General features: G+C 45.1%; 2 protein-coding genes across 2 annotated transcripts in view; one reads left to right on the forward strand and one right to left on the reverse strand.

Moving 5' to 3' along the window:
- The first annotated feature begins 60700 nt into the window (after nt 1-60700).
- gli2a (GLI family zinc finger 2a) lies at nt 60701-120988 on the forward strand. Its single transcript, XM_080498003.1, has 13 exons — nt 60701-60840; nt 87645-87750; nt 96396-96602; nt 99003-99227; nt 107601-107802; nt 108020-108215; nt 109288-109398; nt 110026-110166; nt 112777-112926; nt 114588-114752; nt 115415-115696; nt 117483-117840; nt 117944-120988. The coding sequence occupies exons 2-13, from the start codon at nt 87744-87746 to the stop codon at nt 120211-120213; spliced, it is 4314 nt and encodes a 1437-aa protein (XP_080354129.1). The 5' UTR covers nt 60701-60840; nt 87645-87743; the 3' UTR covers nt 120214-120988.
- A 9255-nt stretch (nt 120989-130243) lies between these two features.
- The window catches only part of LOC308131386 (transcription factor CP2-like protein 1), a gene marked incomplete at both ends in the record, with an annotated part of 10639 nt that continues 7547 nt past the window's right edge, over nt 130244-133335 (reverse strand). Inside the window, 8 exons of the mRNA XM_080498114.1 lie at nt 130244-130281; nt 130368-130419; nt 131286-131449; nt 131533-131615; nt 132641-132731; nt 132813-132906; nt 133008-133059; nt 133148-133209. Coding sequence (XP_080354240.1) covers nt 130244-130281; nt 130368-130419; nt 131286-131449; nt 131533-131615; nt 132641-132731; nt 132813-132906; nt 133008-133059; nt 133148-133209 — 636 coding nt within the window. The remainder of the gene's footprint in view (nt 130282-130367; nt 130420-131285; nt 131450-131532; nt 131616-132640; nt 132732-132812; nt 132907-133007; nt 133060-133147; nt 133210-133335) is intronic.

Consider the following 133335-nt stretch of genomic DNA (forward strand, 5'->3'; position numbering starts at 1 on the left):
GACTGTGGTCAATGTGGTTCTATTGCAGCTTTTGCAAATAATATGATGATATTTTCAGATTTTCAACCACACTGCAAATACGAACTTGCATGGAGATCGGTGTGGGGAATGCCAAAGGATACCATCAGGTTTTACTGGAGTTTAAAGCGCCAACAAAAACAAAGAGAATAAAAACATGATGTGGTGTAACGTCTGCCTTTTGGGAGAGCAGGCGGGTGAAAAAAAAAAAAAAAAATCTCTTTATGGTAAAATTCAGCACTTGCGAGTCAAACAGCGGATACTGTCCAGGCAGGACTTTGTACTGAACAAAGGCCAAAACATAAAGCACCGGAGCAAGATCACATCGTCACATTATCTCCCCATTGTGCTGCACACAACCCGCGTACAATACCTGACATACTTTTATACCTGCTGGGTTTTCTTTTTCTACATTAAAAGAACAGTAACGGCTCTTTCATGTGTGTGTGTGTGTGTGTGTGTGTGTGTGTGTGTGTGTGTGTGTGTGTGTGTTTGACAAGGAAAAAAGAACATGTGTCCAGCGGGGGACAATAGAATGAAGTGAGGTTAATTACCGTAATTTCTGGACTATTGAGCACGCCTGAATATAAGCCACACCCACTATATTAAAAAAGAATGGGCGGAGTTACGTGATGACCTGAACGCATCACCCATGTTTTGGCGGCAGGAAGCTCATTAACCCATATAGATCCATGAACTAGCCTCATCATTAAGGTGCAAGGCTCAAATTAGCGGCTTTTACTCTGGAAATTACAGTAAATGAATGAAGGCTGACAATCTGCACTGTACTTATTACCATATAGGACCTATATGACTCTTTAAACAGGAAAAAAGGGCAGTTATTTGACTTTGTTAAAGGCCCGGACCAATGAACTGCAATGTGAGCACATCATTATAAAAGATAGACGCAAATGACGTTATATTGAGTTCATATGTCTCCCGTATTTGATTAGAAAATCCTCGCTTTCCTAAAATTGAGATTAAGTCCTGCTGGTCCAAAGTAGGACATGACCGAGAACTCATTTATCTTCAGAGTGAAACAAAATGAGGAACAACTCAAAGCCGCGTTGCTGCGTGTGAATTACAGCTCACTGAGCCAGAAGTGGACATTTATATGAATCACTTGATGTTCAGGAAATCAGAGGTGCAAAGCAGTTTTTGCAGGAACCAACCAACAAGAGAGTGGATCTCCTCATGCGAGCTCAGTAAGTCACACGTTCTGGCACAGCTGCTGTTTTGTCTGGTTTACATGGGAAACACACTTAAAACCAGTATTGTACCTTTCTGGAGTTTAATGATGGTTTTCTGGGTAATGACTGTTTAGATTATCCTCCAAGGACCAATGAATGGTTTGGAGAATTTACGTTAACGCATATTTAGAATCGAACTCAAAGCATGTTTGCATCGTAATCTTTCCCCCCTGTAAGTTCCTCAGGTGTTTTCGTTGTTTAAATCTGGAGCTATAGAGTCTATAATGCTTGTATAGGTGCTTGCAAAACATAAAAAAAAAAAAAGAAGATACACTTTTCAATATGTCATGGAAGCCACGTAACAAAAGGGCCGGGGAACGATTTCCAATTGGAAAGATAAAAGAGATGGAGCCCTATTTTGTCTCCGATGGTTTTTCCATAAAGGCGAGCTCTCTGATCGCCAGCGCCGAGACTGACAGGGTCTTTTATGAGCACTTGGCGGGTCCCCACCCTGGTTTGTCTAGTCGGGCGGTGATAGCGGAGGCCATTGTTGGGCCGCGGAGAGAGGAGTGGCCCCGCGCCATTGAGAGGGGAGGAGTCCGGTCCTCGCTCGCCCCCGCCTTGTGCGGCTAAGGTGTTCATGCCCCCCCCGGTGCCCTCCGGTGTGGGAAAAGCCCGGCGCGGGAAAACGCGGGATTGCGTGCTAGCTTTGGACGAAGGCCACTGCGAGGTGACACTCCGCGTCGGTGGGTACAGTGGGAGTGTCGCACTCCCATACTGTGTTCGCGTCTCCCGACCGACATCAAAGGGATCGGATTCGCCGGGACCGTAATGTATAGCGCAGGCTGCATTGTGCCGCTCGCGCGGTGCATATAGCGATACAGCGTGAAGCACACTGGCGAGTGTAACGCGACGCTCTCCGCCGTACAATGTGCACACAATCACCGTAAATGTACTCGCACAATCATATCGGTGCGCATGTATGGATGTTATCCGACAACAAATTACAGCACATAATGCAGCACGCCTCAATTGCATTGTGGAAATAGCGTGTGCACACACACACACACACACACACATGCAAAGATACCTGCTCTCAAAGCTCCTGAGAACAAGATAAACTATTCCTAACCCCAGAACATACAGGAACCGGGTTTAAAGTTACTCCACCTAAAGAAATCTTTCAAATATACTTCCCATTAAATGTATCATAGAGAATGAACCAAAAACACAAAAACAAGACCATTACCGCTCATTTCCGCTCATTTCCAACCCACGGTTGCCCAAATCGACCACAGCAAAGTCGTTTTGTTTAAAAAACAAACTGGAATTTGCAAGTGTTTCTGGGATATCAAAGATGGCGTCGAAAATATAAACAATTTCGCCCAAATAAAAATCATCAATTTTTCAAAGAAAGCCATGAGAATAGTCTAAAGTGTTGTGAAACTGAAGGTTGATCTCACGAGATCGAGTGACCAAGTGGACTCTTCAAGCGTTTCCGTGACGCTGAGATGTAAACAAACGCCGGTATCTTCTGCGAATGATAAATGCTGAAAATTCGTGTTTGTATGAGTGTGATGAGGAATTTCATTCAGACAGGTATCGACAACGTATTAGAGACAACAACTAAAACTGACTCCTACATTTTTTTCAGATTCTGGTACAGGAACTTAAAAGTACTCACACGTCCAGAGGAATCGTACGTGGTTTCTGTAGATAATCTTCAAATGTCCCAGTGAAGGTCGCAGGATCTCGGCTTGCACTAAGAGGTACATCTAAAATGATGTAACTTTTCTTTAACGTAACCGGAACAATTTGAAATCTTCCCCCCCAGAAAAATATAAATATGCCATTTTACGATGTGATATTCAGTAAAAACTTGATGTCAATCTTTTCATTGAGTTGTATTTGAGGTAAATCGGTGACAATTGAATCCCTAAAGGTGCAAATATGAAGTTTGATGGTTTGACTTGTCAAGGGTTTCACCTGACTTCTGTCAGTGTGAGCTGCCAAAACCAACAACCTTGAATGGAAGAAGTGGAAAAGAAGATTGATGGACATGTGATTGCAAATCATTTTTTATTTTATTTATAGAACGCCAAAGACAACAAAATCATCTGAATGCATCTCGAGAGGGAAAAAAAAAAAAACCACAGTGATGAATCACTGATCTGTCAGGCGTCTGTGTCGTCTCATGCGTGCAACATTTCCCCAAGTAGTGCAAAGTAACGGCATTTAACTACTTTCTTTTGAGTAGTTTTTTTAGTAGAAGTTTTTTTTCGGTCTCATTCAGAAGAGACTGATACAGTTTTGTGCAAAACTCACCGCACATCCGCAAGGAAACTAATGGGCTTTCCAGGTTATTTTGCAACCAAAACACTTTGATCTTCTCCGAAACAGCGTCTGTTTTTCCAAGTTTCTTTGGAGAACTGCGGACGTGAAATGGGAAAAGACAGCAGTTTTCCATGTGCTGCACTGTCTTTTTGCACGAGGTCGGATTTGTGTGGAGAAATCGGCCAGACGAAGCAGAAACCGTTTATATATCAAATAGAATCTTGATGAATTAATGTTTTGATGGCCATTACGAACATGCTCCCTGTCTAGTGTGAGATTCAGCCTTTTTCATTTCTACATATATATTTATTAAATATGCTAATTCATCACTATTAGTATTTGAAGTTGCATAATAAACCTGAATTGAGGCTCAGCAGTTGAACAAAGAAACACTCTGTGAGAACTGACTGGGGCTCATCAATCACTGTCATTTTAATTCTTGGCATGTTCAATGCGATGTTGTCTGTGTTGCAACCTTTTCGTTCCAGCATTCCTCTCTGGAATGCACAAATACGACCAGGACGGCAAAACAAGGCAACATTCCTGAGGCAAGTTTTAACAAAAAAAATATAACTCTTGAATACATGAAACATGAAATACGAGGAAGAGCCATGGACATCTTAGATTAGATTAATAAACAGTTTAATTGTCCCCTTATATTGATTTAAGAAATGCAGCATTTACAGTGGGAATGTCACTTCCCTTCTTTACTTAGTGAATAATGGACAAAATAACGGCCTTTTGGTCGGTTGGTTTCAGCTCTGAAGGCTCGATTGAAATGTTCACAGCTGGTTAAAGATATCAGGAATAGAAATGAGCATTATTTGATTAGTTAGGCATTTATACGTCATGCATTTGCTAAACTGCAGCTGGAGTTAATATGTCTGACATAATATAGTGCAGCCTGTCTGCTTATCAAACATTGATGAAGGCCAACGCGGTCTTGACGGATGCTGCAGTGAAGTGAAACACACGAGTATTTAATTACTGGTACTGTGTCATTTAATCATCACCAATTTCATCTGAATCATTTTCGAAGAACTACTGTCACTTGCGTCGCTTGTGTGGAAAAACAATCGCAGCAAGTGTAAGGCTGAAACCTCTTGAAAACAAATGTGTGTAATTTTACTCCATTAGCCCATTTTACTTTGAATTTCATTTCATTCATATATTTATTTATTTTATTTTATTTCACAGAAAATATTCATAATGTTTTTGGGGGGTTTTTTTTGTCTTAAAGGCCAATAATTTAATACGGCCAGCATTCTTCGCGGAGAAAGGAATAAATTCCTGGGACGACAAGTGAGCGGCAAAGCCACTTGACAAGCAGCTTGAAGTGACTTGTTTTCCGAGGGGGGGGGGGCTCCAGCGGGTTCGCCACAGTGCGGCTGTTGTTCCAGCGCCGGCGGATTACAATTAACCAGCCACTCCTGTTGGGCTTAATGACCGAACGCAGCAAAAGGCAGCAGCGGGGACACTTCCTGAACAGCGCCGGGTTCACCTCTAATTGCTCCTGGCACAGCAATCCTCTCTGCTTATCTCATAGCCAGCTGAGAAAAATCATGAGTGAAGTGTGAATCAAAACATGTTGATTGCAGGAAATCCGGCGTACCTGATGAGCGCGCTTCTTTTTATAGCAACATTTCCACCCAACGTTCACTGGTTCTTGTTGTTCAACATCATCAAGTTCAGTCTTGTGGACGAAGCTTTGGCTTCTGCCGACGGATACAAGGCTTTGATATAAATAAACACAATAATAACATCTGAGAGAGAATCGTGGAATCTTCTTTATTTTCTTTCTTTTTTTTTTTTTTTTTTCTGCCAACACATGTCCAAGCTCAGTCAAATGGGGCGGGGGGTGGGGGGGGGGGGGGGGCGTTGGACGGGAGGTCCAGGGGATTTGGGTAAACCATCTGTTGACCAAAGCTTTTGGGAAAGAGCACTAATATGGATTTAGGATATTATTCTCTCTGCAGGTGGGATGGTCAAAACCCCTGTGGATTTCTCTGCTGGGGAGGGGGGGGGGCGAGTCTTTGGAATGAAATAATAAATACATCAAAAGCGGGGCAAGGCGAAATAGACGGGATGAAGACGATAAATCATTGAGCTTTTTGCCCCTCATCCCCCCGCAAGTCATTCAGGTATGAGGGTCAGACAATGGAAAAGGGAAAACTGGTGTGAGGATGGATGCGAAGCTTCTCTTCGCCTCTGGATTGAACCCAACGTGTGGAGAGTTGGACCAGAACGCCTTCCAGGTTGGGGTCCAGTCAGCCCCCCCCCCCCCCCCCCGGCCCTGATCCCTGCAGGTTGGGTCGGTTCCTTCAGGAGGAAACTGGAGTTCTTGTTGATTCTCCTGACGGCCGCTGGGGGGGCTTTTCCAAACGGCAGCTTAACGGTAATTTGCCCCCTTTTCCTTTACTTGTTTGTTTATTGGGATTGAACACGAGAGCTTTAAGCTGCCAGGTGCTTTCACTCTATCACAGAGAAAGAAAGGGTGGGGTTGGCGGATGGCGGAGGGGGCGGGGGGGTGGGTGGATGCAACAGCTGCTCACATCTGCATTCGGGTCCCTGACGGGACGGCTGATACAAGTTTGTAATAAAATTGTAATCTCCTTAAATTCCCAGACGGGACTAAACTGACTTCCATGTGACTGTCTGAACGTCGCTCTGCGTCCTGCGGCCTGGAACCGACGCCACAACAAATGATTAGTAGCATTTGTTTGAAGTAATTTGCCGTCTTTCAGGTCACGCCATACATGGCGACAGCAGCAGGGGGTGAGCCGCGAGTTAAGGAGCCGGAAAAACAACAACAACAAAAAAAAAGAAAAGTAAAATGTCTTCCAATCAGAATCTCATTAAAAGAAGCAGAATGAGCAGAATGAAATGAAAATACTGACACAGTCGGAGGAATTCAGGAACCACTCGAGAAAAGAGGCAGCGGGGATGGGAACCTCTATTTCCCAGCTCTCGGTCAGTAAATTACGGCTTCCCGCTAATCCCACTCTGATCCCATAACCCACCCACCTTCCCCCCCCACCCCTCCGCTAACGGCCCCCACCACCACTCCCACCACCAGTGAACCGATTCCAGGAAACGTCTATTTTCAGGAGCAGATTGCCGCGTTGTTGTTGACAGTTAATATAAAAGTTGGAGGCAGGAAACCGGCCGTGACGGTGCAATAGTCCCAGACACATCTGGCAACCCCGGTACGCCGGTCGGCACCAGGGTTGCCAGATGCGGCTGAATGTTTCCAGCCCAAAACAACGTAAAATCCAACGTTTAAATGTGTGATAAAGAAAATGCCATAAAACACACAAATGCACGAGATAAACGAAGTTAAAAGATGAGAGAATTTTGGCTGCCTAATTAGGGGATGCCCACCATATCTGGCAACACGGCGTGTAGATCCATTTTCACGTGGTTGCTAAATACGAGCCGATAAAATCTAGACATCATGAGGAGGGAAGGAAGAAGGAGAACGAAGTGAAAAGGGAGCATCAATTTGAAATTTTTTTGGCGGAGCCGCTCCCCCCCGGCGCTTATCCGTGACGTCGGTCACACGTCAATAACGAAGCAGTGGAATGGATCAAATTATTCCAATTGGTACCACTCATGATGGGAAACAATCAGGACTGGAGCTTTCCGTTGGACCTTCAGTATTTGAAGACAGTGGAAATGGGGCAATGCAAAGACCGCGTGCGTTCAGAGACGGCGAGGACACGACGGCGGCCGGCTCATCAGTTGCTTTATTTATTTATTTATTTATTTATTTATTTATTTACAATCATTCACATCAACCCAACTTGGGTTAATCAATTAATCCAAGCTGTTGGTTTGGATTATGCGAAAAGGCCAAGTACTTGTTTGTTCCCCACAAAAAAAAATTAATCTAGAAAACTCAAGAAAGTCAACAAAGAAAAGTCATCAAGCCCCCAAGAAACTCAACAATTTCTGTGTTCTACGCCCAACTCCATCGAAATCAAATGCATTTTAGAAGAATTTGTTGTTGGCATCTGTTTTTGGGGGTTTATTTCCCCCAAATCTCACAAAAATGAAAAACTGAAAAATGTTTTCGTTGTTCCTTTGCTTTGTGTGTTCATGTCTAACAAAAGGTCTGAGAGGGATTCAGTAGAGATTTTATGTTAAATTAACGTTGTAAAATCTGTTTTTAAAAGTGAAGAAAAGAAATCATAGAATTCACTAATTTAATGTGTTGGAACTTTAACTCCACTGGTTGATATCTCACTGGAGGCTAATCATCTTTTATTGTTTAAGGTGTGAATAGCTTTGATAAAAAAAAAAAAAAAAAAGATGTTACTAATAGAACCAAACTTGATGACAATCCAACTGACAGATTCAGAAACATTTTACTGGAAAAATGATAAAAAATAAATATACAGGAAACCACCAAAAGAAGGATTATTCTTCCTCCGGGGCAATGAATGATCCATTTGATTGGCCTAAAAATATCAGTCTAGATTAAAGTGACGGCTCGATCATCCGACATCCTCGTGACGCATAGTTGACACGGCTGGAGAAAAAAAAAAAAAACAAGCATTGTCAAATTAAAAGAGTGGGCGCATGAGAGCCGACATCAGAAACGGAGAAAGAAAGCTCTTAGACAGATTAATCGCTCCATCATTAAGCCATTCAACATCCATCTCGGTCAACTTATTTGTGGGGGGCCGAGGAATTAATTCATGGTCAATAAAGATGACTTTAAGCCTGATTAGTGGACTTGCTAGATACAGGATGTGACCCAAGAGCGTGTGGATATCTGAATCCAGCCACTTAGGGGGTCTCTGTGGTTTTGGGTTGATTAGTTTTGCGGATGTCCTTCCTAATGCTGCCGGGGTATCCTGCTGCTTTACCGGTAAACCCAACGATTCTGGTCATATGTTGCAAGAAAGAAAGAAAAAAAAAAATCTTTTCCCGGCAAGCAGTTTAATTCGAACCGTATATGATCTCTAACCTGCGTTAGACCTTTAGGCTTTACATGTCAGGTTTGGTGAAAGACCTCCGAGTCTCAGTTTGTCTTTTCATCCAGATTGAAAAGTTTAAATTGTCTCGTTTAGTCAACGCAGATCGTGACCTCGATTGACCCGGAGCGACGTGTCGATCAGCAAGACGAGGGACACGAGTCCTGGAAAGATGCAGCGCGTGGAAATGTAATCTGTCAAACTGTAATTCCCAGAAATTGGTCCGGCTTCCTTTTCGGGAATGCTTCTTTTTGATTGTTTAATTGTTTGCAGACATGTGGGTGAAGGAACCGCTGGGATTGTTCTCCCGGGGAATTAACGAGGAGCATGTCAGGAGGAGGAAATCCCAGGAGGCTTCCACCATCGTCATTAGGAATGGCAATTGAGCGGCATCCTGTCAAACTGAGGGCCTTCGAACATGAAACTTCTGTTGATTCGGACTCTCCGGTTCATTTCTAAATCTCGTATCGTGAAGCAGAAAATATCCGTTGGCTTGTGTTGCTTCCAACAACAAAAAAACTAAAACATTAATATTGTGTAAATACGGTTTCCAGTGTGATGATTGTTCAAAACTGCTCTGGATGCATCCAGAAATTCTCAATCTCACGTTGATTTTTCATGAATACAAATCAAACAGAACTCCTCAATACTTATTTATTGCAAGATAATCCTAATCCTATGTCTTCAAATGTAAAAAAAAAAAAAATGTGTCAGTATTTACTAATACAATCCATCCATCCATCCTCCTGAGATATTTCCAGCTCAAGTCAAGTCTTTTATTTATCACACAACAATTATATGTAGTAAAAATGTGCAGTGAAATGCTTCGATGTTCCTTCACCAAAACAACCTTTTTTTTAATAGAATAGAAAAATTTAAAAAAATGTGTGTGTATAGATAGATAGATAGCTAGCTAGATAGATAGATAGATAGATGGATAGCTAGATAGCTAGATAGATAGATAGATAGATAGATAGATAGATAGATAGATAGATAGATAGATAGATAGATAGATAGATAGATAGATAGATAGATAGATAGATAGATAGATAGATAGATAGATAGATAGATAGAATTTAAAACACAAATAAAGAGAATAGCATACTATACTACAGTATTAATAACAATAAAAGAAATTAAGGCACATGAAGGATGAATGAATAAATAAATAAATGAATAAATAAATAAATACAGACAAACAAAGATCGACCAGTGTCAATAGTGCAAATACACAATATATACAAGGCAAATTGTCGGGTGTGTTTTTCTCAGTTCAGCCTGAGGGGAGAAGCTCCTCCTCGTCCTCTTCAGGCAGCGGAAGAAAACACCTGAAATGAGAGAAACAATCAGTCCAGCAGGTCCACTGGGTTTCTATGTTTGCGTAAAAAAATTTCACAAGGGCAGATTTACACTTTCTTTTGATTTTCTGTAAATTCCTCAATTAGCATCACTTCTTGACAAGCATTTGTCTAAACAGTCGGGTCGTGTTCTTCTTTTTCTTTTCGGTGGAATAAAACAGCTTTGGTCTTCATGGGGTTTTTTTTTGTTTTTTTGTTTTTTACAATTGAGGATTCTGATCCCAGAGCCTGTCGAGCTCCTGCACAGCCCCCCGGGCCTGCCCGCTCCACCCGCCACCTCCACCCGCCACCTCCACCCGCCCTCTTCTCCGCCGAGCTGCTCACAACGCACCCCTCCTTCACTCTATCTCCTTTTAAATGCCAATAAAAAATCTTTTACATTTCCTTGGCGGGCCGTTAAAATGCGTCCGACTGCCATGCGTTACCCCCCCCCCCCCCCCCCCCTGCAGAATCTCCACGTGGAACATTTTCATCCCGTCGTTTCGCTTTTTGTCACGGCGGCTCTTAACTCGAGGCGGGAAAACATGGCAGCTTATTATTTTACCAGCATCAAAAGCATAGGTTGCCCGGTTTGTTTTTTGTTTTGTTTTTCTAGGTCACCTTTTAAGCACTTGGGGGGGGGGGGGGGATTCTTTCTGAAATATGAGAAGCGCTGCTGGGGATTTTTTTCACAGCTTGGCAGCCATTTAGACAAACTGTTCTGAGCACACGTCCACGCTGCCTGAAAGTGAATTGAACTCATCCTCTCCTCTTATGAAACCATTTATTTCCCCCCCCTCCACTGCTCATTTGCCATGTCCATTTCTCCCTTATACACAGCTCTCTTTACTCTCTCTCTCTCTCTCTCTCTCTCTCCCCTCTGGCTCGTCTCTTTATTGTCCCATCTACCTTGTTACCCTTCTTCCAAAACTGCTCTCAAGTTTCTGCTTCAAACAATGCCTTGGTTTATGTCCTTGCTGCCTGTCCTGTCTCTTTTCAACCCCCACCCATAAATCCATGAGAGTCGTCCCTTTCTCATTGACTTTTTCATCATTTCCACGTAACCCCCCGTGTCGGTCCCCACTTGGCCTGCAGTCCTTCTCCCATAACTCCCCTTGTTCGGTGCCGTCTTTCAGTGGGGGATTACCAGGTTTTCCCTCCTTCTTTGTACCCGGAGTTCTCGTCGCACGTTGGCCTTTCTGTGTTCTGGACGGCCTCGATCTTTCTTGTCGGAGATGTCCTCCTGTGCTCTCTTTCTTTGGACTTTCCCCCCCTGTCGAAGGCCTCCTCACCCCACATGACCGACATCATGAGAAAACCCTCATGACAGCACACTCTGCCAGCTCTGCCATACAGTTGCACCCCAGGAGCAAGGAAGTGTTCTGCTGCACAAAGTTCTCCGGGCAAGCATTGTCTCTCATAATAGCAATTTACTCCATGAAATTATAGCCTGGTTCCACAGCAGGGACTTTTCCATGAAGCAAGGAAACTCGGTCTATAATCCAGGAAATCTCAAATGCTCTCGGATGTGTGCAACCAAGGGTCGGAAGGCACAGTGTGACTCCCAAAGCACTTTTGAATCAAGCAATGGATGTCTTTGTTACATCTTCTGAGAAGACACCAAGCCATTTCATTAAAGTTCACATTTTGGGGCCTGAAGCCCCGAAGTGAAGGTCAGCGTGCATCATTACGGAGGACTAGATATGTCAAAATTAAATTAAAAAAAAAACATTAAATACGCCATTGAATAATTCAGGAAATGTGTCATTAATTGATTAAAATTGGAATTAAATATCGAAATGTGTCGATAGATGTGTCATCAAAAAAAACCAACACATTTCACTATTTAAATAATTACGTGTTATACAGCTTCATGAATTTATTTTATCCATCAAACTCACCCTATATAGTATCATCGGGTTTTTTGCCAATCCCAAGCTCTGCTCTGGCACATGGCGCCACGAGAGGAAGTACTTCCTCCTCTTCCCAATATGGGCGTGTGTGGGCGGAGCCAGTCCAGCTCACACAGACACAGCAGATTCTGAATGTAGCGCCTATGATCCAATATTCTAATGGGGGGGGAAATCAAAGAAAAGCTGGAGTTGGGGAAATAAACTTTGAATATAATATGTTTGGACCAATGAGACATGGAAGTTTAACAGCATAAAAATGAACAATTAGCTATTTGGGGGTTTTTTTCTCTCAGAAGCGCTTCATTCTCAAATGAGGTGATCATTTTCATAAGAATTCAAGATGAGCAATCTGGCATTTTTCCAGAAGCAAAGAAAAAAATAACTTGCGATTCTCTGTCTTCCTTCATTATTAGATTAAATAAAATCTAACGGGGGGCATTTTACTGCATTTCCAGCTTAGATGTTATCCTCAAGTATTTAAAGTTCAAGTGCTGACATTTTCCAAGAAAGTCCACCGATATTCACTGGACGCCGTCCATAGCTGCGGGTGTTAACTGCGGCACAATGTGAAGGCATTTGCAGCGCGAACGCAGCCCACCATTAGCCTCGCTGTGAAGATAATACAACTTCCTCTATCTACATGTTCGAACCTGACAGCCAATTGGAGCCATAAAAGTCCAGAAGGTTCCCATAGCCAGCCGTTCACACCAGGAAGACTGTTGTTAATGTTAATGAGGTGTGATGGCAGGCTGCCTGGTTGTCAAGGTCAAGGCTAGCAACACAGAGCGGTGGCGGAGTCTGGAGACACCGCGGAGCTGCAGTTAAAAACAACAACAACAACAAGAAAATAGTTCTGTTTTGCCTTAAAAGAGGACAAGGAGCTTCAGTGATGGATCAGAGACGCACCGGCACAATATATCGCTCAGTGTCCAGTTGTGTTTTCCACCATTTCTAACTGGACTTGCATCACTATCGAGAAAATGAGCAGAAATAATGAAACGGACATGATTGTAATGATTATGGCTCACATGGAACTGAGATTAGTTCTCGTGTTATTGATTATTGAGTTTTAGACGGATGACTGTTCCAGGGCAAAGATTAATCCATATTGCACACCGTGATTTATAATCACGGTGTGCAATATGCTGGCTCTTTGTGAGTTACCTTAACAAATGAAAGTTGGCTGGGATGGTAATGTTTTTGTCTGCGTCTATTTATTTAATTGGTTTGTCTGTATTTATTTTACCAACTTTTTGCAAAAACTGCTCAACCAAATTCCACGAAACTCTCAGGGATGTTTTGTCACCATTCCAAGAACCAGTCCATTCGATTTTGGGACGTTTACTGTGAGCCATTTCCGAATAAATTCAGAAAAAATGCATGAGATGTTGCCGTTACTGTGGTGAGACATTTAGTGATCAGGCTTTTGTTTTCCAACTTTAAGATGAGATATTTTCTATGTTTTACTGCAAACTTTGACTTTGTGACCAATCGTGTTTCATATTGCTTTTTTCTGTTTGCTTCAATACGTTAATTATAATCTCCTCCAATGAACCCTGGTTCAAGCTTTTCATTTAAACATTAATTCGAACATATACACCTGCTTGCATATGACATCACTCATGTTATTCTTCTCAGCCAATCGCCAGCAAAATGCAAGCAAACTAAAAGAGCAATCTGTATTTGGAAACTTGCTATGAACACACTTTTTGCACGGACTTCACACGTCAGGCCCTGTAAGTTCATAGAATATGGTTTTAAACTCTTGGAATTTCTCCTCGGACAAGCCTCGCAGGGCCACCGCCACTCTTCTCACTGCTGTTTACACACATTCCCATGATCTGCCTCGTCAAACCCACAGCCATGCACTCACTATCTTGACGCTTTCTGTATAGATTCCATGTATACAAATGTACACAAGGCAAAAAAAAAAGTTCTGGAGCCGATGGCTCACAAGCAAAAAAAAACAAAACTCAGCACTGTGGCGGGGTCTTATCTTCACTCACGTTGAAACTGACAAGGCCGGGTCACATAGTTGACATTCGACCCCCGGCTCTTCTGCTGCTCTTATATCGGATAACAGTGAGGCATGAGTGTGTGTGTTTACGTCAGGCTTGAGCCCAATGTAAACTGCTTGGACGCCGTCTGTCACCACTGCTCAGTAACACGGCCGTGCTGTTTTCACCGTCCCATTTATAGCCGCTTCGGAGCTGCCGTCGGAGGGCGGCTCGTATGAAAACACACCGTGTTACTGACGCGGCACACAGTGGGGTTTTTACGGTGTTCAGAGGCAAGCCGGGTAGTCTGCGGGCGTCGCTTCTGTTTGTGCAAAGGAACAAACAGTCTGCGTGTGGATGGAGGTTTGCCAGAGGACAAAAGGATGGGAAACACTGTCACCTCAAACTTCTGACTGGTTCTTTCACTGCCGGTCGATGTTAAAGATTTCAGCATCTCAAAAACAGGCTTTGAAATGTGATTATTACATGTGTCATGGAGAAGAAAGCAGCAATGGTGAACTTTACAGAAGAAAGCCATCTCTCAAACCTGCATATCCATTTTAAGGGTACGAATGAAGGACAGACTCGTAACACCAATTGTTTTCTATGTGAATTACAAAGAGAAAGAGAAATGGCAAAGCTCACGGGAGTAACTCAAAGTTGACTCTTTTAATCTCTCACTTCAATCCAATCCAAGCTCGTCACAAGAAACTACATAATTCTGACTTCCCTGAAGGAGCTCAATGTCAACGTAAGGGATCCCTTCTGTGTCTTAGTCTCGTCTGCATCTCTTACCCATTCATCACTTCCTGTTTTATTTTGGCTCACCTGTCTTGTCTGGATTTCCACACACTTGTTCATGCTGTTGGCCTCCCTGTGTACCTCTGATTATATCTACGTCTTCCCTTTTCCAGTGTTTCTATAGATGATCTGACACCTCTGCTGCGGAACCGTTGGATAAACTCAGGTGTAACGTGATCCAGCCTTGGAGTCTGCGTTTGGGTTCATCCTGATTCTTTAAAGGCAAAAGACAAAGATTATCAGCTGTGGATTTTGGCTATTTGGACATACAGTTGGACTTCCCGCTGTTGTATTAACAGAGAAAGGTAGAGAGTGCTGGAATGTATCACATTGAATTAAAATGAAATGAATTGTGGGTCCAATGGGCTTGATGTCGCAATGCACTTACATCCAAATGTCTTTGAGTCTGAAAATCAACACACCAGTAACTCAACCAACTGGTTTTGTTTCTCAAATAACCAAAGTCTATCGGAGCTGCTTTTGGTACTGTGAAGTGATCAACTTTCTTCAGAAATGATTCTGTGCATTATGTTGGATTTGAGCATTAATGTTTGGGATGAAACTGGAATTTTCAGTTTGAGGGCAACTTCTTCTTTCTGAAACATTCAAAACGAACTCAATCCATCCATATTACCTGTATTTCAGGCGATATGCAGAGTCGGGGTCATGGCGAGTCTGGAGTCCATTGCGGGATACGCCCTGGTCGGGTCACCGATCTGCCACAGGGTTAACACAGAAACAAACAATCACCCACACATAGTACCGGAGGACAGTGCACTAAAGTAAATACGCGTCATAGAACATGTCATTAAAACGCCAGCTGTTTGCATAGACTGCATTTACTTTGTTTTGTTTTTTTAAATTCAAACTGTGACCAAAATCACCAGGAATGAAAAGCCTTGAAGGCTCCAGCCGGGAAACCAAAATGTAAACATCACTGATTGCTTTGTTGCGTAACTGACTCCAGCCTCACTTTCACATATGTGCACTGATATATATTGTGTAAAAAAAATACATTTATCAACAGAGTACTGGATCCCAAAACCAGTGTGTAACTTACTTTTTATAAAAGGCTTGCTTTAGGGCTTAATTTAACTTTATCCTGATTGATTCATCATTTGCTTGTTGGGCAGGTGTGAGGGAGGACAGATTACAACACATCCACAGTTTCCTGGTTTCTTTTTTTTTGTATTGCACGAACTGTACTTGAAATATCCAACAACTTCTAAAAAAAATTAAGACTGAAATTGGAAGGCACCGTATTTATTTTAGTACAAATGTACAAAAGTCTTTGTACTTTTCTGACCAACTGTGATTTTATTTATTCTATTTTATTTTTTTATTGTTTAAGGGAACCATAAAAGTGATTCCAACCATCTCTGGGTCTGGCAGTGGTGGCGAAGCCAATAGACCCCCATATTTTTCACTTTGTGCACATTATACTTTGTTTGAAAGCTTGCTTTCAACACAAATTTTTAAATAAAAATACAAACCGCTGAAGTAATAAGCAACAATACCGTAAAAGGCAAATCTGGAATCTGGCATTTCCTACTTTTTTGTCCATTTCTGTCACTTATTCTCAGTATTTCCTAGGTGTTGTAAAAAAGACTTAAGATCATCATTCTAACTTAAAAATATCAAATGAAAAACATGCACAGTAGATCCATCTAATACTGGATATGATTTATGATTTTGTTTACCGCAGAGAAGTGCGAGCTAATGAGGGAAGAGTTGCTGGAACAATCACGGAACAGCCCTCCCTCTGTTTACAGATCTCCGCTGCTGCTGCAGGAAAGATCCTCTGCCGCGATAATTCCTCTCCTTTCTCCTGTGCGGCTACAGAAACTGCCTCTGTCATAAAAAGCTTTGTTCGGTTTAAGGCCTATAGGAAGCCCCAGGCCCCCGGACAGTTCAAGCAACCTGCTCTCAGCAAGTGTAACCAGAGAAATGGCAAAGCTCATGGGAGCGGGGATCGTAACTCAAAGACGGGCATTCAGCGGCTAAACACTCCTCCCAGGGGTGTAAGCCACACAAGCAGGGCAGCGGAAAGATCACACACTCTCCGTTGTTGCCTCCGTGCAGTTATTGATTCATATTTCTTGCCCCGATCGCTTCAGCAATCTGAGAAAAGGAGCAAAGTGAGCTCTGCCGACTTCACGGAGGTTAAAGTTTGTTCACGATCACATCGATCGGAACCAGGATTATCAGTTAGTGGCCGAAGTCAACATTTTTAGAGTTAAACTTAAATAAAACAATAGATTTACACTTGGATAACTTTGAATATGGCAATAAAATAAAATAAAATCCAGCAAATTCCGAGCCAATCAGTTGAAAAGGAATAAAGAAAAATGTATGCAGGTCAATATATAATCAGCCAAAGTTTGTCAGTAACAAATTTCCCTTTCACTGACCACCGAGCCAACATCGAAATCAGACTATGGATAAATAGTTATAATTCTTCCATCACACCATATGAGTGACGGTGGTTTTCGTATTGCATTTTAAAGCAAAGGTTGCAAAATTTAACAAATCTCCATTCAGCAGAAACAATTAAATACGTTCCATTTTACTAGATGCAGCTGGACAGCTTTCCGTAGAAAACGTTAGCATTATATAGTCTTATATGGCAAAACAGGAAAAAAATGCATTAAAATAATGCTTCATAAAAATAAAAAAAAATTTAACAATCTCCTCAGTTAAAACTCGAAATAGTGAAATGCCTTTTGACACTCAAGAATCAACCTTTATTTCATAAAAAAAAAAAATTAAAAGACGAACATTTAAAGGCCCAGAAGCTCCCATTTCAGTACAAGAACTGCATGAAGCTCTCAGCACAGGCCTGATTATAAAGCCCCAGGACCCGACAGATACCCTGCTCAATTCTACAAAGGGCTTTACTTCCACCAACACCAATTGAGAAGATTAAGAAATCTTCAACCTCCTGCATATCAATAGTTTGTCTTATATTCTAACGCCGCATTTAGGAGGAGCTCCGCTTCTTTTCTGGAACCAAACAAATGAAACAAACAAACCGTTTCGCTGAAAGAACAGGAAATAACTAAAACACCCCAAGGTTAAAAGATGAGTGAATTTGGCTTCCCAATTGGAGGATATGAACCATATCTGGCAACGTAGATCCATTTTCAAGTGGTCGTTAAATATAAACAAACCGGGGAGAGAGATCTTCTCTTCCGGAGCGTCATTCCAGGTGTGAGGACACAAATTACTGTTGGAAAACCTTTAGAAGGTGCAGATTTGCAAAATATGACCCCTTCAAATATCCAAAAGCTTTTTTATTTGGACCGTCGAGTCCAAAATGTTTAAGGAGGCAAATAGTTTCCTCTCAAGCATTAACCTTGTTTCACCGCTCTGCTTTTTGCAGTCGGTAACGGGCATTAAGTAGAAAATGAAACCTTATAAAATAGACTTTGGTAAACTCTGTTTTGTTATTTGTGTTTACCGGAATGGTAAGGAAAGCTGTCCAACCATCCGTCCTCTACAATCTGCCGAGAGAAAAATTCAAAGTCGTTTAAAATCATTTTGATTCGATTTATGAGTTTTTCTTTGAAACCTTAAGTTTCTTTTCACAATCCTATTCCTTGGCTTTCCTTCCCGATAATAACTGAGCTATTGCTGTTTTGACTGTAAATCATGTTATAAAAAAAAAAAAAAAAAAGCTAAGTCCTAATCTTAACTATGATCTTCTATAATCTGGATTTTCGGCATAATGGAGGGGTGAATACACGTTCTGTGTGAATGTTGTCTTCTTTTGTTGTCCCCCCCCTTTATTATTCCCTTGTTGACTGAGACAACCCCGCTGCCCCCGAACACAACATCGCACTGACACGCCACGAGCAGAATGAAGCCCCGCGGGCCGGCACTCATTTAGCGTGCATGTAAGCACATCAAATCATTAGTCTCGGGAATGGGAAGCACCCTCCCGTGTCGGTAAACAATGGGAGAGCACGTATGTCAAAGCTCATATGACCTGACAAGAGGGGAGCGACGATATGCTAAACAGAACGACGCACCGGTGCGAAGAAATGGAGAACAATAAATAGATGGAACACACACGACACGCGTGCCCCCCCCCACCAAACAAAAAATGTAAAAGTGGTGAAGTGGAGGAGGTTTGGAGATTTGGAGGCCGGGGGGGGGGGGTTGAAGCAAAGAGGCGCTTGGGTTTTTGCAGCAGCTGCCGAGAAAAACAGAACTCCAGAAGAAGGAGGAAAGAGCCAAGGAAGGAGGGAGGACGGAGAGAGAGGAAATGAAATGTGGACATAGGAGGTAGTGAGGAGACGAGCCTTCGGGTGGATAACGAAAGGAGGACTGACATGTTCCATTTGATTTAATTCTGTGGTTTATTTGGACGGGACAGTGTATATTAACCCTCTGGGGCCTGCGGACGCACCGGTGCGTCCTCGTCACATGACCGTTTGAAAAGGCAGTAGCGTCAGAGCACAGCGTCGTCTGGTCCAGCGTTTCAATCCGTGTCGAAAGTGCAGATATAAAACTACAAGCTCGTTTTTAAATGCTGTTGATCGCCCAAATAAAAGATATGAGGAATAATATGTGCGACCTTTTGTAAATAGTTTTACAAAAACGCCTGAGGCAGTGCTTCTATTTCACTGTAAATATCTGTATAGAACTGTTTTTTCAGTCCTGTTTTGATAAATTTTAGTTAATTATAGTTTAGATTTACTGTACAAGTAAACAAAATGATTCGTTTACCATGTCTGTGACTTTTATAGTCAATAAATCTATGTTTTTACCAGCCAAATTTGTAATTTTATGGTGTTTTTAGATCCACTGTTTTAATATGGTATGCCAAAGTGATGAAAATACTTCAGAAATGCATTTATGAGGTTGTCCTGAACAAAGTGACATCAAAAAAGGCAAGGTTTAAGGATTTTATATGTGAGATATAAAGGAAAAATCAATTGTAGTGAAAAAAGGCAAAAAATGCTTCAGGCCCCAAAGGGTTAATGAAGAAGCCATCGTTTCACGGGGTTACCGTAAATATGCCGGATTTAGCACAAGGCTAATTTCCATCCGTTGTCCCACATAAAACCACGTGAGGCTTCAAGCATTTAAAAAAAAACATATAAAAACAGTATGAAAAAACAATAAAATAATTAATCAAAAAAAACCTACCATAATGTGCAAATACTAAAGTGCCTACCCAGTAGTCTGATAGACAACGTGGCTGTTTTTGTTTAAAATATATTTTAAAGTACATGATTGTGATCAAAAGTTTCGTTGTGAATCAGCCACATCTTGTACTGTTTTTTAAAAATCATTATTAACCTGGTGGCTTTCAAAGGCTGTGACGGTGGAGGACTAATGATCTTTACACAACAAAGTACAAAAAAAAAATAATAATTTTAACACAAAGATAGCACATGTATACAGGTGCATTATTTCAGAGTTACTTCACACAGAAAAGAGCTCAAACGTGACCGAGAGTTAATTGAAAAGAGACTTTTAAGCTTTGGAATTTAACAAGTTTAGGGTACATTTTGGATCCCAAAATGTATTAACTGCTGAAGCACATTACAGTTTTGAATCCTGGGTACTATATATATATATATATATATATACATAAGAATTTCCCCCTGGGATAAATACAGTTTTTAAAAACGTTTTTCAAATACTCAACACGACGCACTGTGATGCTCGTTGTATTCGGACACGTTTCCAAACATGAACTTCTGCAGCAGATCACGAGGGCAGCCTTCGCTCCCCACATGCATCACGCGTCAGTGAGCATTAATCACCCTCTCACCACTTCACTGCCTTTCTCTCCTTGGACCATTTTAATAACTACTCGCCGCTGCACCCCACCCCTCCCTCCCTCCCTTGGTGCATTTATGTGGTTTCAATAGGATCGCACTCATTTTACAGGGACTTATCGTCCTTGGATGAACAAAAACCAAATTGCTCAAAGCGAATAGAAATCATTCAATCTTCAGGTAAATCCAAGTTTTAGGGTTGGGCGTTGACGTCAAGGCCAGTTAAGGTCAGGAATAGTTCGTGGTAGAACGCTCCCAGTCTTGCTCAAGAACCTTGCAACATATATAGACAAGAGGAAACAGGGTGTCAAACCAGCAACCTCGCAACTGAGAGAATAAATCAAAACGAATCACCGCAATTCCATCAGAAGGTATGAATGGTATGTGAACAGTATGAGTTTAAAAAAAAGATTGGTTGATTGATTTTACCAAGTTTATTTATGATGAAATTACTATTTTAGCCCTTTTCAGAAGTGGATCGATTACCCAACTCCGATCACTGAACTTTCCAGTCGCTCAAATAAAAGTAGAAAACGATTTAGACGCTGGAGGAAGCCGTCGTCTCTCGATCCGGGGCGATCAAAGCTCGCCCGTCGGAACGCCCCTTCTCTGCCGTGCCGACGGCGTCCGGGCTTCTGCTCCCACCAGCTGCCAGCAGTGTCACAGGGTTAGTGGGCCCTTGAGCCATACAGATAATCAGCTTTATTAGTGCTGCTGCTAAAACCCAATTTAAGAGCAGACTAGAGGGATCAGACGGGCCAGCTGTCCACACCAGCGCCTCGGCAGGCACCCCGGCCACACAGAGCACCAAAACAACAACCGGCCAACTGTGAGCGCTGCCAACTCCACTGTGTGAGCGGGCTTATTAACCGTATCTCAGACCGCGGCACGGAGACGGTGGAGACAAAGGCGGCGACACTCCGGGGAAATACAAGAAAAACATATAAAAAAACGAATAAATCGAGGTGAATTTTAAGGTTGTTTTGTGGGTTTTTTTCCCTCCTTAGCTGTTGATTGATGACGTAGCAAACACCGAACCCATCGGTGTGGTCAAAGCGTCCACGCCGCGTTGACCTCGTGGCGTTTCCTCCACCCAACCCGCGTCCGCTGCCAATTAGATGGCGGCGAAAGGAGGCTAACTCCATATTAGTCAGCACGAAGTGAGCGACGCATCCCAGGCACGGCCTCGATCGGCGTTACGTCACGATTTCTGTCTGGGTTGTGCAGCAAGACGAACGTGGGGGTGGGGGGTGGGGGGTGGGGGGGGGGGGGTGAAGCGCCGCGGAGGTTTAATCTGGCCCGGCCGTAGTCTCGGTCACGATTGCACTCTTAACGGAACGCCAGGTCTTTTCCGCTCAGACAGAAGTTTCAAGACCAGATTAGCCAGAAAAGGGCAAGTGGAAAAACAGATTGGGTGTCGGGGCCGGAGGACAGCAGACACGGCTCCTGCCCTGGGCCGGCAATAACTCACCACTTCTGACGTTGTGAATACGACTACGTACATAAATATATGCATCATCGGCGTTTTTCAAAGTCAAAGTTAAAAAATCAACAGCATGACTTGATGACTCGTCCTTGTATTTAATCAACAAAACAAACGTATGATGGTATAATTCGTGGTAATGTCGTGGTTAGCGCTCGTCGTGAGTTCGAATCCCAAGTTTGCATGTTCTCCTCGTGTGTGTGTGTGAGTGTGTGTGTGTCTGGGGGGGCTTAACATGCACATGAGCTTAACTGGTGACCCTAAAGTGCCCCAGGGTGTGAGCGCTTGACTGTGTGTGTGTCCTGTGATGAACTGGTGAAACTATCCAGGGTGAATCCGGACCTCGCCCACGGTACGTTGGGATCTCTTCTACCAGTCGAGACGGCCTTTCACTTTTCTGCCAAGTTTTGACTTCCGACAAAAGGTAAAAAGCGTCTTTTAAACCTTTTTTTTTTATTGTTGTGTGGGTAAGTTCAGTGTCAGGATTAAAAGACCTGGTGGAGGTGTGTGTGACGAGAAACGAGATAAATCCCCAGTTTCCTTCAGAATCAGTTGAATCCATCACATGTCCACGCTCATTAACAGTCCATCAGTGAACCAGAGGAATCTAGTTTTAGTTACAAGCCCGAGGACAAGCCTGTTATTTAAACATGCTTGTTTCTTTTGTGCACACGCGTGCGTGTCTGCGTGCATGCATGTGTGTGTGTGTGTGTGTGCGTGCGTGCAGGATCTGAACGGCAGATTCTTCCAGGCCAGGAGCACGGATCTCACTTAATCTGCAGTTAACAGCTGTTTAAACAACCTCCATAAATGTTTAACGGTGCTGCTCATGCCCTATTGAATGGGAGGCATTTTACCTCATGCAAAAACAGGCCACCAGGGGCCTCAAGGGCCCCCCCACCCCCCCCATACCCCTCTTTCCCGACTTGCATTTAATGTGCGTAAGAAGGCGTCCATTATCAACCTCACAATGACACAATTCAGTGCGGCTGTGTGTCTGCGCTCCCATTTGGTTTGTATCAGGGCCCCCGGCCCCGCTGATGGCTATCTAATTGGAAGAGTTAATCAGGAGCTAATGTCTGGAGAATTGATGCGTTCACGCTTTATGGGAGAGACCGTACACAGCGTGTTTCCTCCGGTAATGAATCAGTGGAGCAGATCAGATTATGCAGTTTTCAACATGAAGAAGGGGATGAGTGGTTCCACTTCCAGCCAGCAATGTTATTCATTAATGGTCCTTTTTTTTTTTTTTTTTAATCGTTTGGTTTTAATGTCGAGGTGAATCTTTGCAAATAACCTTAAGCCACCTGTTTTGTTTTGTTTTTAACTGAAACGACAACATGTCTTCATAGTTTTTGTTCTTTTCTTTTGTACTCGGAGGCCTTCAAACAACGATATCCAAATTTGGCCCTAAAGAATCTTTATCGAAATAGAAAAATAGATATTTTCTTTGCTTTGGAGCATTTTGATTGTATTTTTGACTGATGATAACAGATATCTTTGACCTTAAGTAGCTGGGATTGACTCCTACAACCTAGAACACAAAATTAAATAAAGCAAGACAGAATCAGTCACTGCATCGTAATTCTGCACAGCAGAAACCTCCAAAAGAACTGGAATACTATTAGATTACTTTATTTTAATGAGATAACAAGTAGGCTTTGGAGACAGCTGATAACAAACATACATTTAAATTAGGAACATCTACTATAAAGTATTTCATCACACTGTTAAAGGACCAACACACATTCAGAGGGTTATTGGTCTTTTTGGGTTGTTTTTTTTTTAGGGCCGACAAGTGATTACCAACCATTTTTCCTAATGATTTTCCAACAGTAATAATCGTCCTAGAACGACACCCCAGAAGTGAAGAAAGTGTGTCCTCTCTCTCTGTGGCGTGTTCCAGGTTTTAAAAAGTGCGTTGCTCCAACCAGCCAATCAGAAATCAAACCCTATATAGTGTCATCGGGGGTTTAGCCAATCACAATCAAGGTAGGCTCATCCCCTTTGACTCCCCCAACAATTATGCAGCTCTGCTCTGGCACATGGCACCACGAGAGGAAGTACTTCCTCCTCTTCCTAAGATAGGCATGTGTGGGCGGAGCCAGACCAGCTCACACAGACACAGCAGATTCTGAATGTAGCTCCTATGATCCAATACTCAAATAGAGGAAAATCAAGGTTAAAGCTGGATTTGAGGCAATAAACTTTGAGTACAATGTTGTAGGATCAACGAGACCATGTGAAAATGTTGAAAAAGATGTATGATATGACCCCTTTAAGAGGTCCAGACATGCAACCAGCCCTGAATTATTGCCGAGTCTTAGTCCTAACTCTTACCAAATACCTTCCCCTCACTCAGGCCATAGTATTGCTTTACACAATTATTGACCACACTTGGACATAAACACACTCAGTCCCCTTGACTTAGCCTTGCAATATAAAGCATGTGCAGTGATTACATAGCATTGAAACGTAACCTTTCGTCATTCAGTGTAGTTTTGACTTTCCAACATGCATTGATCAGAGTCACTTTAGTATCTTGTTGATCATCGGATGAGACTAAAGAAGAGGAGGTGCTAATAGGAGGCTTCTACACAACTGCTTAACCGTAAACTGTCAAAACTGTGAAAACACATCCAGAAGATATTATTCAAATTCTACAAATGACAGTTTGAACCGCCACCACTGGGAGTGTAACCCTGAACCAAACCAGCAATGAATGGTGAGCACCGCCCTGAAACCACATCTCCACCCCAATTGTCTCACGCTTTGGATCCCAGAAACTGAGTACAAGGGCACACACACACACACACACACACACACACACACACGATCCCAGAGTCAATGGCGCCCAGTACGTTTAAGTGGGCAGGCCTCCTCCTCCATCAGCAGGGCGCTCCAGGGGAGCACAGTGATTTACTGTTGCTCTCAGCAGCGTTATAAACGCTGCCGCGCTCCTTAATGAGACTCTCTGACATGCTGCATGTTTCCACTGTGTTTTTCCTTTCGGCTCGATGGTGGCGGCTCCCCTGATTGCTGGCCCCATTAGGAGGGCATTCCCACCGACGCCGCCGTGCGCCTTCAGCCATACGAGCTCAGGCATTACGGGCAATCAACCTAAGCGAGGTAATAAGGGGGCGCATGCAGCACCTGCTGCGCCGCGACTCGTGAGCGAGGCTGGAGGGAGCAGGATGCTAAATTTAACCACAGGCCAGAATGGCCCTTGTTGTGGAGCAGTCACTCGCCTAGAGCTCCTGTAACGGCAGGATTTGGCTCCTTGTTATTTTGTTGCTATTGCAGTATAAAGGACTTGCAGTGCCTCAGAAGGAGTAGGGACAAAAATATCCTTTGTCCAACATACTGTACCTTTTGCACATATTTAAATCACCTCAAGAAAATGATAATTCCTACTGTTTTAATCAAGAGAATTAAGCATTGGGGTTTTTGGTTTTTTTCTTTACTAAATGAAGAGGTTACAATTGCCCAGCAATGTGTGCATCTCCCAGCCGGTCGTTGTAATAACAATATACCCGATAAGTTTAAATTCAACTTCAAGAGAATGTTTTAGGGTTAGAGACTCAGAAATCAGTCAAACAAATCAAAAACTACTTGACAGCCTATCAATAGGTCTACAATCCCAAATACTGTCTTGAATGTCTTTTATGGACTGCACGTGCTATTTTCAAATTCATTCTACTTACCCAGGTACTGTGTCGTAAACCTGCGTGTTGTGATGCAGTTTTCCCAAGATTCTTGTAATCCACTCAAAGTGAATGAAAAAAACAAAAACTCCCCAAAAAAGCCAACTCGACTCAATCCAGACTCTTTCATATCCACACATCCAGTTCCTCAGACCCAGGACCCGAAGACAAGTCCAGTGTGGAGGACAGCAGTGACCGACCGACTGACTGACAGCTGCCAGCACAACTGCTGATACCCAATATCTGCACGCCGCCAGTTGCAGCTGGACCAATGGGACGGGAGCGGCGAGCAATCTCTGGATCGGCACTGGCTCAGTCGGTTGGAATCACTCCGGGCTCCGCTCTGAGGACCACAGATCCCAGTGTGCCCCAGTTTCCCACTACTGCGTGACCAAATCCCCTCTCGAGGTCTGTCTGGACCTGCCGCGCTGAGCTGCCAGTCCCAAGGATGCTGTCCAGACGCCATACGACTCTCGCGCTCGCTCATGGATTATTCTTCAACCAGCTGGACCTGAAACCGTACTTTAAATTCCATCCACTCCGAAAGTACGCGTTGCTTTAAAATGTCATAATAAATGCAATTTTTATGTGAGTTTTTTTTTTTTTCTTCTTTTTTTTTTTTCACTTGTCTTAGCTTCCATGCTCTGAATGACCATCAGCCCTTATGGGTTATACATTTCTTTCATTAAGTTTTGTTTGGGTTTTTTTTTCAGGTTTTCCGAGCATCAGACGGCATGTGTACATTTTTTTTTTTTTTTTTAATCCAAAGCGTGTTTTCTCTTCCCGTTCCCCGTCACTGGAATATTGAACTAACTGCTTCAAGGCTCAATCGCTGGTGTGTGGCTGCGGTGTGATGAGGAGCTGAAGAGGCCGCTTAGTGGGCATTAAGGGGCTAACAGCCGAGCACACAAGCTAATCCGACCTTCTACATGCTGGTTACCACTTCAACTAGCTCTACCTCGCGCGCGCTTTCTATTTCACAACTCAAAACAGTTTGAGCCGAGTTGCCAACCACTTGTTTGCTTTTCCACAGAAACGTTCCGTTCATTCAGCTCAGATCACAATAGTAATGGAGGACAAAATGTACTTGATTATTCTTCTTTCTTTTTTTCTTTTTTTTTTAACCAAGTGTATCTTACGCTGCAATCTAGAGTTGATATAATTTATATCAGCAGGTCAAACTCATCTCACTGAAGTCACACAGGGACAGATTCAAACTTTTAGGTGGAGATGCTGTGAGTGAACGTTTCTATATTTCAGAAAAGACTTTATACTTTCTTATACCTCTTCCACCACAGGGGCTCACTACAATAAGATGTCATAAACGATATTGTAAAAATGGACTAATATCCTATTTAAATGTAACGTAATGTAATGCAAAAGTCCATTAAAAAGGCTTTTTCACCAAGAAAATTCAAGAACCTCATTGTGTATTAAAGACACTGAAACTTCCAGTCCTTTATAGTCGTGATTACACTGATTACACAAAGGTATATTATCATCTTACAGCATTAACTGACCAACTACTGATAATTACCATATTGTTCCCAATAGAAGAGCACTGCCTAATAGAAGTTGTGGAGCGCATGATGAAAGATCAAACCTCACTAACTGATTCAAATATTATAATTTGCAGTGGGAGCAAAAATGCAGAAAGAACAGTCAATTAAATGTAAGTGTTTTAATTCTTACAACAACTGCTCTGCCCGGGGCTGCGCTCATGCAACTGCTCCCCTGCCGCCGCCAGGCCCTTCTCGTGGACATTTTATTCTGAAAGACATCTTTCAAGCCTGCAAATCTGGTTTGCAGAACTACTTTCACGTCAACAAAGTCATACTTAATTCCCGTTTTTCTCACATGTTACCAATAGACATGCACACAAAGGCTTGCACTTGCGCACTGGACATCTATTGGGAACTATACGGAATATCACCAATTTACATAACCGGCCCTTAACCAGGAATTAAGAAGGGCTACAACATTGAAATGACTTCATAATAAGGCCCACAAATAAAGTGTGAAGGGGGCCAGTGGAGGAAATGCTTCTCACTACAAGAACAGCAGCAACTCAAGTCCGAGTGGACTTTCTTTTCAGAATCGATAGAAAGAATCCCATTGTGTCCTGTAAACAGATCTATTAGTTAGTTATTTTCTATCAAATGCGAGCTTTACTGGTTCTCCATACATTAGCTTCCACCCTCATGTGTGCATAATCTCTTCTTTTTTTTATCTTATTTTTATTCACACAGACTTTTAGTAAATCAAATTTTTGGGTTCCGGGAAACTCGCTAAATGTGTAAAGTGTAATGTTTTTTTTTATATAGTTAAGAAAATGTTCACTTTTCCAACTCAGGACTGGCGTTTCGATGCGAATTCACCGGATGTCTGATACCAAAGCAGCACAAAGAAAAGAGTTGAATAAATGTACAAGATAAGCCTGAAACATCTGAGAGGAAGAGATAAAGCCGTAGTGCGTGTATGTGCGAGGCATACATGTAAGTGTATATGTGTGTCCATAATAAAAGTGTGCACTGAGCCTGTGTGTATGTGTGTGTGTGTGAAAGCTCACACCCGCTCGCCCTCGGGGGGGTAATACACCCGGCCGTGACACATTTCTCTGAGGAGTTGCTGTATATTGAATCTGAAATATGTGCCGCATCATGACCAAAACGCACAACAATGGCTTTATAATTCACGTGTTATTGACACCACAGGGCGACACAAAGACACAAGATGGCAAATAATCACATTATAGAAGATATAAGCCGGAGCCGTGTTTCACAACAGGGACCTTTATGGCCTCTCACACGATTGGAACAAAGGCGAAAGGTACCAGTGTTCGATAGGAACGCTGTGCTTTAGCGAAAGGGAAAATTGAACAATAAAATTGATTTTTATTGCTTCGCAAATGTAGTTGGTCTTAATGTAAATAAATGCTGAATCAGTGTGAGCTGAAGTGGGTTTTTCCCCCTCATACCACAGGTACAACAGGAGGCCCCCCTCACTCTCACTACCGATCCTTCTCTCAGGGTCCGAGGCGGCGAAACCGGCCCCGGGGGCACAAATGACTTTGTTGTGGAGAAACTGTGCCTCAGTATCACCGGTGCCCGGTTAATAGATAGCAGGTGAAGGATGAGAAAGAGCAATGTCAACACTGCAACCTGAGCCGCCCTTTGGCTCGTCTCCAGACCTTGCTGAGCCCTTCCAATCAAATAATACTCCAGTGATCAGCGGTATAGCGAGGGACCACCGCCAGGCCTTCATCGCTCACTCTTCAGATTTCAGTCCACTGCTACACGTGGAACACGATGAGTCCAGGAGTACGTGTAGACCTAAAAAAGCCTTTGTGTCACTGAAATATATATGTAGATGAACATGACAGGACCATCAGCATCATCAAGGAGTGATACAACCATCAATGGATGGATGGATGGATGGATGGATGGATGGATGGATGGATGTTTCTTACCAGAGCAGTGAAAAGGCCATTGGACACTGCACTGCTTTGTACTGATTTCGTAAATTTAGCAAATTGCATTAAAAGGGTTATATTATCCAGTATTCAAAGTTTATTGCCCCCAAATCCAGCTTTTCCTTGATTTTCCCTCCATTTGAATCTTGGATCATAGGAGCTGCATTCCGGATCTGCTGTGTCCGTGTGAACTGGACTGGCTCCGCCCACACACGCGCCCATCTATAGGAAGAGGAGGAAGTACTTCCTCTCGTGGCGCCATGTGCCAGAGCAGAGCTAACTGATTGTGGGAGGAGTTAAAGGGGGAGTAGCCTACCTTGATGCCTAGCCTACCTCTGTCCTTAAGTTGTGATTGGCTAAACCCCCCGATGACACTGTATAGGGTTTGATTTCTGATTGGCTGCTTGGAGCAACACACTTTTTAACAACTTGAAACATGCAGAAGTGCACAGCGGTTGGAGAACAAGCTTTGTTTCCAGGGGACGACATTTTGCGACGGAACGATGGACAGCGGATATACATAATGTTATGACAATTTAAACACTGTGACCAACATGAGTGATTTCTGAACACAGATAACGACATTAATCACAATCATCATGCAGCCGCGTTTTACTTGCATCTCATTAAACTCTCCGTTATCACAATTGTTCGTCTGCCACTGTGGAATTTTGCTGTTGTGGCTTTTTGTTGTTGTGTTGTGTGTCAGTGCACGTCACTATTTTTGCTTGTTTTTGTGCATAAACCTTTTCATCCAGCGTGAACATAAAGTGAACCAAAGCATTCACATATCTTTCCCATGCTTTACATACAATAAAATGCACAGCACAGCTTCCTTCGAGAATATTCCGCCAACATTGTGCACAAGCGCGTCGGGGGCAGAGGCGAACTGGGTGACGTGAGGACGCCGAACTCCTCTCTGAGGACATCGGCGGTATACATTCGTCCCTACATGCTGCCCTGGTTTTAAGGACAGAAGCCTCGCCCGCCGTGGTGAAAAAAAAAAAACCACAGAGAACATGTGAACTCATTTACATGTGGACACTTTTCCCCCTCTCCGGCTTGGGCAGAGGCAAATCCAGCACATTTTCATCTGGCGGTGCACGAGGTTACAGTGTGTCCCTGTGCTCTCTAATCCACGTGTTTGTCTGAAGCATGTCCCATCCCCAATCTATTAAGCACAATTGTTCCACTTTGCAGATAATTAAAATAGAAAGAAAAAAAACACACAAAAAAAAACAAGCTGCATGCTGACGGTGGCGGGCGGAAGTTGGAAAAACCAAACAAAGTTGGAGAAAACGAATGCAAAGCGTGTGCACACACAAACACATAGTGCAGCTTAGCAAGATGGATTTCCACTCGTTCATCTCTCGCAACTGTATTTTTAGAAAAGATCGCAAATCCCCCGTCCCCTCTGGCGGATACGAGGCTGCGCTTTGATTCAGGTGGATTATGGAACGCCAGCGTTCGACGGTTCACCGGTGTCACGGCGAGCCGGAGAGGGGAGAGCGCGGCGAGATCACGCCGTCTAGACTCCGGTAGTGCTATAATGGGATTCAGACAGATTACTGTGATTACACTTGTAGTTGTAATGCGGGGCAGCTTTCTGGGTAGCCAGAAGGCTGCAGCTTCATTCACCGATGTGCCAGGTTGAATTCCTCAATGGCTCAGGGCGTTTCTAACGTGCAGAGGGGATTTGAACTATTTGCGCCGTGACGCCATGCGGCAGAGAAATCTCTGTTTGGAACTGTTGGCTACGTTTTGCACCTCAGTAACTGGGAAGTGAAACTTGAAGAACCATCGCAATGGTTTGGAAGAATATTCAGAGACCAACACGGCGGTCAACACAGATGCCATTAGGAAGCATAACATATATATTAAAGTCTAAACAACATATCTTTGAGAGTATATGGAGGCCATTCATTCAATTTATTAAAGATCTAGAACCAACAGAGCGACCCGACGGAGCAACGGGGATAAACGCAGACCCCAAATAAGAACACTCTTCAAATTTAAAACAAATTATTTTTGGTGTAGATTTTAGTAGTTAACTTAAATAATGCTTAAAATTCGAATTTAAAAAAGCATCTAACTTTAATTTGGGCAGATTATGTTCAGCTAAAGCAGGGGAAGCACTTTTGTTCTGATTACGTTTGTGTTTGTTGTTTATTTGTGCCGTCAATGTTTCTAAGGTGTTTTTTGTTTGCTTGTTTAATAAAAACTCATTTTTAATATTATTTTATAACAAACTATCTTGTTTCTAAGGTGTTTTTTGTTTGCTTGTTTAATAAAAACACATTTTTAATATTATTTTGTAGCAAAATATCCGTGAAGCTTTTGTTGTGAAAAGTTAAATAAAAATATTGTGGCAAAAATGGGAAGTGAAAAACATAAATGTCTTTCTTCTCCCCTTTTGAAGTTCTCACATTGAATCAGGGAGTTGTAGTACTACATACAGTACTCAATCTGCAGCAGACTAATACTCATCAAGAATATTACTGTGGGAGTGACCAAAGCCTCGACAAAGAACTGGTTACAACCAGTTGCCACAACATTAGATGCCTGGTACAAAACAAAACATTTTTACATATATATCATGGAAAGACTGAGATTGTGTATTAAGATATAATCAAAGAAATATGAGAGCTGCTGAAAAAAGTGGGTCGTGTACCAGATTTGCTTTAATTTCCCTTTTATAAAATATTCACTCTACAGGATTACCAAAGAGATCATGTTTTGAGTATACTCTAAAAAAAATTTATACAAATTTTAGAAAATGAAAGAGAACGTAATAGCTGGAAGTTCAGTGTCATTGAAATATATCTTGGATTATACAATGCACAATGCATATCTAGGAGCAGTTTGGTTTTTTTACCATCATGTTCTGTTCTTCTCTATGAGAGTGACACACTTTAATTAACTTTACTAAATGAAACGGTATATTTTGAGGATTTGAGATGAGATTTCACCTTTTTATAAACCCGAGTTTTGTGTTTGGAGTGTTTTAAATAAGACGGTGTGATCTCGTGTTGAATAAGATTAACAAAGATCCTTATAATTAAATAATAAAACATTAAGCCTCAGAGATTTTTATTTGTTGCTTGTAAATCCATGATTTTATCCTTATTTTGGCATTTTTCCCAATTCTTCACAGTTGTATTGATCATCATGATGCTGCATTGTTTACCTTATTAATTTAAGGGTTAGACATTCCATAAAGTAGCAAGATGATTTTTTTCAGGATTCTATTTACTTTTGAATTGTAGTGTTGGATGAAATCTGTGCGATGAAATCCACGCACCAAGAAGAGCACTCTGAGCTTGACACACACACACACACACACACTCACTCAGGTGAGCGACTTAACTCCTGCCAACCAAACCTCCCTAAGCTTCTCGAACGAGGCCATCCAGCTTCCCGTGCCAGAGACGGGGTGAACGGGGTGTAAGACCGACGAGGACCTGACGGAGCCCCCCGGTTTTCCTCCGATTCACTTTCGAGACGCCTCCGGCCGACATGTCGCTTTCAGCTCCGAAGGCCCGCTCGCTCTGTCCCAGTGCGGCTCCTCCAAGCAACTGCTTCAGCACTATGAAAGAGCTTTTGTTCCCGGTCTCTGTCCTTAAAATACCCAGCAACACACAACGCGCCATATGTGGGCTGAGGTAACGTGATCGGAGGCTTGTGTTTGCTTTGTGTATCCGATAGCAATAGGCAGTGTTTCAGTCACCGCAGGTCGATCTCGCTCTCCTGCCATCAATCAAAAAACAGGCCCTCGAGATATGTTTTCCACCTACGTACGTACGGATGTAACCGTTCACTCGACCTCGTGGTTGGGTAATAACGTGCCTGTGCAGGAGGACCACTGGGCGGCATGAAGCGTCGGTCGCTTGGGACTTTGACTTGGAGGTTTTTAATTGCACTGGTGAGGTAAGTCCTCTTTGTTGCATCTCGGATTCTCAAGGGTGTTTTTACAGTAGGTCTGAGAACTGTTGACAACACAAGGGCTGGTGTCTTTCATCGTCATTCACCTGTCTGTGAACGATACCATCCACCACCACCACCACCACCCCCCCGCGTCTTCCCCGTCACTTCCAAGCTAATCTAATGGTACATCAAAGCCCTTAATCACCAAAGCTGCAGCAAGAGACCACAACAAAAGCAAGACACATCAGGGAAACCCCCTCCAACCTCTGACCTTCTTTCCCTTATGAGACTCCCTCTGACAAATCAAAGCTCTCTGATGTTGGCACACGTGAACCCTTTATTTCAATCCCTGACCCCCCCCACCCCCCCCACCCCCCGACTATGGCCTCAGACGTACGCCTTGTGAGCTTTGTGGATTACCCATCGTATGACGGGGCTGCACAAGGAACCACGGCGGGGGCCTCCTGGGATACATCTGAGAGAGCGCAGGTAGACCCTCAGGAGACCATGAGGTGCATATTTCTGGCAGAGGCAGGAGACTTTCAGTCCAATTTCCTTTTGTCTGTCTCGATATTCCAGGTCCCAGACGGTTCGGTCATACCAGGGTAAGACAAGCAGCTATTTCAGGACGCGTCGAGGTCACTGTGTTTTATACGTCAGGCAGCGGAATCGTCATCAACGAGAGAACAGGAGCACAGCGCTAACCATGCTAACCAGAGGGAATCTTGGCCCTCACACAGCGACTGCGTCCGGTTTACTAAAGCGTTTGTTTCATGAACAACAGTGTGAATTACTTTGAGCCACGTAGTGGACTTACTGCTCCCGAAAGAATCAGCATTCTTCTTCCAAAGAGAACCGGAATTAATAAGAGGAAACAGATGGACGACAGATGTTTATAACGGCATCAATGTCGACGGCACTCATGTGCGCAGTAACCTACCTGGAACCATCCAAACGGCAGTATTTCACTGAAAACCACATATTGACCATAAAACCCAGGTGAAGCATTGTGGGGTCCGGTGTTTATACCTGCCGGGTGCCCTCCGGTTTGTGGACCCCCGCACGGGCCCAGATTAACAAATGACTCCAGTTCAAAGCCGGAGAACAAATTGCTCCAGGCTGGCTCACGCTGAGGAGAAGTGAGACCACCTGAGAGGCTTTCTTGTCAACCTGCCAACTTCCAAAGACTGTCTGGAAATCTGCACATCCTACGACGTCAGACATGATTCCTCCTTACCCACCACACCGTTTCCACACCAAACAGCTGGCGCCCCACAGTGACTATTTTCTGGGTCGGGAATCTGCTCACACGACTGAAGGGGAGAAGAAAAAGGCTGGTGCAAATTACTAAAACAGGACTGACCGAGGTTTAAAGTTGGTTAAAAGTAGAAGCGGTGACCCAGAGTTTGGAGGAGTAGGTCTGAGGTTTTTTTGGTTTGAGGTCCACAGGTGACAGGTTTAAATCTGGAGAAAGATTAATGCATATAATGTATAACATTAGGGATCACACTAGTTCATTATTTCTCAAGTCAAAAACAGTAAAAAAAAAAAAAAAAATGCTTAGACCTGGTAAAATTCCAAACGGCTCAAATGACATTTAAAGCAAAAATCAACCTGCAACCAAGAAATATTTAAAAGTTATTCACTGAGAAAGAAGGAATCTATAATCTAAGGGGTTGATATATTTATAGGACTGGTATTATTCGCACAAGCTAGGAGGGTTAGGGTTAGATAGATAGATAGATAGATAGATAGATAGATAGATAGATAGATAGATAGATAGATAGATAGATAGATAGATAGATAGATAGATAGATAGATAGATAGATAGATAGATAGATAGATAGATAGATAGAAGTTGTTAATATTCTCACATTTTCTTAAACCAAATGATAATTCCTACCTAAAAATTCTGATTTGATCAAACTCAAACTGACTCAATAATATAAATCTGCCCTTTATCGTTCACTCTTTTTGGAGTGAACTTTGTGATTCACTGGCGGGAAAAACCATTCAGCTGTTCAGTCACCAAGATCAAGATGGGCCATGAGCGTCAGAGCTGAGATGAAAGTGCGGCACACGTGGAGTCTGGGAGGGCGGGGATGCTGACGGGCATCTGCAGGGGCGGCGGAGTGACGGAGTAACCGGAGAATGAAGGAGTTACAAAAAGGAAAGCCTGAAAGTAAGCAACGTGGGAGAGAGATGAAGAGATGAGGCAGAGTTTATTCCTCTCCCCTCATTTATCCTCTGAGGCTCACGCCGGCGATGTGTATCTTGGATCTGGCCTGCATATTTTTTTTTTTTTTTCTATCTAACTGATCCCTCCCCGAGTTTCCTCAAACTGCCCGCTATGTTTGGGCAAGCTTGAAAGACAGCTGAGAGTTTTCAAAGTGCCGTGACCGGAGAGTGACGCACGCAGTCGCCGAGCATTATCTGCACATCGGCAGCTGGAAGCGAGGGCTCCAGCAAACATGCCCACCGGCTCACGTTTTTCTGCAGCAGCGGTCCCAAGATTCCAAACCGGACCGTGGGAGGCGCCTCGTAGGTCGACGGTCTGGTGATCCGCGAGACGGTGGAGTGACGCACGATGACGACGTGCTTCGTCGTGTGACCTGCAGAGACGCCTTCGATTTTTATCTGCCACCACCCCTAGAGCACAGATTTTTTTTGGTAAATTTTGCTGTAAATTTGAACTTTATTTAATTCTATTCGCATTTAAAGTCATCACTCAATCACAGGACAAACACGGACGGTCCAACACACTCAAATTCCAACTTACAAGCAGTTTTAGCCCAAATGAACCATTCAAGTAGATTAACCCGTTATATTTAGGGAAGAAACCGAACTCAGACTCATACAAGGAGAACATGCAAAGTGCACTCAAATAAAAAACCCAGAGACAGATGTTTTCAGCACTTTAACATATAAAATAAAGTCATAATTTCATCATTTTGCATGAAAAAAATTTAAAAGTAATACATCACTACTGTACCACAATGACAGTTTAACATATATTAAAAACGACCTTGTGCATGCACATGTTATGTGATCACATCTAAAGGCAGAGGGGCTATTTGGCCACAGGACCAGAAACGCTTTTCTTTGGTCTCCACGTAAAATGTAATAAAGCTGCCATGTGTTGCAATGTGTGGACTGTATTTGATTACTAGCCGAACTATTTGGTAAAAAAAAACAAAAACAAAAAAACATGGTATGAGTATATTGGTTCTGCACAGTTAACTTTTTACTGTTCCTGACATTATGACTTAATACGGGAAAAGAGGCCATTTGAAATTGTGCAGACGTTGTTTCATATGCTTCAAATTAAAAACATGAAAATAACTGAGTGAAAATGATTAAACAGTCCTGCTCATGAACCGTGGAGTGCCAGCAAATTTTCTAAAATATATTTACAAGTGTTTACAATTCCTGTGTTTCCTGGGTGAAGCAGTGCAGAACCCAAAGCATGTCTTTGGCGCCAAAGTACATTTGAAGTTGTTTTCCAAGTATAATTTCCTGTGAGTCATTAAAGTACTGAGCTCGTACAGAATCCAGGTAAGCTTCAGTCAGAATCATCTCTTATAAGCCTCTTGAGCAGAAACGAAGAATTTATTTTCTCTTCATTCAGCACAGACACAATGTGATGCGGCTTCCTCTCAAACAGTTTGTCCGCCTTGGGATGACAAACTTGCTCCTCTAACCTCCAGTCCGCCACCGACCACACGGTCGCCAAGCTACCGAGAAAAAGTGACAGTTTGACAATATGGGTGTTTTTCTCCTTCAAACAGAGATCCCATACAGTTCCAACATCCAATTCCGGAGGTGTATGGTGAATGTATGACTCGTACACAAATCAAATATTCATTATAAAACTACCCTGTAGATTATGAGCCTTTAGTTCTGTAGGAAGACTCTATGCGATTCCACCCCGGAAGAGCTGGAGGAAGTTCAAGGGGACGGCGATGGACGGAGGGATTTCAAGCTCTCGATGACCGTCTCTACTTTCACCTGTGGTTCACAAACTCTCCGAGCTCATTGACACGAATGGCCCCAATGATTTCTTTTCATCCTTTTCTGTCCCGCCTCGGGTGAAGAGTTCGAGCACCCAGGACGACCTCAGAGTAAAGCCCTGGACGACGCTGAAAGAAGCCACTCGAGGTGCTTCGGGCGCCTGATTAGGATGCACCCCGGTCGCCTTCCGTTGGAAGTGTGTTATGCGCAGCCAACTTGGACGAGATCTGGAGGTCAGCCCGGGACCCGCTGGAGAGATTATGTCCCCGTTTGGCCCGCGGACACCTCGGGGGTCACCTGGGACATGCTGGAGGAAAGTGTGGGGGGGGGGAACGAGTAGGTAGGGCTTCCCGGCTTCCAAATCCTGAATTCAAACATCCTCAGATTTAAAAAAAAAAAAAAAATTGAAGTGTTAACTATTAGATCTCAAAAGACTGTGGCGGTACAGTCTCAGATTCTTTTGGGAAACCAGACCTATGGTACTCCAGATGGTTCTGCACGCTTTTAGAGTTCGATACATCAATGCGATGAGCGGTGAGATATGTGTTAGTGTTGTACAGAACATAGTTAACCGTACACAAGAAGTGCGACGACGTTTCGAGTAGCTTGAGGAGCATTGGTGGGACAAATTAAACAACGGTAAGAATAAGAAATGGTGAGTCAGTGTTTTATGCTGCCGGTGGGTTGAAAGACAAATGTATAAAAGTCTTTTAAAAAAAGAAAAATAAAAGTATTAAAAACCAGAGTTAGTTCATATTTTTTTGAATCCATTTTTTCTTCAGAAGTTTCTTGACACTGGAGCAGAAGCAAAAATAGATCACTGGTTCCTTCTAGTGGCCAGTAACAAGTACTGCTCCTGAAATTTCCACACAACTTCCAGAATAAATACAAACCAGGCTTCCCATATGAGTTTTCTATTAAAAAAAAGGAGCCCACGAGGCTGCAGCTGTGAACCTTTCATCCTAACGTGTGATCCTCCGTCCTCCTTCTTACCGTAACAGCAACGGGAAACTCTTTCTCACTGCATCATTTGGACACGTCAGGCCCACTCACTTTGCCAGCTGTGGCTGCTGTGGTCGAGACGCAGCCCGAGTTCAGTCCTATCTGCACGAATCTGTGGTTTGTTGTCTGACTTCTGAAGTGACTAGTAAGAGCTTCCGCGTCGCACCTCAAAGGGGGGTTCACACGGAGGAAAAAAGTCCCAGGCGAAAGTCACCGTCCAGCCTTGTGACCCCTTCCTGCCAGAGGAAAGTACAAACAGGAGCAGCTCGGTTTTGGCATTTTGAAGTCGTTTAAACTTAGAAAATGACTTGTTCCCACCTGCTGGATTCCCAAAGCCTCAGACAATGACAGCATCTTGACTGTGTCAAGCTAACAAAACGCCTGGACTGGAAGTTATAAGAGCGGGGTCCATTGAGGTTGACCGTGAGTCACTGAAAAGGGGGGACGACACCCTCTCTCTCCCTCTCTCTTCCCCCCCCCCCTTCTTTCACTCGCCCTCCCACAGCTTTGAAGTGGTGGCAGATTGTGCACAAACAACATAAACTTCCCCGTGACAAACGCTGTGTGATTTACCACCCAAGGCAAGGAAATGGGCGCGAAGACGGTTCCATTCAGTTTATAGGGCTGCTTTGTAGCCTCCGTACCTCCGGACGGACACTCTTTTGTGACGGACGCTTTGAGAATGCCTGAAATGAGGATTCCCAAAGCAGGAGCCAGGACAAATGCCTGGGCACGGCGCCTGGCTGCGGCCAAACTCAGGCTACAAGGGGCGGGTTTGTTACTGCTGGCATCAGAGGGCCAAATAAAATAATCCCAAACTCTTTTGTTTTTCTTTTTATTCGGAAGTGCCGCAGTGGTTCCTGACAAAGCTGGGAGGTTGAACAGCTTGTGGGATGTATAGATTTATATATATATATATATATATATATATGCCTTTGTCAACTTTGAAATTGATTTCGACCGAGCCCAGACCAGGAATCGAAATCAGAATCACAGTTTTAAATGTTTCTCCGCTGCTCCCTCGTGTCCGTCGCCTTCCAACAGCAAAAACGTGTATTGATCCTGTAGAGACCGTTAATTAATTCCACAGGAGACGAGTTTATCTACGAAATCTGCAAGCAGAACAAAAACACACAATATTCAAATGTGTACTGTAAAATATCCTGAATCCTTAATAAACATAATCAAAAGTATATATTGTGATAGAACCTATTTATTAATTTTAATATTTTGCACACTATATTTTGTATTTAGAATGTAATTGACTACATTTAAATAGTATATTAATATTATTTACATGTCACAAGCTGGTTCAGGGGTTTTTCCTTTGACTTCCCAGATTTAAAAGCTTCTTGGCTTTGTTTAAACCATCTGTTTTCTCCAATTCCGACTAAACTGAGAAACTTTCCCCGCTGATAACATCAAATATTATCAAACAGAGTCACTTCCTCCAGAGAAAACCTCAGGGATGAGTGGAGTGGTCGTCTGGAGGCTGGTGACTCTGAGCCCAGAGCCTCAGTGACCCGAGGGCCTCCTGCTGGAGTCCTCAGCAGGAAATACGTCCACTTGTGACCAGCAGGAGGCGCTATTGTCCAGCTGGAATTGATGCTCAAAGGGCAAATGACAAGTTGTAGAGACTTTGACATGTTTTGTTGTGATGTACCCACTTTTTGTTTCAATAAAAGATGTGAGATGAGGGAATATTCATCATTTAAATGTCCTATTTTCATGATATAATATCACTTCAGCATACATTTTTCTATGGTTTCCATAAATTTCACCCAAAACCCAAATATTGACTGTTTCTTTTTATGGGAGAAATTCTAATAAAATAAAAACACTCAGAAAATCACTTGTTCATAATGACCTTTCAAATAAGTTCAAAATAAAAGCATCAAGCGCTTTCTAAGAAAGAGATGACTTATCAGAGTAAATGTCGACACACCGGCTTAACTTATTTTTATGTCCCAAATAATATTTATAATAAACCGTTAACTGTTGACAAATGTTTTTTTTACACCGATGGAAATAAATCTTGGGAGAAGTAAAGTTAACTTATTTGAATCTTTAAAATCAACAATAGAAATTCAAGTTAGTATATTTGCACAAATATATCTAATATCAAAGTCAAATATTTGTTCAGGAATTCAAGAAACTGTGATCTACAATACTACAACACCCATAAGCCATAAATATTCCCAAGCGCCACAGACGAATAGAGAAAAGATAAACAAAGACAAAATTAAGTTAATTTTACTTTGATTCTATTTTTCATTAAAAAAAAAAAAAAAAAACATAAAAGATAAGTACTTCAAACTATGAACAATCTTGCTTCATCACTGCATCCTAGGAATAGGTTTGGTCAGTGAGGAATAATGATTAATTAAAAAGACACGAAGGAGAAGTTAGATGCTGGACAAAAAGCAAAAGTTGCATCGTGTTTTAAAATGATCACGTGCGGGTTTTTCAATCGAAACAAGCTGCGATATTGGGAATATTCGGCAGAGGGCAGCATTTCCTTATAAGTACATGTCGCAGGGTCGAGAAAACATTATTATCAGTCTTAAAATGTTTTGAACGCCTAAGTTTTATATGTCCGTTTTATTTTCCAATACAGTTTAATTCAAACATTTGAGAGAAGAGTGCAGACCAGGGGTGTCCGTCGTGTGGCCAGTGGGTTAAAACAGGGTCCACTTTAGAAAAATCTGAAACAAGACTTCACTTTAATGTTTTATCAGTATTAAATTAAATTTTGTGGTCAATTCGCTGAGAGCTTCAAGGGTGACAATGATGAAAGCCCTTTTTGTGCAATCATTTATCATGCATGCTGCAGGCTGCAGAAATTGATTTTGAATTTTTGTAGTAAAAGACAGTAATTCGTGTCTTAATGCATGAAATGCATAGAAATTTAAATGAGTATAATGATTGAATTTTATTTAGGTTTTTTTTTTATAGATAGGTGTGGTTTCTCCACTCCAGATGTGTTGCCAGCCCGAAGCTTGGTGATCTGGGGAAAACGGCACGGCGTTGTGAGGCGACTGAACGAACTGGCCAGAAGCTCAGCGATGGACAGATAAGAGGACAAAGTCCCCACTGTGCTCGTCCAGCCTGCCCACGCAGACGCCGGGGAAGTTGGTCCCACAGCCTATGTTGAGATTTTGCAGTATGAATGCATATTTATTTGCTACGTCTGTTAAGATATAGTTTTATAAAAGTCAAGATGTCAGTATGAGATGTTAAACGTCGAGGAGATTCAATGTCCGACCCGACTTTTGGTAAAAGGTCCACCTGGGACAGGTGAGGACAGGTGAGGACGGGATCAGGACTCTGCCCTCCGTCTCACCTCACGTTTCCTGTCGTTTTCTTTCCCTCTGCACTCACGTGCTTCACCTGTTGTTCCCCTTCCTCCCTTGTGTATTTAAACCCCCATTCCCCTCTTGTCTGTGTCACTTCATTTCACCATGTTACCGGGTGAGTTTGGGTGAAGTGAGGGCTTTATTGGTTGTTCTCAGCTTCACAATAACCAAACAGAACCCTAAAGACATTAATACCACTTGATTTGTTATAAACAAAAAGGCAGCTTCTTCACCCGAAGGAAAGTTTCTGCAAAAATGGAAAGGGAAAACAAATAAAACCTCTAACTAAACACAAAAACAAAACAGTTGGACGGTGGGTCCTGTTGACCAAAGTAAAACTAAGGCATGGATATCAAAAAGTTATATAAAGAGTGTGGCCGAGGTCAAAAGGTCACGAGCCTCACTAGTCTAAACACACACCAGGGCTTTTCTCCAGGCAGACTGAACAGACACTTCCTGCATCAGCCGCCATGAGGCGTCTGCTGGAGTTGTTTAAATGTCCTCAGCTGGTGGGCGGAGCTTAGCCAATCAGCAGCCGTCCTCCAATCAGAGAGCTCCTCATCGGGACAGGAGGAAATTGGTGATCATTGGTGTCAATCAGCACACTGGAGCAAACACACACACACACACACACACACACATATATATACAACCTGCCCAAAATAATGATTCAGGATCACTATGAATTGGAATTTTGTCTCATCATCCTATAAACTCATTTAAACAACATGTAACGTAAACATTTTTGCTGAATGATGAGCAGCGCTCAATCCGATCAAACATCAAATCAACGGGCGCCTCCTCATCCTCATGTCCTCTCCCTCTCTTTCACTCTCTCCCTCAGAAACTGCCGTGCAGTTGCATTCTTTCATTGCAATTAAGAGGAGAAAAAAAAGAAAAGAAAAGAAAAGAAAAAGGCCCAACAAGCTCATTAAAATTCCTGCCCGTAAGAGCGATGTAACACGGGAGCGAGGGCCGGCGGGCCTGACACCGCCATTCACCCTCCTTTCAGGATGTGCACAGGCGGGGAGGCTCGGGCGCACATTGAGGCAGCTCATGTGCACCGGCCGGTTTTCAGAGCGAGCACTCAGGCATGATGCAAGCTCAGAGAGACACAATAGGTGGCAGCACCTCAGACCCCCCCACCCACCCCTCCACCCCCCTCTTTACTTGAGTAGAAGTGCAGATACTGGGTTTTAAAAAAAATACTTTTTGGGGAAGTTAAAGTGTCAACTTGAAGACTGTTTTTTTTTTTAAACAGGCTAAATCCAGCCTATAGTTCATTTTCCACTCCACAGGGACCGGCAGGGCAAAATGTACCGCACGTACAAAATGTTGTTTGTCCACAGTGTAAAGCCGCTTCCCCCCACTGGAGGGATGAATAAAGAGTTCCAACCAAGATGAAACAGCCTGCACCAGAACAAACAAAGAGGCATGAATTATGAAAATTGTTTGTTGCCTACTTTTTAAGTCAACACGCCGTGGCTTCCACCACAAGGTTTGTGTGTCTCTCTCTCTTTTTTTTTCTTTTCTGTTTGTTTGTTTTGTTCATGATAAGAGAGCTCTTTGATTATCTTTCCACCCGCTCAGAGAAGCAGAGAAAACAGGCCGTCAGGGACGGCGGCTGCTAACATCATGGCTCAATCAGTGCGCGAGGAGGGGAACGACAAACGATCAACTTCTTCCCATACCCCCTTTTCAAATATGTAAGACACGGATTGTTAAATGTGAGTGTGTGTAGTGTGAACTCTGGATGACTCATTTAGATGATTGTCTCTCTTACAAAAAAAATTAATTCAGTTTGTTTCTTTTCTTTTCTAATTTTTTACATGTTCAGAAATTAAGAAATAAATAAATACTGGAGGTGACAGGGCGAGAATGTGTTAGAAGGAGTCTAATTTAACGTGTGATTAATTCTCAAGTTGTATTAATAAAAGAAACTAAAAAAACAACAACTAATAACTATCATGGGAAGTTGTGCGAGGGACCCAGGTGAAACAAGTCGTCTCAAACGCACAGAGGAAGAACAAAGTTGAACAAAGGCAGAGATTTCAAAATAAAACCGGAAGTGACACACATGCAAGTGGCGCGGACTTGACGAAGTCAAGAAGTACGAGGATTATTGACAAATCCCGAGGTGACAGAATGTGCAAAAATGTGCTGTTTTGGGGGCTTTTTAATGAATTTATGATGCTCAAGAATCACACATGAATATTCTCAAGATATGCCCTCGGTGTCGGTGGAAGAATCTCACTATATCTATACTTACAGTATACGTATTAGAAAATATACTCAGTAAATTCAAAAATACAGAGACAGAAGTCAGAAGCACAAACATGGGGGGGGAGACAACAACAACAAACGCCTTTCTTATGAAAAGCTGCGGATGTGATGGGAAAACACTTGCACACACACAAATAAAATAGATAAATAAAAGTATACAGTCCATACAGCTAGTGTTAATCATGGACAAGAAAAAGGAGTATGATTTTTTTTTTTTTGAAGAATTTTCAAAGAAACCACCTAAAATGTGAACATTTTTATTTCCGTGTTTGTTTTCATCATGAATCTTATTTCCCAACTTTCCTGATGTAGAAGTTAAAGAAGAATCAACTCTACTCCAAAATTATGATTTAAAATAGAAAAAGACTTGGTGGGAAACGTGCTTGAGCATGAGTTAAATTGCAAATTCTACTTAAAACATTCAAACAAATAATTGATCAGAGGAGGTATTTTGAAAACACCGTTGTTTGGCTTGAAGAAAACACATCAACAAAAAAAAACGAAAGGAAAACGGATCAGTGCGCTCCCGGTGTGCGTCCAGTCAAATTGTGCGTCTTTTTTGCAGCCGTTTGTGGAGTTTTCTCCTCCTGCGACGCGCTCAGAGTAAAAAAAAACAAAACCCAAAACAAAAACATATCAAACAATATGAAACTATAACCAACTTTGTTTTTTCTCTCTCTCCCCATCGAGAACTGCTGGATCGAGTTTGCCCGGCCCATCTGGTGCAGCAAATGGCCCAACTCACCAGGGAGCGAGGGAGGAGGAGGAGGAGGAGGAGGAGGAGGAGGAGATGGTGAAGCGAAGAGGGGAGAAGAAGAGGACGATAAGGAGGAGGAGGGGGGGGGGGGGCGAATTGAAAGCGGATCAGCAGCAGCCCGAGGACCTCGACACCGCCGCATGTCTCTGCAACAACTGTGGAAAGAGGCCAGGCTGCTTTTCTTTTTCTTTTCTTTTTTTTTTTTGCACCAAAACTTATCGAGACGCGCTGGAAAGTGACGGGCCGTGACTTTATTGATGAACGCACGAGCGCGCGCAACGGCACGGCACGGCACGGCTCTGTTCACGCGCACCTCCTGGAGCAGAAGATGGATTGTAAGAAAAAGTTAGACGCGACTTGTGCCTAGAGAGAGAGAGAGAGGGAGGGAGGGAGAGAGAGAGGGAGGGAGGGAGAGAGAGACTGGGAGAGGGAGGGGAGCGTAACGCCGTGCGCGTTTCCAAAACTTTTCTTAAGTCGCTTTCATGGAGTTTTGCGTAAAGTCCGGAGCGGCTCGTTTGCGCGTTTCGATGTCGGCGCCGGCTCCGGTGTAGTTTTTACGGGAATCGGGACTCCTGGAACAAAAAAAAAGAAAAAGAAAAAAGTTTTCCTCGGACAAAAAGAAAGAAAGAAGAAAGAAAGAAAGGACGGGATCTGAAGCCTGGGAGAGAGAGAGAGAGAGGGAGAGAGGGAGAGGAGACGCACAGAAGGTAGGGGACTTTGCGGTGATGCTGACGGGCGGAAGGGTGGAAGTCGCTTCACTCGCAACACTTTTATTTTTCTTGACTTTAGCGGATTTATTTCACCGGCGCAGACTCGTTTGCGGGTGTTTTCACTGCGCTGTTCCTCCTCTTCCTCCTCCTCTTCCTCCGCGTTCCGCCCGGCCTTTTTCGTTTTTCTTTTTTTCTTTTTTCTTTTTTTTGCGTGTCAGTGGCAGATGAGGCTCAGGGCAGCTCCACATCTCATTTGCACTTTGAACCTTTCTGACACCAGGAATCCCAAAAATCTGTTCTCTCCTGCAACTTGATCCACATGGGAAAGAGTTGTGATCAGAATACTCGGCGCCATTACTTTTAATAGCGAAGTTGATGGATTTCTGGGTGAGATCCTTCAAATGAAAACAGTGGATATATATATATATGCATGCATTTATTTATTTTTTACACTTAAGTTAAGAAAAATGGAATTCTCATGCCAAACGTACAAAGAAAATCTTTCTAATTACCACTTAAAAAGTTGCACATAATGCACAAGCACGCGCTCTTGTTTGGATTTCTTTAATTTTGCAGGGAAAAGAGCGAAACGTGAAGCAGAGAGCTGGAGGGATGCCGCAGCAGCAGCAGCACACTGCCTGTGACAGAGCGGTGGGAGATGTGTACTTTCTGTTGAAAGATTCAAAGTTTACTATTTGCTCTGCAGACTGAGCAGTCAACAAACACTTCACGCCTTTGTGGGGCCCTTTAGCGGCGATATTTGCAGTTGGCTTTTACTCTTATCTAACAGGCTCTGCTAATGATCTCCATATACTCATGTATGCACTTATCAGAGCGACTTGTTAGTTGTTCTGGCCTACATTTAGTGGGGGATTAAAAAAATAAATAAAACAAGAAATAAAGTGTGTGTTTAGTAGGGATTTGTTTTCTTTTCCTTTGCTGTTTGAAAATCAGTGCTGGGCTGATTTTGTTTTTCAAGCAAAATGAGACAGAAGGAGAAAAGTTGGTTTAACTGAGTTGGCTGGAGGAATAATTGAAGTGGATTTAAAAAAAAAAAAACACCCAATAACGAGCTATAGCTGTGATGTTTTAGAAGAAAAACAAAAACAGTCAAGCATGTTCATTGTGTTTTCTGCTTCACATGATGACAACGCTGATCAGGGCTGGAGGGAGGTGTGTGTGTGTGTGTGGAGGGGGGGGGGGGTTGATTTGCATTAGAAGAAAAAAAAAAAGGAAAAAGTTTTAGTGCATTTGGCCATTGTGAGGAATGAAGAGTTCCAACAGTTCGAGCCTACGGAGAGTGAAAGGAGTGAAGAATGGATGATCCTATTCAGCTCATTCAGCCTCAGTCCGGGGGCTCCGCTCTGCAGCCTCACAGACCCTATAGTGGCCATGTCACTTTCATCTCCTCACACTCTGTGTGTGTGTGTGTGTGTGTGTGTGTGTGTGTGTGTGTGTGTGTGTGTGTGTGTGTGTGTGTGTGTGTGTGTGTGTGTGTGTGTGTGTGTGTGTGTGTGTGTGTGTGTGTGTGTGTGTGTGTTGATGTAGTCCCACGTTTCCGCCCAGGAACCACTTTATTGATCTGGTTGTGTCTTTTTCTTGAGCCCCTTTTCTTCTCTGGAAACACACAGAAAATATACTGGAAACTGTGTGTGTGTGTGTGTGTGTGTGTGTGTGTGTGTGTGTGTGTGTGTGTGTGTGTGTGTGTGTGTGTGTGTGTGTGTGTGTGTGTGTGTGTGTGTGTGTGTGTGTGTGTGTGTGTGTGTGTGTGGAGGAGGGGGTACTTTTTTTTTTTTAAAGCAAATACCAATGAAGTCTAGCGCACAGAGTGGAGGGTTGGAGGAGAGCGGGTGAAGAGGGTGAAGTCTGAGTGACTCCGAGGAGGAGGAGGAGGAGGAGGAGGAGGGGCACCTCCCCACCACGGACAACAACACTCTCCACCTCCTCCAGCACAACCACCACCCACTCCTGCTGAGTAAATTCAAAAGTTGGTGGTGGAAAAAAAAAAAGAAAAGAGAGAGACTGAAGAATGAACCCCTCGGTCCATCCTGCCCCGGACGTCTCGCTCCGACGAGCTCAAGGCCTCACTGTACCAGATGAAGCCGTCCAGAGGCCTGTCACTTCATCTGTACTGGGGGGGGGGGCTCCGCTGTGGACACGGAGGTTCTTCTTTAACACATAAACCTGTGACTGGCTTCATGTCAGGAGGCTGTTTGCCAGCTGAATAAGGCCCCGTTTACACCACAATGAATGCGAGTGTGTCTGCAAAACTTTCTTCACTTTACAACGAGCGCAGATCCACTGTGTCCCGAACTTTGTTTTATTACCGACTCCCAACATTTTCTTTCACGGGCCCGATTTCCACCCTGCAGAGACTGCCGGAGGCGACGGAGCGCCGTTACTAACCCCTGTTGGAAATAGTTCATTCTGCTCATTTGCCTTTCAAAATTAAACATGGCGGACCTCGCCGTCCGTATTCTCGTTTTATCGTCCATATCGGTAGTTTAATAGTTGAGACTCTCCCCTGATAGCATCCGATTCTTCATCGGTCCACTAGGATGTCTGGTTCTCTCCATTTTGTTCTTGTTTATAGCGTATTGTATGTGGTTTCATTACAAAAACAAGCAACAGCGCCCCCCCGTGGCCCGGCATACTAACTACATTGTTTTCAGTGTGTCCGCTGCTGCAGTGTAAACGTCTAACACTTCTTAGTGTTAGGATTCGTTGTTGTCACGTGAAACGCCGTCACGTAAACGGGGCCTAGCACTGCTGTGAAGAGCGTCCAGCAGTGACGGACTAAAAACGGATCACGACCACAAAATTAACCGTACAGTTACAATCAAAAGTAGCCCGGATCTGAAAAAGCAGACTAATCCAGTGAGCATGTTGGGTATTTTATCTGCTGAAATCCAGACTGTAGAGCATCTTCCTCCCATCAGGGCGTCTGAAAGTGGGAGGAAGAGCGATTTATATGTATTACAGCCCTGACGGTTCAATAAATCCAACATTTCATCCTAAATTCATTAATCGGCCCAGGACATGGTGACACCGTCAACTTGTAACCTCACTTGTTTGCCCAACCGCACTCCTGTGTAGAGTTGAAGTGGTTGGAGTTTATTTAATGGCCATTCGACATGCGTTTTGTGCTGCGAGAGGCAGACGATGAGTTGAGCGCCGCCGGAAAAAAAAAACCCGGCCGCTCACATTACATCTGTAGAGCCCTTGACCGAGTCCCGTCTCCTCCTCCGCCGTTGGCGTCCCCTCTGGTTTTAACCCCCCGTTGTTTCACTCTCCTGAGGCCGTCCCGTGCTTTCTCCCTCAAGTGGGCGAGGTTAAACCGGCGCCCATCATATTCGGGCTGGATGTTCCCTCTACGAGTACGAGTGGGTACTCCAGTCCCCGGCGCAGACGCCAAGGTCAGGCTGGATTGTGGTACTTCATCTGAAGGAGCTCGGCGCTTCTGAAAACGCATGAGAAACACAGCCGAGGCGCATTTAACAAGCGTTTTTTTTTTTTTTTTGGAGGGACGTACCGTAAAGCACAGGGCAAGAAGGCGACTGCCTTCATCGCTCTCTCTCTCTCTGGAGCTGTTTGAGTTCCACTCACTTCATCTGCCTCCAGTATCCCAGCAAATAAAGGAGAAGTTGAGGGGATTTGCCTCGTATGACGCATAATGCGTCACCACCGATGGAGGCTATACAGAGCTTCCTTTAACGTCCCGGGGCCAAACTCTTCCCACTTCTGATCAGTCTCTCAACTGACTCATCAGAAACTCAGCCCCCCCCCCCCACACACACACACCACAAACGACTTAGCGGTAACATCATCATTGTCTATCGACTCACAAAAGGAACAATAGTGATTGTAGCTCAGGGGTCTTGTAAGGAAACCCTGCCCAGGTCAGCAGAGGTCACGTCGTTTGCGGGAGGGGATAGTGGAGCAGATTTCATTATCTTGAAACCGTTTTTTTTTTTAACTTTTATTACTTCAAAAAACCCCAAAAAAATCTAAACTAAATGTTCACAGAATCTTCAATTCAATGGGAATGAGTCAATTCACTTGATAAAGATTTGCCTGTCGTCCAGTCAAACCTAACCAACTGCCTTTTGCCAATATGTTTCTCATGTGTATATACAAATATGTATACTCCCAGTATACATCGAGTGAAAGTTAAATTTGAAATGATACTTGCCGCTTCAACAGATAATACAAACCATTCATTATCAAAGGAAGTGATGTACTCAGATCAAGTGAAGGCTGCAGTCATTTTGACAACATTGCAGTGAATATTCCCGCCATTAGTAATTGTAATTTGCAGACGGTCCCTGCCCTCCGTCACACAGCGGGCTGCTCATGGAGAACAATGTTGTTTCTGCTGCACCAAAGACTTTTGACCAAAAAAAAAAAAAAAAAATGAGCTTGTAGCTTTTCCCCCCCTACCTCACACCGACGGGGAAAGAGGTGTCATTCATGTGTTGATGACTTTTTGTTCAACAGTTATTGATGCTGGAATCTTCTCAGCAGGTGTATCTGTGTCTGGATCTGAGCAAACGTCTTCACATACCTGCTGGATCTGAACTCTTTGTGTACCCGGGCCTTTGTTTACTCGCCATCGTACGCTCTCGCTCGCCCGACCTGCCACATAGTCTGTAGCGGCGCCTGTAGAGTGTGTTGATGGACGTTGATGTATTTCTGTGAATGTTTCATCCTCTGTTATCGCCCCTTTTATTGTTCTCTTCATTGGTTTAATCTTAAAAAAATATTCCCCTAATTTGAATTTTTTTCATTTATTTACTGGTGCCCTATTGAAACAAGTGGGTCTCTTTGGTTTGAGGTAACAAGTGTTTGAAGAACTTCTCTGGTTGTCATGATTTATCACGAGTTAACTCGTATTTTAAGCCGTCAAAGTTGTTTTTAGCATTGATTGAAAGGTGCGTGTTTCAGGATGAGAACGCCGTCTTTCATCAGATGATAAAAAAATATATATATTTTGGACAAACGTTTGGATTTGTAACAGGCGGTATAGTCGGGCTCCCGATTCCACATCACCTCTTCACAGTCAGAATATCGTCTGTTGATAGTGTCACACAGAGGGATTATGACTTCCCGTCACTGTATCGCGATCGCTTCCTCACCAAACGACCGGCAGCCTGTTTCTGTGTCGCTTCCAGTCGTGTCGATAGACCAACACAGACTCGACGGACAATGGCGTATTGTCTGCCATGTTTGCCGCCGGCCCTAATCGGATGCAGAGGCTCGGCTCGGGGTCCACGCAGAGGCCACCGGCAACAAAATGCAGCCCATCATACAGCCGGAGGAGGAGGAGGAGGAGGAGGAGGAGGAGGGGGGGGGGGGGGGGGGGGGGGGGGGGGGGGGTCTGTAAGTTATGATTTCCACCCGGGGCCTCCCGTAGCAGATCGGCTGGGCGCTTTCTCCACCGTTTCCATACGACGGGAGATATTAGATTCCCAAAGCGTGCTGATTCACCGCCAGGCCACAGTCTCCTCTTTGAGAGACGCCTGGACGTACCGACATGTGGTTGTCTTTAGCAACTTGCACTGCAGCCGTCCCCTCCTCCTCCCTAACATGTCTGTTGCTGCCATCAAACCACCCCCCCCCCCACCCCCCCCCCTCCGTTCTCCTCTTGGCTCTTTTCCAAAGTGAACTCTACTCATGTTTTGTAATCAACTCATTATAAGTAAAGCGTGATGAGAAACGCGGTGGTTGCTCGTATTATTATTGATGCTCAGCCGTTTCACACGCGAGACTTTGTGTCGTCGGGCTGCTCCCGGGGTGAACCGGTGATGTCAACAGGTGGTCGCGTTGAAGAATCCACTGAAGACAAAGTAGTGAAGACGGAACAAAATCCACATTGAATCGTCAGGCTCACGTCACACTGCTGTGCTGCAGATGTACGAGCTAAAAAGATGTGTTGCAAAGGCGACGACTAGATTAGGTTTATGGAACGGAAATGCATGCATTTGAGTATATTTTATGTTAAAATGTATTGACTTTTTGGAATATTTATGAAATAATTGCACCTATTATTCGGTTAAAACGTGGTCAGTTACCTTTTCGTCCTTGTTATCAGCACTTTCGGATAATGTGTTATCAGTTTCAGCAGTTGAGACAAAATCTCACCTGGAAATGTGCTTTGGCCGTCGCTATAGAGAAATGCATCTTCAGCAAAAACACAACTTCAAGCAGGGGGGTGGGGGTGGGGGTGGGGGTGGGGGTCCCCTCCTGTCACCAGAGGCCAGAGATCGGACCCGGACGTGGCCGCAGCTGGCGTGAACAGCGCGGCCACTCTTAAGGCCGCAGACGACACCCAGCGGTTGTCACATTTGCAGCAGCTTTAAAGTTGCTGAAACAACGTGGTGCTTTTTTAACACCACGAAACTGCAGTGCGGCACCTACCTGCTTTGATTTGGCCAAAAGCTTCTCTCCAGTTTGACTGCGTGCGCTGTAACCCACACACAAACACAAATACACACACACACATATGCTTAAGTAGCCGCCGAGCTTATTGACAGCTGAAGCGGTTGAGAGTGAGTGCTAACAACACATTTAGGACGAATGACCCCCGGCCAAATGCTTCAGAGAGGAAGCCGACTCCACTTTGCAGTTTGCAATGTGGCGCCGGCGACAGCTGAGGCTGTAACACACACACACACACACACACAAACACACACACTTCCAATACAAAGTTGCAGAGACCACTTTGCGGTATTCGTTCAGCTGTGTCTCCCACGATGTGAAAACATCGTTGGTTTGACAGTTTCATTATTTGACATGCATCAATTACAAGTTATATACCAAGTGATAATGTCTGACTGCAGTTTTTTTTTTTTTTTATTCACATGGATTATATGGAGCCCTTTTGAAAATGTGTATTTTAAAATTGTTTGACAGTTTTATTACCTTTGCCCATGAAAGTTGGGCAGAAAAGGTTATGTTTTCATCTGCGTGTACTTACTAGGTCATTCGTTTGTTGACGTTCACGGCAAACCGTTTCCGAATGAATCACAAAAAACTGCAAGAATATTTTCCATACAAAGCAGAGGCACCTCGTGGAGGAGCTCAAAGGAGATCTGTTGCCGTGGAGACGCTCCCGGCTCAGTTGTTTCACACAGTGATGCAGCTACAATTTTGCACCCAGTGAGCATGTTTGATTCCATTTTTTTTTAATTCATGTGGATTATATGGAGCCGTTTTGATCATTTACAGTGAAATAACACAATAAAACAAAAATGACTTTCTTGAATATATAGAAACTTCTCCTTCCCTGTCTGAAGTACAAAAGCCAATAGAAACATAGTGGCTACGAGTGAAAAAAACCTGTTAAAATAGTGTGAAATCAGCCAACATTTCTTCCTTTAGGTCACTGTAGTAATCATGAACTCGTGTCGGGAGCAGAATGGGGCGGATGGATGGGGGAAACAAGACTTTATTTCAAGAGATTTGAATCTGATCTAAGTGAAGAGAGAACCCATCACATATACAAGTTGTAGTTTCCATTTGAACTTCTTTGTTTCGTTGTTTCTGCCCCAAAGCTGATTGATTTGTCCAATCTCGAGGAAAACATCCCGGCTCTTAGTGTTCCGGTGTGACGCCATGCCGGTCCTGTAGAGACTGATTTACTAGGGTGAGTGAAAAATCACCAACTATCATCTGACCTGTGAAAATCCTCAATATCTTCCAAAAAGTTCAGTTTTTCACGCAAAGAAAAGTCCTTGAATGCGAAAAAAAAAAGTTTGCATGTCATCGATAGTTATAGAAGACGTATGGATTGATTGATTTTTGTTTTGTTGTTAATAGCATTAGCATGTGAAGGCTAAAAGCATCTATGCCAGCAGACTTTGGCGTCAGCCATTCAGTTATTTACAAGGTAAAACTTCATCCACCTTTGGGCCTGTTTTATCTTGTTGGTGGATCCAGTTACAGTTAATTATTTAAAAAACACTGTTAATTATTTAAAGAACAAGTATAGCAAATGAGGTATGTTAAACACATTACAGAGTGTTAGTAGTGTTTTTAGGAGAGCACCACAAACCGCTGCAGGCTGAAAATTGCCTTGACAGCTATTGAGTGGATTGCAGTGGAAATGTCATGTCGCCCTCGAGATGAATGGATGAATGGTGATGAACGCTGACATGCACCTGACTCAGTCTTCTCACTTCGCATAGTTCCGTGACCAGAGGCTCAAGTTTTTGCATTGCTGAACATTGCGATAGTCTTATCAGGTCGGTGTGAGGACGACAAATGCATGTGTTTGTGTGTGCGGCACCCGAGATAAAGAAACAATGACTTAAATGAGCACGGGAGAATCACCCCCTGCTGGGGACGATCTACTATATTCACCACGAGGTCCACATCTGTTTTGGATAATTTGAAGGAGCCAAAAGAGATCAACCGCCGGATATTGCCTTTACTCGCCGGAGAGGTCAGGTTGAGGGGTGGCGGTAGGAACTCATCCACGGGGCTTTCCTCCACTGTTTTAGATGCCTTTCATATTACATCAGTTGTTAGCTTAACGTTGACTCTCGAGCTGTGATTCACCGGACGGTTGGTTTTGTTTCCGAACCCTCGAGTGCGGTGAAAAGTTTGTGAGCGGATTTCTTAAAAAACTGGAATTTGGCAGAGAAAATAGTTCGAAAAAATTCACAGCTGTGATTGAAAACGGGACGAGCGCATGCAATATGTGCAATCTTGCTTTTGTTAACCCCCCCCTCTCCCCTCTACCTCCCTCCCTCCCTCCCCCCCCCTCCCTCCCCGCGCTATGAGAAAGCCCATTATGGTAATACTCTCCTTCCCGCTTGGCTGACTGGGCTCTATAGGTGTGTGACGGCCCGCAGTGATGTTGTCTCGACCTGTGAATCGGACTTATGGATAATGTGCCGCTGTCAGGGGCCTCCCTCTCCGTCTACCTCGTGACCTTTCAGACCCAAGGCGTCAAATCCTCACTTGGGATCCTTCTCCAAAGACGAGTGATTCACCCGCCGAGAATGTGCCCCGTCCTCGCCTTAACTTGTCCTCCCTGAAGTCTTTGAAGCCCGTCGTCCATTCCGTTGTATCGTCTGTCAACAAAAACATTCTCCATCCGATACGGGATGTTCTGCACTGATAGCGCACATTTAACGCCACGGCACATCAAAGCCGCGAAGGCTTTCTCCAACCCGACTGAAGAGTTGAGGGTGTTTTTGAAAAGTACCAATGTGCAATTAGTCTGCAAGTTGCAGGACGTTCCCAGCATCGTTTTCTCCAAACGTGAGTAGCTTATCTTGAAGGTTTTTGGTCGATGGACTTCATTTACATTGCAAATTTCAAGAGTGTAATGCTGGGAAGCACTAGAGGTTCTTGTAGTAACGGTGGGAATGATTAAAAGACCAGGGGACCTGAGGGTTCGCGATGGTTCATAAGATACATTAAATCTGTAAGATAAGAAGACGCAAAGCCATTAGGACTTTTAAAAACCTTATAAATGACCTTAAAATATGTCCTAAAAAAAAAAACATGGGGCGCCAATGCAATGCCTTTTTAAAACCAGAGTGATGTGATCCTTTCTGGTCCTCGTCAGCACAGTTCTTTTTTTTTTTAGAGGGCCAGAAAGCAGGGCATGACAGCGGTCAACCTGACACGAGACAAAGTCATCAGCAACCCGAGAGAGAAACGGGCGGACTCGGGATCACCCTAACCCTATAAGAGTAGATAACGACGGCGAAGGCAGCGCCCGTAATCTCAACAAATGTTTCTTTCTCGCAGCCTTTGGATAAAAAACTAAAACTTCAGTTTTGTCTTCATTGAGCTGAAGGAGGTTTTCTGCCGTCCATGAGTTCATCTCTACAATAAAATTATAGAGGTCTTCAGTCGGCTGCATGTCTTCAGGAGACATGTTAATGTAGAGCTGTATGTCGTCAGCATAGATTCTCTGATCACATCTAAAAGTGGACATGTAAAAGTTTAAAAAAGAAATTGGGCTTAAGATTGAGCCTTGGGGCACACCGTATTTAAAATCATGAATCCATGGGGAGCATATATTCATACTTACAAGAAGTCTTCTATCTGTGAGGTTGGACTTGAACCAGTTAAAACTAGAGCTATAATCGGTAGAGCTGATCTCCTTTGAGCTCCTTCATCAGGTGCCTCTCTCATCCGCTTTGTATGGGACATTTCCTTGCCGTTTTCTGGAATTTACTCAGAAAATTCCCAAAATCTACTTGATTTGTCTTTGGATGATGACACGTCGGGTTAATAGTTCTTGCAAACAGTTGGGAAAATACATGTGTACAAACCAATAAATAAATAAATACACGATGACGAAAACGTTACCTTCTCGCCAAACTTCTAGTGGCAAAGGTGACAGAGAGACCAACCAGGTGCTTCAGTCTATTTAAAATGATTGACTGTTCTGTATCACATCCAGCTGCACCAGGACTAAAATCATATGTGAGCACAAGTTGAACCTAAAACAATGAACAATCTCTGTACTGTGATTCACGCCAAAGCCAGACTGAAGTCTCTCGCCAACATTATTGTTTGATTAAGAAAAAAGAAAAGAAAAAACTCTAATCATTCAGCTGAGTAAAGTCCATTCAGTGAGCTAATGTTTTTAGTCACTTTTTCATGTCTTTTAAACCAAAGACCCCTGGAAGCCCTTCAGGAAACCAGCACATCAACAGCTTTTAATCTTCAACTGTTGTCCCCCCCCCCCCCCCCCAAAAAAAAAAAAAAAAAAAAAATCACCATCGCGTCTGTGATGAAGAGCCAAAAAAATGTAAAAACAAAAGCTTGTTTGGGCTTTTGGTGGTTATTATTTGAGGCCCGGCATCGGAAACCTGAGCGGAGGGGGTCTGCAGGTGGCATAGGGGCAGGGGACCCCCGCTAACCCCCCCCCCCCCCCCCCCCCCCCCCCCCATCCCTCAATCCCCCCCCTCCAATCCACCCTGCTATCCTCCTCCTGGTGCTTCTGCCAAGTGAGCAGAGTGTGGGACAGCAGTTGGTGGTGCGCTCGTGAAATGTGTGTGTGTGTGTGTGTGCGAGTGTGTGTGTGTGTGTGTGTGTGTGTGTGTGCACAAGGTTGCTGCCAGGAAAAGGAGCCTACCAGCATGAGGATCGCATTCAATGAGAGATAGGACGGAAGAAAGTAAGAAGAGCAAAGCCTGGAAATCTTCAAAATGAGAGGGCCTCTTTTGATGTGTGTTTGCATTCCTTTCAGTGTTGGTGAAAGGGGAGCTGTTGAACGGTAGTGGAGGAGAGGAACACTTGAAACTGAACGAGGCGCTAAGGAAAACACACACCGGGTCTCATAACAAAAGTCCGAGATGAAGGGTGGGGGGGGGGGGGGGGGGTTGTAGGTAAAAGAACAGAGAGAGAGGAAGAGGTTTGACCGAAAAAAAAGAAAGAAAGAAAAATCTAAATAGAGCGAGATAATTAGCAAACTGAAGTGTGATGTCAGGGTCTCTTTGTTTGAGAATCGCCCCCCCCCCCCCCCCCCCCCCCCCCCCACCCCATTCAAGCAGTTTTGTAGCAGGATCAAGTGGAACTTTCTGACACTCTCTTGATTTAAGACTGACCTCGGCGGCAGGAAGCATAACGGCGCCTTTCACCATTACCTCAGTGGCTTTCCGGTGCCTCGTGTGGTGGAGTGGCAAGTCTGGACAGTCCGTCATCGCTCCAGAGCTGGCGAAGGAAAATTAAGACGTACGATCCCGGGTACTGTGCTAGCATTCACGATCCCTGCCCGCGCTGCAGGTCTGAATCATTACAGTACTTCAGAACAACTTCCAGGCAGATTTTTTTTTTTTTTTTTTTTAGTATCCTCAGTGTGATTTGAAAGTTGCTCTGGAGAATTGTAAGATTGCCTTGAATTAAAGTTTTCTTCACAAGTTCCACCAGACTTGAAACAGATCCAGTTTAGCATTTGCTGCAAGAATCACAAATGTGTCTTAATGTAAAAAAAAAAAAAAAAGGTTTTTGATATGGGAAGTTGACAACTTCATCCACAAATCTCAATTATCTTTGGCCAGCTCAGAAGTTTATTTTTTATTCATTGTCAAACGTTGATGTGAACTTTGGTACACATTCCTCCTTTAGCCGTTTCTCATGCTATCAAAGGCGGAAGTACTTCAAACGCACGGTAATGGTTTAAAAAACAAAAAAACCTTGTCTAGTCAATGAAAACTACCTTTATGTTTCACGAATCGAGTGGTACTTGGTAAAAATGAAGATGAAGTCAAAGTTTTTTGACTGAATAACAAAAGGAGCAAGTACAATACCACACTAAATATGACTGGGACTCAAACACAAGGTCGTTGGGCAAAACTCAAGGTGAGTGTGGAAAAGTTGAAAAGTCAAGTATTAAACAGTATTTATTTTTATGTATTTCGTAAATAATATTACAAAATGTGGATTGTTACCACCGTGCTTCACTGTCCGGTGTTTCGGTTTCACTGGTGGCCTTGTTCACTGGTGACTTCTGCCACGAGCCGTTAGAAGCAGCCGACGTTAAAATAAGACAAACAAACGGTACGATAATTTAAGGTTTGATGGAAATGTGGTGACACGAAGTTCGCAAGGGTTCATCCGGTTTTTAACATCTGCTGTGAAAAAGGGACGCTCAAGGAGTCACCAGTTAACAGCGGAACAAGATAATCCAAAACACCGCGGCTCGGAGACCTCCTGATACTCGTAGTGGGTCGCGCCGTCTCGCTCCTGCTGAGTCCTCTGGTCGCCACCAGACAAACGAAAAGCGTCAGAAGTGTTATTCATCAGAGTTCATAATATTACGGCTGAGGGATGTTTTTTTTGTAGTGTTCGTTTGCTTTCCGAAGCTTAAAAATATCTCAATTAAATGACTTTGAAATAAATTACCTGTGGTGGCTTTGGTTAAAAAAAAAACAATTTAAACAGCTGATGATTGAGCTGATGTTCTGCAGGTAGCGTTCAAAGGACGAGTGTCTATAACCGGCGAAACGTATAAATTACAGTCGTTTTTAATTGTTTTTATTCTAAATTTAGCAACGCATTTGTTTGATTTTACTAATGAAGAATATTCAAATGACCAAACGCACGCCTCAGTGTCTTCATAGTAATTCAAGTAGCAGGTGTAATAGCCTAATATTAAACTAATGATTGTTTGATATGTCGTGCGTCTGTTTGGGACAAGTAGGACAAATCCTAGTCTGTGTGAAGTCGCTGGGCCCTGTGGTCACATGACGGCAGAGGGTGGGGTAAGGAGCCCTCGTCGTGCGGCGGTGGGCTGCCCAGCCAACCAGAAGATGAGAAAAGAAGTGTGGCCCCTTGTTGTTTGTTCGCCTTTGGCCCCCGCCATCTGTCCGCTTGGTTCCTGACACCTGTACCAGCCCATCGGAGCCGGGCTTCCCTGTCATCGGGGGCGACGTGGGTCTCCTCAGTTGGGGAGGCATTGTGGAAGGAGGGAGGGTAGAGAGCGCCACAGAGTAGGGTGAAGTCTGGGACACTTTCTAGAAAACATACTAAAATATAGCTTTTATTGACGTTGGTGTTCAGATGAAAACTGCACCTGTTTTTTTTGTTTTTTTTTCCCCCCTATAATTTCTACATAAATGACCTTCACAGGTGCTTTTATCCAAACCGAACATTGGCTCAAGGTTCAGAGGCGATTGGAAAGCAAATAGTTGGCAGGCTGTAAAAGCACGGAAACGACTATTAATGCGATGCCAGATGTTCATCAGTCGGTGATGTCGCGGATGAGGACACGCCCTTATTTTGAAGGCTCGGGCTGCTCGAGAGGCGACCATCAATACCGAAGGGCATCGCCGGGGCACATTTGATCAAACTCAGCCAGTTAGGGTCATCAACGTTCGCTAAGAGACCGTCTCAATTCTTGTCTGAGGAGTTGTCTGGGACTTGGACTAATGCTCGGCCACTGTTTGGCTTCATTTAAAAAAAAAAAAAAAAAAAAAAAAAAAGGAAACAGATGCAGCCTAAACCTGTTAGTCGCCCACCTCTAATCGGCTTACATTGGCTCGACGACAGGCGACTGGCACCTCTGAAGGGTCACTGACACGGTTGCAAGTACACGCAAATCACAGCAAAGGATGACATGTTGGAAATCCACATGGAACCAAAAACAACCCTTCACACTTTGGACGAGCAGGAACCATAACATCCAGGGACGATCATGCCCAGAATTCCTAGTCATTCCCAATCCACCGCTGCAGAGTGCTGTTTTCCGGTCTTTCTTGGAGCCCGCCAAAAAAACAAAACAATTCCACTTGTTTGCCTGATAATAATATTAATTAATTAATTTCATGTTTGCCGTTTAAGGGCGTCGTTTGTGTACAAGTCAAGTCATGAACACGTTTGGTTTTTCAAGCTTTAATAAGGCAAGAATTGTTTCTTCTTTACGTCCGAACAGGTGTGAGGACGGGGCCGACGCGCCACGTTAATGGTTGTTGTCGTAAAAACACGGCTTGCGAGGGTTTTTTCGAACCATCAACCCCGTCTCTTTGTCCTCGCACCTGTGAAAAGATCAAGTCAGCCTCGCTGATTGCATCCAGTTGTTCGGGCCCCGCGGTCACATTGTCTCGGCAGACGGCCACGTTTTCTCACGGGTGTTTGCGAGAGCAGGTGGGAAAACGTTCGGCCCGTGGAGCGGAGGCAGGGCGGCGGCGGCGGACGGGGAGGAGTGTTTGTTCACAACACGGGATGATCTTGTAGGTCCTCACCAGGTCAAACAAGTGGCATGCGGTCGAGTCGTCGAGCCCCTTCGCAGACGCGAGGATGTGTTTGCTCAGCGTGCGGTTCAAACCTCAGTGCAAAGAGCCGCTGGCCTCTAGCAGCCAGAACTGGAGAGAGGCTGTGTGTGTGTGTATGTGTGTGTGTGTGTGTGTGTGTGTTCCTTCAACGTGTTCCACATTGAAGGAACACTCCTGAGTCTTTTCTATCGAGTCTGTTTATATCTATTTTGCTCGGTGGCCCGGTTTGGTTAAACAGAGAAACTCGCTGAAGCAAATAATAATACGGTCCAACTCGTCTAATTGGTGAGTCGCGGTCTTTTCCAGCCTCCCTGTTCACTAAACAGGAATGGATGATGATTAATAATCCTTTAATAGTGACTCCTAGCCTGTACGAGGTGAATTCCAGCTCCTCCCCTCTGGACGAAGGTTCCTGGTCTCACGTTTGTTCCTGTTGAGCTGAATAAGACCCAGTTACATTGCGCTTTATCGTTTTTATCCATTTTTATCCGTATTTATTACCGTGACTCTTCATTGAATGTTCTTATCCTGGTTCATGTTTCTCTTTCATCTATTTTTGATGTTATCTTAACTATTTCTTAGTAAATAGTGAAATATTGAGCACTTGTGTGTCTTTATTTGTTATGATGTGCCAAATGCATGACAAAAATCTGGGTGATAAATAAAGTAAACTTGAACCTCGAACCTTAAAATATGAATAACTGCAACTCTTTTTTCATTGAATGAAGCAATTAAACTCTTAAAATGGCAACAATAATGGAAGAAATTATTAACAGAACATTTCCAATGCTAGTGTTCAGACTGCATGTGAAATCTAAAATGAACGTGTGATATTGTATATCCGTCCATCCTGCTTCTGTCCTTTGACTGCACGTCAATATGTCTATCGCCTCTCTTAGGCCGTGACAGAAGTTGAAGAGCAACATGGAAACTTCAGCTCCTGCCGCCTCCGACAAGAAGGAGTGTAAAGTTCCGGGACTGGATGGAAGCAGCTTCTCCGAACTCCCGAAGAAGCCTTCGCCGACCACGTTGACCAGAGGTGAAGCTCTATTCTCATCGACACCGGGCATGCACATCTATTTTATCTCCGAAGAGGGTCAAACACGCACGTTTCTTTCAAACGCAGTTGTAAGAGGTCACACTTCCCTGCAGATTCCATTCTCCTCTGCTGGACGGCTGTACAGTCCGCAGTGCAGCGAACTGAGACATGATGGCTACTCACACACGTAACTGGGTGGCACATGAAAAGAGTTCGACCCGGACACGGGGGCCGTCGTGTTCCAGAGATGTCAGAGAATGGGTGATGAAAAAATGCTATAATGAGGCTGAAAGACCTTGTTCTCACCTCCCGAGTGTAAATTTCATGAATTACTAAAAAAGCAGTGGACGACATGGTTTATCAGAGGCCTCGCGTAAAGTCTGAGAGGAAGAGGGGGGGGGGTAACCTTTTGAAATGCAAAACAAGATGTCGTATGACATTGTGGCTTCAGCGCTATTTCTGCTTAATGATGGGCCTGGTGGCCTGCCACGAGAGGAGCCATGGGCCTTAATTGTTTGGGGATGCGCGGCGAGAAACTAGGGCGTTTCGCTGCGTCCTCACTGGCACCTCCACAAAGAGGAGGCAAGTTCTTCTTTTTTTTTTTTTAAACCTAGCTGAAATAAAAAATATTGTTGGTGCCACAATATGAATTATTGAGGCATTTAGACGGATATGACCATTGTGAGTCTCGTAAAGTTGTGTGTATGTAGGAGTGGGCGGTGGGGATTTGACTCCTTGTAACCTTGCCCCCTTGAAAAAAACAAAACAAAACAAAACAAAAACAAAAAAAACACCCATTCGGCAACCATTAGGGTTTATTTGTGCTTGTGAGGTAACGCCGAGGCTGCACGGGAGTGCAAGGCTCCTTCTACGACGGGTCATAATTAAAAGATGAGCGCTCATGTTTTCATTAGTGGATGTGTGATGAAAACGCCTCGTAATGAGGTTGGGGGGGGAGACCTCATTGGGGCCTCTGAGATATCCGTCTTATGAATTACTAACGCCTGCCTGTGGAGACGGTGGTGGACACTGAAAACCCTCAGGAAGACGTGCTGGCGAGTGTGCAAGAGGCCGCTGCCGGAACGCACCAGTCACTTACTGTTTAATGAAGGGCCTGGTGGCCTGCCATCACAAAGCTTATTCTGTCACTGTAAAAGTAGGACATTAGTTTGTTATTTGATGGTAATTATGTGCTTTTTACTTTCATTTTCCATGATTCCTTACTTTCATTTGCGCCAGTTTTCAAAAATAGCACGCGTGATCAAACGAGGAAATGTGGGATTATATCAAACGCCACAAACTGGTTCATGAAAACGCCCCGGTTTATTCTGCTGACTTGCACTTTGAGACGAAATCGCCAAGGCGCCCTGCGATGGAGGGGGCAAACCGCACGGGACAATGGCGTAACTGGAGGAGAAACATCCTGGGGACGTCTTGTTCGCTGTAATCCGACGTTTCAGCTGCTCGCGAAAACTCACGACTGGTTTTCGTGGCGAGAGCTCACTTCGCTTTGTGTTTCACGGAGACGTGCCTTGCCCTGTCCAACTTGTCTGCATCTCCCAAAGCGTGTGGAGACATAATGGAAGTGTGTCTGTGGGTGTAAGGCGGAGGGGGGGTGGGGGGGGGGGGCGCTGCGTCGGGTTCGGTCCACATGACGGGAATTAGACTTGTTTGGCGGGGCCTCGTTAATGGTTTTAAATGGGCACCCACATTTTGCTTGACAGCCTGCATCTGTCTTGCTACAGGGCGCGCTTCCACAGGCTTTGTGCAACCCGACTCCAGGGCGCTGGGATTTACGAGTCTGGCGTTGGCTTGTGCTCTTACCATGTTGGAGGAACATGTGTTCAGATTAGGCGCCCGCTTCCAGGACTGTAAAACATTCTCAGGGTTTCAAAGGGAAGTACCTGTGATTGATGTGCCTCCCTCATCCCTGACTTCACACCAGACACCAGCGTGCAAGGAGTCCTCCTGCCTTGCCTTTCCCGCCAAAGCTTTTGCGTCGCGGCCCTTATGATAATCCGCAAGGAAAAGTTTGCCTCGGAGAGTCTTTCACTCATCGCTCACGTTGGTGTTGACTGGACCAGGCCAGTGGAGCAGACAAGCTCAGTAACTGACTTTTTTTCAGTGTGTTATATTTACCTCTGTTGGAATTTGGCCGCCAGCCTGCTAAGTGTAGAGAAAGATTGATGCTCTTCAGCATGAGAAAAGCACATTGTCTACAGATAATTATTCACAACTGTGATGTATCTTAGCGTAGCGAGAGAGAGGGAGAAAAAAAAAACTACAGTATGTCAACACTTACTTTCCCCAAAACACGAAGTCAATTTTAAATCGTTCTGGCTCCAGTTTTTTTTTTCTCCCTCATGAAAATGCATCAGACAGCATCTGAAATGCTCACTGCAGCATAGACGGGCGGAGACGAGCGCTGCGGTATAATTAATCTGTCTCGGGGAAGAGCGAGGGTTTGCGATAAGAAGCCAGGGTGTTAATCACGGTCGTCCCGGGGAAGCCTTAGCCTGAAGGCCCCCGCTCCCCCTGGCCCGTCGGGGTCTCTGCACCGGCCACAGGGCCTTTCTGTGGAAGGTACTCTGGAGTGGGTCACGGCCCCTCCTGGCAGAGAAAAATGTCCAAGGGGAAAAATAGACCCCACCACCACCACGGCTCGCCCCTCGTCCCTCCCCATCCGCAGGCCCACTCCAAAGGGAGGGCCACTAATCTTCCTGAGAAAGAGATTTCTGCCTTTCTTTCTATGTTCCTAAATGAGCCTCTTACGCTGCCGTGCTTCCACCCGTTGGTTTATCGGGGGGGGGGGGTTCTCGGGGGGCTGAGGTTATGCAGGGATGATTGCATTCATGCCAGACCTCTGTGGCCCTCCACCTCCGTCGAAAGTATCAGCGTATTCGTCTCATGACGCTTGAAGTATTCAAACAAAAAAAAAGAAGAAGAAGAGGAAAAGTAGCTCAGGGCGCTCTGACAGGGGGCGCCGTGATGTATTCACGGTTCCAAGTGAGTTGAAGTGTTGAATCCTTTCTGTGCATTGATGCTCTCCTCAGATGTGGATCAAGTTACGCGGTCAGACGTCCACGAAGTCGTTCCCCTCGGCTTCCAAAGCGACCGAACGCGATGGATTTCGCCTTTAACGGCCCAAAGTACACATTCGTACCCCCCCCCCGTGTTAAAAGGGAGTCGGTTCTATCAAGTGTCATGTGCACTAACATTTTGGAACGCCATATCAATAATAGTCTTTCTTGATACCCGAGAAGTCAAGCAAGCAACAAGCTTACAGGAAGGCCTATCGACTAAGTCCCGGTGTTGTTTATTTTCCTGTCAGGGTCTATAACGGCACACTATCAGGAAGTCACTGCTGTCCTCCAACAAATGGAGACCGATTTTGTTTCTGTCCCGGAATGACTTGCAGTTTATTGGTCGTCAGTTTGCAGTTTCACGGTACGCTGAGTCAGTTTACATGCCTCTTGTCTCCTGTACGGGCATTAAGTTGGAACCGGTCCAGAAGCAACACATTTTGCTGCTGTAATACTTTGTAATGTAATTACTTTGTAATGTAATAAACTTTGCGACAATCAGGTACCTTAAACTTTAACCCCTGACTTGACGTGACTTGAGATTTTCACATGTCTGACTTGGTCAAACTACTGATTTAAGGAGTCGCCGGTATTTCTGATGCAATGAACAAAAGGACGAAACTGTAATTACAGAGTGTAAATTTTGGTCAAATTCTTCTACCAAAGAGCGTCTATATCTCATCTTATTATAAAACGTATGTAATAAAATTAAATAAAAGGTCATGTAAACTTACCCAAGCACGACACAAAGAACTAAATTCAACAGGAACTTTTTCAAAAGTTAAAGGTCTGTCCAGATCCACGTCTGTCACTCCAACTAAGATTCCCTCAGTTTCTTGGTTCAGAAAGTTGCAGAGATCTAAGTTGAATTTCTGTTGGACTGTCCTTATTATTTCTCTCATGAAGGTTCCAAAGGAATTCCCCACGAGTGACGGGCTCTACATTGATATGTCGTCCAACTTCACAAGACACACGTCTCCTTAGAAGACATATAAACCCAATTATTAGATTAGGTCTGACTATCAAAAACAGTCTTTTGAACTAGAATCTATTGTCAACGAAGGCCTGCAGCTTCTGACGTGGCGAGGAAACATAAATCATCTTCAGATATTGGTTTTATATTTCTGCTTCAAAGTCTCCCAAGAATTAAAAAGAAGCAAACACGACATGCTTTTGGGGGGGCGGGGGGGTCGATACCTGTGACTGCAACTCTCCCTGTGGTTTCCAGACTCCGGGTCCAACACTCAGCATTCCTCCGAGGTGGAGGCGATACGCGGATGCTTTAGGGGATTAACCAAACCGCCATCAGCTAGCTTTCTCTCCCCGTGCTTTCTACTCTTCCGCTCGTACTTCCCCTTTCTCTCTTTTTTTTTTTTTTTTTTTGCATTGCATCCTCTCTTGAACTGAAAGCTCTTTCCCAGCATGCCGTGTGTAATCCATGCCCCCCCCCCTCCACCCCCACCACCCACCCACCACCTCCGAGACGCTTCCCGTCCTGTTTTTGTTTGTGGGGCCGATGGGAATCGGCTCAGAAGGTGCTCCGGCGCTCTCCTCTCCTCCAAGGTGTCGCCTGAGGCAACCGCTCGCGGATCGGCTTGTGGACCGCCATCAAAGCGCTCGTTTGAAAAAAGTCCCCCCCCCCCCCCCCCCCCCCCGTGACCCCACCTCACCCCCGGTATCCGCCAGACCCCCGCGCTCCCGGCCCCAGCTACTTCCACCCGCTAATGTTAGCCCTAACACTCACAGTTCAAGTGAAGGGAAAATAAACGTCCGAGGAGTTCAGACGTGGCGAAACAAAAATGTGTGCTCGCTGTAAACACGGGCGGGAGGCGCTTGTGTAAACAGGTCTGGTTGCTACGGCTTAGTTGGTCTTGAGTCGGACAGTCTGTGGTTGGGCTCTTCCGGTTCTTATCCCCACCCCACCCCCCCCAACCCTCGCTTGCCGAGGCAGCTGCGGTCCGCCCTCGTAGAAATCAAGTCTTTTTCAGCGCTGCATGTTGCGAGGAAACCCACTCACCCGTGAGAAAAAGAACCACGTCTGCGGCCGTCGGTTGAGCGTACACCTCCGCGACTAAATGTCCACAACCGCCGAAGACCCTCGACGGAAGAAAATGTGTGCCAAGCCACCGGATCAAAATCCTCGTCTGCACAATTCATACCTGGTGCGACCGTGTTGCAGTCGCCCCCGCCACACACAAAAGCCAAAAGAGGAAATAGATTTTTTTCGGCCATCAAGTGAAATTCCTCCGTCCCGTCGGGGAAACGCAGCTCCGTGTAATCACACATCTAAGGTTTCAACGTCGCAGCTCCTCTGCCTCTGGTTTCATCCAGCAATTAGTGTAATCACTCCGCACTCGGGGGGGCCGCTGGCTCCTCTAGCTGGACTTGTTCATACAGATCAGCTGCCTGGCATTTTTAAATAACTCGCCAAAAGCCAGTGCCCGGTAGCCGCTGGGTTCAAGCGGAGGCGGTGCAGGTTCTATAAGCGCCTATGAAAACATAAAAGTTTTACTATTGTGTGTTTCCTTGTGGCCACATCTCTCCGCCGTCGCCTCCTCCAGAGGGTGAATCCAGACGGAGCTCTCGGCCGTCCCCAGTGGACCTGATCCACCCAGACGGGTCGCTGTAAATGGCTGACGCAGATATAATAAATAAAATCCCACAACGCTCCGGCTCCTGACCAGTTTACGACACACAGGAAGTGAAAAACTGAAACGGCGCCACTTAAACGACCAATCGGTTCTTTTTTTTCTCCGTTTAAACTGAAACTTCTATTTACAAATCAGCTTCTAATGGGGACACATTTGACTGGAAATAATATGATTAATATGATTTGTGAGTAAATTGTTTATTGCCCTTATTCCTGTTAGGCTCTTAAAGTGAGATTTTCGGGAAACTTTTTTTTTTCATCTCAATTAATAATTATTCTATTCAGGAAATGGGCATCAAAACATTCTACATATATGGATTATGATCCATTAAGGGCACGTTCACATTCCACTGTCTGATTCGGACCAGAGCTCTCAAACGTTTCGTTTGGACATCGTGAAATCTCCCCCGAATTCTGAACCTGAGCTAACAAGCGACATCTTGTCCCTTTCAAATGGGACTTCTTGCTTCGCTCGCAAAAGATATTTCTTGTGGGCAGGGTGAGAGACCTTGGGGAGAGGACCTGACATAGTGCGCTATACATTCTGGGTAGCAATCAAGCAAAAACTAAACACGCAAATCAGAAGAAGCAGAAAAAGAAGACGATATATCGTGGTTGTTTGTGGCGACCCATTAGCCACGAGCTAACTAGCCGAGCCACCACAGACTAAAGCGGCAGGACTTCCTCTTTCGGTCTGGACCAAGCATTGAGCCATGTTTCTTCTTTACTTCCTCTCTGGTCAGTGTTTGTTTCGGGCTACAGCGCCCCCTAACCAGCAGCTGCTGTAACTCCATGACATTTTCCAGGCGTTTTGGTCTCAAAAGTAAATTTAAACGCCACCTGAACCAAATGAAGGTGTGAAAATTTTCCGCTCCCTTCCCTCCCAAGTGAACCGAGTCTTGGGTTAGGGTGAGGGTTTCGTCTTCAATTTCAAGATGGTCCAAAACAAATATCCTTGGTGAGATTTTCTACCAACAGCAACCCTGCAGTGGTCATACTGTGAGAAAGTCCTTTGGTCTGTGCTACTATTGGTTCCACCACTCTGGAGTCACAGGAAAGTCGGTCGTCAGCTCTCCTCTCAGGTCCCTCAGAAAAACGACAAACCAAATGCCGCCATATGGAGAAGTGATTTGTAATGTCAGTCATTGTACAGCTGCGGGAAATATGCAGAGATGCCGACGGCCGCTCTGTAACAGCTGGATATTGAGTGGTATTCCTGGCCGGAGTATAAAAGCATCCAGTCTAGAAACAGGATGTCTGAGATTTAAATCCTGAACTCTCACCACTTCAGCACACCCAAACATTACGCATGGCGAGTTCTCCAAACTGCCCGACTGTACCACTTTTAGCTCGGATCGACTTCATATGTAGAGTTTGCGAGATAAAAAAAAAAAAAAAAGTCATTCCAGCTTCAACTATTAAAAAAACTGTGCGAGAAGGAGGAACATGTGATCTCTGCTCAACAGCAAGCATATGATTACAGTCGTTCTTAGATTCATTTCTTATCCCAACAATGAAATGAAAACAAATGTCTCAAACTTTCCTCTGTGAAGTTATTATCCCTAAACACTCAGTTCATCTGGAAAGATATAATTAGGCTTCTCATTTAGTGCTTACTGCGACGCGTTTACCGCTTCGGCTTCATTACGTCAGTGAGTCTACGAATACAGAGGGCTTGTGCGTGTGTGTGTGTGTGTGTGTGTGTGTGTGTGTGTGTGTGCGTGCATGCGTGCGTGTGTGTGTGTGTGTGTGTGTGTTAGCATAGCGTGTAAGCCTGTTGTGTTTTGTTTGCCAGGTGATTTCCCCCATGGTGTTAGCTAAGCCCGAGAATTCTTGGCTCGGGCTTCAAAGACAAGCGGGGTCATCTGCCGACGGCGGCGAATACAGACATGTTCGCGACACACCGCCGGTCTGACGCGCGGAGGGGGAAAAAAACGGGGGGAAGTGTATGATTGACCGCTTTCATTGTGCTCTACACTCATTCAGTAATCTATAAAAGAAAGAAGTCTGATTCCTGCGGTTATACACATTTGCGGTTCACACGAAACTGCGTGCATATTAGCTGCTAGTTGCTAACTGGGGGAAAGTTTCAGCCTCCTTCAGAGTTCAAACTGAATCCGATCAATCGCTTCGGTACAGATCTAATTTGGGGGTTCTGTGTTGGACTTGCACTGTTTTAGAAATTGTCTCCATATAATGTGCTTGAATTACTTCAACACGTGTGCACATATAAAAGGGTTTTTGTTTCAACGGCTTAAATTTGATCAGGGTTAATACATTTCCAATGACATGAAGTAGGTTGTAACAGTCCCACGAGGCGTATTTTCATAGTTTTCATTTGTTAAAAGATTTGGTTGCTACTGTAATGAGATTACATAGAATAGACGGTCTGATCCTTTATTATCGTTGTGTTTATCTTCCTTGGTATTCTTACTCCAATTTGACCATTTATGAGATTATAGTATTATCATAGAGACGATAAAACCAATATTTGGGCAAGATTTTAAAGCTTTTCGGAGAAAAGCACTAAACTCATGTAGCTATGATATAGTTTGTTTTTGACCTAACATAAGCAGAATCTGTGTTTTCGGCTGTAACTCATGCAATCGACTCTAAACTGAAGACATTATTTTACGGAACAAAATATATCATAAAACTTTTGTTGGTCACCAATCTTTATGACATGGTGCGCCCTTACTGAGCATGCTCAGGAATTTTCCTTAACCAAATACTTATCAGTCAATGAAGGTATGTCCCCCCCCCCTGGATTCACTGTGTTTGTCACCATTACATTTTGAAGCCACATTTTTAACTGCATAAGCTCGGGTGTGTGTGTGTGTGTGTGTGTGTGTGTGTGTGTGTGTGTGTGTGTGTGTGTGTGTGTGTGTGTGTGTGTGTGTGTGTGTGTGTGTGTGTGTGTGTGTGTGTGTGTGTGTGTGTGTGTGTGTGTGTGTGGAGCGGAGCAGATTCTCGCCTCGCGGTGTTAGCTTTGGCACAACAGGTTTGAGATGCTTAGCGGTAAAAGTACTGTAAATCCTCTGCATTCAGCACGATTGTGGTCTCGGAGAGAATCTGGCCCCGTCTGAAATTCCCACGGAACAAAAGAGGAGGTGGTGGGGTGGTGGTGGTGGGGGTGGGGGGGTAAAGAAGGGGGAGAAACAGAGAGGGTACTCAGCTGAAGGGGGGTATTGTTTACATATCAAGACACTTCCTCTAACTCCCAGGAAAAGCTGTAATTTGCCTTGCGAGGTTTTTACAGTTTAATTTCTCCATTGTGCAGAGGGATAACCCTTTAATTACAGAGGAGGAAGTGGCCCTAAGCCTTTGGACAGAGGCTGAGGGCTCGTGGAGAGAGAGAGAGAGAGAGAGAGAGCCGCCTTTGGCGAGTTCCGAGACTCACTCTGTCTCCTTCGGTGCTTTTCAATGTGGTTTTTCTCTCCTCGCTTTTCCTCTGCTGTCGCCACGTCGCTCCTTCATTAGCTCCGGGAAAGTGTGTGGACATGTCCACGCCACTAATGGGAACTTATTGGGGTTTCAGCCTCGACGACGGCAGGTGAGAGGTGAGGGGACGACAAACTGGAAATCCCTTCACGAGTTCGCTGCAACGTTTAGCACAAGGAATGGAAAAAATATATATAAACAGTGCCTCCGGTGAAATATATGCTTAAAACTATCCATCAACATGTCATTAAGTTTAGCATTTAAGCTGCGGAGATGTTTGGTTTGGTTTTTTCTTCAATTTGAGAGTTTTTATAACAATCTTTTTGCGATAATAAAACAAAGATCTGTTGCTCAATAATAATAATATGCTCACTGAAAAAAATCTATTTATGGAACACATAGCCACTCGTGATTCTGACACTAAATGGAGCGTTTTTCTGTCTCCGTGCGTTAAACCAGGAGTGTCAGACTAATTTTCCCTCCGGAGGGCGAGGCTCCGTTACGTCAGTCCATCTGTCAAACATTTAAATCCAAGTCTTTGCCTTTATTTTGGTGTAAAGAGGAAGAAGTTCATCATGAAAACGTTGGTTCCAATTGAATGCCTTTCGTACGAAAAATGGGTACGATGTCAGCACTATGCCGTCGTCGCAGTGTGGAACTGATTCTTCACTAACAATCATAAAGCTCGAGTGATCTCGGAGCTCACGTCTCCAAAAAATATAAAAATATATAAATTATAAGGAGCTCATTATTATTTTTTAAAAATCCACTCAATAAATCTTACTTTGCAAAGTCACCGACCCGTTTTATTCTCTGGGCCTTATGTTTGTCAACCTCGTATAAAAGTTAGTTGCTAAATAAGAATAAAACTTTGTTTCTGGGGAGTCTAGATGAGCTTCTTCACATTTTCACCACTGAACCACACTGACATTTTAACCAATCTAAACACGAATCGAATAAAATAAATAAATAAATAAAATCCATCTTGGCTTGTGAGAATCAAAGTTTTGCTTTGGTTTATATTAATGACGATCGAACTGAACAGGAAATTAAAGCCGTCAGAAACATTGTTTTCCTGGTTTTCTTCCCAAAAGGTGAGACAAAAAGGGTTTTTGTGTGTGAAAAAGTATGTCATTGCGTCGTTCTTGCGTTTGCTGAACCAACTCTTGTTGAGGGGAAAGTTGCAGCCGAGCTGTTTTTGCAGGTGTGCACACGAGTCTGCTGGCGATTTGGTGAAATGGGTTTTGTGTCGACACAAGCCTGAGTGTCATCTTGTGTTTGGCTAAAGTTCAGGCAGCTTTTCGAGACTGTAATTGCCCCAGAAGGGGGCAGATGGAGCAACAATAATACAAGGCTTTCTTTTGGGGGTGGCTCACTTTTTTATTGTTTGTTTTTTGTTTGTTTTTTGTTTGTTTTTAATACAAAGCTGGGTAACCAAAAAGGCTGACATAACCAGTGAATATTTTCTAATTATTTTGGATGTTTTTTTTGTTTTTTTTTATGATTAAGATTTTGCGAAAGCACGTCCTTATGTTACTCTCGCGCTCTGGTAACTCAACACCCTTCACTAAGATTCCTGCTGGCTTTGCCTTCATTCTTAAGAGACCGCGGGGCGGAACGTGGGGGGTGTTGTCTCTCATTCGCCAAAACAATCTCCCACCTAGAGCTACACTCGGTAGAACGCAGACCTTCGCCAACGCCACATTTGTTTGCGGAACCGAGTTAGCATTGCTAGCATGATAGCCATTAGCTTATATCGATGCTAACTAGTTGGGTCAGGTTGCTACATCGCTGTGTGAAACACTGAGCAGGGAGCGTCTCCATGGCAACAAACACTGCTCTCCTCTATGAGGTGCCTCTCTCATCCGCTTTGTATGGGACATTTCTTTTTTCGCTGTTTTTGTGGGACGGACACGGAAATGTTAGGAACGTCAGTTACGTACACGCAAACCAATAAATAAATACACACAGACGAAACCATAACATTCTCGGCCAACTTTCGTTGGCGAAGGTAACAATATTTTCCTTCATAAAAAGAATGTTGAGCCTCCAAAAACTCTGACTGAAATCTCTGCCTCAACATTAGCTTGAATAACGTTATACAGAATAAAACCAAATAATAATAATAATGATTCTATTGTTGTTTTACATAATTCTTAAAGGCTTTTTCAAATCTCAAATCCTGGCTTCATACATGTGTCTCTCTCCTCCGCTCTCTCACTCTCTCTCCGGCCACACAGTTACTAGCTCCATTAGGCTGTCATAACACGGCACATATAACCCGAGGTGATCCCAGGACTGAGTGAGCCAGGCTTCCCCGGGGGCCGGGCGCTGGAGCAGCCACGCCGGATCGCTACCTCATGGTCTGGGGTGATGGGTACCACATGTAAGCAGAGGCAACGGCGAGCCCTAATAGGAGCTGACAAGTGGCGGTCTGACAAGGGGGAGATCAGATGTCACAGGCTGGGCCATTGCTATAGAAACAGGGCTCTGTTTCTATACGCCCTGTGGCAGAGTGGTTGACTTTAAATAGAGTCTTTGTGCAGGAGAAAGACTTGTGTCATTGCTTGTTTGGTATTCCCCATCCTCGCAGACCTGCGCTGGCCTTGTAAACACATGTGCTGACGTTTGGCTCTTCTGAACGAGGAAATTATCATTTTTTTTCAGAAATTTCAGAAAAGGAAAATATACCAATTGGCTCTTATAAATGATGGATTTGTTAAAGACACGCAACTGCTCACTAAAAAAGAAGAAACTGTTGTAAACTGTCCTCGGAGGCCTTTACTGAAATACCATTAACCGCACAATCGGACACTTTGGCCGCGTTTAATGTGAACGTTCAGTGTTGTAATCTCCTGTACGTGTGGGGCAAAACTAAATATGTGCCCATTTTATAAAGTTCGGTCCTTCAACAGTATGTCTTTTCATTACTGGGAGATGCCATGCTGTGAAAAGCTATTTACACATTGGTGAGAGTGTGGCTCGATGTCTTTTATGTCCATGTACACTTAGTGGAACCACACAAGAAGAGGAGCGATCACCAACCCACCGGGGAGTAAAAGGAAAGGATCACAGTTTTACTGAAGTGTGAAATGGTATTGATGCCCGAGTGCCGGAAGAAGGAATGTGGTGTTTCGTGACACGGTACATCCTAACAATATGCGCCTCAACGCCAGCGCAGTGTGGCCTTACACTCAAAAACAGCAACGTTTAGGGGCCCACTGCCAAAGGTCACGCTGTTAGCGTGAGCCACAGGCTAATTTCAAGGTTCTGTCATCATATGAGAAAAGCAAAATCAACTGGAAAGTCAGCAACAGAGCACATCCTGGCAAGTCTGACAACCAAAGGCTCCTTTTTTAAAAAATATATTATATTATCTGAGCTCAGTATTCGCCAACATACCGCGATCCCAGAAGTTACATAAAAGTGAATCTCTTATTACAACTCATAGCCACACTGATTTCTCTTCTCAGCTCAGCTCCTCTACCCGAGGTCTGGGAGTTTCAGGGTTCTGTGGACGATCTCAGCTGTTCCTCAGACTCTTCTGGACCGAGGCTTCAGAATTCCTCCCTGGATCTGCTGCAGTCACCCTCCGAGTTTGACGGGTCCCCACCCTGAGTCCTCCACATCTGTTCTAGCTGTCCCTTCAACCGCTGCAGGGTGCCGAACAATAATAATAATATACCAAATGTAGAACAAGAACACGGCATGATGGCAAGTGGACTCAGTTACATACTGTTCTATATCACAATCACTGTATGTCCTGACTATACACTGCACTTTTCCTTTATTCCCGGGTTGACTGGGACACGCAGGGCACACAACTGTCTTTAAACGCTGCTGAGGAGCAGCACTTTCTGGTAATCCGGTCTCCGTACTGGAAAATACGTCAGAGATATCTGACGCCGTCAGAGCCGATGTCAGAGTGGCGGCTTCTCGCTCTCCTCAAACCACAGCGCACAAGCGCAACGCCATCTGGCTCCTCCAGAAACTGCTTCATGTGGCGCGTTTAAAGAAAAGATTTAGAATAATACAGTGGCAGCATGTGGCACCCTCTACACACAGAAGAGAACAAGAGTCTGCTTGCTGGAGATCACAACGGTGCCACATGTGGATCATTATCAAGAGCCGGGCCAGGCATAGTTAAAAACTTCAATGTGCTCCATGATTGGGGCTTTGAAGGGGAAATGCTTTTTAATCAAAGCTTTGCCGAAACAAAAGCTGCAGTGACAAAGAGAAGGGGGAACAAAAAGAGCGCGTCCAACCTGAGGATTGTTTTTTGTTTGTTTCAGTCTAACATTGAGCGACTCCGTTTTGCACACAAAAGTCAAGCACGAAGGGTTAAATGGCCAATCGAAGTGTTATTTTTTCCCTTTTGATGGGTGGATCTAGTCATGACAAGCGTAGGAGACTTTACCCTGGATTTGTTGTGGAGTCTGCAGCGTAGCATGACTCCACACTGTAATTGTTTCACTATGTTGACGCTCCATCGCGCCGTCGCTGCGCAGTCTGACTCCGTCCTTCCAAAACACGCAGCTTTCATGAAAAGCCGCTGTTATCATCGCCGCCGCGCTCCGGCTGAAATCTCCCCGAATGCCGCAGCCGTAAATTTGTTTCCCAAATGTTTAAGTGTGTCTGCTGATGGAGGCTGTCTGGCAGTAATTCAGAGTCAATGTGGGTGAGTACACACAAACCCTCCAAACGTTAGAACCTCAATGCATGGTTTTACTTCTGAAAGCGCGACTCATTTTATGATTAAATGTGATCAACTACATCCAATCTAAGCTATACAATCAAGCCTTGCAGGCAATTTACGGGCCGCCCACACGAGAACGCCGTTTCACGTAAACACGTTGTTTTTTTGCCAACCATTCACACGAGGAGCACGCAGTTTGTTGGGTTTTTTTGAAATTCTAAAACCCCGGCTCGGCTTTGAGGTGTGGTGTGTATCTTGTGTGTATCGTGGACTACATCCACACTGCAGAAGCTACTGATACCAGGAGCAGGAGGAGCAGCAGGAGTCTACGTCTAAATATCTATGCGCTCTGTCTCTTCTTCTGCGTTTTTAGTGCATTTGGTGAGTCACAGCGCCCCTAAAGGCCTGGCATATGTACTACATGCCCTGGAGCCTCATGTTGAGTCGTGTTCATAGTGACATGTGGATGGAATTTTTTTTTTTGAGAATGCCCGGGAGAAAACCGGGCCTTAGAATCATCAGGTCAGTTTATTCGAACTGTGAAAGTAAATCAAAGCTCACAGGGAGAACATGCAAACTCAAAATACATCCAGCCTTCAAGAGTACAAGCCACATCCTTTTTCAGTGTCATTAACTTACAATAGTTTGAAAGAAAGAAGAAAAAATGTGGAAATAACAAAATAGTCCTGTAAAGGGTCAACATTTTGACAGTAAGCGATACCCTACCAAGCATTTTTTTTTTTTTTTTGCTTTTGCATTTCAGTCTGAGCTTCATGGACGTAAAAGAAGACAGTCAAAGAACAAAACTGTGATCCCAGTCGTCGTTCCAAATGAAGACTTTATCCCTGCAATCACAGCTCGGTCACCTCATGTCTCATGTACGATCAGATTCCATGTGCACTGGGGATGGGGAGAGTTCAGGCCTTAATCAGAACCTGCATGTTTTCACCACGTTTTCTTTAACCGCTTGATTGTATCGCTGTCAGCACCGATTCTCCCCCTAAACCAGACTTTCACTTTTTAATCACATGCCTCAATGTGGAATTGTCTTTTCTTTTTTTTTTTTCTTTGACATGCACATGTTTTGACATATTCACTGAAACACTATAGATTACATGTGTGCACTTTAGAGCAAATGCATCACGAAAATGTAGACCAGATGCTGGAGGAAGAGGGACTTTGCTAAGAAGGAACAATAATGGTTGCTTTATAACTGTTCTTCATGATTGTTCGGAGCGGCAATTTCACCTGTCATTAAATGTTCAGTCGCCAATTTAAACTCACCAGAAGAACAGGCCGATCTTTTGTGATCACTAATGGCCTCACTTAACTTTAATTGGCACTATTTAATACTATAAATAACAAAGCGTCCACAACTCATTCAGCTTCAGACACATTCGAAATTCTCTTGATTTGTCTTTGTATTTGGTTTTCTATGTTTTCTCGCACTCTAAATCAGTAAAAAAAAAAAAAAAAAAAAGGACCCAGCTATCCCCGAGTCTGCAGCAAAAGCCCTGATGAATTTGAGCCTCGCGAAACCTGCAAACAACCTCGCCATGATTGAAAGCCCTTTCTAGCCCACGCCCACTGAAGTGCTTGTCAGATGAGGGAGATTCCCCTACAGTCCTACCCCCGGGGTGACTCAACTCTCGCAGTGTCGCACGGGGGAAGCGGCGTGTCGGCTAATTTTATCATACAATGCGTGCCGTTTGTCAGAGCAAGCCCCCGGTGACAAATGATCCCTTATCTTGAGGGGCTGTTGTTTGTTGTTGCTGAGTAATGTCCCGGCCGCTCGCTCTCGTCTCGGGAGTCTTCTCCTTGCCTCCTATTGTCAACTGTCAAGGAAACGCGCGGTGCCGATGCAAGCACAACTGAAGGTGTTCGGGATGTTCGGCGCCGCTCTTGACATGAAGAACTTTCTTTGATTTGTGCGTCTTCGCGCCACCTTCTTCCCTCTGACTCTTCACGACTCTCCTCCATAAACTTTTCCATCTTCCTTGCACACGGTCTGAACAAGACGGACATAGAGATTCCTAACGTGGATCAAACTTCTTTTTTCTTCTTCCAACGTCACCGAACCTCCTGGCTTCCCGACGCCATTGGCAGTGGGGGCCTGATGAAAAGGACCTGTGTTACTGGCGGGGGCCTCTTGTTTATTTGACGTCCATACTTGCATTAAGGCTGAGTAAACACCGGCAGCCCTCCGGGTTGCGGAACAACCAAGAAGAAGAAGAAGAAGTGAGCACTGTTTTGTTATTCGATCGCTTTCACCTCGAGCGGGAAACCGAATGGAGCAGTGATCGGGGGTCAGGCTGACGTCAGTGTCTTTTTTCTGTTACCTGTATTTGTTCGGGCATGGAGATATAAACCACACATAAAAAAATTGCTCTCATGTAAGAGAACCCGATTTGAATTAACGTTGTCTTTTCTACCGCTTTTACTCCACACGTTGAAAACACACGTTTGTGACCTCGCACATCTCGTTGGACCGCTTTCACAGAGCTCCGGACAAATAAACTGTGACTGGGTGACAAGTGGCGAGTTCAGAACGGCAGGCCTGAACCACTGAAGCTTTCCACATGTAAAAAAAAATTGTCACACACTTAACATTATGCTCACACACGTAGAAGCTGATTTACTGCCTGGACACGCTGACGATGAGCATTTTGACACACTCGTTTACACACTATCCATTTAGTGCATTTGCAGACAAACGTGGAAATACACAGTCTCCGACAGTTTATTCATGTGAAAAAACTCTCATTTTAATACTTTAATAGTTTGTGAAAGAGTGTTACAAATAAGAAGGTTGGTCTTGAGATGCTTAAGTCATACAACGGCAAACAACCATTCACGTTCCGTCACTGGCGAAGCGCATTTCGGCACCACGGATCTTTAAAGCAGGATTTGGTTGTTCACGTCTATTCTGCACATTTTGTAAAATCGGTTAACAAAATCGCAGTGGCTCAAGGAGGATGCCAACTTCTTCAAAACCACCAATAACAATAACTTCAATAAATTTAAAAAGAAGACTTTGTCATGAGCTAGTCATTTACGTTGTCGGTTATATGGATAGGGAGGGCGAAATAACCGACTTTATTATAATTATCAGTTAAACCAACTGCTTCAAAGCTTAAGTTTTGATCCAGGTCAGAAAAAGAGGACGAGTGTGGCAGCATTGTCAGGTCTAAAGAAAGGGGGCAGCTGTGTCACCGACGGCTGAAGGCCCCCTGACCTTCTATGCAGCTGTTTCTTGTTAGTGCTTTAAACCCAATTCCAAGTTTCCCTGCTGAATCCTGCCCTGAAGCAACAGACCAGGAGAGAAGGGGCTTCATGAGACCCCGACTCTCTCTCTCTCTCTCTCTCTCTCTCTCTCTCGCTCTGTTTGTGTTTATAAACAGCTTCAACTTAATGCTTTATCTTATCTGGATGACTGACCTGCAGCAAGTGGCGCCTGCACTTTACACACTGCGTTAAAAACGCCAGCAGTGGTCGAGCCGCCGCCGCTTTGCGTTTCTTCAAAAATGCGGGAATCACAGCTGACCTTTGAGTCAGATGCTCCCGAAGTGTAAGAAAACCGTAGTGTGTGTTTAAAAGCTCATAAGGAGCAACATTGAATTGACGAAACCACTTTTGCAATGCATTGTATGTGCTTTATTCCCACCACCGATTCTGAGGACCGCTGGGCTTTTTAAACACATATTAAAGTTAGTCCTGTGGCGCATATAGATCTGAAAATGCTTTCAGGGTTACTGTAAACGGTTTGTATGAACACCACTCCAAAACTAATGCATAGCAGTTGTTTAATGTAACCTCCAAGGCCGCTGCGTATAAACATTTTTCGACGTGAATTAGTTCCCTCTTGAATTATATTTCCCCTCAGGATGGATGGAAATCTGGCGTTTTCTAAGCCGGCAGCAGGGACACATCTGACCAATTCACCGAGACAGTTTGATAGAGACCAGGCCGGGTCCACATCACCCCCCCTGACTCTGGCAGGGCCAGAGACCGGCTCCGAGGAACGGGGGATGGAGGGGGGGGGGGGGGCTCACCTCAGTGTGACCCCCCCCTCAACCTCCCTCCCTCCTTTCTGCACAGCTGAGATGTCTTCAGATTGATGTGCGCTCTCCTCCTCCTCCTCCCACACATTGTGTGACTGTTTTGGGCACTTCCTCCTTCCGTTCTTCCCTTAAAAGAAAAAGGCCCCCCCTCAGTGATGTTTGGGGGAGGGGTGGGGGTGGGGGGGGTGTATGCTGAGCTTGCACTTAGGCTGCCGTCATACATAGGACGCTCTTTGTGTGAACTGGCAGTTTCTCACTCAGTTGTGTCTGAGAGGTTAAAGGGCTCGCAGGAGACGGAGGAGAAGCTGTGAATTCCCGCCATTTGAGGGGAATTCATCTGATTGGCGCTTCGGCATCCCCCCCCCCCACCCCCCCCACCCCCGCCGGAAACTGTGGGTTGTTGGTTTTCCCGCATCTCCCCTACCTTGCCACCTTTTAACTTCACGAGCGCCGCTGCAACAATAACGAAGCCCGGCGCCTTAATGCCTCGGATCGGCCGCACACCTGTGCTCCAGAGTGGTGCAGGCCATAAATCACAAGGTCCGCACGAGGAAGCTGATTGTTCTGACGCATCATCCGTCTTCACGGAGAGGCCCGCGACCCGCCACAGGCAGCGAACAAACCACAAAGACGCAACCTGGCTACACGCTCAGCTTCACGACAGGTGATGTATGTCACTCATTAGGTATTAATCCCATTATACCAAACTTTTGGGGAAACAACGAAGCACATTTGCGTGTCGCCCGAAAAGGACAGAAATAACCTTGTGTATATTTCTTGTGCCTGCCTTAGTGGCGAAGGCGCAAAGATTACTCTCCTTGGTGGCCGTCGAATTTTATTATTATTATTATTATTATTTTTGTGACTGTTCTGTGAGCAACTAGTCCCACACTGGGAGTACGGACGCACAAAAAGCACATCAAAACGTGCAGAGCATTCAGGAAAAAGTGGCTCCAACTTTAGTTAACGATTCGCCAAACCACTTCCGAATAAATCGCAAAATAACTGCAGGGGGGGAAAAAAAGAGTCCCAAATCATATTCCAACATTTTATCCAATCAATAATCTCTGGCAGGGCTTAAATATTGTTGTTCACAGACTTGTGGTGGATGTGTGTGTCGGTCTATAACATGAAATACCAAATAGAAAACATTTACATTTGTGGTTGTAACGTGATAAAATGTGGAGAAGACAAAGGGTTATGTAAACGTTGGCAAGCCACCGTATGTGAAAACACTTAATGAACCCCGATCACAATAAAGTGGCCTTTACTCACCATTAACTTGTAGTTCTTCTCCCCGTCTCCTCAGAGACAGTTTGAGTGGATCACAAAATAAACGTGAATCCTTCGTTTTAAAAAAAATTTTAAGCATTATATCCGTACTTTGAAGAGAACTGTATGTGCAAACACATTTTTGTAGTTGAAAGCTTTTGACCAAAGCGGCACGTCGGTTCTGCCCTCCCGTGTCCCTCGAGGGGCTCCCGTCTGACACTGAATGGACATTAGCGCCACGACTTAATAGCAGCCCAGGTGAGACGAGGCTCTCCTGGCCGAGTCTTTAGAACAATTAGGGGAGGCGGTTGCGGCACCTCGTGGCCCAGGTGATGGATCACCCGGGCCGTGTGGTTGGTAGGATTGACGCCGAGAGTGGGGAATGATTGACCGAGGCAGGCGAGGAGATTTGACAGAGACTAATCGCAGAGGAGCGAAGCCAGCTGGGTCTGAGCCGGGTTCCTGTAAACAGGATGGGACGGGAACCGAGGCGGCGAAGGCCTGGAACGGCTCTGCGGGATGATACAACACACCGTCAGGGGCACGGCAAGGGGTGGGATCGATGAGGGCATTTTGGCAACAGGATATAAACATGCAAGCAACTCGCTCGGATTTTAATCTCGCGGTGAGACGCATACGTTATCCGGGGGGGAAAAAAAATCCTTATCAGGAATGCAGACCTTATCAGAAGAAAGAATGCACTCCTCAGTTCTCCTCAGATACTCCAACGTATCCTTAAAGTTTGCCACCTTCCCTCAAGCTCGCCTTTAGATCCAACTTATAGTCGCAGCACACGTGAGTCACCAGTGCACCACGAGGCCAACATATATGAGCAATTTCAAAACAATTCAAAATACACACATGGGCAGGAACATGAAAACGTCACAAAAGAAGAACAAGAGGATCTTCACCCTTTGAGAAACTATCTGAAACTACAGAAATCATCAATATATTATATTACATTGGATTTGATATCTCTCTTGTCAATGTACAGGAAATACAATGAAATTGTTTGCAAGCCACAGCATCACAGTCACAAAACAGCATGACACACGTATATAATTAAAAAAAACTAGAGCTACACTCGGTAGAGTGCGGACCTTCGCCAACGCCACATTTGTTTGCGGAACCAAGTTAGCATCACTCGCATGATAGCCGTTAGCTCATGTCAAGGTAGCAACATCACTGTGGGAATTACTGAGCAGGAAGCGTCTCCATGGCAACAGATGCTGATCTCCTCCATGAGGTACCTCACTCATCCATGGGAAATTTTTTTTTTCTTCAGTTTTTGGGGCGATTTACTTGGTAACTGTTTGCCATTAAGGTCCCAAACTCTTAATTCATTGGTCCTTGGATGATGACAGATAATCCCAGCTCACGTTCCCTATTGGTGGGTGAACAATCCAACACTTTGTGGACGTAGAAGGATCAAAAAGCGACGTCGCTATGAACGCTTGGCCGCCGCACGCCAGCTCTCCCCGCGGTAACTTCTCTGACACCTCCTGCTTTAAAAAACCCCAAAAGTCATAAAAACATCCCGAGTTTCCTGCAAAGTTATAGGAGCTTTAAAATTTCCGAGCACTCTTTACATAAAACCTTTGTAAAACAACAGCGCGAGTCTTCCCAGGCGGCGGCCGTTTGATGTGTTCACCATAACATACACGGGCTTAGCCGCCGTTTCACAGGGACTAATGAATTTCCGCCCAAGCCATCTCGGGAGACCATTGGCCTAATCCACCCACCTTCTGCCCAAAATCCTCTTATCAATAAAAAAAGGTGTCATTTTACTCTCCCGGGGGTGCAAAGAGCTACCCCCATTGAAACTTCTTTTCAGGGGTGGCGGCGGTTTCGTGCTCTCCAGTAAGCTCCTAATCCCTCTGTCGCCATCACTCGCCCATGTGTTGCCCTGGAGGAAGCAACGTCTTACAAACTAAACCTGATGGTTTCGTGTCGTGTGTGTGTGTGTGTGTGTGTGTGTAGCGCGGGATTCCCGGATTAGGCTGAACACACACTTTTTTTATTAACCTTGGGCATAACACTTGCAGGGGATGGGTCGGCGCATACAAGGTATTTCTGTCCGACCTCCAAGTAACGCGTTTGTGTTTGTCTCGGTTGCCGGTTGCCGGTTGCCGGTTGCTTTGCCGAGACTTAAACTGCCGAACAAATCAGTGTCTGTCTGTGTGATTGTGAGTGTGAGTGTGTATGCAAGCACATGAGCGTTTGTGTATTGCCATTGGCACGGCGCTGTGTAGTTAGGGACCGGGCCAACTTTTTTTCGGTGGAATTTCCTGTCGAATGGAGCACCCCCACTTCTCCTACTCCTTAACTCTACCCCACCCCCACCCCCACCCCTTACTCTCACTGGCTCTTTCTCTCAAAGTACAACAAAGGATTTTTTTTTTTTTTAATATACATATATATAATTATTCCTAGCTGGGCCTGTCCTGTCATGGTATCTTTATAATCACCGAGTACTTCCATGACATGAGCCCCACTTCACTCTCCACTTCGGCGGGGGCTTCATTCAGACAATATGACGGTACCTTTCCTTCTTCTTTGCCCGAGTCCCTGGTTTGGAACAGGCCTCTGTTAATGTCAGGGTGAGGTGGCGTTAGCTAGCAGTGGTACAGGTAGGTCGCGGTTCGGTCGTAACCGTGTGCATCGAGTGTTTCTGGTCAGAAAGCGACACGTCAGGTTCTTATGCTGGCGATGATCCACTGTTCCAGTCTCACGGCATGGTTTTCCCTGTGAAGATGAGCGTCGTCTTTGTCTTTAGTATAAGATCAAACCTTTCCTAAAGATGCAAACTGACGTGTTGCAGCTTGGCAGGATGTTTAGAAGGTTTCAATATGGGGGCAAATTGGCCAAAAAAGATAGACCCAATCTTAAAACGAGCAACGGTATGAGAGATCAGCGTAGATATTGTGCCTGTTTGAAAAAAAAAACTAGTTCAAAGTCCTTTTTAGTCTAGATTGATTTATGATAAACTTGCAGCAACACTGAAGCTTCTCGGTGCACCGAGGGCCGTGGGCTTTGATCATTTTGATCTCCTGCCAATGCCGACAACATTGTTGTGCTCGTTGACGACTCCGTCCCGTTATGATGTGCATTCACACATTGTGGTGTTGGAAGATGTATTCAACTTTCCTTGTGGGCCTCACAACTTTCAATTACTGATGTTCTTATACATGGTTTTTCTTCAGTGAATCACAGGGGTGGAGGACTACTAAGACGAAGCACAAATATGACTTCAAAGAGGCTATTGGCTGCATGTCGGCTGGCCCTTTTTAGAAGACCTCACCTGCACTTTTGCAGAGTCGTCAACTTTACCCAGAGTTCTGTGGTGCCTTTGCTTTTAGTCTTCACATCAGCAGAAAAGTGAAACTTGTATTCATGAAGAGTTGTAGCAAAAAATAAAATAACTTCCAAAAACTACTTATATAGTGAATATATTCTGTATAATATGCAAAACTATAAGAGTTAGTAGGAGCTAGCGTTAGCTACTTGGTAGAAACCCACCCGATCTGGCAACACTGATCTTCCCCATGAGTGTCGTGAAGTAGGCGTGGTCAAATGCAGCTCATTAGCATTTAAAGGCACAGACACAGAAACAGTCTGTTCTCTGTCGATTTTTTTCAACTATTTAATCAGTTCAATTAAAATAACTGCCATACAGAAGTGTTACAAAAAATATTAATAACATATTCTATAGTTCTATAGTGCAAATAACAGAAAGAAGTTGTGTACAAATTGCATATTAGCCAATAAATTGTATGACTTGCCAAATACTTTTGTTCACACTGAACTTAAATTAAATATAACATATTGCAGAAGTAGGCAGCTTTTGAAAAAAAAAGTGATAAAATGTAAGATATTCAAAAAATAAATGTTTATGTAAACATTTTTTTCATAAGCACTATGAATCTTCTTTTTTTTTTACTTTTTCAAATTGTTGAGTTGGACTACAGTGCGACTTTGTACTTTTAAAAGTTTTCAAAATAATCATGGCGACGGTGTCGCCTGATCATTGTGCCCAAATCATTCTTTGCCACGTTACTTCGCTACTTTCAAGAAAAGTTGGTGTGATACCTTTGCGCGGCGTTTCTGGACGCCGTGGGTGGAGCGAGCCCCCGACGTGCCAACGCAAAGGGCACGGCGAGGCGGTAAATCAAGAAAGTGAGGGGTGTGAGTCGTCCCAGTGCGCGTACCTGTCGGGGAGTCGTCCCTGCAGCCCTGCAAACAATGCAGCTGTCTGGGTGATGGAACGTCTCGCTCAGCCCTTATCACCCCCACATCCAGCAGCACCATCCTGGGAGGGGGGGGTGGAGGCGGGGGGGTGTTCTCTCTGTGCTGCCTCTGGATCAACTTCTGTGTGCTGTGTTTGTGTATGTGTTTTCTCAGTCTTGTTTATTAAAAAAAAAAGAATTGAACTCGTCAAAACATTCTCCTATGGAATAAAAAAAAGAGATCTTCGTAGAAGAATAGAAACTTAAAAGCGGAGTACTGTCGAATGATTCACGTTCTCCTCCTTGGCTGTCTTTAACTTAAGTGGAGTTTTCTTCTTGCCTTGTGCCCTCTCCACCCCCCCCCCCCCCCCCCCCCCACCACCAGAGATGTGCCAGGCAGCACAAGCAGGGGGCACCTCGCACACAAAGCCCAAACTTCTGGCTCCACTTGTGAAACAAAAGCTCCGACTCCCTTTCCCCCAGCTCTCGCTCTCCTCTCTGCCCATTTACTGGGTGCCTCTTTTGGCTTTGTAACACACGAGTTGACTCAGATTTGGCCGCCTGTCTCACGCACAAAGGCGAGGGAGGGATCGCTGGCCGGGATCCAGCGGCAGAGGTCTCGGTAGAAACATGGAGGCCCTCAGCCACTGCCCCCCCCCCCCCCACCCCCACCGTGAGCTCAAAGGCAAGAGGAGGCACCAGACACATTTTTACAACTTACTTAGTCTCAAAGATCAACAGATCTTCATACTGCGACGAGACAATCATTCAATTTACAATCGCTCCTGGAAGGACAGACTGTACATTTTCCTGAGACTCCTCCGCGGCATCACGACGCCATTACGTTCAAACAACACCCGGGGTTTTATTTTATTCCCAGCAGAACAACAGTGGCAGCTTTGTTTTGTTGTATTATTTATGAAACCGGAGATATTGTTTACGCTCCTCGGGAGTTGCTGGTGAGTTTCAGGACTCGATATGATGAGAACAGGAATGAAAAAGTCCACGAAGCATATGTAAGAAGTACATCTGAGACATTTGTCTTGAAATTCTTGTCACGATACAGAAGTTAAGCAGGTGATGTAAGGTTTGTAAAGGTTCGCGTTGGCGTAAGTGTAATTTGGCAAATTGTAGCTCCTGTTACTCTGAATGATGGCCAGGCAGTCGGCCCGGCAACCACATCCGATACGACCCAACGGTAACCCTCAAACCACAACCTGTCGTTCAGGGTAATTACAAACAAATAGATGGAAAATGGATTTCACTTGACCCACCCCCAAAGTGCTTTATGTCATTATTAGTCACATTCACACACCAGTGGAGGTAGCTGCCATTCAAGGTGCTCACGCCATTTAAACAACAACAACAAAGTAAACAACTGTTTTCTAACATTGCTGTGTATGAGGCAACTTTGTTCATTAATTTTTAGACGTATATTCAGGCCTGACATGAGGGGACATCAAGCGTTTTTGTGTGTTAAAAAAACCCAATTTAGGATGTTATTTGTTCGCATAATGCAGTAAAATCTGTCTTTTTGTCACAGCTGGAACCATTTGCATGTTTTTCCTACGTTCAGGGGAGATTTCTTCATATAATCTGCTATTAAAACAACTGGTGACTCACACTCTCTATGGACACTGGTGAATATGTGTCTGTTTTGTTTTCTCTTTTCTTTTCTTGGTCTCGAAATGGAACGCAACCTGCCTTTTGTCATGAGTGGGCCTCGTCCCACTCAGAGATTAATCGGGATTTAGAAGACGGACGGGGCATTTAATTATAAGATTATCAAATTGATTCTGAACGCCGATCAAATTCAGGAAATGAACACCAGTTGCGTTGCGTGAGTAATGCTAGACTTCAATAAAGTTTGAGTTCTCAAAGGAGAGAGAAAGAGAGTGAGAGGAAAGAAAAAAAACCAAAAAACAATTACGACGAGGCGGTGCGTGCTCTAAAGCAAATTCCACAGCAGTTAAACGTTTCCCCAATTCAGCGTTGCCTTCAGGGAAACGCTTCTCCCAGCCGTGTGTAATCCCATCAGAATTAACCAAGAACAAGACGGTGCAGCGTCGCCATGATTGAACCAGTCACGGTAACAAAAGGCTCAATCAGGGTTAAGTAGCTGTAATGTCGGCCTTTGTAACCAGCGTCACCTAAAAACAACATCCCACATTCTGCCGCGGCCCCCGGGGGCTCGGGGTCCTGTTACACCTTGTTCCACAGCCGAGCAGCACATCTTATCACAGGAAGGAATATTAAAAAAAAAAAAAAGTCTTTTTTTTTGCGGGGGGGGGGGGGGGGTATTTTGTCTTGGCAGATTAAATAAAGTTCTGTTCCACTGACCACGTGCAGAAAACATGTTTCATCAGCTTACCAGTTCCAGTTTCTTGCGCTTTATGTTTATTTTCCCAGAGCATCAGAGAAACACAAAACGTTGTGCACAAATGTTTCACATTAAAAGCTCTCCACAGCAGAAGAGGACAAGAATGGCAAACAGGGTGGGGGTGTGTGGGGGGGGGGGGGGGGGGGGGGGTGGGGAGCTGCATTGTGGACCTGATTGAATAGATTAAGTGGATGGAAGGTAAACCTGAGTAATACATCACTGCTGATTAAATGAGACCTGCAGGGATGTACATTACGTCGCATCACCAGAAGTAAACTGTCTTAATCTGCTCGAGTTTATCTGGAAACCTGAGGGCGCTGCTCTGTCCTGTGCTTTTTTTGTTTTATTTCCGTCTCATCGCAGTAGCAGATTCACACACGAATACACATTTCTTATTCTATCTTGTGGTTTGTTTTTTTTGTTTGTTTGTTACCCCCCCCCCCCCCCCTCCTTCAAACATCTGAATCCTGAACAAATCAAACCAGGGTGAATTAGTAGGCCTTTTGACTGTGATTAGAGCTCTCCTCCTCCGCACGACGACGACTCGTGCCCCTCCTGCTGTAATGACAGTAATTAATGAAAAGTGGCTGTGTTGTTCTTAAGAGACTTCCCTAAAGGCATCAGACCGTTTATGGCAGGAAGTGGTGCGTTCGTGCATTCTTCGTCTGACACGTAAAAATAACATTCGCCGTTGTACAAAAGCTGCGTTGGTCTTATTGGATGGAGTGAGACGTTAATGATATGAACAGTTCTTCGGTGGGGAGAGGAAGAGGGGAAAAAAAAGCCACAGACAGTGTAGAAGGTTTCAATTACGGCGGTTTACGGGAACTGTAAATAGAGTTGTGTCTCATTCTGTAATGAAACCCCTGTGAGTTCTTTCAACTTTATTAAACCTCAATCATGCTCCGCATTGTGTCAGCGCTTCTCTGATTGGACCACATTTAATGAACTGGGAGTTCACTTTTTTTCTCATCTGTTTTCTTGTGTGCTTGCAGGAACCCACCATCTTTTCCCCACTTTTCACACGCAGATCCCCATCGACGTGAGGCACCACGAGGGCCTGGTACCATTATGACCCCCATCCACTCCACAGTATGCACGGTGTGAGCCTCGGGATTTCTTTCTTTTCTTTTCTATTAGGATATGGCAGTGATGAATTATCTCACGTATGCAACAAGACATAATCCTACAAGCATATTAAAATCAGTTCGCTGTGTTCCGCTTCGGGCCTGTGGCGGTCTTGAGGCCTTTATAAAACCTTTCATCCGCAAAGGCCTGACCGCTCCGCGCATGTGTTTATAAGATTAACTGTGAATACAATGGGCGCAAAGGGGATCGATAACGTATGCTTTCTTCTTCTTCTGCTTGGTTTACATGATGAACTAGAGCTACACTCGGTAGCATGATAGCCGTTAGCTCAGATCAATGCTAACTGGGATAGGTCAGGTAGCTACGGGGAGCGTCTCCATGGCAACGGACGCTGATCTCCTTAGATCTCCTTCCATGAGGTGCCTCTCTCATCCGCTTTGTATGGGATATTTTGTTTCCACAGTTTTTTTGGGGGGATTAATTCAGAAACGGTTTATTTTTAACGTCCCAAAATCGAATTGATCGGTCCCTGGGTGATGATGAATCATCCTGAGAGCCATACCCGGTTAAAGCTGATCATCCGGTGGAAGCTGGTTGTCCAGGTCATGGTCTGCAGGGCTGAGGCTCTTTTCTACACTTTTACCCAGAAAAGGAAGTTGCTGTTTCTATTCCCATCTTTAGCAATCTGGGAACCTTTTAAAATATATATATCTGTTAGTTGGCGTGTCGTCGGTCACCTTCACACATGTATTGCACCAAGAAATCAGGAGAATTTATTATTTATTTTGTGGTATGATTTGTAACGAGACAAAATGATTAAGAACACTGGCTCGTACCGCCGGATTAATAGGTTGGAAGTCCGGTTTGCTTTGTTACTTGTATCCGAACCTGACCTAAAAAAGAAAGACGCATTCATTTGTTTTCCTGCTTTATGGATGCAGCATTACCATAAAAGTTTGGCCTTCTTAACATTACCACGCCTTCCCCATCTGCCTTATCAAAAAGTACCACAATCCAAGGAAGGGACCCTGGGAGTAAGATCAATAGAGGTTTTGGGAGAACTCTGCTGTTACATTTACATTCAGCAAGATCAGGTGATACACGGCGGAGGCAGAGCTATTTATCACCGGCATAGCGAAGAAGAGAGAGAGAGTGGGGGGGTGCGGGGGGTGGAGGGTGGTGGGGGGGGTCTGTGCACTCGCTTTGTTGTGATTAATGTGACGTGACTCTGACAGAGTGCTCCCACTAATTCATCAAGGCCTTGATGTGGCCGTCTTTTTTCCCCCCAGCGTGCGCCAAATTCACCTAATTACGCCGCGGCGTCTCCGAGAAGCGGGGCGCGGCGCCGTCGCGGGGCACTAGGTGGCAGCACTTTGTCAACGGGGGTCATTGCGGAGTATCGCCGTTGCGCTTCTCCCACCGAAAGGATCACGGGAATTGGCGTACTTTATTGTTTGCACGCAACGTAATGAGAGCTTGCATTGCCGTTCTGGCTCAACTGTACTGTAGGTTTTTTTTTTTGTTTTTTGTTTTTTAAGACGGCAGAGTGAGATAGAGTGAGATTTGGTCCTTGAATCATTTGCTCAGTCGGTTCCCTCACCACCTTCCTTTTTTTTTTTTTCCCGCCTGGCCGTTACCTATTGATCTTTTTTGAGTTTGTATGGCTTCTTCATCTATTTACTTTGTCAAACGTGTGGCGTGTGCTCTCACGCTTATGTCCTCGTCTCGATTTGGGTTGAGACATATGAATGTATTTTATTTATTTGAAGAGACTGTAACAACTCTTGATTGCAGACACTCAAACTAAACTGAGAAACTGAAAACACTTGCCTGACTAACCATGAGCTGACAAAGATTATGAGACAGGAACAAAACTTTTATACCCAGTTTACATAACCCACTTCATTGACCGCACCTCCGAACTCTCTATTTCTGTCGGTTTATGTTTTGTCATCGTTCACACACATTCCACGTCTTCTGTAAGCCATCATCGCCAGTTTGGAATAAATGGAAATAAAACAGAAAGTTACAAAAATATGTTACTTGCCCAGATTGAGAAAGAATATCAGAAGGAACATCAAAACCAAATTGATCAAACACTTAAATCTAAAGTTTAAAAATCAAACATTTTGAATACAAGGCCTCTTTTAGTGGTTAGATTGTCATTGCACGGAAAGAACTGCATCTAAATAGGCTTTTTATTCTTGTTATTCCAAACCGTTGACAGGGAAGGGGGGGGGGGGGGGGAACTGAGTCTTGCAAACGCATTTCTTAGCACATTTCTAAGTCCAGAATTCAAAAGTAGGAACCTTGTTGATTGTGTTCTGCCCGTCCGTCTCCGTTCCTCGGAGATCAAACACGCCCGATTCCGAACCGCCTCTGCAACACATTCGGAACATCCTCACATGGCACGACACCAGAACTTGGACTCGGACGCAGCTCTCCGGTGCCGTATTGTGGAGGACGCTCGGGGGAAACCCAGTCGCCATGCCAGCGTGTTTGACTTGGTAATTAGCATCTGAAATCCAGTCTTCCGTTCCCAGAACCTCAGTGACAACGCAACGGATGAGAAACCCGGATCCCACCCGCTCGTTCCACGGTCCCCCGTATTTATGGTTTTTAGGAAGCAGTCGAGAGGAGGATTGGGGGTGGGGGGGGGGGGGGGCTGTGGCCTGCCGCCGCCCCCCTGTACACAAACAGTTGTGGTCCGGCTCAACGGGCGGCCGGCCCGTTCAAGACCCACCGCTCCTCACAGTGGAATGTGTTGATAAACTACAGTTTCCAGATCAGCCATTTGGATTGATGTTGTTTTACCCGTCATTGTTTTTGGTTTGGTTTCAAAAAAAACAAAACAAAGGCAGTGGGACGAGGTGGAGGGGTGGGAATTATAGGGGTCGGGCGTTTTTATTTCACGGCTGCCGATTGGTCGTTCGCGCTTCGTGACTGACACTTGGTTATATTTGTGTTGTTTCTCGCCGGCTACCGTCAGGACTCGCCGTCACGCCTCGTGTTTTGAGTTTGGATGCTCCACCCTGAGTTACAGCCAGGAATGTGCTGCGAAGAGACAAGGGGCCCCGTCAATCTGAAGGCCCGGGATGCTGCAAATCAGTGGGGGCGGGAAAAAAATGTCACGGTTTATTGCACGGTCCCTGTTTTAATTCTCAAAAAAACACCAAATGGCATGTGACAGCGGTGAAGTCAATATACCGTCAATATGATCCCCATCTCATTTAAGTGTGTTATCCCAGCAGCCCCACTGGGCCCCGCTTCTCAACCAGCGCAGCATCACGTAGTCTCCGGTCCTGAGCGTCCTGATCAGGGTCCCCCCCCCAAAAAAATTTAAAAAATAAACAACAACCAAGGCAGGATCTCAGCTCGTCCCCTGAGGGGCCCGCCTTGGTGATTTATCTTAATCACCTTCGCTGCCCAGAAGTACAGAAGCGAGTGTGTCGCACCATAATTCATCCCACCATGAGCCAGCAGGGAAAATGCCAGAGAGGCAAATACTAACTTGTTGGTCAGCAGGCGGGGACGTTTGTATTGGAGCGCGGTGACACGACTCCTCACAGAGAGAAGGTGTTAAACACGGTGATTGAACATTTTCACACTCGTAGATTAAGGCGTTGATCTCCAGAAGGTTGAAATGAGCTTATTTGTGCAACCGTGAGTTTTTACACAGCGGTTAGCGGATTGGTTATTGGACTTGTGGCTGAATAGAAGTCACGTTTTATTTAAAGCACTTAGACTCCAATCTTCCGTTCAACCTCTGATTTGATCTCGATCGAACTATGTTTGAACTAAGCTGAGCATGCGATCTGAAATTTTAAGAATTACCTGAGTTTACTCTGACGACCCTTCTTTGGTTTCGCGACGGTCGACTGGCAGACGAGACAAACGCACTTCGAAAATGACATTGTGAAAAAAAAGTCCACCTCCCATTCCTCATGAAAGTGACACGTCTTCGTCTTCTCACTTGGTCCAGCAAAAGCGAGGGCTTCAAATTTGCGCTAACTCGCTGACTAGCTTGTTAGCTTTGCCACACTTAGCGTCGTTGTTTGCGCATGTGCGGTGACCTGAAGGTCAGAAAAACTCAGCCGTCATCTGACGCCGCGTTCGATTGTACTCGTAATTCGGAAAGGTAAATTAGTTTCATTACACCAGCGTCAATTTTTTTTCTAATGTCATGCGATCTACTATTACTACCTTCGCGATCGACTGGTAGATCGCGATCGACATATTGAGCACCCCTGTTCTGGAGGAACTTCTACTGACGGGTGCAGCGGGGTTTGATTTTGAACTGGGACTCCGAGTACCGAGTCGGTTTAATTCCCCTCACCGCCGTGCTGCACCGACGTACGCGCACGCTCTGCCATACACTTAATCACGAGGCGACTCGTATGCTCGACAAGCCGCACCTTGTCCAAATCACTTTTTCTCACAGCGCAGTTTTAACTTTTAACAATGCAACAACAGAGAGGATGTAATCACACGGGACCGAACACACAAGGCAAATAGCAATTACCTCGCTGAGAGCATGTCATCTCCCGGCTTAGGCCCGCTTCCTACCTCGCCGTCTATCCCTGCGCTTTTCCCGCCGCCAAGACGAGAGGCCAAGCGTTTCTTCAGCCCTCCCCGGGCCTGTTTCCACTGCTGCAGCCACCCATGCTGCTCAGGTATGATGAAAGGCCCTTTAAATGACAGCCGCTGATTAAGACGCAGCCCCCCCCCCCCGCCGCCGGACCCCTGGAGAGCCTAGCGGTAGCCTAGCGGCGTGGCTGGAGCTGCTGGAAACGCACGGGCTTCAAGTAACGTCTTGTCAGGAAGAGGGTGGACCGACAAGGCTGCGATGATGGGACCTGCCAGACAAGGCTGTTATTTGCAGCCTCCCGAGAGGCAGCGGCAGTAAATTTCACCTTATTATCGTGGCTTCACGCGCACCTTCGGTGGTTCTGAGTGATTTAGTGCAGCTGCGGCGGTTGCGAGCCAACTCAGCCGTCCGTCAGAGAAACAAACAACTTTTGCTGATAGACGGGTTCGAGGCAAAAAGGCTGCAAAGTGGCTCGGTGACGTGCAGCTCAGGTATTTTTATTGTGATCAAATTGATTTCTTCTGACAGCATGTTCAGACAAGACTTCATTGTTGGATTTGAACCTTTATTGGACAAGTTTTTTTTGTATTTTTTTAATTAAAAAAATAAGTATATAACCACTATTCAGACACAAAGTCTTTTACAGTGCTTTAAATAATCCAATACAGAATATGGATATATTGAAATAAAGCCAATGAGATTTTAAAAAAGCAATCAATGAAGTATATATAAAGTCAATTTTTTAAATTTTTAAAAAAACTGAACGAGATCTCTCTAGTAGTACTTCAAACCTCTCTGAGTACACATTTCGCACTACTTTTCTACACGTTCAGCATGTGTACAAAGTGTATTTCCATATTCACCAACTATCCCCATTTCTCGTGAAACCGTTGACGACCGGCGTAATCACCTATTAACGTATTTTCTGTGATCCCTCCTCGTCCTCCATGTGAAGCATACACATCAGTTTCTGCTTCTGTTTCCCTCGATAAAGTACATTTTAATTTAAAGACCAAAAAAAATAACAAGCGGAAAAAGAGTCAATTAAGTCCTGAGATATCGCTCAACAACATCCTCTCAGAATATCACGTAGGCGACAGAAGTTCACACACTTTCATCCATAAAGCTTCTTTAGTTCAGGCTTGTTAAGGCGACATTTCCTGCAAGATGTGAAACTTCTTTAGGAACTTCAAAAACTTCCAGTCAAACTTTTAGATATTTGGATTAAATTGCTTGATCCTTTCAGAGATTAGTTGATGCTATTTGATCTAGAGCTACACTCGGTAGACCGTCGCCAACGCCACGTTTGTTTGCGGTACCGAGCTAGCATCGCTAACACGGTAGCCGTTAGCTCATATCGATGCTAAATAGGTAGCTACATCACCGTGAAACATTGAGCGGGGAGCGTCTCCATGGCAACAAATGCTGATCTTTGATCTGCTTCTCTCATCAGCTTTGTATTGGACATTTTCTCACAGTTTTTTGGGGGATTTATTCTGAAAATGTTTAGCGAGTCAACGTCCGGAAATTAGAGTAACTAAATTAGCAACAATGGGATTGTGATGAGCGGGAAAGTATTTAGACTACCTCAACAAAATGAGCTGCTGATAATCTGGTCTTCAACAGCTCATCAAAATAAAATGATTTGCAATGCCTTTTATGCAGATAAACTTTATATTTGAGAAGAGAACAATTAACTTGTTTACGTTGGGACTTTTTGAAAAAGGGCAAAAACTGTTCATACAAGTTTTATTCTTGGAAAAATGTTTTATTTTTTTTTGCGTATCAAATAATTCGAAGTTTGAACCAAAGTCTGGTGTCCATGGTGGTTCATGCAGCATTAATCCCGAGTGAAGAGGGAGCAAAGTGCTAAAGCTGCTGCTGTACAGGTGTTTCTAATAACCATTTAATTCAGGAAACACATTAGACTCTCCCGTCATTAGGGCTTTATTTTTTAGCCAAATGCCGGGAACCCCAGTGTGAAATCTCCCCGACGAGCTTTGAGTCTCCGGGTTTAGTTGGAGGGGAGACCCACATGGAGCCGGCTTACCAGGTAGTCCTTCAGCCAGGCACTAATCCCGAGGAGGCAGTGCCAACCGCTCGGCGTGCGGACCGGGCGAAAGTGTGTTTTTTTTTTTTTTTTTGTGCACGGAGCGTCTGTTTCTCCTCACTTCTCCCCTCGCGCCCAGAACAGAGGGCCCTTTATGGTTGTTTGTAAGGGGGAAGAGTGGCGGGGCCCGACGGCAGAAAGTTGGCCCTCGGACAAGGCCGACAGTCTGCAGGCGCTTACGGGAAACGGAGCGAGGGCTCTGGGCAGGGCCGGCCCGGGCGCAGGCTGGCGGAGGAATGGTGTGTGTGTTTGTGTGTGTGTTGGGGAGGAGGGGAGGGGAGGAGGGGGGTTAGGTGGTGAGTTTCTCTCGCCCACCTTTCATAGCCACAGTAAACAACTACAACCTGCGTCGGTTTCACGCAGCATTCCAAAATTCTTCGTCCTGCCTGATTTCAAACCACAAAGATGTGCAGGTCTTCTTCTTTTTTTTGGTTTTTTTCACATTTATCTAACTCATAGAGCTCTTTCCTGCAAACACACACACATGCACACACACACACACACACACATGCGGCGTAACCAGCCTGCAGTTGATGCTGCCAAGGATCAAAAACCACACATATAAACAGTCATTTGTTCACGGCAGCCATTGAACGGCTTACACAATGTTCACTCTGAGTCACTGTGGAGAAGGCTCCTCCGCCGTCTTCATTGTCGGTGTGTGTGTGTGCATGTGTGTGTGTGTGTGCACGCATCATGTGACTGAGCCCATCGTCTGATGGATTTCACCGGCAGAAATCATCACCTCTCTGGTTCTTCTGAGTTTGAAAATGTAAAAAAAAAAGGAAAGAATATTTCAGGTCAAAACGTTGACCAGATGTGGAAAAGGATATCGTGATTCAACTCCCAACTGTTTACCGGCGCTGTACCTGTTACGAGAAATAGAAAAGGGGAAAAAAAAAAAAAAAAATGAACAAGTAGTCCAAGAACTTTGGTTTTCTTTTCTCGGAGACTTCCAACAAGTTCAATTCTGAAATCGACACCCTGTCAGTTCCGAGTTTTTAACAGTGACGCCGAACACTGGTGGACGTGTCCGCCGGCACCAACAAGCAGGAACCTTACAAATTAGACACACCGAGCATTTCCGAGTCTATAAAGGTTTATAAAGCTCGATGTGGGTTAGTCATCGTGTCTCCAGCTGAAGTGTGCCTCTGAGGGCTGGTCTTCTCCCGGGTGTCCATACCACACACACACACACACACACACACACACACACACACACACACCGAGGGACTAATAACAACCAAAATGCACCTCTGGTTGCACCGATGCAACCAGCAGCCATTCACAGACAGTCGCTTATTGAGCTCCGGCCGCCCCGGGGCGACGGAGGATTGCAACACTTGCTCGTCTGCGTTCCTGCGTGGAACGTAAAACTACCACTTACCAGCCAGAGATGACAAATTTATCGCGCAGCCTGATTTTGTCCGGCAGGCGTGCGGACGAACTTCAAACTCGCTGCGACGTAGAGGAGCTCACTCGGGGGGGGGGTTACGAGCATCCGGCCGTGGCGTCTTATCAGGGAATAGCTGATGAGGGACCCGGTAGTTTTGTCCCGCCGAGGCGGAGGAGACGCGTCCTGCCAGCAGTCCCTGGGTCTGGACTTGTCTGTAGCTCTGGGGCTCAATAGGAGAAGACAAACAAAAGAGGATTATTATACATTAGCGGAGGGGGGAAGGGGGGGGGGGGGGGGGATTGAGAACTGGAGACACTTCAGTGGGATAACAGAAGTTAAGGCTTGTCTGTGAGCAAAACCGGATAAGATCAGTCGTGACGATAACGGCAGCACAATGCAAAGTAGTTAAATTAACAGCAACGCCTTATCGTTCTCTTCTCTTCTCCTTACACTATGACCCTCCTCCCTTATTTTGTTTTTTCCTTTTTCAATCTCCCTATATTTGTTTCCTTTACCTCATCCAGCCTGTTTTGTTTTTGTTTTGTTTTAATTTACTTTCCACAGACCTCCAGGACTGACGGGCAGCCCGGTCATCTCGGACATCTCCCTGATCCGCCTGTCGCCCCACGCCGCGGCCGGGACGGGCGAGTCCCCCTTCAGCCCCCCTCACCCGTACGTCAGCCCCCACATGGAGCACTACCTGCGCTCGATACACGGCAGCCCCACCCTCTCCATGATCTCAGCTGCCCGAGGACTGAGCCCCGCAGAAGGTGAGACTCCCTCCGGTCTTTACCACCCACCACTCAGCAAATATGTTAGAGAAAACGTAAGTGCATTGCTGTGCCCGGATGTGTCGCTAACCTTTGCTTTATAAAGCAAATTGACCCGAATTTGAGAGGAATTGCAAGTTTGGCCTCTTTGAAGGCCACGAAATAACTTTTAAATGTAGTGACACGTGGAAAAAGGTCAGTTAACAACATTCAGACACGAGATCAATTGTGATTATTCCCTAAATAGTGTTTAAAAAAAAATTTGATTTTATGATGATTATCATTAAATGTATGCATTTTAATTCAAAAACTCTGAGTAGAACCTCTTTATGTTAAAAAAAAGTTAATCCAAATGTTGTTATTCGTTGTTAAATATTCTGCTAAAATTAATCCTCTGATTAGAAAGGTAGTGAGGGAAGTTGTGAGTGTAGGAATGGCAACGAAACAAATGAAAGACCTCTCAGGATTCTGCGCCTGTTTCCTGGATAACGAAAAAGAAACTGGAGGAGCTCATGGCAGACGAGAACCGCAGCACGCGACAGCGTGGCCGACGTGTCGTTCTATGGCGTGGTAAGGGGTACGGTTATGGAGGTGTTGGAACCATGGTTAAGTTGCAGTGGCCCCCAGAAGCAGCGCAACGCAAAAAAAACCCACAGCAACAACAACAAAATGCCAGAAGGCAACAACAACAACTTTCATCGCGGGGAGTTTAATGAAACGTGGGGAAAAAAAAACGCTGCGGTGGTTTCTGTTGGGTCCGGCTCCGGTCGGTAGAGAACAGGAGCCACCGGGGCGCCTGTGAATCAGCAGCGCCTCCCCAACTTTCCACTAATGCAAAGAGATGCTGTCGCTGATAGCGCGGCGGGGGGTGGGGGGGGGAATACTACCGCTTTGTGCGGCCCTGTCAAACACAAATAAGGCCTGTGGAGCTCAGTGAAGCGTTTGTAAACTTGTGATAGTGATCCCCGCCCGACAGGCATAAATACAAGAGTGTTTGTTGAACCCAAACTCTTTTGGCACCGTGTTTAAGCTAGAAGTTGTCGTCGGCGTAATGCCGCGCATACAGTTTATATATTTCCTTCAGGTCTGCAGCAACAGCAGAAAAGAAAAGACAGATGAGTGACGTCTTGGCTTCATATTTTGAAGAGGTTCTTGAGCACACTCAGTATAATCTTTTAAAAAACAATCGCGATCCATTCATCTTCACCTTCTTCCGTATCGGGTCCAGGGTCAGCGGTTCACAACAGATCTTGATTCTAGCATAAGACCGATAAAGAGAAAACCTTCAAGTCCCAAACTTGGGTTATCACACACTTCTCAAAAAATACAACAGAAAACTTCATTTTTCACATTTAGATTTTTTTTTTGTTTTGTTATTGTGAGCATATCCTCTCGTCTCACTGTGTTTACCAAATGGGGGCTCGCACCCACAAACACGCACAGAACGCACAGCCTCGCGGCAGATGTAATGTGATCTGGCAGCCATGGAAAACCTGAATGAGCACGGCCGGGTTCTGTTCGCCGTTTCCACGGCCGCGGCCTAATTGCTTCTGATGTGTCCAGATTTTCTGGGATTTTATATATGCGTACTATGTGTGTGTCTTCTATGTGTGCAAAAAGGAACGAAGCGTCTGTGTTTTTTTGTGGCCCCCTTCAAAAAAAAAAAAAAAAAAAAATCCCTCAATGATCCCAGCATTTACTTCCTCCCATGTTTTCACCCGTTTGCATATGAATCCACAATCAGCCCCCCCCCCACTCACCCTGAGATGTGGAGGAAGAGGAGAGGAGGAAGGGCAGAGACGCAATCGTCCATCTGTCACTCTTATAGTTTCCGACATTTTACTGGGTACAAGTATTCAACCCGCTTTTACATCAGTGTCCCTTCGACTTTGTTTTCTAGTGTGTGTGTGTGTGTGTGTGTGTGTGTGTGTGTGTGTGTGTGTGTGTGTGTGTGTGCACCTGCACTCTGTGTGAGACTGTCAAACATAAAGCAACACACACCATCAGAGCGGTGCTGGAATGTGGTATTCCTTCCCTCCGTACCCCCCCTCCCCCTCCCCCCTCCCCCCTTCTCTCTTGCTTCCTCTTTCCTCCCCGGGGACGTTTCCCCTACAACCCAGCGAGCCTCAAAGACATCAGGCGTTTTTCTTTATCAAAAGCCTCACGCCCCGGGGCGTGCATGCGAGCACAAATCCTGGAGTGTGTAAAAGTAGGGCGCCCGTCTCCTCTGTCAAGTCGTTCTTACAGCCTCTTAGTTCACGGCTTTGTTTTTTTTCCCGTCGCCCAGTCAAAGGTTGTGTCAGACGTTGCCGTGACTCCTCCGATCAGGACGCCTTTCACTCGAGTCTTCAAACTGAACGGTTTGTCCTCCGTTTCTCTCTCTTCCCCCCCCCCCTGCAGTGACTCACGAACACCTGAAGGACCGAGCCCTGTTCAGTCTGCCGCCGCCGCCGCCGGGGGCCAACCCCACCGAGTACTACCACCTCATGACCAGCGCCAGCCAGAGGAGTCCCTACGGCGACCTGTTGATGCAGAGCGGGGCGGCGGCGGCGGCGGCTGCAGCGGCGGCGGCGGCGGCGGCGGCAGCTGCAGCTCATCTCCCGGATTACATCAGTCCAGTGGACGGTGAGAACAAGAACTCTGACTGTGTCGACATGTTTAGTTGTTTTTCGATTTGTGTTCAAACCTCACGTCACAGTGACTCTGCGAGCAAAAGCCAGAAAACAATACAACAAGAATCGACGAAAGTAAAGCGCGTCAAACTGGCAACTCCAATAAGTCCAGTAAGGCCTCGTTCACACTGCAGGGAAATGCTACCCAATTCAGGTTGTTTTGCTCACACCTGTTGTGTGAAAGCGCCGATTCAGATTGTTTTCCACACCAGACCCGGGCCTCCATCATATGCGGTGCCAATTCTGATCATTTCCGATATTCTACTGCGTCGTCGTGACAAAATGTTAAAAGCTGTGCTCTACTTTTTCCTTATTCTCCTTCTCTTCCTCATCAGCTTGTCTCGATTTTGTCGACATCCGTCAATCGCGGAGCCAAATGCAACTTTATTCTGTGCATCTGTGTGTTTATGACGTGTTCTTTACTACACATATAATAGTTTTATGGTTTTAACATGGTTTCTAGCCTATCAGATCACAGTATTTTACCCTTTATGTCGTGCAGATTCACTGCAGGATTCAGACTTAATACTGTCATACAACAATCAGGTAAAGTTTGGTGGAGAGTGCAGACTGAGGACGCGACACATGAATGACATTAAACTACTTGGACAAGAGTAATAATGTCAATAGTACCATAGTACCGTACTCGTGGTACTAAAGTGCATAGTTTGAATCATCCAGACTTTAACGCCCCCCCCATCCTTTGTTCTCAGCACCGGGCATGTTGATTCCATCGTCTTGAGGCTTTTTCATGTGTTTCCCACATCAAAGCTGATGATTTTTTTTTTTTTTTTTTTTACTCTTTGACGCACAGGGGCCGCGATTAGTCGAGGCCCCAAGGCCAGGAGCTTGTAAAAAAAAAAAAAAAAAAAATCTCTTTGGAGTCTCTCATTCAGATGCTGTTTCAGGTGTGTTGTGCTGTTATTATGAGTAACATCCTTCCCCCCCCCTCCCCCCCCGAAAAAAAAAGTTTAAGTCCAGGCTCATCATTAAAAGCGGCGTTCAGGATTTAGAGGGTGAGAATCGAGTGACATGACCGTGATACCTTCGTGTCTGCTGTTAATTCGAGGGATTAACTTTGCGGACGCTGCCGATGAGGCGGGTTACCAACGACCCCCCCCGCACGTGTTTTTGTTGTTTTTTCTTCCTCTCAGACTTACAGAGAGCAGCCTGTTCTTTCACACCGGTTCAGAATCCCGGCCCTCTGTCAAGACGACAGTCGGGCAGCAGAACAGACGTCTGGAGTTCAAGCCGCCAGAAGCGTCCAAGAAACTTTCAACCCTCATGAATGGGAGTTAGAAAAGCGGCTCGGGGGAAGTAGAAAAGAGGCGCGCGGTGGAAAACCCGCGCTTGAAAGTCGACGTCCGATAATCAAATCGCCTGACCGGCACCGAGGACGACCGTGTTCCTTCACTGCCTTTTGCTTCTTTCTACTACAAATCACACATCCAGCAAAACAAGAGAAAATCGAATGTCACGCTCTGCTCAGACTGTAATGCAGCTATACCCCTGTATCCCCAATAGAGGGCGCCAGCGCAAGAACTTGTTTCTATAAAATATATGAATAAACCGTAATACTGTCCAGTTATGTTTATGCCAACAAACTAACAATGGGCCCTGAACTGTATTTGCTTAATTTTTAACAGATAATCTTCAATAAAAGAGAGGATTTCTTGATTTCTCTCTCTCTCTCTCTCTCTCTTGTCGTCTGTCTGAGCAGCCTGGGGCGACATGACAGCCGCCCCGAGGAGGCGGGGCTTAGCCTCGATCGCACAAAATTACTGATTAATACCAGAGTTCAATTGGCGTCACAGAGACGTCACATCTCCTCTCATTTACCGTTTGAAAGGAGAAATTTGGCTGAAAAGCTGCAGGTCAGGTTCAACTTTCTCACACAAACAGAAATGCGTTAATGTTTATAAATGTTTAGATATGATCATAATTATCCATGACTGAAAATCTAAGCACACAATTTATTTGCGATTCTTTTTGAGATGAATTGATGTGCTGTTGGAACATATACCTCATACAACCTTTTGTTTTTACCTAAACCCTGCTTGTATTTCTTGACAAATACGTTATTAAAATAGTCCATAACAAGTGACCTCCGTTCACCAGCTGTTTAAAAGAACGATAATGTTTTATCACTCGAGGGCAAAGAGTGTTGTAATGTAGTTTTAGAAAAACACACTGTATTTAAATGAAGCGAACGTTGGCCGGAATGGAATAATAATGCGGAGCCTCACCTGAGGCATCCATCACCGGCTGCTTCACGTCCCGACAGAGGGAACGAGAGGAAGAACAAAGAAAGCGAATCAGATATGGGATCCATTGGCCATTAATCTTTCAAATTAACGACCGCTAAACGCGGCGGTGATGGAGAGGTAGGTGGGGGGGGGTGAGGAGGGGGGGTGGGACCACCTCTCTTTCCACCCTCCCCTCCACCTGAAGCCACCTCAATGACCGCCGCTGTGCAGCCGTGCCCACATTTGTTTGGTTTAGCTGTTTGCTGGTGGAACCACAACACCCCCCCCCCCCCCCCCAGCTTCTGTTTACCATCCCGGGAGTGATGTGGTCGGGGCCCCGGGGCCAACGGACCCAACGGACACAGTGGGCCGTACTGACCGAGGGGGTAATGGCGGCTGCGGTGTAAAAACCTCGGCCTCGGAGTTCAGAAAGCCTCATTTCATGAGCCGGAGCGACTGAAGAGGTGTCGCGTGGCAGAGGTGGCAAACACGCGCCTCACCCTCCGCCGTTGGTTTTGGACGGCGGCGCGGATGAAATCCTTATTAAATATCAATTCGCGCATTTAAAAATTCGAGTCAAGCCACTGCGAGGAATGCAGAAGTCCTCAGTGAACCCGGTTTTCCCCCACTCAATAACCCGCTTTCTCTGCCTTCCAGTAAAATTGTCTCGGTGGCTGCAGACCCTCGCGCCTGTAAAGGGATTTGACACCACTGCAGGTCTTTGTGGTGCGTTTCAGGGTTTTCGGGGATGTAGTGTTGGGAATATTTAAACACAAATGAATGAGCGTGACTGATTTTAATACAACACTGCCTTGATATGCTGTTTGAAGGCTCTAAATGTCTTTTTTTTTTGTAGAACACACAACCAATTTGTTGCACCGTGTAAAAAAACCACTGTGTTTTTGTCCCCCAGAGACATGAGCGAATGACGGACAGGCCCAAACGCTCGTGTTCGTGGTTATAAAAGTCTCAGCAACACACCGCAACTGCTTCTACAACTTTTTTTTGCACATTGCAATGTCCGGCTAAAATCACATTTTACTCGAAACAGCTGTTATTTTTGACCGAATCCATTTCAACTAGTTTTTTTTTCCTCAACCGGTCAGTAAAATAGGGACGTATTTAAGAATATAATCCATAATGCGTGCTAAAAATATAATGTGCACACACATTTAGATTGCGATTTTGGTTTGCATGCGTTGTGTGTGGAGATGATGTGACGTCACTCATTAAATGGTGTCGTTTCCGAGTTCGCCTCACATTGGGAAGAATAATAAAGTCAGCAAATAAAAGTCACGTTGAGCCAGCTGAGGAAATGGTTACGTTTTCGCCCGTGTATTTATTGGTTTTTATATATTTTTTATCAACCAAAAAACTACTCGCCCAATTTGCATGACATTCTGAGGGATGACTTGTCATCATCTAAGGACTAATCGCTTCCAAAGAAACATCGTTGAAACAAATTAAACAATCCAACAATCACAGATTTCAACGTCAATTTAGATGGAAAAATACATCATTTGTGGGATTATATTAAAACGTCTGGAGTTTTTAACAGTGCAAAGCATGTAGACGATAAAAACATTCTGCTCTTGCAATAGACAGAACCAGAAAGTAACCCCAAGTATGTGAAAAGCCACTTTTCCCCTTGTCTCCAAAGCCGGAGAGGGGGAAAAAAAAAGAATTCCAGCATTTCGGTATGACTCGCATCGGCGTCGGTTCACCGCTTGGAGTGTCGGGGGGGAGAATACAGTCACATCATGGTCGTACACATTGGGCGTCTTTCAGAGGGATGTTTGTCTGTGAATGTGCAGGTATGTAAGGCTGGGTGGGCAGCGAACTATCACAGCGGTTTGTGGTGTTGGGGGGGTGGGGGTGGGTGGGGGGCTGGGGGGGGGGGGGTGTTGAAACTCCCACGACAAAAGCAACAGCCAAAGTAAATGTCTGCCATCCTGAGGAAAAAGAAATGTTTCAGTGTTGATACAGCAGAGGGAGCGAGGGAGACAGACATGTGCACTGATGTGGTGAGGAGGCGAGGGTAGGTTTTGGGGGGGTGGGGGGGTGAGGGGGGGGGGGGTACCGGCCCCCTCAGACTGCACACACAAACACTTAACTATATGTTGGTTCATGAGCGCACGGGTGGAAGTGTGTGCATAAACACGCTGGCAAACACAACGGCGGCTTTTGGGGGCTGGACACTGGGGCTCATAGAGGATTCAGCACGACCCCCCCCCCCCCCCCCCCCCCCCCCCTCACCACCACCTCCCCCCATCCCTCCGCGCTCCTCCACTAATAAAATTCACAGTGTTAGTATTAGTGAGATTTAGTAGGGAAAATAAACATGCCCCTGCTCTGGCTGGCTCAGGGGGTCCCGGGGGGGACGGGGACGAGGGGGGGGGGGGGCCTGCTGGCACTGGCTCAAGGCTGGTATGCTGAAGTTGGCAGTCGGTCGCCCCGAGCAGAGAAGCTCGTGCTTCACTGTACTCAAGGTCAAGGCGGCCAGGCCAAAGATTACATGGTGGGGCCAAGCGAGAAAAAAAACCAGAACTTTCTCGGAGGCTGTTATTTAAGAACCCGTAGAGTCGTGTCCATTTTCCCGTCAAGGTAGTGGCATTCCTCAGAGTTTGCATTGGCCTTTACTCATTACCTCCGCCAACGAAAGTTGGGCACAGTTGAACAGGTTCTAAACTAAACGATTCAATCGCATGATGTAAAGGAGCAACTTATCCTGCAATAATAATGTTTAGTAGTAGAGGCGAACACTGTCGTACTTCAGCTGCAGCATTCTGTATCACTCTGTAGAGTGTTTTCTCTTAATGTCAAAAAATAGAACTAAAAGCGAGAAAGGAAGCCCAAAGAATTCCCTTGTGCTAAAATGTTGGTTTATGTGTACAAATGGCAAATCTTGAATCTTAAATATACAATCCACAAAGTCAAAACAGTAAAAGTGTTGTTGTTTGTATTCGGCGCAACACAAATCAAATTGTTGAGTTAAATAAGCGTCGATTTGTAAGCAGATTCAGTTTCCCATTTACAGTATCGGCGCTGAGCGTCGTGCCCGTAATCACGCGTCTCTATATAAATCCAGATCCCACAGTCGCCTCCAGACCATGATGGGTTCCCGCATATACACACACACACACACACACACACACACACACACGAGCTGTGTCACCACACACTGCTGCGTCGCTGCGGCCTGTGCAACATCTGTTTTCTCGCTCCCTGCCGGAACCTGTTCACCCTTTCAATTACAACCACCACCTATAAAACACCCCTTTACCGAGCGCTGAGCAGGGTGTGTGTGTGTGTGTGTGTGTGTGTGTGTGTGTGTGCGTGTGCGTGTGTGTGCGTGCGTGCGTGTGAGAAATTCATTCCATTTAAAATTAGTTTAGATCAAGGACATCTACTTTTAACAACACCGAGCCGAAAGCAGAAGGAAGGTGTGGATTGTCGGCGCCCCGGCTTCCAGGAGACTGAAAATTGCTGCAACTTTTAAGTTTTTTCAGCTGGAGGGTTTTTTTTTTTTTCCCAATTCTTGGGAGCTGAGCTCAACGTATAGATGGGGGTGTGTGTGTGGGGGGGGGGGGGTTTCGGGCGCTGAGCCCAGAGGGGGTGAGGCAGGCGCCAGTCTCCAGGTTGTGAGGCCTTTTTTTTTTTCCTGCTTTATATAAAGGGGGGGGGGGGGATATTAATTCACATATCTCCTATTAAATCTGCTGGCACGATCTGCAAGCTTGGCTCCTCGTTAAAAAAATAAATAAATAAAATAAAATGCAAACTAGCGTCTGCGTGCCGAGCCGGGAAGCGTCAACACAAAACAAACCGCCCATTCATTCGCCCGTTCGTGTTTGATTGTCGCTTCCTCTCCTTTGATTTTAATCGTCAACTCCTCCTGTGAACCACTCGTTGTCTCCGATGCACATCTCCATCAACTCTCCTTTCTTTCCGTTTCAACTCCGACTACTGTCGTCTGCCGTCCGAGGTTCCCTCGGGCCTTTTAACTGGAGTGCATGTGCCTTTGCTTTACGACTCGCCACCTCCAGCCGTAATAGCTCTGGAAGCAAAAGGCCCCCGCTTTATGGCTGCAGGTCTGGCGCGGTGATTACGGCGGTGCCTCGATTCATTTGGCTCCGGGGGGGGGGGGGGTTGCGAGGGCTCCGAGCAGCACAGAGTCGGCGATTGGCAACATATTGACAGCGGTGGGGTTGACATGCTGTGTGTGTGTGTGTGTGTGTGTGTGTGTGTGTGTGTGTGTGTGTGTGTGTGTGTGTGTGTGTGTGTGTGTGTGTGTGTGTGTGTGTGTGTGTGTGTGTGTCGGGGTCGCCATACATCTGCAGAGGTGAGCTGTGATGGGCCTATTATGAGTTTCCTGCCTCTCGCGCCTCTGATGATGTCTGCTGTGAGTCTTAATTACGCCGGCGCTGCGCTGGGGGAAACCGGCACCTGTTGATCCAACCGATCCGTCTCCGGCCCTCCGGCCGCCACGGCGAGCCGCGAGCCGCCGAGATTAAAAAAAAAAAAAAAAAAAAAAATGTGCACGAGCCGATGGACTGTCGGCACGTGTGGAAAAATAAATAACCCCCTTTTTAAAGTTCATGGGAACGGCAGTCATTCCTCACAAGCGTGCAGAAGAAACCCTACCTTTGTTCACCCGTTTTCCTTTTTTTTGTTGTTGTTTTTGTTGTCGTTGTTAAATAGTATTCTGAAATCAATTTGTTCAAATTGCCTCCATTTAACTTGCCTTAAGTACAACGGGCTGAAAGAGATTGCTATCAAGGTAATTACTGAGAGCGATTGGAGCCAATTCATTATGCACAAGAGGATGCAAATGTTAAATAGAGGGGCAGTGTTGGGCGAGAGAGAGAGAGAGAGAGATGCAGGAGATAAGAGTGCTGCTTAAGCATGGCTGTGACCTCTGCTACATTGCTCGAGGGCTGAACGGCACATGGACCAGGGTAACTGCTGGTCAGCGCCGAGCCTCAGTCGCCGTCGGGTCAAACTTCAAACGCGTTGGCTTGTGGTCAGTTAGTTTGGACGAAAACCACAATATCGTATTGTGAGAGTGCCCCCCCCCCCCGTTTGGACTGATCCCGTGTAATAACAGGCCGTAATCCACCTCCACCTCTTGTACTCACAACTTTCGCTCGTTTGATTGTGCTGGTTCAAGCAGGACGGGGTTAAAACGCTGATGTTGAGGGTGAAGAATTGTCAATTGCACCTTCTAATTCACATTAAGAAGTGGACTTTAGCATTTAAACACATGTTGTTTAGTTTTCTCAGCCTGGGTTAATTTCTAACATTTAAGCACATGTGCATCCCTGCATAACTTTGTGTTTTTGTTATGTTTAAAAATAATTACCTTCGCCTCAATATGAGCTAACGGCCATCAGGCTACCGATGCTAACTCGGCTCCGCAAGCAAATGTGGCGATGGCGAAGGTCTGCGCTCTAGTAGTGTAGCTCTACTAAAAGTACTGTGACTGACCACGGGAACCCACCAGTAACCGACACATTGCTGAGTTTAAATGCGTTCCAGAAAGTACAGATACTATTAAAAGAAAACAAAAAAACAACCACGCCAAGAAAACCATCCTCACAAACTGGAAATCCAAAAATAATATCAGTAGACATCAATGGAAAAATCTGCTGTCTGACTATATTATTACGGAACCTCAGTCGACACTCCCTGAATTTATAACAATAGAACCTCAATTCCAAAACAAACTCATCCAATTTCTACAAAATGGATAATTTCACCTTTTTTTTTTCTTTTGCTCCTTTCTATGTCACTATACAAACTATTTCCTTTCTCCTCTGTTTATAACCAAGTCACACTTAGTATTTCATATGCAAGCACGCACGCACACAAACACACACGCACGCTCACATTATGTAAATAGTATTTGAGGTAGCACTTGTTTGTATTACTTTTGTATATAGAATGTATTGTTCATTTTCACACATCTTTGGAATTGTTTACTGTTTTGTATTTATCTGCACTACCTTAAAAAAAAAAAAAAAGTTTATCAACACGAGTTGAGCGTCCAACGCTGACAGGAAGTCTTCTCCTTTGCGCAGTCTCCCGCTTCTCCAGCCCGAGGCTGACGCCGCGACTGAGCAGGAAGAGGGCGCTGTCCATCTCGCCGCTGTCCGACGCCAGCATCGACCTGCAGACGATGATCCGCACCTCGCCCAACTCCTTGGTGGCCTACATCAACAACTCTCGCTCCAGCTCGGCCGCCAGCAGCTCGTACGGACACCTGTCGGTGGGAGGGATCAGGTGAGTGGCCACGCGCTTTTATTTTGGAAGTCACACCGAGACGTCAGCATTTGCGACTGCTGCAAAAAGTGGGGATTGATTTTCCCGATTTTCCAGTGCTGATTTTTTTAAGAAATGACGATATGTCATACTGGCAGACCTCATTTAATAGTGGTCGTGATTTAATCTTTTCTACCTTTTTTATTTATTTATTTATTTATTTATTATTCTCTCCCAGCCCCACCTTCAGCTTCCCCCATCCCATCAACCCAGTGGCCTACCAGCAACTCTTGTCCCAGCAGAGGGGTCTCAACGCCTTCGGACACACTCCCCCGCTCATGCAGCCGTCGCCGTCCTCATTCTCCGCCCGGCAACACCCCCTCACCGCCTCGCCCATGTCCACGCACAACAGCGCCACGTCGGAGGCCAACCAGGTGGGAAACGTCTTCTCCGGTTTCAAACGGCGAACTGGTTCCGAATAAATCCCCCCAAAAAAACTGCACAAAAAACAACAATTTCAAATACAAAGTGGATCAGAGGAGATATAATACGTTTTATCAGATCTGCAAATCAATCATGCGAAAGCCCGGCTCTTCAGGGATTGGTTGTCATCAAGACTTTCCTTTCTTCCATCCGTCTTCCTCCCTTTCTCTTTATCAGCTCTGTTTACACGGCAGCCACTCCACACGTCCACATGGAAACTTCCCCCTACTTGCTGTGAATCACTCCGCCTCGGCCCGCCGCCTCGCTCGCTTTCGCCACGCCGCTCGGCCGCACGAGAGACGCTATTTGCACGTCTCTGCACACACACTCCGTCAAAGAGAACACACACACACACACACAGACACACACACATTCAGCTTTTATTCCAACTGTGATCAGAACCATATTCTTTTTTTTTTTTTTCACTTTTGGTTTCCAGCCAACTGAGTGAATCATCGAGGGCCCCCAGAAGTGCTCAACTGCACTGTGACATCTGGGTGGGATTACAACCCCCCCCCCACCCCAGCACATGCGCACACACATATACACCCCGCCACCACAGCCGCAATCTGTAGTAAGGGCAATAACTCCTCTTCTTTCATATTTCTTCGTGGCTTTGGCGATCATAAAGGAGTCTAAACTGTTTAGTCTGGGCGGCGGGTCCCAGTCTGACTTATGGGCTGTGGTTCTCTCACGTCTCCCGAGCAGCGAGGAGGAGAAGAAAAAGAGAGAAAATCACACAGTAACATTGTGGGACTCTGTTATCTGGTTCCCCCTCCGTCGCTCGCTGTGGCGTGGGAAGCTGGGCTGGGATCCGGTGGGTTTTAATCATGGAAGGACATTAATGAGTGAGAGAGTGGATGTTGAGGGAGTCAGCGGGGAATTAATTAAACAATCGTTTTTTTTTCTTTTTTAAAGACCAGCGACTCACTAACGTGGGACTTGGAACAGTTGGGCTCATGTTTGAGTAAAGTTCACGACTATTGTGTGAGCACACCTTCAATACTCCCCCTGCTCTTCCAGAACTCTGGCGGAGACCCAGCGGTGAGCAGCACCGTCAACCCACTGACCACCAAGAGGTCAAAGGTGAAGACCGAAGGAGACGGCCCACTGCCCATTTCACCAACGTCTCAGGTGAGTCCATCGAAACTTGACGTTGACCTTGATACTTTTAAAGGGGGGTCACATTATCCAGCTTTTCAACACTTTCGCATGGTCTCGTTGGTCCAACCACATTGTATTCAAGGTTTATTGCCCCCCCAAATCCAGCTTTTCCTTGATTTTCCATCCATGTGAATATTGGTAGAGCTAGCCTAGCTCTGATGCTAACGCTACTTCACTAACCAAGAAGTAAATTCTCACAGCCTGGATTTTTCGTCTTGTGTTATCACTGCTATTTCCTACTGAAGTTTTATGATACGCTCTAATTATAGTAAAAAAAAAGAGCAGGTTCTTCGGTGCTCGCAGTGTTTAGATCTGCGATTGCCGTCTCAATATTTTCCTTTCTTCCAGTTTAACTTAGCGTCTCGCCGCCTCACTGTTAATCAGAGGTGAGCGGCGTTGTCTTGGAACGAGAGCAAACATCTCCCACTCCGTCTACGATCAGGAACTAGATAAGATATTATGTCAGGCTTTCTGCTCTCGTTGACCGCAGAATTGGGTGAACGATCTTTGTTTGCATATTTTCTCTTGAAGGAATTCCGACGCCCTGCGGGCCTCTGACACACTGCTGTATTTTTTTTTTTTTTTCATTCACCCAAGGACCACGGCGGCGGGATCCTGGACCTGAGCGAAGACCTGGATAAAGATGAGTGCAAACAGGAGCCCGAGGCCATATATGAGACCAACTGCCACTGGGAGGGCTGTTCCAAGGAGTACGACACCCAGGACCAGCTGGTTCATGTGAGTGCTGAGCTCGACCCCCACGAGTCCCGAACCGGGGATTCTACAGTCGTCTACTGTGTCGATCCTGCGTTCGGCTCCACGGAGTCGCTTGTCTGGGCGTTTAAGGCTCATGTTCAGCTTTAGATATGGAGCCGACAGATTTGGAGCCTTTGGAGCAGTGACACCAGCAGCCATGGGGGGGCAGTGTTGAGATAAGAAGTGAATGATGTTAGTGTTGTAATTGCCCCCGATTGTCCCTCTTTCTCGATGTCAACATTAATTCTGACCGCCGACCAGCATTATTATCCTTGACTTGGGTCTTGTTCTTTCCAAAAACTCGCTGTACGACTCTTCTTCTTGATAGAAGTCCATCGTGTTGATCTATGAGCAGCGTCCCTCTGGTAGATTCAAGCCAAAATGGAGCACGTGCATCCGTTTGCATACATACTTTGAGCGTGAATAAGGTCTTTGGTTGTGTTTCGTTGTGGTCGATCCATCAGATCCTCAGTGTGTAAAAAGTCAAACCACCTTTCTGCCGCTCAGGCCGAGCGAGTCGTCCACTGACTGATCCTTTCTTGTTGGGTCGACGCGTCCAACACTAATGAGCCGTCCGGCTCTCGCCCAATTTAAGCCCGAGCCCTGCAGCTGTGACCCCCCCTCCCCCTCCTCCCCAACAAACCTGTCAGGGCTTCGTGACCTTTCACCTCTAACATCTCACTCCCAGGCCCTGAAGCCCAAAGGGCCGGCCATAAATCCATCGTCATGTTGCTTTTTTGGAGCCAACTTCTCTTTTCGCTCTCCGCTTCCTGACAGGCTGTCAGTCATTGGGGGGTGGGAGAGGTTGGGGGGGGGGGGGGGTATGAGGGGCAGGTGTCTGTTCCAAAGACGGGTCGGGACCGGCGCCCGTGTTGCAGCCGAACCAGAGTGGGTTCCACGGTGATTTGATGGATAAAGTGAAGCCAGCGCATTCCTGGAGTCTCGCAGGACGGCCGTGGGGATTTCTTCAGGTTTCTGCTTTCCATAGACGCTCAGAATTCAACCTGAGAAGATTTGTTTTTGTCTTCAACATTTCCCGACACATCCCCGAGCACCTCTACAGTTACACGCACGGTTTTCACCGTCAGTCAAAGATACACACAATGAACTTGCATTGTCTATTTTTTTTTTTTTTTTTTCCTACCATTTCCTTTGTCTAATAAAAACTCGAAATAGCTTCCTTGGGATCCTCGACATCCAGACCTCGATGATAATATATACTATACTGAATGTGACGATGTTTAAAGAAACTACATTTCGGTAAATCGAAGTTAAACTGACGACCAACCGACCCCAATGATATTAACTTAACCTGAAGCATGAGTTCACCTGAAGAGTTTTCTATTATAGATTACATTTCTGTCTCTTTAATGTGAGCGTTTGAAGCGATTCGGATGAGAAACTACATAAATGTGAGCACGCACACACACACACACACACACACACACACACACACACACACACACACCTGTGGGTTTCTCCCGGCTTCCCCACTTTAAAAGGCCCATAATTGTCGACTCACAGCTGTGAGTAACCTGAAAATAGAGACCTGTTCTCGGGTCACACACTTTCCATCCCTCCTCCTCCTCCTCCTCCTCCTCCCCTCAAAATAGATCTCGGCAGAATCGCCGACCGCGGCGCTTTCTCGCTGGTGACGACGTGACCACCTTGGCGGAGCGCTGAGGGCTGGGATGTCCTCAGGAAATGAAGTGGTTCCTCCGAGTGTGTGAATATTTGCATGCGGTGTGTCTGTTGACAAGTGTGTGTGTGTGTGTGTGTGTGTGTGTGTGTGTGTGTGTGTGTGTGTGTGTGTGTGTGTGTAGGAACTGGAGCTTTAATGACTTGTGTTGTACAGCTGGTTGTTTTTCAAACATAAAAATAAGCTTATTAATCTTTTTTTGTATTTTTGAAACGTTTGGATCTGACGTATGTATTGTACTTTTAAATGTAATGAAGTAGTTTCAGGCTGTTACAAATAGTGGAAATTAACTTTTATTGTTGGGAAGGAGAAAAAAAACAGCAGTAATTCGCAAGAAGACTTAAGTGATTGATGCATTAAATTTTTCTCATCGGTTGTTTGAAACACTCGTTACGTAAATATACATGATGATCCAAGTATTTCTTTCTCCAGCAGATGAAATCTACAAACTCTTAGGTTTTATTTTGAACAAACGTGTGGAAGCTTGAAGCGGTCGTTAAAAACTCGGATGCAGGTTTTAAGCATCACACAGGAAAAGCGTTGTGACATCGCGTTTCTTGCCGACATCCTGACGCGTTGTGACGGAAGTCGCCAAAATCCTCTTCCTGCTCACTTTTTTACCCGGCCTGAAAAAACACGGACGGCGGTTTTTACAGGTTTGGGTCTCATTGACGGAGACGCAATAACTGTCAGCCGTGATGGACGACGCCGTCGCCTGACACACACACACACACACACACACAGAGAGAGAGAGGATGATCCGGTGGGAAAGAAAAGACTCGGATATGCTGACTTGCGTTTTAGCGCCACAAACGCCCGGTATTCCCTGTCTGCAGGTTATTCTCGTCAGGGACAAGCGGTTCATGTTCACCCAGGTGGTTTTCTCTCCGCAGCACATCAACAACGACCACATCCACGGCGAGAAGAAGGAGTTTGTGTGCCGCTGGGACGAGTGTTCCCGGGAGCAGAAGCCCTTCAAGGCCCAGTACATGCTGGTGGTCCACATGAGGCGGCACACGGGGGAGAAACCCCACAAATGCACGGTGAGAGACATAACAATTTGCCGCGGATACATTTTGAATGCAGTGTAGAAGCGACGAGAGGATAAAACGCAGATTGAAAATATTATAACGTCACTGCAGGAGGAGCCGGTGAACTGACAGGACTTTTCCCATAAACCTCAGTTAAACACAATTAACTCATTTTCTTCTTCTATTTAATTCATACAAATTACAAGTTAAAGTCCTACTTTGAAGTGACTATGATATATTTATTAAAGGGGGGATATTATACAACTTTCACATGGATCTCGTTGGTCAAAAAACGTTGTCTTCAAAGTTTATTGCCCCCAAATCCAGCTTTTCTTTGATTTTCCAACATTAGATTATTGGACCATAGGAGCTGCATTCAGAATCTGCTGTGTCTTGTGTGAGCTGGACTGGCTCCGCCCACACATGCCCATATTGGGAAGAGGAGGAAGTACTTCCTCTCGTGGTGCCATGTGCCAGAGCAGGGCTGCCTAATTGTGGGAGGAGTCAAAAGGGGAGGAGCCAACCTTGATTGTGATTGGCTGAACCCCCCGATGACACTATATAGGGTTTGATTTCTGATTGGCTGGGTGGAGCAACACACTTTTTAAAACCTGAAACAAGCCAGGGAGAGAGAGGACACACTGTCTTCACTTCTGGGGCGTCGTTCCAGGTACGGCGACGATTATTACTGCTGGAAAGCTATTTTTCACTATTTTGATTCAACCTTTGCAAAGACATCGTGTGAAACATTCTCGGAATTGAGAGAAAAGAGAAAACGCTTGTGTGGTGCGAGTTTACAATCATAATCCATCCCCAGTTTAATGAAAGTCAAACAAGCTCCATGTTATTCGGCCACATTGGCAGCGAGAGCGTTTCAACCCATCGAGCTATCCCCCCTTTTTTTTTCTCTTTTTAAAAAAAAGCAGACTTATAAATAGTTTGTGTGGGATTTCTTTGTACTCATCACTCGCGATGTCTTCCATGTTGATAAGTCATGGGGGCTTCACTGGAGCCTTCGTTTGCATCAACTGGCGAGCGTGTTTGCCTCTTCAAAGCTCGCTCACTGGCTCTTGTGAATGCATTAAAACGGGCGACTTGTGAAGGAGAGTTGAAAAAGCTGATTGACAGCGTGGGCGTGTAATTAAAATCCGCAGACAGGCAGGGGGCCGCGGATCCTTATTAGAGCGAGCCGCGGATCCCGCGCAACAAAATCCCACAAGCATCGTCTCATAACACGATCACTCCCCTTTAGTCTTGTGTGATAAGGGAGAATCTTTGGCTTTTTCATCTCATCCCGGAGCCGCTCTAATTTCATTCTCTTTCAATTTCAGAGCCAATTATGCTCACAATGACTCCTCAGAAGGAATCCCAAATTATAGCTTGTACGGTACAAGCGAATACAAAAGGCTAAACACAGACGTCTTTTTGTCTCAACAAAGCACGGCAGACAAAAGAGCTCCACCACACCTCACACTTAGTTTAGATATTTTCACATAAAAGTGCTTCAAACTGGAGTGGGGCTTTGCTTATGTGTGGCACGCCGCAGTAGGGGGGGGGCAAGGGTCCAGGAGCAGATCATATTTAAAAAACGCACAGCGTTCTCCGTCATTGCTTTTCCATGAAAATGATCTTTCTCTCTCTCTCGTTCTCTCTCTCTCTCTCTCTCTCCACAGTTTGAGGGCTGCTCCAAAGCGTACTCCCGCCTGGAGAACCTCAAGACCCACCTCAGGTCGCACACCGGGGAGAAACCCTACGTCTGTGAGCATGAAGGCTGCAACAAGGCTTTCTCAAACGCCTCGGACAGGGCGAAGCATCAGAACCGGACGCACTCAAACGAGGTTTGTTCCCCACAGCTCACATCAAAAAAAAGCATCACGGTGTTAATGTTTATACTCAGTCCTTGTTTCACTCCATTTCATTTGACATTTCGACCTTGCTCGGATTCAAATATCAAAATCTACAGTTGCAAACCAATCGACCAAAGTTAATCCACCAATCAAACTGAATAAGTGCAGCAGAGATATAATCAGGCTGCATTTTCTGAAAGGAGTGGAAATAATGGCAATTTATTAAATCCCACCTCTCCTCCACTATAATATAGCACTATTGTAAAATGACTATGTGTTGAAAAGGTATAAATAAGTTGAATGTACATTTTTTAAGATAATATAATGAAGCATAATGTAAAATAAAGATTAATCATGATTATGGAAGGATATTGTTCAAAATATGACAAATAAATACAGATAGAGTTATTCTATCACAATAGACTTTAGCTACAGCCTGGATATAGTATTTTGTTCTATTTATTTTTTTGTAAATTATATTTAGTAGCATAAGTATTTTCGAATGTTTTAGTTAATTCTAGGCTGTGGGACCAGCAAAGTAAGCTTTTCATGTCTATATTTCTGTATCTATGCTTCTGAGACAAACGCGGAGTCGTACCTCGTCCACTCTATTACACACGATACGAGAATTCCTTTTCGATCCCTCTGGACAGAAACCGTACGTGTGCAAAATCCCGGGCTGCACCAAACGCTACACGGACCCGAGCTCCCTCAGGAAGCACGTGAAGACGGTCCACGGGCCGGAAGCCCACGTCACCAAGAAGCAGCGTGGCGACGCCCCCCCCAGGCAGCAGCCGCCCAGAGGCAACGGGGAGAACGAGACCAACGCCAAGCACGGCACGAGAGGCGTGGACGGCAAGATGGAGGCCAACAGCACCTCCCGGGGGCCGGAGGACTGCCTGCAAGTCAAGTCCATCAAGACCGAGAACTCCGTGGTGGGTACCGGCCGCCCTACTGGGCCACCGCGCGGCCGTTTTCCCCTTTTACAAGTGCAGAAAAAGACGGTTTCACGCTTTACTAACAACGAGCTGGAGAGACGTTTCCTCCCACTGCCTTTCTAACTCACCTTGCTTGACCTTGCTTCTCTCTTTCCCCTCAACCTTGCTATTGGACAGACGTCTCTGAGGTGAGCATGCGGTTGGGTTTGTTTTTTTTGTTTTTTTTTCAGCCTTCGTATGTGTCATGAGCTACGTCACCTGCATTCTTGCATGATCGCAACTGTGTTATGTTGATCTGTGTTCACATGCTTTGCTATTTGGAGGATGTTGACGTACTGTGGCATGTTTTTCTGCATGAATCGAAGTGACAAATATAGCGACTGTGTTCCCAGTACAAAACAATCTCAATGCAGATTTCATACCTTTTGGTGAAGAACATTTCATTTGTTGGCCTCAAATTCAAAACAATGAAGCCACATTTGAGTCGGGTCTAAATCTAGTTTGACATTTTAGTACTGTGCTGTTGGGGGTTTTTTTTGTAAACATTACAAGATTAACATCTTCATTTTGTGAACTGACGAAACTTGTCTGAACTCGTCGCCTGATCTAATAAATGTTCCCATGCATTAAAAAAAAAAAAAAAAACAATAGAATGTACTCGTGCTTGCATCAACAAGCAAAATACCACACACTAGATTTAGAGTTCTTGCCGCTGTGAGTGTAGAATATCGGTCCTTTGTTGCATGTCAAACGAAGCGCAGGGAGTCATTTAGCAGATTAATTTAAAACACAATGTGATTTACAAGAATAAAACGTTCGCGGTGACGGATCAGCCCTCGTACTGCGTTTTACACAGCGAGGGAGCCAGAGCATTTTTTTTTTTTTTTTTTTTTCAAAAAGCTCTCCCTCGGGAGCCATTTCCAAAAAAAACTTTCTCCCAAAACGCAATGAAGGTTTAATGTTTTCTCTGAATGTCGTTCCCGGGTAAACAGGCCCTAAATCAGAGAGCCCAGACCTCGAGTCCAACTGAGATGCTGTGAAATGAGCTCGGAGAGAAATTCAAAATAAACAGTGACCCTGGAGTGAATCTCGACCCACGAACAGTTTTAAAATTACTCCCAATTATTTGAATGAGACGTTCGTGAGATCTTGAATCCAGTGCTCACTTTCTTTTTCCCAGCAGCACTTTGACTCCTTAATGGCCATGTTCAATAGAGACATGAAATATAGAACTTTATGAGCGCTAACAGGTTAGCTTAAGGAGTGTTCATGCACTTTCTACGGCCAAAAAGTCACAGTGACAGTAACTCTAACCACTGATCTGCGTCTTGTAACTGTGAAATTACTATTCAGAGCTCAGTACTGTAGCGTGGACGCTGAACAAATAATGCAAGCGTCAAGCTTTGATCTTTCCTTTGTGAAACACAGTCGCCACTAAATAGTTGATGACAGAACCGATCAATTATCTACTCTTTTCACTTCCTAAATAAATCATACTCCTAATTAATTAATGAGATTATAGAACTGTAGGCCTACATTACAAAACAGAACCTCAATCAGAATTTTTCAACTGTGGCGTTTATTTAATATGGAAGAATGTATAACAGAGTTCTTCAACACACTGATAAGACTTCCATGTTTTGTGATCATTTATAATTTGAAATTTTGTTTTATATTTGTTTTGATTCTGCTTCTCATCCGCACATTAAAGTATTGCGTTCTGCAGAATGCAACTGACGGACTACTCTTGTACTCAAACTTGATTCCTGCTCTCCTCCTCCAGACGTATCAGTCCAGTCCTGGCGGCCACTCGTCATGCAGCAGCGAGCCGTCGCCCCTCAGTGCCAACAACAACGACAGTGGGGTAGAAATGGCCATGCACAGTGGGGGCAGCTTTGGGGACCTCAGCGCGCAGGACGAGTGCCCCATGGTGGACTCCACTGTTCCCGCCGGGGGGCACCACGCCGGGGTGGGGCTTCAGCTGAGGAAGGCCGCGGGTCACGCCGTCACCATCAAGATCGAAAACATCAAAAAGGAAAGGCTGAAGACAGTGAGGGACTCCTGCCTGTGGGGGAGCTCCGCGCCACAGCCGCCGCAGGGCCAACGCAACAGCATGAAGCTCCCGCCCATACCTGCCGTCGGTAGGTGCATCCGGTTAAGGAAGACGTTTAAGCGTTCAAACTAAAGATTTCCATATTCAGAAGGAATATCTATTGATGCCGTTGTGTTGCTTTGGTCTTCCAGGTTCCCTGATAGAGAACGCTAACTTGAGTGGTACGTACCCCGGCCAGCGCATAGGAGACCTGTCCTCGTGTGACGTGACGATGCTGAACCAGCTGAATGAGCGCCGCGACAGCACCACCAGCACCATGAGCTCCGCCTACACACTGAGTCGACGCTCCTCGGGCATTTCGCCCTGCTACTCCAGCCGCCGCTCCAGTGAGGCGTCGCAGTTCAGCACCAACCGCCACAACAACATCAGCTCGGCGGACTCCTACGACCCGATCTCCACCGACCTGTCTCGCCGCTCCAGTGAGGCCAGCCATTGTGGGGGTGGAGGTGGAGGTGGAGGTCTTCCAAGTCTTCTCAGTCTGACGCCGGCTCAGCATTATCGGCTCAAGGCAAAGTACGCCGCCGCCATAGGGGGCGCGCCGCCGACTCCACTCCCTAACATGGACAGAATGAGCTTGAGGACACGCATGGCGCTTTACAGCGACTCCCAGGAGGGCTTCTTGCACCAGTTCCATCAGCAGCCACTGGGAGGTGTGCCAAGGCGGTGCAGTGACACCGTCTATGGCACACAGAGCATGATGCCCCATGAGGTTCCCGCCAGCCTTCCTCGCCGTGCCAGCGATCCGGTGCGCCGTCCCTCATTGGACCCCCTCTCCTTTTCGAGGGTTCAGCGATATAACAGCATGAGCAGCATGAACCCCATGAATGCGCCGTCAGCTGCAGACCGCCACCACATGCTGGCGAAGCAGGGCTACACTCGCTCTGATGGAAGCTTACAACGCTACCCCTTTGCCCCCAGACCACCGAGTATTTCTGAGAACGTTGCCATGGAGAACATGGCAGTGGATGGAATGATGGGTGTGGGCGAGCCAAGTGGAGAGGATGATATAGTGCTTCCAGATGACATGGTACAGTACCTCAGGTCACAGAATCCTGGCTCCTCGGGTCCCAACGTGGGGCAAGTTGACTATATTTCCAACAACCAGACTCAGGGCTACCACCCAGCCATGGCTCCTCCAGTATCATTCCACATGCACAGGAGGATGGCAATGGTAGACGCCACCATGGGCCAGTCGGGCCAGGATATGCAGCCCAGTGGCTCCCGGCAGCCTTTCCCAGCACCACCGGACAGCATTAGCAAGAATAACATGCCAGTGCAATGGAATGAGGTGAGCTCGGGGACAGTGGACTCCACAACCAAGCTCTCCAAGCAGCAGCACCATCCTCTTCGAGGGAACCTCGCCGTTGTTCCGCAGAGGCATAACTTTGGGTCTTTTCAGGCACAGGACCAGGGCCCAAGCAACAACCAGCAGATCGGGGCAGTGAGTCAGAACATTTCTATACAGTGCTATGCAAACCACAACAGCCGAACAAATATCTCCCTTCAGCAGCACCAGCTTCAAAAGCAGTGCAACAGCATGACCTTTAGTGAGCAAATGAGTCCTCAGCAAGGATTTGGCCAAGAGGTCGTCCCAAATTCTATGTCTGGGAGCACCAGCATGAGACCCACCCGCAACAACATGGCTGATGCAGAATTGCAAAGTTACAGAGCAAGGACTCAGATTGACGGGTTTCCTCATGTGAGCCAATTGGACCAGCAGCAGAATTACAATGTTCTCTCTCAGCAGCAATACAATATTCCAACTGGAGGCAGAGGGATGCTCCAGCCCAGGCCTCCCCCGGAGCCCAAGTCCAATGCCAGACAGCACAGTGGCATGTCACAGCAGAGCAGAGTACCCAAACTGTCAGACGTGAGCCCCGGCCACGGCAATGACACATCAGAAGCAAGCCCAAAGAGACCCAACGGGGCAGTGGCCCACAACGGCAACTCGGTAAATCAGAACTCGTCTGTGTTCTACACAGATCAGATTCACATGCTGGAGCCTTCTTCTGTCAACTTCGATGAACCCATGTCGCCTCGTACCAGCCAGGCTCCCGCCAGCAACAACTCTGTAGCAGCCAGCCTGGCCTCACCGGGAGTGAACCAGGTCTCCAGCAGCACAGTGGACTCCTCCACTGGAGGGGCGGGGGGTGCCGAACAAGTCCAGATTGACTTCGACACCATGCTGGATGACGGGGACCACTCCAGTCTGATGTCCGGCACCCTGAGTCCCGGTCTCCTACAGAGCCTCTCCCAGAGTTCCTCGCGTCTCACCACGCCGCGCAACTCCGTCACCCTCGCGTCCGTACCGGCGGGGATCGGCAACATGGCCATCGGCGACATGAACTCCATGCTCACAGCCTTGGCGGAGGAGAGCAAATTCCTCAACATGTTGAGCTGAGAGCAACTGAACACCTCAATCGTCCCTCCACGTTCTTGCCGCGTCCATCAGGAACAGACGGAACGACACAAGAAAGCACTGATTGTAAAATGCAAAACTGACAATTTCATGTACTTTTTTTCCTCATTGTCCATGGTGATTTTTGTAATATTTGCTTCGAATCATTATATGTTACATTGAAAAGACAATAGAAATATAGCGTAGGTTTATGGGCCATTTTCTATCAACATTTGTTAAAAAGCCATACTTTTTAGCTCCCGATATACGATAACCCAGGGTACGTAAACTCATTATTGCCATTCAGTATTTGTAATAGGCCTTTTACGAAGCGGTGCACTGATAGCAGTTCACATAGTGCCTTGCTGTGGACATCAAGTTGACCAGGGAATGGATATGACATGTATTTATCTGATTATTTTCCTCATGAAAACCAATATATATATATATGTCGATTATACTGAATGGTACTCACTCTAAAATATGCCATGGCTTGTGAGCCTTCAAATAGGACCATTTACAAATGATCACTTTCATCTAATTAAAGAAATAGATAAATCAAGCCTGTTAATTATTATTTTCATAACAATAACTTTCATTTTGAGCAACCGGACGCTTTAGATACATGTGGACCTTTGCTCTTGTGAAAGCTTTTGAGAATAAGGGATTTTTTTTTTTTTTTTTGGTAAACTCTGAAAGCAAAGTTTTAAAAGCTGGAGTTATTTTATTGGTTTAACAGCTCAAGATCTGTGTGTAAAGTTGTAAAGTAAATGCATTATTAAACAAAGGGTTTCCTGTGTCTCGAAGCTGATCATTTTAAGAACCACATGTGCTTGTATCCATGCAGACATGCTCCTGTGCGTCGGCACAAAGTTTGTTTTAAAAAAACAAACGAACAAGGATGCCACCCTCCAAAACCCAAAACCCATCCAAGACACATTATATACCTGTCAAATCCTAATGCAACCCGGCCGGGGACAACGTCTTTGCAAATAACTATTTTACCGTACGTGCACAAATGTACACAAATATTAAGAAAGACGAATAACTTTGAGTAGAAAACACAAGAGATCAAAGATCTTATGCCCTGGTTTGCCGTAAAATCATGGATTATTTACTGTAACATTGACGGAACGCGTGCAGTTCCTGGTCGGAAAATAATGCGGCCCAGTGGGACAGAAACCACGTTTCAATTTAAAACCAACACTGTGAGAACAGTCTCAATTTAGCGAACGCGTCTCTACTGCATGTCTTTACTTCTGCATTTAACATGAAGCTGTTCTCCTTAATGGGAACAACCCAAGCCACAAAGTATGCATGAAAAAAATGTTATGCATGTCTGTAAACATGAATCCTTTTTTCCTATTCCACAACACAGGAGACAAGAGAAAGGCGTTATATAGTTGTATTTTACATGCATCCATTACAGGAAAGGCTTTTTAAATTTAGTGAATATGCAAGGTTTTAATGAAAGTTTCAGACAATTAAAAGCAATTACTCCAATTAATAGGAAATCTGCCGTTCTCACAATTAAGCATTTTGCAGCCCCGTTTTAAGCCTGTGGGTGTACGGCGTTTCGATTCACAGATATCGTGTGCCTCGTTGAGTCGTGGTCTGAGCTCCGGGGTGAAGGAGAGGGAAAATAAAATCCCCATTTCCTGCCTTGCCCGTCGGATCAGAGACGCGAACTCTCCGCGGCCCCGTCTCACAAGGGTAGATGATTGAAAGGGACAAGGATATGCTTCTGTTGTTCGTCCTTCCAGTCGCACAAGCCGCCGTGTGTCTGCCGGGGAGCATTCTCTGAAAGAATATACAAGTACCTCTGTGTGTTCTCGGCAGAGATCGAGCCCTAATTAACACGTTCGTGTATCCTCCCTCGCTGCATCGCACGTCTCCCCTGGGCTCCAGATGAATGAACTGCAAGGGTCCAGGGTGGGACAGACTCAGAAAACGGAATCCTTGTTTTGGACGGGATTGGACGAACCAAGTGTGCAACTTCCTCAGTTTTATTATGTTTGTTGCCTTTCTAAATAGCCTTTCTAAATGTGTGTGTGTGTGTGTGTGTGCTACCATCCACTCTTACTATGCTTGGTGCATGTGTGTGTGTGTGTGTGGGGGGGGGGGGGGGGGGGGGGGGGGGGGGGGATGTCTGTGCATGTGTGTGTTTGTGTACATAATTTTTGTACATTTCAAATAAACTATCATTTTTTCTGTATAAAATCTCTGTTGGGTCTTCTTATGGTCTGTGGTCACATGACAGGAAGCGTGTGTGTGTGTGTGTGTGTGTGTGTGTGTGTGTGTGTGTGTGTGTGTGTGTGTGTGTGTGTGTGTGTGTGTGTGCCGCCCTCCATCGTTCATATCTAAAAATACCAGTTTTCCCATAGTGAAACTACAATTTGAATAACCACATCGACAAAGTGAACATACGTTTTTGGCCTTAAGTTCACTGCAGTTTCACCACAAGCATGTGAAAACATGCTAGGTGAACTTAATCTCTCCAGATTAGACAAGCAGTCTGAGAAATCTGATCGAAAGGGAGTCGGCGAGAGAGGACGGCCCCGTCGTGGACGCAAAGCGCCGACGGGGCCGTTTCTAAAAGTTCTATCGAGTTCTATCAAAAATTGATGGGCCTGGAGAACCGGGGCAAACACAAAGAGGGAGAGAAGAAGAGATGATAGTGGAAGGAGAGGAAAAGTCAAGCTAGTCAGAGGTGGGCAGCGGAAAAACAGACAAGACATCAGGGAGGCTGATGGAGGGGTGGAGGAGGAGGAGGAGGAGGAGGGGTTCACAGGAACAGATGCTAAAAGAAAGAGAAGAAATCACTTTTAATTTGACAGGCAATTCAGCTGGGGACCAGTGAGAAGAGGAGCACTCTGATTGCTTTTGCCACTGGAATTCCTTATTCTCTTAGAGAGAGGAAAGAGGAGAAAAATAGCCCCGGGGTAAAAAAAAAAAGAGCCTCGGCAGAGAGCAGGCCAGGAGCCTGGCGAGGCACAAACGGATGATTAGACAAAAGCGCACGCCACGAGGAGGGATGAAGAGGATGCAGGGGGCACGAGGAGGGATGAAGAGGATGCAGGGGGCATGAGGAGGGATGAAGGGCACACACAGCGCCGGGGGGAGTCGGAGGGTCGTCCCGTTTCAACATGTGCGTTTTAAATCAGGAGCAGAATCTGAATCAGACTGTCGATCTTCAAAACTCACAGTAAAACCTGTTCACCGTTTAAAGTGTCTCAACATCCAGGACGTCTCTCTCTCTCTCTCTCTCTCTCTCTCTCTCTCTCTCTCTCTCTCTCTCTCTCTCTCTCTATTAGAGTGAAACAATAACTGCTTAAAAAGCCTTGAACTGGTTCACAATGCTGCAGCGAGAGTCCTGACAAGAACCAGCATAAGAGATCACATCACTCCAAAAATCAGCTTCTCCTCACTGGCTTCCTGTTAAATCTTGAATACAATTTAAAAATCAATATTTTTTTTACCTATAAAGCTCTTAACCACCAGGATCCATCATATTTTAAAGAACCCATAGTCCCTTATCTCCCAGAAGAACACTTGGTTCTCAGAGTGCCGGCTCACTGGAGGTTTCCTGGGTTTTCTAAAAGTAGAGTTCGGAGGCAGAGCTTTCAGCTTTTCAGACTCCTCTCCTGTGGAACCAGATCCCAGTTTCAGTTGTGGAGGCTGAAACGTTACGGTCAAGACTTTTCTATTTAATAGATCTTACAGTTAGAGAGGTTCAGGCCACCCTGGAACATTTTCTATTGAAGCTGCTGAGCTGCTTTCCTTCCCCACTCATGTTCTACCATTACACATCAATGAAATGTGAATCGGAATCAGAAACCATTGTGTTTCCTCTGTGCTTGGCTCTATATAAATAAAGAGGAATTGAACCTGGAGTGTGTCACGTCTCGCTCTCTGACCTCTACGGCCGGGTCGTCATAACAAAGCAACTGGAAGGTCTTTCTCTGGTGACGTGGCTCAGGTCCTCATTAACGGTTTCCTCCTCTGAGCTCCTTGCAGCCCCGGATCAGAGGAACGTGACCCTCGCCAGCAGAACCCCCCCACCCCCACCCCGGAGCTCCAGGCTCATCCTGCCCACGCCGGGCCCCCGGGGGCAGAGCGTGCCCCTACTAAACTCTGGAAGTACAGGAATTCTGATCGGCCTCGGGGTTGTGTGTGATGAAGGCCAGCATTGTGGTCTTCCTCGGGGGGTTGTAAGAGTCCAGGGTTAGTCCGTGACCCCAGATCGTGACCTGACACCCCCCTACCCCCCCACCCCTCCTAGGTTACCCTCTATTGCCAGCCGAACCGGGGGTCAGACGCTCTGAGCTGGCTGCTGAGGAATGCTTCATTCGATTGAAGTGAGGAGGACCTTTTCATTAAAGACTCATGTGGGAGCGAGAGGTGGGGGGGGGGGGCACACACACTCCTCTTAGCTCAGCTCTGTTTCCAGCTACTCTTTATGCTTGCTGGACTTTTACTCTTCCTGTTGTACCCAGCAATGTGAAAGCACGAGTGGACTCCCACACACAGCTCTCCCACTTTGAAGTATTGCTTTAGAACCTTTTGCAGTCAAGTTTTTTTTTTTTTTTTGGAGGGGGGGGTGGGGTGTTAAGTTCCTGTAGTTTGGCCGGTTGACATGCTGTCCAGGCCACTCTGACCCCAGCACCTCCCAAAACACAGCACAAACCATATCATTGAACCACTAATAGGCGTCGGCCTATTAGTTCGCCACCCTGAACATGAACTCTTGACCCGTTTGGCCGCTGGAGCCGCTGACTTGCTATTTTCACACAGGACTGTAATTATGTCCTGGAAATACCTTCAACAACCGGAGTAGCAGAGTTTTTTTCTTTCATCACAAAGGCCTGGTAAATTTAAAAAAAAAAAAAAACCCAGCACAGAGATAATCGTCATACCTTCGTAAATCAAGGAGACGGTCGGTGCTATAAGGCGTTTTAATGAAACCAAGCCCGGCACACAGAGGTCAATTTCCTCAAAGTCCCACCTGGTGGTTTGTATTTAGCATGAAGCTGGAGCATCTTGTGTTCACCTGGTTTCCCCCGGGGGGTGGAGGCAGGAAACGAGGTCCGATACAGGAAAAAGGAACTGATTGTGTTGTGATCCTTCAGAAGTAAGGGGTACAGATACTTGGGGCCGGTGAGTCGGTACTGGGTTCATGAGGAGCAGCAAAACGTTACGCCAGCTGCTTAATTGTATATTAAGTCTGTGTTTCAACCGGGAATCTATTCATTTCTATTTCTTGTAAAACTGATCACAGGCTGAAACTTTACATGTTTTCATCACAGTCCTGCCCTGAACACGTTCGTCTGCTGAAGTTCATTCACAGGACTGGTGGGCTAATCCGTCTGAATATCGAGAATATCGATAGATACCAATGCAATGAGATCGATATTTAGTTTCAGTTGCTCTCCTCTATGTTTGCATGCTGCTCCACCCTGAACACCACCTGAAATAATGTTTTGTTCCAACTTGTTCTGGAGTGATAGTTTATTTATGTTATGATAAAGTATTTTCTGTTTACCTATAAACATTTCCCAAATTCTGTTTGAGGTTTTAACTAATTAATAAACCAAAGGAAAAATTCTAAAGAAAAAAAAATAATAAATTAAAGGCCATGATTGTCACACACTACACACCCCGGGGAGGAACACATACACACATCTCGGGCATCTCGGACTCATACACCCCGGGGAGGACACTCACTCCCCGGGGAGGACAAACAACAGACTAGCGATAGACAGACAGTCAACAATCCTCTGGCCCCGGACCTCCTCACTGCAGGGCTTAAGAGCTCGGTGCAATCAATTAGCTGATTACCTGCAGGAGTGTCGTGAGGATCCGGTGCCGGAGCGAGGTGTGTGAATGGTCACAATGATAAATCAATCCAGATTTAGAGAGTTGATGATGCATTCCTGGGAATTACAATAGTAATTTCTGGGAATATTAACTGCAATTCTGGGGAATTTTATCAGTAATTTCTGAGAATTTTCACAGTAATTTGTGGGAAATTTAACAAAATATTTCTGGGAATATTAACTGTAATTCCCAGGAATTTTATCAGCAATTTCTGGTAATTTAATCAGTAATTTCTGGGAATGTTATCAGTAATTTGTTGGAAATTTAACAAAATATTTCTTGAATATTAACTAATTCCCAGGAATTTTATCAGTAATTTCTGGGAATTTTCCCAGTAATTCGTGGGAAATTTAACAAAATATTTCTGGGAATATTAACTATAGTTCCCAGAAATTTAACAGGAATTTGGGGGAATTTTATCAGCAATTTCTGGGAATTTTATCAGTAATTTGTTGGAAATTTAACAAAATATTTCTGGGAATATTAACTAATTCCCAGGAATTTTATCAGTAATTTCTGGGAATTTTGCCAGTAATTCGTGGAAATTAAAAAAATATTTCTGGAGTATTAACTGTAATTCTCAGGAATTTTCTCAGCAATTTTTGGGAATTTTATCAGTAAATTTTGGGAATTTTCACAATAATTTGTTGGAAATTTAACAACATATTTCTGGGAATATTAACTAATTCCCAGGAATTTTATCAATTATTTCTGGGAATTTTCCCAGTAATTCATGGGAATTTTATCAGTAATTTCTGAGAATTTTCAACGTAATTTGTGGGAAATTTAACAAAGTATTTTCTGGGATTATTAACTGCAATACCCAGGAATTTTAGTAGTAATTCTGAGGATTTTCACAGTAATTCGTGGGAAATTTAACAAAATATTTCTGGGAATATTAACTATAGTTCCAGGAATTTTATCAGTAATTTCTGGTCATTTTCACTGTAATTTCTGGGAATTTTAGTTCTAGGTTGCCGGGAAGTTGATCAGTAATATCTGGGAATTTTAACAGTAATTCCTGGGAATTTTCACTGTAATTTCTGGGAATTTAATATTAGTTGCCGGAAGTCGATCAATAATATTTGGGAATTTTAACAGTACTTTTTGGGGAATTTGTCCTTTACATGAAACGTAGCTAAATGTGATTTGACCAATCGGATCACAGTCAGCCTTCATCACATCCACAGGCCAAAACACAACGTCAGTCGCAGCGCCACCTTGGGGACACGCTTCTAATCGCAACGTGATCTTTACTTTATCCAAACTCTTAATTTAAGACCCGATTCCTTCATCCCTTCACACCGAGAGCCTGTCTCAGCTCAGGACTCACTCAGGTACCGTGTTAAAGTCCACGCTGGGCTTTTAGCACTCCGAAGTGTCAAAACATCCCATTTCTAGGTGGCAAAGCATTATGACACGTCGAATATCCAGCGACAGGAGTGGCGATGACTCAGCGCACGACTGCGACTCCACAGTATCTCGGCAGTTGAAACCATCAGTCCTGAACTACGGAGCTGGATTTTCTCTTGTGGCGGCAACTTCGGGGATCGGGCCCATCCTGCGACGCCGAAATGGGACCGATTGTTCGTGCAAACATTATGTGAGCAGGCGGCTGCAGGTCCAGACCCCCCAAACCCCCCCCCCCCCCCCTCCCCCCCCCCACACACACACACACACACCCGTTCAGGGTGGAAAACCTGCTTTGTGCAGATTCCCCTGTTCTCCGCGGGCTGCATGTCTGTATGACAGCGGTTCAGGAGCCAGACCCTAACCCTAAACCCCCCCCCCAACACACACACACACACACACACACACATTCTGTCCATTAGCAATCCAGAGGGGGAGGTTTGGCTGAAAACAAACAACAACAAACAAAAGACCAAAGTGAGGAAAAAGGGGGGGGGTGGGGGGGGGTTAGTGAGGTAGGGGAGCGGGGGGGTATGGGGGGGGCGACTTGTGTGTGAAAATAATTGCGAGGAACAATTTCAAACAGATGTCTGTTTGGACTTGGCCCTGGGCTCGTGTCCCCGTTAAATATAGTGATTTGATTGGAAAACAAGCGGCGCGGGGATGTGGCCGGCAGCCAGCCGCACCATTCCGGTGGCTCTCTAATGACCCCCGGGGGTCGGGGTTGGGGGGGGGTCGTCGGAGTAAAAGCAGATCAGAAAGGGAGCGGGGGGCCAGCGGCCAAGACGGGGCCCATTAATCCAAGCCCACTCTCCGCGGAGGCCGTCCTCTTTCGCTCGGCCATCAGAATTAAAACACAATCACAGTTGTCACATTGTGCTGCCTCCAGTGAGCCAAGGTTATAATTCAGACAGAGGAGACAGAGGTGGGTGTAGTGGGGGGGGGTTATTAACATGGTGGCATGGGAGGCATTGCCTGTGTGTGTGTGTGGGGGGGGGGGGGATAGAAGGTTTTTCTAAAACAATCTCACTACTCACAGGGAACTTTTCTTTTAAAATATCCTTGAAATGCTGTTTTAGAGCGCAGCAGTAAGGGTCATTATCGGGGGGGGGGGGGGGTTTGGAGGGGGGGTCCCTGATGGCAACAAGTTTTCTTCAGCCCGTCCCTCTCGTGGGGTGCCACAAGGTTCAGTTCTGGGCCCGACCCTGTTTTTCCCTCTATATGATGCATCTACTTTTATTGAATTTCTTTTATACATACTTTTTACTAGTGTTTTATATATGGGGGGGGTATTCACAATCGGCATTCACGTTTCAGAACACCGGAAGTCTTCCACTTTAAGTTCACTTACAATCATTTTGTCTTTATGAGCGTCTTAGTTGTTGCCTGATCAGAATCAAAAATCAGGTAGAAAATTTTTTTTTTATATATTTACCACAGCATGAATACACGTTTGGATACAGTGCATTAAAATGTTTGTTTATTTAATATTTAATGTGAAGATTTAACATATTTTATACAGAAGAATTCAAAAGAAATAAACGGTTTGAGTCCCAGACAACAAAACAACTCAATGTTCTCGTATGAAATAAATACATCTGATGACGATCAGGCTGATTCAGCACATAGTGATTCCTGGGATTGTGGCGCCCTCCTGTGGACAATATAGGCCATAGATGCCATTTTAAATCTGATTCTGATATTGAATTGAATTTGTTTAATATTTAACAAGTAAAAAGTATTTACCAGCTGCAGTTATAGGAGATGCTGCCACCTGCTGGTCAACACATGAACTGGATATATTTGAGGTTAGAAATTGTCAGAAATAGTTTGATATCGTCACTATTAATGCCTTTAAAAAAAAAAATTCATGTTTCATAGTGAGATTGTGAAATAATTTAAATGAATGAAGCAGGATGTAACTACAGCTACAATCTAGATTATAGAGCATCTTAATTTGATATCCAGATTCTAGATTTCCTGTTTAAAGTCACGTTGTAGCTTATAAATACATTTTAAATCAAGTCTGAAATCGCAATATTTGAGAGCATTCTTATTATGAGACATTGTGATTTCATGTTGTTTTTTGTAATACATTTTGACTTTTTTTTTTTTTATTAAACACTGCATTTCAAATTTTCAAAGTAAAGTAAACTAAAAAAAGTTTTTGAAAGTTACTTGAAACTTATTGGCACACATGTAGGAAGAGTCTTCCAAGTACATTTCTAATGCTAAATATTCCTCCTCAATGACGGGATCAGTTATCCTGCTAATTGTGAAACATTATAAATGCAAACTGTACAAAATTCTACATCAGGCTCATTTTTCTTCTCGCGTGTTTTTTTTTTTTTTCAGCCGATCCCCCGATTTACCAAATTTGAAAATTGTTCCTTCTTTATTTTAGCAGGTCTGGATCGTCTTCGTCTTGCAATAGTTTAAAGCTCGTGAAATCTATACCAACAAGAAAATATTACCACAGCAGGGTTTTTTCCCCTCACTTTGTTTTATTATCAAGATAATTACCTGGCAAATTCACATTAAGGGGGAAAAAAAAAACACACAAAAAAAAAACCGATGAAGCAGCAAATGTCCATTACAAGTCATATTAAATATTAGTAAAGACACCAAAATACAAAACAAGCAGAAAGAGGACCGACGAAGAGCGAATGAGAAGTCGTGTTGTGGAGAAGACGGGCGGCTCATTTACAATATGTACAATTCCCACCGGGCGGCGAGTTCCGGACGCTCATTTCAGCACGACGTGGAAGCCGTCCGTGTTCTCATCTGTTGGACGAAGAACAAAGAGGCTCACAAGAGACGCTCGCGTTCCTCGGGGGCGGCGAGCGGGGGAGGGGTCGGAACGGCGTTACCTCGGACGGTGCTGATGACGAAGCTGGACTCCTCCCGGAAGTTCTGCACCATCTGGGAAGTGGTACGGTTCAAAAAAGAAAAAGAAAAAACGATACAATGAAGAACGAGTCTGAAGCTTTCGTTGCCGTTCTGTACGCATGTGTAGCAAAAAAAAACAAACAAACAGCACCACCTAGTGGCGGGGGCGTCAAACTGATTTCAGTTGAGGGGCCACATCAACCTGATCTGACCTCTGGAGGCCCAACAAGTCAAACGTAACATTAAACTGCAGATATGGACAAATATCAAAGTCTTTCCTTCTTTTGATCCTTTTGTAACTGCAAGAATTTCTCAGTCTATTCTGAAATATACATATTAAAGGAAATCGAGATATTATTATATTTGCAAAAAAAACAACCCTCAGTCACCTGTATCTGGATATCGTATTTTTATTCAGGATTAAAACAATTTGTCATCATCTGGAAATTGTTTTGAGTTTACATGTCTAAAGTATCACTTCACATAAATTGGACACCTTTATTGTGAAAGGTGTTGCGTCATGTGACCTCCACAGATTGCATTAATGTCAGGGGTCAAATTCTGACCAAAGGTAGTTTTGAATGTCATTTTTTGGCCAATCTAGTGTTTTTAGATCAGCCTCTGTCAGTTTTTCATATTTATACTTAAAAAAATATACATTAAAAAATCACATGGCGGCCGGATTAGATCCTCTGGCGGGCTGGTTCTGGCCCCCGGGCCTCATGTTTGACACCCCTGACCTAGTGGCTGGAAATGAGAACTACTAACCGATGAACTGAATTGTCGGAGGGGAAATCTGCCGAAACGTCCTCACACACACACACACACACACACACACACACACACACACACACACCCACACACTGCAGCTATCCCACAGGCAGGGGGCGCCAGCGTACCTCGTCGCAGACCAGCACGTGGATCCCCGACGGCTTCTGCCGGTAGATGTGTACAATCTGCTGCGGCGTGACGCCGTACATCTTGGCGATCTTCTCCGACAGGTCCAGCAGCGTCAGCTCCTCCAGGTACACGGCCTGGTAGACCGCCGGGGCAGGAAACGCCGCTGAAGGTCACCGTGGACCAGATTATTATTATTATTATTATTATTATTAATAATCTGAATAACGCGTGTGATGAATCACTCACTGTCGGCGGCCCCGGGTTTGAGGGGGAGTTGGTCCCTGGCCTGCTGCTGACACACGTAGATGGTGAGGCGGGGCTGAATGTACCTGTGAGGGCAGAGCAAGACGTGGAGTGAAAACATGGAATTTGGATTCTTTCGTCTGAGACGCTTGAAGATTTGCTGCTTGTGTCCGGAAATATCTTCAACGAGCTACTTTGTGTAGTAAAACCATGAATCCGTGGACACGATCTTCAGTCTGAATGGTAAAAACAGGACAGACGCACTGTGACGTCCTTCGAAATTAACACAAATCTCTGATTTAGACGTTTAAAATAAAAAAATTAAATGAGTGGAAAACTACTGAAAGCTGAAACTGGTGGATATTTTGTTTAAAAAAACACACGTAGAAATGAGGCAAGTTAACTTGAAATGAAAATATACATAAAGTTCTTTTAAAAAAAAGGGGGGGGTAATAAAAAAAACATCATTTTATTGATTTTCAACTTGTATTTTATTGCGAAAATCAATTCCAACTTCATTAAAGCCCAATTAAAAAAAAGAAATAAGGTGAGAACGAATTCAAAAAGTAGACGTGTTTCTGTAAAAAGTTTGTTTTTTGGTTGTTGTTTTTTTTATTACTACGCTTAAAACATTTAAATGTCGGTTTAATTTCACTATATTTGAAAACATATTGAGCTCAGGAATCGCAAAATTAAAATTCACACAATTCCCTTTTTTTGTACGTTTATTTATTTGTTTGTTTTTGAAAAGTCTCTGAAATTCACATCAATCATGTTGGATTCAGTTGTTTTGTTTTGTTGCTTTAATTGTAGAAGCTTTACTTGCATAACGTACAGGGTGAGGAAACATAAGTTTAAAATTCTAAACCCTTTGGTCACAAATTTTAAGGACGTCAATAAGTTAACAGAAATTGTTTTTTTGTTTTGTTTTTCTGCTTTTGTTGCATCATGTATTTGGTTGACTGAATAAACTCCTACAACAGTGTAACTGACAAATACCGTCTGGGACCACTAGATGTCACTATATGACAGCAGAAAGCTGCTGCAGGATTTTACTGCCAGAGCAAGAAAAACAAACAAACAAACAAAGAAACAAACTCCTGCATCTTACCTTCCCTTCATGGTGTTGAAGAGGCGAATGCCGTCTGCCGGACCGCAGATCTGGATCAGGTCCTCACGGCTCATCCTCAACAGATCCGCTCCTGCAAACGGCAGCAGACGGTCAAGCAGCTGATCTCCAGCTGATCTCCAGCTGATCTCCAGCTGATCTCCAGGGGTCCTACCTGAGAAGCTGGTGAAGAGTCTGGAGTACGGCGAGAACCTGTGGAGCTGCAGCCACTGCTGCGTGTCCTGAGGAGAGCAGGAGGGCAGGAGGTGCTGCTTGTCGAGGAGGAAGAGGAGGAGGAGGAGGAAGAAAAGACTCAAATGCAACCGACTCAAGAACAAATAGCCAAAGGACGTTCAGCTCAGGCACTCACGTCAGAGCAGCCGGCCACGAACAGCTCCCCCTGCTGGCTTGGAGAGCAGTTCCTGGAGAGAAACAGAGAAGGAAGAGGTGAGGCTGATATAAAAACAAGACAAAATCATATTAAAGCAAATCTAAAGAGACAAAAGCAACAGGCGGACGATGTTCTCGGTGCAGAAATAGAGGAAACACTCAGATCGGTGGAAAACAACACGCTACTGTCACAATCCGGGAAAAGCAAGAAACGTAAGAACCGGAAGAAAAAGAGTAAATTACTGAAGTGTTGTGAAAACGTAAGACCTCGCAACAAAAACAAGAATCGACCGTGAAGGAATTTTAGA

Source organism: Blennius ocellaris, assembly GCF_963422515.1.
Source record: "Blennius ocellaris genome assembly, chromosome: 6".
Taxonomy (NCBI): Eukaryota; Metazoa; Chordata; class Actinopteri; order Blenniiformes; family Blenniidae; genus Blennius; species Blennius ocellaris.

Excerpts from the sequence above, each read along its gene's own strand:
- gli2a (XM_080498003.1), top strand. Across the intron at positions 108,216-109,287 it reads CCACGTCGGAGGCCAACCAG|AACTCTGGCGGAGACCCAGC; the intron begins GTGGGAAACGTC and ends CTGCTCTTCCAG. Across the intron at positions 109,399-110,025 it reads CCATTTCACCAACGTCTCAG|GACCACGGCGGCGGGATCCT; the intron begins GTGAGTCCATCG and ends CATTCACCCAAG.